Source organism: Salmo trutta, chromosome 32, assembly GCF_901001165.1.
Source record: "Salmo trutta chromosome 32, fSalTru1.1, whole genome shotgun sequence".
In the NCBI taxonomy this organism is placed as follows: Eukaryota; Metazoa; Chordata; class Actinopteri; order Salmoniformes; family Salmonidae; genus Salmo; species Salmo trutta.
This window is the reverse complement of record NC_042988.1, coordinates 1,451,954-1,596,132: the sequence shown is the minus strand read 5'-3', so window position 1 is coordinate 1,596,132 and position 144,179 is coordinate 1,451,954. Positions and strand designations below refer to the sequence as shown.

The 144,179-nt window shown below is 42.8% G+C and overlaps 5 protein-coding genes and 2 long non-coding RNA genes across 24 annotated transcripts in view; 3 read left to right on the top strand and 4 right to left on the bottom strand.

Moving 5' to 3' along the window:
• Positions 1-23,588, top strand: part of mapk8ip3 (mitogen-activated protein kinase 8 interacting protein 3) — a 95,317-nt gene extending 71,729 nt beyond the window's left edge. For all 11 annotated transcript variants that reach the window (XM_029726998.1, XM_029727004.1, XM_029727007.1 and 8 more), the window contains 12 exons: positions 10,327-10,515; positions 12,023-12,212; positions 12,516-12,638; positions 12,861-12,941; positions 13,066-13,133; positions 13,341-13,489; positions 13,761-13,932; positions 14,378-14,491; positions 15,892-15,930; positions 18,851-19,027; positions 21,107-21,253; positions 21,500-23,588. In XM_029726998.1, the coding sequence (XP_029582858.1) occupies positions 10,327-10,515; positions 12,023-12,212; positions 12,516-12,638; positions 12,861-12,941; positions 13,066-13,133; positions 13,341-13,489; positions 13,761-13,932; positions 14,378-14,491; positions 15,892-15,930; positions 18,851-19,027; positions 21,107-21,253; positions 21,500-21,627 (1,577 nt within the window). In that variant the 3' untranslated portion in view covers positions 21,628-23,588. The remainder of the gene's footprint in view (positions 1-10,326; positions 10,516-12,022; positions 12,213-12,515; positions 12,639-12,860; positions 12,942-13,065; positions 13,134-13,340; positions 13,490-13,760; positions 13,933-14,377; positions 14,492-15,891; positions 15,931-18,850; positions 19,028-21,106; positions 21,254-21,499) is intronic.
• Positions 23,589-34,227: 10,639 nt separating this feature from the next.
• On the bottom strand, positions 34,228-47,242 carry nme3 (NME/NM23 nucleoside diphosphate kinase 3). Of its 7 annotated transcripts, none has more exons than XM_029726991.1 (6): positions 46,871-47,241; positions 46,001-46,064; positions 35,956-36,086; positions 35,578-35,679; positions 35,292-35,404; positions 34,228-34,681 (listed from the first exon to the last, which is right to left on the bottom strand). In XM_029726991.1, exons 3-6 carry the CDS (start codon positions 36,079-36,081, stop codon positions 34,564-34,566), a joined length of 459 nt encoding a protein of 152 aa, XP_029582851.1. In that variant the 5' UTR covers positions 36,082-36,086; positions 46,001-46,064; positions 46,871-47,241; the 3' UTR covers positions 34,228-34,563. The 7 variants fall into 7 exon arrangements, with proteins under 7 accessions (XP_029582851.1, XP_029582852.1, XP_029582846.1 ...); XM_029726992.1 differs by having other exon boundaries at positions 46,001-46,061; XM_029726986.1 differs by lacking the exon at positions 46,001-46,064 and having other exon boundaries at positions 46,871-47,242.
• On the top strand, positions 38,588-39,317 carry LOC115170741 (uncharacterized). The gene is made up of 2 exons (XR_003871086.1): positions 38,588-38,673; positions 39,186-39,317. It is a non-coding gene; the product is annotated as an uncharacterized LOC115170741 (long non-coding RNA).
• Positions 47,243-61,436: 14,194 nt separating the features above from the next.
• mrps34 (mitochondrial ribosomal protein S34) lies at positions 61,437-68,932 on the bottom strand. Of its 2 annotated transcripts, none has more exons than XM_029726981.1 (5): positions 68,851-68,932; positions 67,956-68,159; positions 67,361-67,516; positions 66,015-66,057; positions 61,437-62,272 (listed from the first exon to the last, which is right to left on the bottom strand). In XM_029726981.1, the coding sequence occupies exons 2-5, from the start codon at positions 68,118-68,120 to the stop codon at positions 61,974-61,976; spliced, it is 663 nt and encodes a 220-aa protein (XP_029582841.1). In that variant the 5' UTR covers positions 68,121-68,159; positions 68,851-68,932; the 3' UTR covers positions 61,437-61,973. The 2 variants fall into 2 exon arrangements, with proteins under 2 accessions (XP_029582841.1, XP_029582842.1); XM_029726982.1 differs by lacking the exon at positions 68,851-68,932 and adding an exon at positions 68,604-68,802.
• An 8,199-nt stretch (positions 68,933-77,131) lies between these two features.
• LOC115170732 (SPRY domain-containing SOCS box protein 3-like) lies at positions 77,132-98,461 on the bottom strand. Its single transcript, XM_029726979.1, has 7 exons — positions 97,624-98,461; positions 84,647-84,785; positions 84,129-84,306; positions 83,654-83,841; positions 83,201-83,303; positions 79,481-79,606; positions 77,132-78,620 (listed from the first exon to the last, which is right to left on the bottom strand). The coding sequence occupies exons 2-7, from the start codon at positions 84,770-84,772 to the stop codon at positions 78,211-78,213; spliced, it is 1,131 nt and encodes a 376-aa protein (XP_029582839.1). The 5' UTR covers positions 84,773-84,785; positions 97,624-98,461; the 3' UTR covers positions 77,132-78,210.
• A 650-nt stretch (positions 98,462-99,111) lies between these two features.
• Positions 99,112-111,889, bottom strand: atp6v0ca (ATPase H+ transporting V0 subunit ca). The gene is made up of 3 exons (XM_029726995.1): positions 111,614-111,889; positions 100,766-100,949; positions 99,112-100,429 (listed from the first exon to the last, which is right to left on the bottom strand). Exons 1-3 carry the CDS (start codon positions 111,684-111,686, stop codon positions 100,225-100,227), a joined length of 462 nt encoding a protein of 153 aa, XP_029582855.1. The 5' UTR covers positions 111,687-111,889; the 3' UTR covers positions 99,112-100,224.
• Positions 111,890-132,582: 20,693 nt separating this feature from the next.
• Positions 132,583-133,344, top strand: LOC115170742 (uncharacterized). The gene is made up of 2 exons (XR_003871087.1): positions 132,583-132,619; positions 132,715-133,344. It is a non-coding gene; the product is annotated as an uncharacterized LOC115170742 (long non-coding RNA).
• Positions 133,345-144,179: the final 10,835 nt, after the last annotated feature.

Below are 144,179 nucleotides of genomic sequence, written 5' to 3'. Positions count from 1 at the left end.
TACCGCATCTTGACAACTTAGCACCCTACTACTATAATAACACAACCAGATCTACTACCACAACATGACCACATACATTAGCACTCACAATTTGGACCAAATCTACTGCAACTTGACCACTAAGGAATCTACTGCCATAATAACATGACTACCGACTACCTATCCTACACCCTGTCTATTAACGCAACACAACCATATAGCACTCTCCACCTGAACCAAATCTACTACCATGACATGACCATAGTATTCAGATCAAATCAACATAATATATACAGTGCATTCAGAAAGTATTCAGACCCCTTGACTTTTTCCACATTTTGTTATTTTACAGCCTTGTTATATAATTGCTTAAATAGTTTTTTGCCCCTCATCAATCGACACACAGTATCCCATAATGACAAAGCAAAAAAGGTTTTAAGAAATTTTAGCAAATGTATAAAAAAATAAAAACTGAAATATCACATTTACATAAGTATTCAGACCCTTTACTCGGTATTTTGTTGAAGCACTTTTTACAGCAATTGGGTGATTCTCTGGAAATCTTGGTTTCAAAGATTTCAATCATTAAATCTTTTAAAAGACTTACATCAACAAATGTCCTTTTTAGGCATGAATAACAAGGTCTGAAGTGTTTGTGAGCATTAATTTAAAAACATTTACTGACAATTGAACACCTTTCTGAACATATTTTCCAAAACAAGTCCTTAAAAATCTCATTACCACAACGGTCTGAAAACATCAAAACCATTAGGAAAGCTAATACATTTTCAATGTTTTTTTTCTTGATTATTAACAGTTACTTGAAACTCTGAAATAATATATTTTTAAATTAAAAAAATATTTGATTTTGACTGATTTCTCTCATTACCGCAAAACCTTCCGCAATCTACAACCTAATATTTTTGATATTTCATTGAAACCTGACATATTTTCAAAATGATGTGGCAAACCTGAAAGAACATGATTTAAAAAAAGATGTATTCATTTATTTCACCTTTTATTTAACCAGGTAGGCTAGTTGAGAACAAGTTCTCATTTACAACTGCAACCTGGCCAAGATAAAGCAAAGCAGTGAGACACAAACAACAACACAGAGTTACATATGGAATAACCAAACACACAGTCAATAATACAATAGAAAAAGTCTATATACAGTGTGTGCAAATGAGGTAGGATAAGGGAGGTAAGGCAATAAATAGGCCATAGTGGCAAAATAATCACAATATAGCAATTAAACACTGGAGTGATAGATGTGCAGAAGATGAGTGTGCAAGTACAGATACTGGGGTGCAAAGGAGCAAAATAAATAAAATAAATAACAGTATGGGGATGAGGTAGTTGGATGGGCTATTTACAGATGTGCTATGTACAGGTGCAGTGATCTGTGAGCTGCTCTGACAGCTGGTGCTTAAAGCTAGTGAGGGAGATATGAGTCTCCAGCTTAAGTGGTTTTTGCAGTTCGTTCCAGTCATTGGCAGCAGAGAACTGGAAGGAGTGGCGGCCAAAAGAGGAATTGGCTTTGGGGATGACCGGTGAAATATACCTGCTGGAGTGCGTGCTACGGGTGGGTGCTGCTATGGTGACCAGTGAGCTGAGATAAGGCGGGGATTTGACACACTGAACTCTGTCTGAGAAGTAGTTGGTGAACCAGGCGAGGACGTCATTTGAGAAACCGAGGCTGTTGAGTCTGCCGATAAGAATGTGGTGTTTGTCAGAGTCGAAAGCCTTGGCCAGGTCGATGAATACAGCTGCATAGTATTGTCTCTTATGGTTATGATATTGTTTAGGACCTTGAGCGTGGCTGAGGTGCACCCATGACCAGCTCGGAAACCAGATTGCATAGTGGAGAAGGTACGGTGGGATTCGAAATGGTCGGTGATCTGTTTGTTAACTTGGCTTTCGAAGACCTTAGAAAGGCAGGGTAGGATAGATATAGGTCTGTAGCAGTTTGGGTCTAGAGTGTCTCCTCCTTTGAAGAGGGGGATGACTGCGGCAGCTTTCCAGTCTTTGGGGGATCTCAGATGATACGAAAGAGAGGTTGAAGAGGCTAGTAATAAGGGTTGCAACAATTTCGGCTGATAATTATAGAAAGAGAGGGTCCAGATTGTCTAGCCCGGCTGATTTTAGGGGTCCAGATTTTGTAGCTCTTTCAGAACATCAGCTATCTGGATTTGGGTGAAAGAGAAATGGGGGAGGCTTGGGCAAGTTGCTGTGTGGGGTGCAGGGCTGTTGACTGGGGTGGGGGTAGCTAGGTGGAAAGCAAGGCCAGCCATAGAAAAATGCTTATTGAAATTCTCAATTATCGTGGATTTATCGGTGGTGACAGTGTTTCCTAGCCTCAGTGCAGTGGGCAGCTGGGAGGAGGTGCTCTTATTCTCCATGGACTTTACAGTGTCCAAGAACTTTTTGGAGTTTGTGCTACAGGATGCAAATTTCTGTTAGGAAAGCAAAGGCTAGCTTTTTCAAACTGCCTATGTATATTGGTTCCTAACTTCTCTGAAAAGTTGCATATCGCGGGGGCTATTCGATGCTAATGCTGTACGCCACAGGATGTTTTTGTGCTGGTCAAGGGCAGTCAGATCTGGAGTGAACCAAGGGCTATATCTGTTCCTGGTTCTACATTTTTTGAATGGGGCATGCTTATTTAAGATGGTGAGGAAAGCACTTTTAATGAATAACCAGGCATCCTCTACTGACGGAATGAGGTCAATATCCTTCCAGGATACCCGGGCCAGGTCGATTTAGAAAGTGTTTTAGGGAGCGTTTGACAGGGATGAGGGGTGGTCATTTGACCACAGACCCATTACGGACGCAGGCAATGAGGCAGTGATCGCTGAGATCCTGGTTGAAGACAGCAGAGGTGTATTTGGAGGGCAGGTTGGTTAGGATGATATCTATAAGGGTGCCCGTGTTTACGGATTTGGGGTTGTACCTAGTAGGTTCATTGATAATTTGTGTGAGATTGAGGGCATCAAGCTTAGATTGTAGGATGGCCGGGGTGTTAAGCATGTCCCATTTTAGGTCACCTAACAGCACGAGCTCTGAAGGTAGATGGGGGGCAATCAATTCACATATGGTTTTCCAGGGCACAGCTGGGGGCAGAAGGTGGTCTATAGCAAGAGGCAACGGTGAGAGACTTGTTTCTCGAAAGGTCGATTTTTAAAAGTAGAAGCTCAAATTGTTTGGGCACAGACCTGGATAGTAATAATGTATAGATTCTGTACATGCATTTAATATCAAACTACTATTTTTCCATTCATTAAATTAACATTAAATGAACAACTGTTGCGGTAATCATACATAGGTTTTGGAAATGAGGTTGATGATTTTGGTAATGATAATAAGTATACTAAGACTGAGGTATGCAAAAATCCTAGCAAAATGCTTGGCGCATAGAATTAAAAAAGTATTGTCAGATATTATTCATCCTAATCAGACAGGTTTTTTACATGGACGATACATTGGAGATAATATAAGACAAATACTGGAAACAATAGAATACTATGAAATATCAGGGACACCAGGCCTAGTTTTCATAGCTGATTTTGAAAAGGCTTTTGATAAAGTACGACTCAGTATTTATCATCAACAACATGACGTGTCCATACCACCAAATATTTCTACATACCTGTGTGATGGTGCCAGGGAACAGTTCTCCATCATATTGTACGAGCACCCACTTTCCCACTTCCAAAACTGTCTCATCATTCTCCTTTTCTGACTTCACATTGTCTCGGAAGTCAAATTCTTTCGGGCTGAAGCATCCATGGACCCTCTCAATCTCCTCAGTCTTTCAAACTGGTGCTTGATGTTATAAGAAAACTTGAGCATGCATAACTATTCACCCCCTCAAAGTCAATACTTTGTCGAGCCACCTTTTGCAGCAATTACAGCTGCAAGTCTCTTGTGGTATGTCGCTATAAGATTGGCACATCTAGCCACTGGGATTTTTGCTTATTCTTCAAGGCGAAACTGCTCCAGCTCCTTCAAGTTGGATGGGTTCCGCTGGTGTACAGCAATCTTTAAGTCATACCACAGATTCTCAATTGGATTAAGGTCTGGGCTTTGACTAGGCTATTCCAAGACAATTAAATGTTTCACCTTAAACCACTCGAGTGTTGCTTTAGCAGTATGCTTAGGGTCATTGTCCTGCTGGAAGGTGAACCTCCGTCCCAGTCTCAAATCTCTGGAAGACTGAAACAGGTTTCCCTCAAGAATTTCCCTGTATTTAGCGCCATCCATCATTCCTTCAATTCTGACCAGTTTCCCAGTCCCTGCTGATGGAAAAACATCCTCACAGCATGATGCTGCCACCACCATGCTTCACTGTGGGGATGTTGTTCTCGGGGTGATGAGAGGTGTTGGGTTTGTGCCAGACATAGTGTTTTCCTTGATGGCCAAAAAGCTCAATTTTAGTCTCATCTGACCAGAGTACCTTATCTTCCATATGTTTGGGGAGTCTCCCACATGCCTTTTTGCGAACACCAAACGTGTTTGCTTATTTTTCTTCTTCAATCAATGGCTTTTTTCTGGCCACTCTTCCGTAAAGCCTAGCAATGTGGAGTGCACGGCTTAAAGTGGTCCTATGGACAGATACTCCAATCTCCACTGTGGAGCTTTGTAGCTCCTTCAGGGTTATATTTGGTCTCTTTGTTGCCTCTGATTAATGCCCTCCTTGCCTGGTCTGTGAGTTTTGGTGGGCGGCCCTCTCTTGGCAGGTTTGTTGTGGTGCCATATTCTTTCCATTTTTTAATAATGGATTTAATGGTGCTCTGTGGGATGTTCAAAGTTTCGGATATTTTTTTATAGCCCAACCCTGATCTGTACTTCTCCACAACTTTGTCCCTAACCTGTTTGGAGAGCTCCTTGGTCTTCATGGTGCCGCTTGCTTGGTAGTGCCCCTTGCTTAGTGGTGTTGCAGACTCTGGGGCCTTTCAGAACAGGTGTATATTTACTGAGATAATGTGACAGATCATGTGACACTTAGAAATGCACACAGGTGGACTTTATTTAACTAATTATGTGATTTCTGAAGGTAATTGGTTGCACCAGATATTATTTAGGGGCTTCAGAGCAAAGGGGTGAATACATAGGCACGCACCACCTTTCCATTTTTTTTATTTTTTGAAACAAGTTATTTTTTTCATTTCACTTCACCAATTTGGACTATTTTGTGTATGTCCATTACATGCAATCCAAATAAAAATCCATTTAAATTACAGGTTGTAATGCAACAAAATAGGAAACACGCCAAGGGGGATGAATACTTTTGCAAGGCACTGTATGCCTCTTCTCAAGAAACACATTCCTCACCCACCTTCTCTTCAGTGGACCCATCTTTGCATTTCTTTGTTATTGGTACAGATTTAGTGACGCACTCCTCCCATACGATGATGTTTCCTTTCGTTGAAGGATCCAGTGTTGTGTGAAATGACTTATGCTTGCAATTGCTGCATGTCCTGTACATGCAGGACATGTCATCGTCACTACACACACTGGCCTATACAGTGTCCCTTGGGGATGATGTTTCTATGGCCCCAAGCTGGTGCAGCTTCTTTATCTTCAAACGAAAGTTTTCATGCGTTTTGCAAGCACATGTTTCTCGTCTGTGACTTCACTGGCCAATCCAAAATGGCTAAAGTTTAAAGAATTGAGCCTTGGAAAGGTTGTGCCTTGGATTCTCAGACAGAAATATTCTATGAAGATTTGCCATAGTGTTCGTTATGCCTATCTTATGGAATATCTGGCCCTTTTTCTGAATTTTCCATTTATTACAGTGGAGACTTCATCTTGATGAAGGAAGCAGCTAACAAGTGTGTGCATTAGTCTTCTCTAGCTGTTATGGGGTAATGTTCTCTGATGACCTCTCTTTGTAGTTTTCTTCTGGAACTCTCTGCCTTCCATGTTGACAATTACCTGCTTCCTCTTGGCCATCATCTCAAGTCTTTTCAGTCTTTTCTTTAGGTTGACCATCTCTTTTGTCCTCTCCAGAAGCTTCTCTTCTATGTAGCGCAACTTTGACCTCAATTTTGATAGTGTTTTCTTTCTCCTTTTCCTGTTTTTGGGTGATTCCTTTTGGGTAGATGTTTTCATTGGCCTTGGTGTCTGTAGAGATGTCTCTCTTCTTTTAGGAGTTGAGTTGATGGCAGGGACATTTACCTGCTAAGGTGAGAATGGCTCTTCTCTTGGGGAGGCTGTGTCTTCTTGAAGATTTTGAATAACTTCTTAATTTTGCTTCTTGAACATGTTGAAGTGAAACATCTTCCTCACTTGATGGTGTTTTGTCCAATACAGCTTTTAGCTGTTTCTTTCTTCTGTAATACCTTTGAGTTTTCCCGCCACTGTTTTTTCTTCTTTTCATGTTGCTTCTTTGTCAGATCTTGAGTTTTCTTGATTTTACAATTTTGCTTTTGTTTTTGATATCTGGAAATGGAAAGGAAGCATGACATGAAATGAGCATGTCTCAAAACATGGGAAAAGTCTCACTGTTATGGACACGTCATCCTATAGTAGAGACTAAATGGCTTACTGACTTTATTTGTGTGTGTCTGCATCCTATAGAAGGGGCTGAATGGCTTACAGACTGTGTGGACATCCTATAGTACAAACTAAATGGCTTACTGATTGTGTGTGTGTGTGTGTGTGTGTGTGTGTGGTGGACGTGTGCACGCGCATGTGTAGACTTCCTAACACTGTAGGGTATTGACTTCCTATAGACACTGTATGAGGGCATAGGCTTCCTATAGACTATATACAGTTGAAGTTGAAGTTTACATACACCTTAGCCAAATACATTTAAACTCAGTTTTTCACAGTTCCTAAAATTTGATCCTAGTAAAAATTCCCTGTCTTAGGTCAGTCAGGTTCACCACTTTATTTTAACAATGGTCATTATGGCCAAACAGTTCTATTTTTGTTTCATCAGACCAGAGGACTTTTCTCCAAAAAGTACGATCTTTGTCCCCATGTGCAGTTGCAAACCGTAGTCTGGCTTTTTTTATGGCGGTTTTGGAGCAGTGGCTTCTTCCTTGCTGAGCGGCCTTTCAGGTTATGTCGATATAGGACTCGTTTTACTGTGGATGTAGATACTTTTGTACCTGTTTCCTCAAGCATCTTCACAAGGGCCTTTGTTGTTCTGGGATTGATTTGCACTTTTCGCACCAAAGTACGTTCATCTCTAGGAGACAGAACGCGTCTCCTTCCTTAGCGGTATGACAGCTGCGTGGTCCCATTGTGTTTATACTTGCGTACCATTGTTTGTACAGATGAACGTGGTACCTTCAGGCGTTTGGAAATTGATCCCAAGGATGAACCAGACTTGTGGAGGTCTACAGTTGTTTTTCTGAGGTCTTGGCTGATTTCTTTTGATTTTCCCATGATGTAAAGCAAAGAGGCACTGAGTTTAAAGGTAGGCTTTGAAATACATCCACAGGTACACCTCCAATTGACTCAAATGATGTGAATTAGCCTATCAGAAGCTTCTAAAGCCATGACATCATTTTCTGGAATTTTCCAAGCTGTTTAAAGGCACAGTCAACTTAGTGTATGTAAACTTCTGACCCACTGGAATTGTGATACAGTGAATTATAAGTGAAATAATCTGTTTGTAAACAATTGTTGGGAAAATTATGTGTGTCATGCACAAAGTAGATGTCCTAACCGACTTGCCAAAACTATAGTGTTATCAAGAAATTTGTGGAGTGGTTGAAAAACGAGTTTTAATGACACCTAAGTGTATGTAAACTTCCGACTTCAACTGTATATGCTAATTACTCTTGCTGTAACTTCTTCAACCCATAACCTCTCTCTCTCCTTATTTCTGTGCTCTTCCAGCAGTTCTGGGTTAGTGTAAACTTTTTCTGTGAATTTTGTCAGCCTTCGCTGAAGCTTTCTTTTTGTCACTTGCTGACTGTCGGCAATTAAACAGGACATAAAGCAAAATATCAACAGTTAGTAAACAATATTTACATTAATATTTCATAATATATATTTAAAAATATAGTCTGTATGATTAAATTCTCATCACTGAAACAGAAGTTCTCTCTACTGCAACTGGCCTTAAATTGCAGCGGTAAGTGAGAATGGTGTTGTGGAGGATGAGGAACCTTAGCATGTTTTGCTAACAATAGAGAAGCCATGATGACTAAGAAAATGTTTACTCATTGTACATAATTAGACATTAATGAAGTATAGTTTCATAGAACATTTTAAAGCGAACCTTTTTCTAAATTTGGAAAACTACCTGTATCGGCAATACTCTCGTGTACGCAATCTGACGAGAATGTTTAACTTTTAACTGGAGAAATATGAAGAGATCAGCTTACCTGACGCCATCTTGAAGGTACTGGCAGATGTGTTGCTTCTTTCAAAATCAAACAATATTTAAAATTCTCTGTGTGTGTGTGTAAACAGTCCTTCAAAAATGTTGCTGAGGATGAGAACATCAGTCATGGACACTTCATTTCCCCACATTTATTTCATTATTATTATACATGAATATTCAGTTAATAATTTTTCTGTCATTTGTAAACATCTAGTAGAACACCCATTTTATTTTTTTTCACAATATTTGACAATGTTTAAATTAAAACATAACATACATTCAGACAGAGCTGAACACATTGCGGTAATGAGAATTTCAGCAGAAAATGAAATAAAATACATAATTAATAAATAATTAATTCCCATGTTGAAATTACTCTTTGTGCAAGGTAGAGAACACTATTATCTTTATTATGATATTTTGTTATATTACTAAATTACATGTTTTATATTTAAAATCATTACTGCCATGGTATTTTAATGGTTTCATGAGAATGACCCAATTACAGCCTCGAGACTTCTTGGGTATGATGCTACACGCTTGGCATACCTGTATTTGGGGAGTTTCTTCCATTCTTCTCTGCAGATCCTCTCAAGCTCTGTCAGCTTGGATGGGGAGCATCGCTGCACAGCTATTTTCACGTCTCTTCAGAGATGTTCGATCGGGTTCAAGTCCGGGCTCTGGCTGGGCCATTGAAGGACATTCAGAGACTTGTTCCGAAGCCACTCCTGCGTTGTCTTGGCTGTGTGCTTAGGGTCGTTGTCCTGTTGGAAGGTGAACCTTCACCCCAGTCTGAAGTCCTGAGCACTCTAAAGCAGGTTTTGATCAAGGATCTCTCTGTACTTTGCTCCTTTCATCTTTCCTTCGAGCCTGACTAGTTTCCCAGTCCCTGCCAATGAAAAACATCTCCACAGCATGATGCTTCCACCACCATGCTTCACTGTAGGGATGGTGCCAGGTTTCCTCCAGATGTGACGCTCTGCATTCAGGACAAATCTTGGTTTCATCAGACCAGAGAATCTTGTTTCTCATGGTCTGAGAGTTCTTTAGGTGCCTTTTGGCAAACTCCAAACTGTCATGTGCCTTTTACTGAGGAGTGGCTTCTTTCTGGCTACTCTACCATAAAGGCCTGATTGGTAGAGTGCTGCAGAGATGGTTGTCCTTCTGGAAGTTTCTCCCATCTCCACAGACGAACTCTGAAGCTCTGTCAGAGTGACCATCGGGTTCTTGGGCACCTCCCTGACCAAGGCCCTTCTTCCCCGATTGCTCAGTTTGGCCAGGCGAACCAGCTCTAGGAAGAGTCTTGGTGGTTCCAAACTTCTTCTATTTAAGAATGATGGAGGCCACTGTGTTCTTGGGGACCTTAAATGGTGCATACATTTGTTGGTACCCTTGCCCAGATCTGTGCCTTGACACAATCCTGTCTCGGAGCTCTACGGACAATTCCTTCGACCTCATGGCTTGGTTTTTGCTCTAACATCAACTGTCAACTGTGGGACCTTATATAGACAGGTGTGTGCCTTTCCAAATAATGTCCAATCAATTGAATTTACCACAGGTGGACTCCAATAAAGTTGTAAAAACATCTCAAGGATGATCAATGGAAGAAGTATGCACCTGAGCTCAATTTTGAGTCTCATAGCAAAGGGTCTGAAAACTTAAGGTGTTTCTGTTTAAAAAAATATTATACATTTGCAAACATTTCTTAAAACCTGTTTTCGCCTTGTCATTATTGGGTACTGTGTGTAGATTGAGGGAAAATGTTTTTTCATACATTTTAAAATAAGGCTGTAACGTTTCAAAATGTAGAAAAAGGGGAAGGGTCTGAAAACTTTCCAAATGCACTGTAATTCCACATCTACTGAACTAGAATCATCTCTAACGTTTGTTTTTCTCTGTGTGCGTGTGCATTTGTATGGGTGTGTATTTCTGTGTGTGCGTGCTTGTTTCTGTGTTTGCATATGTGCGTGTCTGTGTGTGCTTTTCTGTGTGTCTGTCTGCAGCGGCCAGTGAGAGTGACTACCCAGCGGGTGAGATCGTGCTGGACTCTGGGGAGGGTGGTGGTGAGGAGACAGGCGGGGTGGAGGGCATGCTAGCAGGCATCACCCTGGTGGGCTGTGCCACCAACTGTAGCGTGGTCCGCAGCAACTGCTCCTCACGCACCGACACACCTGTACTGGACCGGGGGCAAGGTGAGAACCCCAGATATTTATCTATAGTGTCTTCAGAAAGAATTCATACCACTTCACTTATTCCACATTTTGTTGTGTTACATCCTGAATTCAAAATGGATAAAATATTTTTTTTTCTCACCCATCTACACAAAATAACCCACAATGAGAAAGTGAAAACGCGTTTTTATTAATGTTAGCACATTTATTGAAAATAAATTACAGAAATATCTAATTTACTTAAGTTTTCACACCCCTGTGTCAAGACTTTGTAGAAGATGCTTTGGCAGCGATAACAGCTGTGAGTCTTTCTGGATGAGTTTCTAAGAGCTTTCCACACCTGGATTGTGCAACATTTGCCCATTATTCTTTTCAAAATTCTTAAAGCTCTGTCTAATTGGTTTTTGATCATTGCTAGACAACTATTTTCAGGTCTTGCCATGGATTTTCATGTAGATGTTAAGTCAAAACTGTAACTAGGCCACTTGGGAACATTCACTGTCTTCTTGGTAAGCAACTCCAGTGTAGATTGGCCTTGTGTTTTAGGTTATTTTCCTGCTGAAAGATGAATTACTCTCCCAGTATCTGGTGGAAAGCAGACTGAACCAGGTTTTCAACTAGGATTTTGCCTGTGCTTATCTCCATTCCGTTTCTTTTCAACCTGAAAAACTTCCGAGTCCTTAACGATTACAAGCATACCCATAACATGATGCAGCCACTACTATGTTTATGGAGAGTGGTATTCAGTAACGTGTTGTATTGAATTTGCCCCAAACATATAACACTTTGTATTCTGAACAAAAAGTTAATTACTTTGCCACATTTTTTGCAGTATTACTTTAGTGCCTTGTTGCAAACAGGATGAAAGTTTTGCCATTTTTATTCAGTACAGCAGGGTTCCCCAACTGGTGGCCCATGGGCTCAATTTGACCATGTTAAACATTATTATTGCACACAGAGTGAGTCCATGCAACTTATTGTGTGACTTGTTAAGCAAATCACTCATGAACTTATTTAGGCTTGCCTTAACAAAGGGGTGTGAATAACTTTTGAAGGCACTGTACATTACACTGTGTATGTATCATCAGGCTTGCAATGAAAAAATATAGGCTTTAATTGCGGCACAATTCTTCTTCTTCTTCTTCTTGTCCCTCTTCCCTGTGTCTCTAATGTGGCTCTCCCTCTCAGTGGGAGGCTGATTTCGGGTTAATCTAGTTGGGGACCTCTGCTATATATGTTGGTGTATATATCCCAGCAAGTGCTGATATGTCTCTATCTCTCCCCCCAGCCCCAGTAGTTTCCCCACTCATTGGAAGCTGCACACAGCCCAGTCAGTTGAAGAGTTTTAAGTATAGTTAATAGGCCTCCACATGTTTTTTAAAGTCCTTTATGATATCAATTGCAAATAAAACAAATTTCAACTAATATCGATAGGAACTTTCCATATTAGTGCCCATCTCTAGTTAATAGGTATAGTTATTGTAGTATATAGTGTATAATGTCTCACCCTGTGTCCCTGTCGCCTCAGCTCCTACGGCTCCACCACTCAGTGGGAAGCTGCACCCGGCCCAGTCAGCAGAGGAGGCCACAGAGGCTACAGAGGTAGCTGAGCCGGCCGCCAGCGAGACAGACGACACCTTGGGACCTCCAGGGCCCTTCATGGAGCACGTCTTCACAGACCCCCAGCCTCCGGTGGTTGATGCTGGCCAATATGACCGGTAAGACACGATTTGACCGGATTTGAATTGCTAGTAGTTTTAAAGAGAAAGAATATCGCCAGTACATTATTAAAAAGTTGTCATTGAAACTTTGAAAAATGTTCAGTGTTTTCAAAATTTTACTGAAAGTGTATTTACATACACTTTAGTTTGATTTGATTTAGTTTAACTTCTACTATTTAAATCCTTTAGTCATCTCTTTAAATTTCTGCAGCAGACAATACTGCTAACATGCTACAGTAGTTGGACTGTGGTAGTCTATAGTGGACTTCAAGACAACTCTCTGTTTGTGTCCACTGTTAGGTGTGCAGGCCAGTCAAAAGAGGAGTCGAACTCCCCACCCCAGGAGACGGAGGATGGAAGCGACGACCCGAAAGCTGGAACCAGCGTTGCCCCCACCATGTGGCTGGGAGCACAAAATGGCTGGTGGGTAACTAATCACTTAATGCCTAGCTAGTGGCGGAAATGTAATATGGGACATGATAGTGATGTTGTTTTCTGGTTGTTTTCTGGTTTTCTAAAAAAGTGCAAAAAATGTATTTTTACAACTCTTGACCACAATGTCACAAAAAACATCATGATTTTTTCGGGCAACCAGTTTTGCCTGCATATGTCTCCCAACCCATAAGCTTTACATCCCTTCTCCAGGCTTTACGTCCATTCGGCAGTGGCCAACTGGAAGAAGTGTCTCCACTCCATCAAACTGAAGGACTCTGTGCTCAGTCTAGTGTAAGTCCCCCACTACTGACCACTGTCTGCTTAGAATGGCCATTTTTACCAGTCCTTGATTTATGTTGTAGTAAATGGGTGCATGTTGCTTTGTGTAACATTAGCGTGACTGTCTCTGTTTCAGGCATGTGAAGGGTCGTGTGCTTGTGGCTCTGGCAGATGGGACACTGGCTATCTTCCACAGATCTGAGGGTAACGTAAACTTAACCCTAACCTACCTAATTCTTCTGAGCGCTCACCTATGAGCCTTAACCATTTAACTGTCTGATGTGCTCAAAAAATGACATTCCATGAGAGCAACATTACTTTTTCTAATCATGATTTAAAGCTTTACATAATTTGTTTATGTATGTGCGTGCGTGCGTGCGTGCGTGCGTGTGTGTATCTCTTTATCTCCAGATGGGCAGTGGGACCTTTCTAACTACCACCTGATGGACCTGGGTAGACCACACCACTCTATCCGCTGCATGGCCATGGTCCATGACAAAGTGTGGTGTGGCTACAAGAACAAGATCCATGTCATCCAGCCCAAGAGCATGCAGATAGAGGTTGGTCACAGGACGGGAGGGACTGTTTGTATAGTAGAGGAAGTTGCAAAGTAACCTTTTTTGAGAGCCTAAGACTCACGCTAGCTCCTAGACATAGTGTCAAGACATTAGCTCAGTGGGCTAACATAGTCTTGAGTCTATCTGCAGTTATGTTGCAGATAGATGGGTCGGGGAGAGCTCATGTAATGTCGTTCCACATTGATAATATTCTGAAATAAATCAAAGTAAATCAATCAACCAATTCACCCCCCTAACCCCTCTCCCACGTCAGAAGTCCTTTGACGCCCACCCTCGCAGGGAGAGCCAGGTGAGGCAGCTGGCGTGGATCGGGGATGGGGTGTGGGTGTCAATCCGTCTGGACTCCACGCTGCGTCTCTACCACGCCCTCACACACCAGCACCTACAGGATGTCGACATCGAACCCTACGTCAGCAAGATGCTGGGTAGGAAGAACCTAAGCTAAACAGCAAGAATGGAGTCAATTTCCATGTCAATTCAGAAAGTAAACTAAAATTCCAATTCCAGTTTTCCTCTAAGAAAAATATGTGGAATTGGAATTACAGTTTACTTCCTGAATTTACTGAATTGAAATGGAATTGACCGCACCCATGCTATCCAGCTCTGGCTAGGCTGGTGGTCCAAGATCTGTTTGTGTTGTATGGCCAATTTGTATGCTTGTTGTCATATCAAGACAATGACTATAGGAGTTGGCAAGACAGCTCAGACAGATTACATCTGGGACCAGCAGGCTAAGCTTCGGCCAACTCTTTGATAGGACACCATATTATTTGACTCCACTTTTAGTCTATTGAGATGCATCCAATGTGGATTGACCTGTGTTCTATCTCTCTCTTTCTCTCATCTCTCTCTTCTCGCTCTGATTGACAGGTACTGGCAAGCTGGGCTTCTCCTTTGTGCGAATAACAGCCCTTCTTATTGGTGGAAACCGCTTGTGGGTGGGGACTGGGAATGGTGTGGTTATCTCCATACCACTGACAGAGAGTGAGTTTGAGTGGTGCGCACACACACCTCTTTGATTCCACTATTCTGTGTTTTTGTTTGCTTCTGTCTTTTACTTTCCCTTTTTATACTGAACAAAAATATAAATGCAACATGCAACAATTTCAAAGATTTTACTGAGTTACAGTTCATATAAGGAAATCTTTAAATTTAAATTAATTAATTGGGGCATAATCTATGGATTTCACATGACTGGGAATACAGAAATGTATCTGTTAGTCACAGATACATAAAAAAAAGTAGGGGCTTGGGTCAAAAAAACAATCAGTATCTGGTGTGACCAACATTTGCCTCGTGCAGCACGACACATCTCCTGATCAGGCTGTTGATTTGTGGCCTGTGGAATGTTGTCCCACTCCTCTTCAATGACTGTGCAAAGTTGCTGGATATTGACGGGAACTGGAACACGCTGTCGTACACATCAATCCAGAGCATCCCAAACATGCTAAATGGGTCACATCTGGTGAGCATGCAGGCCATGGAAGAACTGGGACATTTTCAGCTTCCAGGAATTGTGTGCAGATCCTTGCAACATGGGGCCGTGCATTATCATGCTGAAACATGAGGTGATGTCGGCGGATGACTGGCACAACAATGGGCCTCAGGATCTCGTCACGGTATATCTGTGCATTCAAATTTCCATTGATAGAATGCAATTGTGTTTGTCTGTAGCTTATGCCTACCCATACCATAACCCCACCGCCACCATGGGGCACTCTGTTCACAATGTTGACATCAGCAAACTGCTCACCCACACAACGCCATGCACGTGGTCTGCAGATGTGAGGCAGGTTGGACGTGCTGCCAAATTCTCTAAAACGACGTTGGCGGCTTATGGTAGAGAAATGTACATTCAATTGTCTGGCAACAGATCTGGTGGACATTCCTGCAGTCAGCATGCCAATTGCACGCTCCCTCAAAACTTGAGAAATCTGTGGCATTATGTTGTGTGACAAAACTGCTCATTTTAGAGTGGGCTTTTATTGTCCCCAGCACAAGGTGCACCTGTGTAATGATCATGTTGTTTAATTAGCTTCTTCATATGACACACCTGTCAGGTGGATGGATTATCTTGGCAAAGGAGATATGCTCACTAACGGGGATGTCAACAAATTTGTGCATATAGACATTTCTGCCATCTTTTATTTCAGCTTATGTAAAATGGGACCAACACTTTACATGTTGCTTTTGTATTTTTGTTCAATGTATATCGGTCTGTCCATTTTTCTGTCTTCTCTTATTCCGTAATGGCTTCTCTTCGTTTTTACTCTTTCTCCCTTTCTTTCTCTCTATTTTATGGCTGGTATCCCTGTACTTGTCCTCCCTGTCCTGATTGTCACTCTTGTCCACTCTCTCCTCTCCTCCCTCCTTCCCTCCCTTAGCGGTAGTACTTCATCGGGGACAGCTCCTAGGTCTGAGGGGTAAGTTAGGACTCCCTCTGTCCCACAGGGATGATGTCACATACATCTGCCTGCCTGTCTTACCTCCATCTTCCCTTTATCGCTCTCCAACATAGGCCTGGTTCAGTTTCAGTCCTAAGCACCCTTATTACCCTAATGTTTACATATCTGATAGACTGGATAGGTGTGAGTAATATAGTGATTGGACCAGAGTAAATTACAGTATATAGCACTAGTGGAGATCTGAGAGGATTAGATAGCCCTCCAACAGGACAAGCACATTTTCGTTCATAAGGCTGCCTGCCACCTATCCAGTCATTTCAGATCTGTCAACCACAAAGGGGACGAGGGGCTAGGGTCCAAAATGGAACAGAGACAGAAACGGTGGTCTGGATCTGATTCAGGGAAATCACTTTTGTTCACTTGTAACTCTGCATGCTATCTTCAGGTGTTGTAAAGTACTGTATATAATGCATTGGCACACATATACTCTACCGTTCAAAAGTTTGGGGTCACCTAGAAATGTCCTTGTTTTTGAAAGAAAAGCATATTTTTTTGTCCATTTAAAAGAACATCAAATTGATCAGAAATACAGTGTAGACATTGTTAATGTTGTAAATGACTATTGTAGCTGGAAATGGCAGATTTTTTATGGAATATCTACATAGGCATACGGAGGCCCATTATCAGCAACCATCACTCCTGTGTTCCAATGGCACGTTGTGTTAGCTAATCCAAGTTTCTCATTTTAAAGGGCTAATTGATCATTAGAAAACCCTTTTGCAATTATGTTAACACAGCTGAAAACTGTTGTTCTGATTTAAAGAAGCAATAAAACTGGCCTTTAGACTAGTTGAGTATCTGGAGCATCAGCATTTGTGGGTTCGATTACAGGCTCAAAATGGCCAGAAACAAAGAACTTTCTTCTGAAACACGTCAGTCTATTCTTGTTCTGAGAAATGAAGGCTATTCCATGCGAGAAATTGCCAAGAAACTGAAGATCTCGTACAACGCTGGGTATTACTCCCTTCACAGAACAGCGCAAACTGCCTCTAACCAGAATAGAAAGACGAGTTGGAGGCCCCGGTGCACAACTGAGCAAGAGGACAAGTACATTAGAGTGTCTAGTTTGAGAAACAGATGCCTCACAAGTCCTCAACTGGCAGCTTCCTTAAATAGTACCCGCAAAATACCAGTCTCAATGTCAACAGTGAAGAGGCGACTCCGGAATGTTGGCCTTCTAGGCAGAGTTTCTCTGTCCAGTGTCGGTGTTCTTTTGTCAGTCTTAATCTTTTATTTTTATTAGCCAGTCTGAGATATGGCTTTTTCTTTGCAACTCTGCCTAGAAGGCCAGCATCCCATAGTCGCCTCTTCACTGTTGACGTTAAGACTGGTGTTTTGCGGGTACTATTTAATGAAGCTGCCAGTTGAAGACTTGTGAGGCGTCTGTTTCTCATACTAGACACTCTTAATGTACTTGTCCTCTTGCTCAGTTGTGCACCGGGGCCTCCAACTCGTCTTTCTATTCTGGTTAGAGGCAGTTTGCGCTGTTCTGTGAAGGGAGTAGTACACAGCGTTGTACGAGATCTTCAGTTTCTTGGCAATTTCTCGCATGGAATAGCCTTCATTTCTCGGAACAAGAATAGACTGACGAGTTTCAGAAGAAAGGTCTTTGTTTCTGGCCATTTTAAGCCACAAATGCTGACGCTCTAGATACTCCACTAGTCTAAAGAAGGCCAGCTGTATTGCTTCATTAATCAGAACAACAGTTTTCAGCTGTGCTAACATAATTGCAAAAGGGTTTTCTAATGATCAATTAGCCTTTTAAAATGAGAAACTTGGAATAGCTAACACAACGTGCCATTGAAACACAGGAGTGATGGTTGCCGATAAATGGGCCTCTGTACGCATCTGTGTGAGCGTGCCTTAGGCATGCTGCAAGGAGGCATGAGGACTGCAGATGTGGCCAGGGCAATAAATTGCAATGTCCGTACTGTGAGACGCCTAAGACAGCACCACAGGGAGACAGGACAAGAAAGGTCTTTGTTTCTGGACATTTTGAATCTAATCAAACCCACAAATGCTGATGCTTCAGATACTCAACTAGTCTAAAGAAGGCCAGTTTTATTGCTTCTTTAATCAGAACTGCAGTTTTCAGCTGTGCTAACATAATTGCAAAAGGGTTTTCTAATGATCAATTAGCCTTTTAAAATGAGAAACTTGGATTAGCTAACACAACGTGCCATTGGAACACAGGAGTGATGGTTGCTGATAATGGGCCTCTGTATGCCTATGTAGATATTCCATAAAAAATCTGCTATTTCCAGCTACACTAGTCATTTACAACATTAACAATGTCTACACTGTATTTCTGATCAATTTGATGTTATTTTAATGGACAAAAAATGTGCTTTTCTTTCAAAAACAAGGACATTTCTAAGTGACCCCAAACTTTTGAACGATAGTGTATGGTGTTAATGTATGAGTCATGTTTGTATGCTATTTGTGTGATGAATATGGATCATTTTAGTGACGTAGTCAAAATATTAGGTAATGGGGTTTTGGGGATGCCTTGTCTCTTCATTATTGCATGTTGATGGCATGTTTTAGTATTGCTACTATTTCAGTATTCAGATTTTTTTCTTATTCACCGTTTGCAAATTCATAAGTGGATGACCACAGGCTTATTCAGTGGGTTGCCAGCCGACACAGTTTCCTATTCTGCATGACTGAGAGGGATGTCTGTTCTATATTACACATTTCTATTTTAAATGCTCTGTAACGATGTAGCCTGCCCAATTGATGGGTCTTATTGGCAAGCCTGCTCTGTGTGTGCTATTGTGATTGGATGGTCTCATACATCAATGTCCGTGTCCTATTCGCTGGTCTGTCAGATGTCAGATGTTCTGATTGGCTATTGACTCCACTCTTATCCTGATAGCCAATAAGGTGTCTCCGACGTCATCCGGCGGCGTGGCCGGGGGTGTGATTCATGTGTATGCGGACGACAACCCAGAGAAAAGCAGCGGCAGCTTCATCCCATACTGCTCCATGGCCCAGGCTCAGCTCTGTTTCCATGGACACAGAGATGCCGTCAAGTTCTTTGTCTCTGTGCCAGGTCAGTTAGTAATCATAATTTGATTTTATAAAGTCAATAAAAGTAAATAGAGTTTATTATACTCCTAAACACATTTCATCAAATGTGGAGTAATTGACTAACAAAAAAAGTATTATACCTACTGTCAATACTCTCAACTTGATGTATTTGAGGACTGTGAGGATGGACCAGGTTGTCAACTGGGCACTAAAATGCAAAGTGGTTTACAGTGTTTAATTTGTGGGTATCTATTGGTAACGTCCTTTAGTACTATGTGACAACTGCTGATGTAAAAAGGGCATTATAAATACAATTGATTGACTGATCTGTTTCTCATTACCTGTTATTTTTATATATATATATATATATATATATATATATATATATATATATATATATATATATATATACACACACACACACAGTTGAAGTCGGAAGTTTACATTCACTTTGGTTGGAGTCATTAAAACTTGTTTTTCAACCACTCCACAAATTTCTTGTTAAACTATAGTTTTGGCAAGTCGGTTAGGACGTCTACTTTGTGCATAACACAAGTCATTTTTCCAACAATTGTTTACAGATTATTTAACTTATAATTCACTGTATCACAATTCCAGTGGGTCAGAAGTTTACATACACTAAGTTGACTGTGCCTTTAAACAGCTTGGAAAATTCCAGAAAATGATGTCATGGCTTAAGAAGCTTCTGATAGGCTTATTCACATCATTTGAGTCAATTGGAGGTGTACCTGTGGATGTATTTCAAGGCCTACCTTCAAACTCAGTGCCTCTTTGCTTGACATCATGGGAAAATCAAAAAAAATCAAAAGGGACCTCCACAAGTCTGGTTCATCCTTGGGAGCAATTTCCAAATGCCTGAAGGTACCACGTTCATCTGTACAAACAATAGTACGCAAGTATAAACACCATAGGACCACGTAGGCGTCATACCGCTCAGGAAGGAGACGCGTTCTGTCTCCTAGAGATGAACGTACTTTGGTGCGAAAGTGCAAATCAATCCCAGAACAACAGCAAAGGACCTTGTGAAGATGCTTGAGGAAACGGGTACAAAAGTATCTATATCCACAGTAAAACGAGTCCTATATCAACATAACCTAAAAGGCCGCTCAGCAAGGAAGAAGCCACTGCTCCAAAACCGCCATAAAAAAGCCAGACTACAGTTTGCAACTGCTCATGGGGAGAAAAAATTTTACTTTTTGGAGAAATGTCCTCTGGTCTGATGAAACAAAAATAGAACTGCTTGGCCATAATGACCATTGTCATGTTTGGAGGAAAAAGGGGGAGGCTTGCAAGCTGAAGAACACCATCCCAACCGTGAAGCAAGGGGGTGGTAGCAACATGTTGTGGAGGTGCTTTGCTGCAGGAGGGATTGGTGCACTTCACAAAATAGATGGCATCATGAGGATGGAAAATGATGTGGATATATTGAAGCAACATCTCAAGACATCAGTCAGGAAGTTAAAGTTTGGTCGCAAATGGGTCTTCCAAATGGACAATGACCCCAAGCATACTTCCAAAGTTGTGGCAAAATGGCTTAAGGACAACAAAGTCAAGGTATTGGAGTGGCCATCACAAAGCCCTGACCTCAATCCTATAGAGAATTTGTGGGCAGAACTGAAAAAGCGTGTGCGAGCAAAGAGGCCTACAAACTTGACTCAGTTACACCAGCTCTGTCAGGAGGAATGGGCCAAAATTCTCCCAACTTATTGTGGGAAGCTTGTTGAAGGCTACCTGAAACGTTTGACCCCAAGTTAAACCATTTAAAGGCAATGCTACCAAATACTAATTGAGTGTATGTTAACTTCTCACCCACTGGGAATGTGATGAAATATATAAAAGCTGAAATAAATCATTCTCTCTACTATTATTCTGACATTTCACATTCTTAAAATAAAGTGGTGATCCTAACTGACCTAAGACGGGGAGTTTAAATGTATTTGGCTAAGGTGTATGTAAACTTCCGACTTCAACTGTACGTATGTATGTATGTATGTATGTATGTATGTATGTATGTATGTATGTATGTATGTATGTATGTATGTATGTATGTATAAAAACAAATCTTCTGTTTTTCTGTCAGGCAACGTGTTAGCCACCCTAAATGGTAGTGTGCTGGACAGTCCGTCAGAGGGTCAGGGGTCCTCGGCACAGCCAGAGGCTGAGGCTCAGAGCGTACATAACGTCCTGGTGCTGAGTGGAGGGGAGGGCTACATCGACTTCCGCATCGGTGAGGAAAATCACTCACGCATGCACGCACACACTGCCATATACACCCAAGTCGAATTCTACTTGTCTCCAGATTCTCTACCCTTCTGCCCTAGTTGTGCACTTGTTCATTTCACTATATAGATTTAAAATACCAATCCGATGCTTTTATATGTGTGGATGTGTAGAAACACTTCAGTGCAAAGGTGACAGACCCCGGGTGTGTCTTTTCATGCTGACTGACTCTCTCACTTCATCTGTGTGTCAGGTGATGGCGAGGACGACGAGACAGAGGAAGGGGAGGTGCCGGGGGGCGCCCCGCAGATGAAGCCTGCCGTGTGCAAAGCCGAGCGGAGCCATATCATCGTGTGGCAGGTGTCCTACGTCCCCGAGTGACACTCCCACCCTCAAGGATCACCCTGTCCCCCTTCTTGCACCCAGATGATCACCCCCTTCTCCCATCCTAAAACTAACCCACCCTACCCACCCCGCTCTTCCCTGCCCCTGTATCTACCCCTGGTCATGATGTAACTATCCCTAGGCTTGGAAATGACCCCTCAGACCCTGTACGTAATATTACACCCCTTTTAACTATCGATATCTCCCCCAAAGACCTTGTAACTACCTATTGCCTTGTAAGTATCACTCCCCCAGTCCAGTAACTTTCAAAATACCTTGACTATGACTGCCCCCTTCCCCTCCCTCCCTCGCCCTGTTTCTTGCCGCTTCTACCAATGTAATTGTCTCCTCCCACCATGAGCCTTGTAACTACCCCTGCCTCTTAACTACCTCCGCTACCCTGTATCTACTCCCTAAAGCCTGGAGTGTGTCTTAAATGGCACCCTAGTCCCTATATGGTGCATTACTTTTGATAAAGACCCATATTGCGCTGGACAAAACTAATGCACTATATAGGGAATAGGGTGCCGTTTTAGACGGCACCCAGATGTACTTTCCCCTGGAAGTACATCTGTATCTCTCCTGTATTTGACCTTTGACTTGTAATGGCCTGCATCTTCCCCCAAGCTACCCCCTGATACCTACATTCACCCCTAACCCAACCCTTTCTCGCCTCGCCCACCTGCATCTTATCAACAGCACAAGTACAGGAACATTAAAGACTACTGCATAATATAACGCCTCTCCAGAAATTACCCAAGTTTTGCCAACCAGTAATCCCAAAACTATTTATGGTATGATTTACTAAGACCCCCCACCTCCAATCAGCTTTCAGCTCACTGACCACGCTGGAAACAGAGACAGCTGATTGGTCAAGAGGAATTCAGAGATGGGCAGCTATTGGTCGGAGTGAGTGACACTGTCACTAGCCGCTCATTGGTGAGTTGAATGTAGAGAGAAAGAGACTGACAGTTGATTGGTTGGTTCAGAGTGATTTTACCTCAGCCAGCTGTTAGTTAGGTGAGGAGACATTGTTGAATGTACTGGGAAAAAAACAAGATCAGTCTTGAATGCATTGGCCTGTAAATACAGTGAAGTTTGATCAGGAGGTGTGCAGACTCAGGATTCCTCGGAAAATGGCGCCCTATGCCCTTTATAATGCACTACTTTTGACCAGAGCCCTATGGTTCCTTGTCAAAAGTAGTGTACTATATAGGGAATAGGGTGCCATTTGGAATACAGATGTAGTTAAATTCATGGGGAATAACTGAGCCAGTAAATCAGGTGTAGTGGAGTGAAGAGAAACTCTTGTTTTGGCATCAGAGGATGAACAGGGATTTTAATTGCTCCACTTTAGAAGCAAGTTTCCAGACAGCCTTATGGACATAGATTGGCCGTGTTTGAGCGGATCAAATATGTGATGCATTGTGGGTAAATTGTGACTGACTGATTGATTTACAAATAATAACGAGTAGTTATTTATGATGCAAGGTGATTTGTAGATCAGTCAGTCAGTCAGTCAGGCTGCACTGTCTATCAAACCCAAACTCTCCTGTAGAGAAAATGGACAGGTAAAGAGGCTCAGTTCTGTTTCGGCCTTTGTAAAAACCTATCTAGTCTTCTCAGGTCTGTGAACACCAAAGGGGTAAGGGCGAAGGGGAAAGTAACCGTGCCAAATAGTGGAAGGAGAGAGAGAGCCAGGCATATCCTCGACTGTGAGCTGTTTGGTTCATAACTAATTCACCAACCACCCACTCTACTCTGATTCCCAGACTAATAGTTGGACAGTGAGGTTTGTGCATGGTCGCCTGTTTTGAGTGACAGCTGTCATTGACGATTCGTTAACTCTCCAGACATGTCCAAGGCCCCTCCCCTTCTTGTTCAGTATGTTACTCATATGTTGATCTCTTTATCTGTGTGGATTAAATATTAAACCTATTTGTGCGCTGAAAACCAGAGGCCATGTTGTCTGTCTTTCTTTTCTCTGTTGATTGATTTATTTTCAACTGTTTTTTGTGATCTTTTTTTTTTATTTGACTTTTTGAATTAGGACTCAATCTGATTGCAAGGCCAACCTATGCTGCATTTAAAGGTAATTTCCGATTGAGCCGACATACAGTATGCAGAGTTTACTGTGAATGCAGTCTCCGCTAACGTGGGAACATTGCCTTTAAACGATGCCGCAGTTCGGAACTTCCGTGTTTACGGATTGAATTGAAGGTGTACAAAGAGGTAACAAGGACAGTGGTTCAGATTCGGAAGAGTGAAGCTCAAGTCCATTTGGAACATACCCTGTCAACTTTAGGCACCTCTAACAGCAGTACTATAGATGTTCATGTTGCACAGTTACATTTTAGATCCTGGTTAAAAGTCCTTTGAGTACAGTACATAGCCTATCACACATACAACCACCCTTAATGTCTATGATATACCTGTAACAATAAAGGAATGAAATTCATTGAGAATGTTTTATTCATTTAAATTCATTCATCCAAATTTATTTGAAGTGATACAGTTGGCTGTTCGGCCACATTCAGTGTTTACAAACTTCCTTCTTCACAGTTGGTTCCCCTCGGAGGTTTAAGAGTGTTTTTGGATCATGATGCGGTAAGAAAGCAGTACACCGCTTCTTCACGACATATTCTTCAAAAACCAAGAGGTGTTATGTTACAGACGACATCTTTAAAACTGCTAAAATGAATAAAATAAATACACTGACCGAACTGTGAATGTGTGCCTTCAGATTAAAACACAATAAATCACTATGAATGAATGAGATTAGAAAAATGTGGCCTATGTTCGCCTTTCTCTCTTCTCTCTCTGTCAGTGGTTATTGCTAAGTTTCAGAGGTAGATCTATTGCATTCTACATCCATGGCCATCCAGGCCATACAGAGAGCAGCAGCAGATATGCAATTAAAGAACGTACAGTACAAGGATTCTCCTTGCAGTGTAAATTCAATCTTAAAGTTAACTCACTGTGAATCTCACACCTTGCAGTTTAATCTCAATGTTATCTTGTGTAACTATGGCGAAGATGTGTTGTCATTCTTTCAATAAATATTTCATCAAAGCAGCAATATCACTCCTATAACCTACAGTACAGCTGCCTACTACAGAAAGCCGCAAAAATATTTTGTATCAGTGTGTGTTTTAAGTGTCTGTGAAGAGAGTGAGTTGGTATGATCAGTGGTCATAAAAGTAGACCTACATTGAAAAGTACAGTGCCTTCAGAAAGTATTCACACCCCTTGACTTTTTAAACATTTTGCTGTGTTACAGCCTGAATTTAAGATGGATTAAATTTCGATTTTGCGTCACTGGCCTACACGCAATACCTCGTAATGTCAAAGTGGAATTATGTTATTAGACATTTTTACAAATTAATTTTAAAAAAAAGTAAAGCTGTAATGTCTTGAGTCAATAAGTATTCAACCCCTTTGTTATTGCAAGCCTAAATAAATTCAGGAGTAAAAATGTGCATACATAAGTTGCATGGACTCCCTCTGTGTGATATAATAGTGTTTAACATGATTTTTGAATGACTGTACTGCACACATACAATTATCTGTAAGGTTCCTGAGTCGAGCTGTGAATTTCAAATACAGATTAAACCGCAAAGACCAGGGAGGTGTTCCAATGCCTCACAAAGAAGGGCACCTAAACATACATTGAATATCCCTTTGAGCATGATGAAGTTATTAATGACATTTTGGATGGCGTATCAATACACCCAGTCACTTCAAAGACGCAGGTATCCTTCCTAACCCCGTTGACAAAGAGGAAGGAATCGCACAGGGATTACACCATGAGGCCAATGGTGACTATAAAACAGTTAGTTTGTCTGTGATAGAACTGAGGATGGATCAACAACATTGTAGTTACCCCACAATATTAACCTTAATTGACAGAGTCAAAAGAAGGAAGCCAATGCAAAATAAAAAAAATCCAAAATATGCATCAAGGTTTGCAATAAGGCACTAAAGTAAAACTGCAAAAAATGTGGCAAAGAAATGTACTTTAATTCCTGAATACAAAGTCTTATGTTTGGGGCAAAACCAACACAACACATCACTGAGTGCCACTCTTAATATTTTCAAGCCTGGTGGTGGCTGCATCATGTTATGGGTATGCTTGTCATCGGCAAGGACTAGGGAGTTTTTTATGATAAAATAAACGGAATAGATCTAAGCACATGCAAAATCCTAGAGGAAAACCTGGTTCATTCTGCTTTCCAACAGACACTGGGAGACACCTTTCAGCAGGACAATAACCTAAAACACAAGGCCAAATATACAGTGCCTTCAGAAACTATTCATACCCCTTCACTTATTACACATTTTGTTTTGTTACAGCCTGAATTAAAAAAAATAATAATCTCCCATCTACACACAGTACCCAATAATGACAAAGTGAAAACAATTTTATAGAAAAGTTAGCAAATTTATTTAAAATGAATTACAGAAATATCTCATTTACATAAGTATTTACTGGTGTGGTAATTCAACCACTGCAAACCCTCCTACTTACTGGCCAACGGATTTTCTCATAGAGTTTTCATTCAATAGGGTTTTTAGTACATTTATCTTAAGCCAAACCTTTAAATACGGTGTGCCTTTTAGTTTGAATTTTGACGACAGACTCAATAGAACATATCTAGTTATATATATATCGGGTTCAGAATATTAGGCGTCAATGAAAGAAATCCATCGAAATAAATATATGCATATTCGTCTCCGTTTCAGCACCAATTCGTAGATTTAAAAATATAAACGCAACATGCAACAGTTTCACTGAGTTACAGATCATATAAGGAAATCAGTCAATTGAAATAAATTAATTAGGCCCTACTCTATGGATTTCACATGACTGGGAATACAGATATTCATCTGTTTGTCACAGATAACTTTTTTTTTAAAAGGTAGTGTGTGGATCAGAAAACCAGTCAGTATCTGGTGTGACCACCATTTGCCTCATGCAGCACAACACATCTCCTTTGCATAGAGTTGATCAGGCTGTTGAATGCGGCCTGTGGAATGTTGTCCCACTCCTCTTCAATGGCTGTGTGAAGCTGCTGTATTTTGTTGGGAACTGGAATACGCTGTCGTACACGTTGATCCAGAGCATCCCTAACATTCTCAACAGGTGAAATGCCTGGTGAGTATGCAGGCCATGGAAGAACTGGGACATTTTCAGCTTCTAGGAATTACGTACAGATCGTTGCGGCATTGGGCTGTGCATCATCATGCTGAAACATGAGGTGATGGCGGCAGATGAATGGCACGACAATGGGCCTCAGGATCTCGTCACGGTATCTCTGTGCATTCAAATTGCCATCGATAAAATGTTGGGACTTTACTGTCATTAATCTGATGACTGTTATTTATTTAATCCACCAACTATGTTTAATTGTTACCCGATTAAATTAATCATGTAACAATTAACTCATTAGGATTTGGGGCACCACGGAAGAAGTTGTTTAGAGTTACCATCTCCTGAATTAAACTCTATAAGGTCTTTACCTATAACATCGATAAACAGTCATCTTATTAATCATTACCTCTTATCAAATACTCATTCTGAACAATTGTAACCTTCTTGGATCTGCAAAAACCCCAGCCTTGCGCATTATTCAGAATTGGTTTAATCATTTATTTACTAGCTAATTAAATAATAACACAGAATACACACACTTACATGAGACAAAAGTCCCTAGTGGACTGACAAGATATGACAGCTTGTTACAACATAGATGGAGAGGGGGGAAGAGAGAGAGAAAGAAAAAGGCACACTTGTATACATCATGTATACATTCTAGGACTGTCCTCACATTAATCATATACCTTGCACACAAACCGTCACCTGTTTGAATTAAGAAATCATGAATGTATTTACGTGTGAAATGCCCTCGTTCATTGTTTATCTCGGTCGAATCCAAGCCTTTTCGGAAAGTTGTTGGCTTTCCAGCTGTATGGCTCTGATTGTCCGAATGGGGTCTCCTGTTTCCTGTCTTCTACTGTTGTTCACTCTGGAAGATAACCAAGCATGTTGACGGTTCCCATTGGTGATGAGCGTAGTAATATGGCCTCACTTAGATTCGCTATTCTCGATATCTGACTTGAGACAGCTAATCAACTGTACCAGTGATTGTCTGAGGTGAGCTTCTCGCCTCTTCCTCCTCATGTTGGTATTCAGGCTTTGGACCATGATGGACATGAGCTGCAGCTCTTTGTCTCTCTGGTCTAAAGGAAGGTGAGTTTATTTCTTCACCGCTTGTTGAGGTTGAGTTTCAACCATTTAAACATGTAGCTCTCGCCTCACATTTCCTGGTCTAAATGTTGAATTCTCTTCCAAGCCTTTATGCACTCTTAGTCAAAGGTGGCATTCTGTCAATGATAACAAGCTCTCCGACCTCACTCAGGGCGTGGCTACATAATGTGCAAAGGATATCAAAACTATTACCCTATTGGAAAACTAAAATCACATTCCTATCTTAACAAAATATGGTATGTACGACATATTGGATGAAAACTTGACAGATAGAGGTATCCTTTACAGTATTTGGTTCATACAGTTTTTAATAACATCACAAAATGAAAACCGATATTACATTCGTTTTCCATAGTTCCCCACTGACCATTTCCCACATTCCCCATGTTAAAATTATTGTTCCATTATCCACTTTTGGACGTTAAGAGTTTTAGGAGGGCAAAAGTCTCTGGAGACAAAAGACATTCCATTAGCCAATATTGTAGAGCAAGAGAGTCTCCCTCTCTTGTAATTAACAACCGGGTGTGAACGGTCGACCATCCAGCAGCTCCCCCTCTCCCCTCTGTGGGAGAGACGCCTGATTACTGTCACCCCCCACAAGTCTGATCTGACCCATTCTGATCCTCACAGGACAATCATGACACTGCCTATACCATAACCCCATCACCATCATGGGGCACTCTGTTCACCATTCTGACATCAGCAAACCGCTCGCCCACACCACACCATACAGGTCTGGCATCTTTCCAGCACAGTTGAAACCGAGATTAATCTGTGAAAAGCACACTTCTCCAGCGTGCCAGTGGCCATCGAAGGTGAGCATTTGCCCACTGAAATCAGTAAAGACGCTGAACTGCAGTCAAGTCAAGACCCTGGTGAGGAGGACGAGCACACAGATGAGCTTTCTTATGTTGTGCAAACCCACAGTTTCATCAGCTGCCCAGCTGGCTGGTCTAAGATCATCCCACAGGCATAGTCGTAGGAAGTAGGGGTACTGAAGGTGCTGCAGCACCCCCTGAACAATCAGAATAAAATAAAAATAGAATAAAAACATATACACAAAAGTAGTGCATTGGGCCTTTACTAATATTAGAGGTATTGCAGACAAAAAAAAAACATTTTTTCATCATCCCTCCTTTGGCAAAAGAGGTAGTTGAATAATTAAGAACAGTATCTTGCAGGATTCAATAGTTGGAATTTTAAGAGTTGCTGTCCCATTCTCTGCAATTGTCATTCTAATGAAATCCAGAAACAATTAAACCCTGTCCATTTACATCAAAATGTGCAAAGTTATGGGCAAAGACACAAAACATCCACATCAAATTAAATATTTATCTTGATCAAATAACATTGAAAACAACCACTCTTGGTGTAGTATTAATTTACCATCCTTACAAACCACTTAATGTACTTTACTGTATTGTACATCGGCTGGTCATCTAGGTTTGTACCTGTAGACTTTTCATCACCATGATGAAAAACAATGCACAATACAGTAATTGAGCACATTGAGCCATCAAGTGGTTTGTGATGATGTGATAATGTGGCTCATTTGGTAGAGCATGGCGCTTGCAATGCTAGGGTTGTGGGTTCGATTCCATTGGGGAACCAGTATGAAAATGTATGCACTCACTACTGTAAGTTGCTGTGGATAAGAGAGTTTACTAATATGGAAAATGAATGAATAGACCGTTTCTGTTTTCACAAAGTAGTAAGTTGCATTTGCAAAGTATTTCAAGAAACTGGAAAACATATTGCATTCAGACCCCTTGACTTTTTCCACATTTTGTTACATTACAGCCTTATTCTAAAATTGATTAAATCATTTCCCCCCCTAATCAATCTACACACAATACCCCAAATGACAAAGCAAAAACAGGTTTTTAGAAATGTTTGCAAATTTGTAATATTTTTTAAAAATACATTTACATACAGTTTAAGTCGGAGGTTTACATACACTTAGGTTGGAGTCATTAAACCTCATTTTTCAACCACTTCACAAATTTCTTGTTAACAAACTATAGTTTTGGCAAGTTGGTTAGGATATCTACTTTGTGCATGACAAGTTATTTTTCCAAGAATTGTTTACAGACAGATTATTCCACTTATAATTCACTGTATCACAATTCCAGTGGGTCAGAAGTTTACATACACTAAATTGACTGTGCCTTTAAACTGCTTGGAAAATTCCAGAAAATGATGTCATGCCTTTAGAAGCTTCTGATAGGCTCATTTACATAATTTGAGTCAATTGGAGGTGTACCTGTGGATGTATTTCAAGGCCTACCTTCAAACTCAGTGCCACTTTGCTTGACATCATGGGAAAATCAAAAGAAATCAGCCAAGACCTCAGAAAAACAATTGTAGACCTCCACAAGTCTGGTTCATCCTTGGGGGCAATTTACAAACGCCTGAACGTACCACGTTCATCTGTACAAACAATGGTATGCAAGTATAAACACCATGGGACCACGCAGCCGTCATACCGCTCAGGAAGGAGACGCGTTCCGTCTCCAAGTGATGAACGTACTTTGGTGCAAAAAGTGCAAATCAATCCCAGAACAACAGCAAAGGACCTTGTGAAGATGCCGGAGGAAACAGGTACAAAAGTATCTATAGCCACAGTAAAACGAGTCCTATATTGACATAACCTGAAAGGACGCTCAGCAAGGAAGAATCCACTGCTCCAAAACCGCCATAAAAAAAGCCAGACTATGGTTTGTAACTGCACATGAAGACAAAAATTGTACTTTTTGGAGAAATGTCCTCTGGTCTGATGAAACAAAAATAGAACTGTTTGGCCATATTGACCATTGTTATGTTTGGAGGAAAAAGGGTGAGGCTTGCAAGCCGAAGAACATCATCCCATCTGTAAAGCACAGGGTGGCAGCATTATGTTGTGGAGGTCCTTTACTGCAGGAGGGACTGGTGCACTTCACAAAATAGATGGCTACACAAGGAAGGGAAATTATGTGGATATATTGAAGCAACATCTCAAGACATCAGACAGGAAGTTAAAGCTTGGTCGCAAATGGGTCTTCCAAATGGACAATGACCCCAAGCATGCTTCCAAAGTTGTGGCAAAATGGCTTAAGGACAACAAAGTCAAGGTATTGGAGTGGCCATCAAAAAGCCTTGACCTCAATCCTATAGAGAAATTCCCTGTGGCTCAGTTGGTAGAGCATGGTGTTTGCAATGCCAGCATGGTGTATGCAATGCCAGGGTTGTGGGTTTGATTTCCATGGGGGGGCCAGTACAAAAAAAAAATGCATGAAATGAAATGTATGCATTCACTACTGTAAGTCGCTCTGGATAAGAGCGTCTGCTAAATGACTAAAATGTAAATTTGTGGGCAGAACTGAAAAGCGTGTGTGAGCAAGGAGGCCTACAACCCTGACTCAGTTACACCAGCTCTGTCAGGAGGAAAGGGCCAAAATTCACCCAACTTATTGTGGGAAGCTTGTGGAAGGCTACCTGAAACGTTTGACCCAAGTTAAACAATTTAAAGACAATGCTACCAAATACTAATTGAGTGTATGTAAACTTCTGACACACTGGGAATGTGATGAAAGAAATAAAAGATGAAATAAATAGGATTAAAATGTCAGGAATTGTGAAAAACGGAGTTTAAATGTATTTGGCTAAGGTGTATATACGACTTCAACTGTAAGTATTCAGACCCTTTACTCAGTATTTGTTGAATCCCATTTGGCAGCGATTACAGCCTCGAGTCATCTTGGGTATGACGTTACAAATTTGGCATACCTGTATTTGGGGAGTTTCTCCCATTCTTCTCTGCAGATCCTCTCAAGGTCTGTCAGGTTGGTTGGAAAGCGTTGCTGCACAGCTATTTTCAGCTCTATCCAAAGAAGTTTGATCGGGTTCAAGTCCGGGCTCTGGCTTGCCACTCAAGGACATTCAGAAACTTGTCCCAAAGCCACTCCTGTGTTGTCTTGGCTGTGTGCTTAGGGTTTTTGTCCTGTTGGAAGGTGAACCTTTGCACCAGTCTGAGGTCCTGAGCGCTATGGAGCAGGTATTCATCAAGGATCTCTCTGTACTTTGCTCCGTTCATCTTCCCTCAAGCCTGACTAGTCTCCCAGTCCCTGCCAATGAAAAACTTCCCCACAGCATGATGCTGCCACCACCATGCTTCACCGTAGGGATGGTACCAGGTTTCCTCCAGACATGACGCTTGGCATTGAGGCCAGAGTCAAATCTTGGTTTCATCAGACCAGATAATCTTGTTTTTCATGGTCTAAGAGTCCTTTAGGTGCCTTTTGGCAAACTCCAAGCGGGCTGTCATGTGCCTTCTACTGAGGAGTGGCTTCCGTCTGGCCACTCTACCATAAAGGCCTGATTGGTGGAGTGCTGCAGACGGCTGTCCTTCTGGAAGGTTCTCCCATCTCCACAGAGGAACTCTGGAGTCTGAATACTTTCTGAATGCACTGTATATCAAGCAAATATTTGTATATTCAACAAGTATTATCATATTTGTTTTTTTTACAGATAATAATCAGACAAGTTACAAGTGCTGGTAAACACTCAAATACGTTTGTTAAAATGATTTCACAAAATGAGTGCTCTGGGCCTTTACTAGTCCTGTTTTACTGGACCAAAATAGACATCTTCAGCGCGGGCAAGCATTTTTGCAGCACCCCCACCCCCAAACTACTTCCTGCGGCTATGCCAGGGAAGAAGCCGGATGTGGTGGTCCTGGGCTGGCGTAGTTACACTTGTTCTGTAGTTGTGAGGCCGGTTGGACATACTGCCAAATTCTCTAAAACGAGGTTGGAGACGGCTTATGGTAGAGAAATTAACATTCAATTATCTGGCAACAGCTCTGGTGGTCATTCCTGCAGTCAGCATGCCAATTGCACACTCCCTCAAAACTCGAGGGGTCATGTGGCGTTGTTTAGTTTGGCAAAACTGCACATTTTAGAGTGGCCTTTTACTGCCCCCAGCACAAGGTGCACCTGTGTAATAATCATGCTGCTTAATCAGCTTCTTAATATGCCACACCTGTCAGGTGGATGGATTATCTTGGCGAAGGAGGAATGCTCAATAACAGGGATGCAAATAAAACTGTGGACAGCATTTGAGAGAAATAAGCTTTTTGTGCGTATGAAACATTTCAGGGATCTTTTATTTCATCTCATGAAACATCTGTTTTGCATCAAATAATGCTAAATGCATCATATGGGTCAGATTTCTGTATTTTCAAAGTTAGACATCTTGAAAACTTGATTGCTGACATGCAAAACGTTTTGGGACTAGATCAGCAATGCACTAATTAACCAAATACCAAAAAAATAATTTCGGTGGAGTTTTCCTTTAAGATTTAAGGTCAGAATAAGCAGAGAGAAAAGTGCATAAAAAGTGAATTACGTACCATTTAAGCTCGCTTAACTTGGATCGGGACCCTACGACCTTTGCACACCTGGATTGTACAATATTTGCACATTATTATTTAAAAAATTCCTCAAGCTCTGTCAAGTTGGTTGTTAATCATTGCTAGACGGCCATTTTCAAGTCTTGTCATAGATTTTCAAGCTAATTTAAGTCAAAACTGTAACTAGGCCACTCAGGAACAAGTCCAGTGTATATTTGGCTTTGTGTTTTAGGTTATTGTCCTGCTGAAAGGTGACTTTGTTTCCCAGTGTCTGTTGGAAAGCAGACTGAACCAGGTTTTGCGATAGGATTTTGCCTGTGCTTAGCTCTATTTGTGTTTTTATCCTAAAAAACTCCTTAGTCCTTGCTGATGACAAGCATACCCATAACATGATTTAGCCACCACCATACTTGGAAATATGAAGAGTGGTACTCAGTGATGCATTGTGTTGGATCAAAATTTTGGCCAATTTTACTTTAGTGCCTTATTGCAAACAGGATGCATGTTTTGACTTTTTTTCTGCACAGGCTGCCTTCTTTTCACTCTTTCATTTAGGTTAGTATTGTGGAGTAACTACAATGTTGTTTCGCCATCCTCAGCTTTCTCCTATCACAGCCATTTAATGCTGTAACTGGTTTAAAGTTACCATTGGCCTCATGGTGAAATCCCAGAGAGATTTTCTTCCTCTTCGGCAACGTCGTTAGGAAGGAGACCTGTATCTTTGTAGTGACTGGGTGTATTGATACACCATCCAAAATGTAATTCATAACTTCACCATGTTCAAAGGGATATTCAATGCTTTTTTTATACCCGTTGGTGTCCTTTGCGAGGCTTTCAAAAACCTCCCTGGTCTTTGTGGTTAAATCTGTGATTGAAATTCACTGATCTACTGCTGGACCTTAGAGATATGTGTGGGGTACAGAGATGAGGTAGTCATAAACATTGTTTTAAACACTACTATTATTGGACATAGAGTGAGTCCATGCAACTTGTGTGGCAAATTTTTACTCCTGAACTTATTTAGGCTTGCCATAACAAAGGGGTAGAATACTTATTGACTCAAAACATTTCAGCTTTTAAATTATTAATTAGTAAAAAAAATAAAATAATATACCTAAATCCACTTTGACATTATGGGGTATTGTGTGTAGGACAGTGTCACAATCTCAATTTAATCAATTTTAAATTCAGGCTGTAACAACAAAATGTGGAAAAAGTAAAGGGGTGTGAATACTTTCTGAAGGCACTTGGGTGGTCTACAAGTGGTGTGTGTGTGTCACTCGTAGATCCAGTGTCCGCTGCTGTCCTCCCAGCACTGTAGCTCATTCTGCCTGAACCACAGAGAGATCTCTCTCTGAGCGCTCTCCACAGAGTCACTGCCATGGATCACATTCCTACAACACAGAAAGTCAACAAGATATAATTTCATGGTCACTGATGATAACACATGTAACAGTATTGCTTCCATCCCTCTCCTCGCCCCTACCTGGGCTCGAACAAGGGACCCTCTGCACACATCAACAACTGCCTCCCACGAATCATCGTTACCTATTGCCCCACAAAAGCCAAGGCCCTTGCAGAGCAAGGGAAACAACTACTTCAAGGTCTCAGAGCAAGTGACGTCACCGATTGAAATGCTATTAGCGCGCACCCCGCTAACTAGCTAGCCATTTCACATCGGTTACACTCACCCCCCTTTTGACCTTCTTTTCCACAGCAACCAGTGATCCGGGTCACAGCATCAATGTAACAGTTTTGCTTCTGTCCCTCTCCTCGCCCCTACCTGGGCTCGAACAAGGGACCCTCTGCATACATCAACAACTGCCTCCCACGAATCATCGTTACCTATTGCTCCACAAAATCCGAGGCCCTTGCAGAGCAAGGAAAACAACTACTTCAAGGTCTCAGAGCAAGTGACCTCACTGATTGAAACGCTATTAGCGCGCACCCCGCTAGCTAGCCATTTCACACCAGTTACACACACAATACACAGACATATTTTACCTGCCCACTTCCATACAGTAGTCTCCTCTGATGGTTCCTGGTAGGGAGTCTGCCGGGTTGGTCTCTCCCAGCATCTTGCGAGACATCTTCACCACATCCAGACCTTGCCACACCTAAACACACGCACACATATACACACCTGGATGAACAATTGCACAACTAGGGATGTGCACATTCACGTGGATAACCAGTAACCGTTACAATTGTGTAAACCCTAATAAAATGTGTAAAATGTCTTGAGCGGGAGAGGGTAGCTGTGTATGTAGTAGTATGCATGCTATCTCACCATGGCAACGATGGGTCCAGAGCTCATGTAGCGCACCAATCCATTGAAGAAGGGTTTGTCTCTCAGGTCCCAGTAGTGCTCTCTCAGGAGATCCTCGGACGCCTGGCGAACACCCACATCACATCAGAGAGAGATCAAACACAGACAGTATATCATAAGCCCCTTTCACAAACATAAATCAAATATTTTATTTAAATATATTTTACAAGATTTCTCCAGTTACCCCCTTCACACTGCTCTGGAAAGGCTGATTATTGCCTGTTTGTTTTGAAAGATGGTGTATAAGTGTTGTAAACTATGTTAATAAGCCGTCTAATGAAGTGGTTCTTTTCCTCGCGTGTGTGTTTGATGGATGTGCATCATGGTGTGTGCTCTTACCTGGACTAGTTTCATTCCCACCAATCTGAAGCCCTTTTTCTCAAAGCGCCGGATGATCTCTCCCACTAGCCTCCGGTGCACACCATCAGGTTTCACAGCTATGAAGCTGTGCTCGTTGACGCCCATCCAACCTAGGATGAAAGCATGACCATCATGTCCAGTCCCAAATCAACCCCTAGCCTATGACATTTGTTGATTGGCCATACCTCGTAGATTTGAAATAGGCAGCTGGGGTGTGTGAGCAATATGGTGGAAACTCCATCTAGCCCACTGATTATGGAAAACGTACAAATCTGTTAGGGTGGCAGGTAGCCTAGCAGTTAGAGCGTTGGGTCAGTAACTGAAAGGTTGCTGGTTCGAATGAGCAAGGCACTTAACCCGAATTTGCTCCAGGGGCGCCATACTACAATCGCTAACCCTGTAAAACAAAACATTTCACTGCACCTATCCGGTGTGACAAATTATTTTTTTTAACAATCATGTGTGATACACCTAATATCAGTCCAAGCAAGTACAAGCAATAAAATATCACATCTATTACTACAATATCTCATGGCCAATTTAATATGTTCTAGAGAGGATTTAGTTAACTGTTTAGTTAACTGTTGAGCTGAGCAGGTGTCGGATTACACACACCTTCGATAAAGTGTTGCTTGTAAAACATACATTTTGGCTTGCGTGAAATATGAAATAGCACCTTACCATCAGATTCCTCAATTCGTGCATGTTTTGCCTCCAAATCCTCATTTTTCCCCTGCTGAACAGGCAATGACCGTTTTCTTCGTCCCATATCATAGAATTGCTTGCGCCGAGGTGCTCTTGTGTGAGTGCCACCAACCAATCAGATTGCTAGCGTCACCGGCGCTAAACCCCGCATATTACTACAATTTCTCTTATTAAAACCTGATTGCATAACCCTAACCACACTACTAACCTTATGCCTAACCTTAAATGAAGACCAAAATGCACAATTTTGTTTTCATGAATTGTTTTGATATACTGTAGGCCTAGACAATTTTGACTTTGTGGCAAATAGTGAAACTGGATACAGTCTCCGTGATGGAATCGTTCTAACTATGTTACAGCAAAGATTATGGGTACACTGACAAAATACATGTTTCTCCGCCCTAACAATTGGAGTCATTGTCCACAAAGAAGAACGGCGGGCTGACTAGCTCCCGCCTATCCTTTCTTTGGATTGGTGGACACATCTCATTATTTTAATATTCGACGAGGGTTGTCGATGTCAACCGCCCGTATCCAATGAAGAGATGCTATGCTACAAGCCTCATGATATGAATAGCCATCTCGCGACAATTCCGATAGTGTTTTTTCTCAAAGTTGCCAGGATATCACGTGTCCTACTTATATTAGTACACTCATAACAATGTGTGCATTACAAAACTTATTCGACCAAATAAGCCATTTAATTTTTTGTTGACCAAATTTCGACACACTCATTGACCTCCATACAAAAACTCCTTGCTTGGTGGGTAAAACAACACCACCTGCTGGAGGGAGACAGATTTTCCGCCGAGTTTGGCCACTCCCTTCCTCTTCCTATCTGGGTACAGCTGGCACGATCACGTGATCAGTGCAGGTTTTTGTGAAAGCGTTGCTCGGTTTCCACTAGTTACCACAGCCACAAAGTCAGAATTGGCTGTACAAAAAAACAAAATTGTGCTTCATTTAACGTTAGGAATAAGGTTAGCAGTGTGGTTAAGGGTTATGTTGACAATCTAAATTTAAGAAGATTAATTAAAGACATTGGCGGGGTTTATTTCTTTGCGGCTGTGGTAACTAGTGACAACCCGTTGGCTCTGTTGCTTGTGGGGCTTTCAAGACAACTGGGAACTCGGGGAAAAACGAGGTCAAATCATGACCTCATTGATCTTCAGGTCTCGGAGCTCTAAGAGGCTTTTACCCAATCGGAGCTCGTTTTTTTCCGAGTTCCCAGTTGTTTTGAATGCAGCATTAGAACTCCGAAGCGTAGACAGGAAAACACTATAAAGACAACTTCTAGTGACGATAAATAGGCTATCAACGCATTTTAATGGTAATGTAGCCTATGAAAAAGCCAATGTGACAGCGGTTATGATTAAAACCGGCTTCAACTTCTACCCTGGCCCTCCAATATTGGCAACTTACGGAACAGCAATCGATCGACGATCACACAAATGTCACAAGGCAATAGAGTCCCACTCCATTCGCAAAATAACTCTGAACCTTCTGCTACGTTCAAAATATGTAGGCCTACAGTGTCAGGTGAAAACTTGAATGACTATAGCTGCGAATACTAACCACTACCGCCAGTCTGCTGCAAGCAAACCAGTATCGAACATATGCAATGCATTTAACTTCAATCAACAATATGAAATTGAGGAAATGTCATATAAACCCATAATAAGTGCAACCAACCTGTTTGGAAAACACTTGCCAATATAATCAAGAGGAAAATCATCGTTGCATCATCCACGGGGAAAAAGTGATAGAGAAGAAAGTCCTATACCTTCACGTATCTTCGGAAGGCAGCCAGGAAGTAGGGCGCGAACGCGCACTGTGTGGAGTGATTCATGCCATAATTCAGCCGAGTGAAGCTACTGATACCTTTCACCAAGTTACCGAACATCTTCCTAGCTTCATAAGATACCGCCATGCATTAACGTGGACTGTCAATGGAGACAAGGAGTGCAGTCCAAACATGTCAATTTGACCCTGGTTGGTATAATTTGTGGAACGTTCCAAGAGGAATCTGTTCCAAAATCTTCGTAAATAACAAGGTTGCCAACAAATAACGCATACAAAGTTGTATCGCGGCGGAATAGGATACCGGGTAGGGAGTGTGCTATGTATTTACGTGTTTCACTCCACGTTTGTTCCCGAAAAATTCATTCTGGTAGCCTCCACCATTTCTCGTTTAATGTTTTAGTTATTATTTCCGGTGTGTCGGCATTCGGCCAGTGAACTCTACTGCGCCTCAATTAGGCTATGCTTAACATGTAACTTTTAACTAATGACTGCTAGCTCCAATATTTTATTAGCTAGGTGGCTTGTACACAATTGTTACCGATGATACTGTATATACCAGCCTACTCGTAATACAGAAACATACATTGTATTTTGCCAAGTTCTCTCTGTGTTAATCCTGTTGCCCAAATATAGCATGTAACTTCTGTCTGTGTCGAAGATGTTGTTGAGTTCAATTTAATATATGCTTTGACCTATTTCAGGTAACCTCAAGATCCTTGACTCACTACAGCTGCTTTTGAAGAACTTTCCAGTCGTTTGTGCTTTACATTCCGACCTTTGAATGTCTGTTTATTGGACATATATATTAGTGTCTAATAAAAAAGAGCAATGTATGTAAAGCATCCCATCTGTTTTAGGGTTATAGTGTGGTGTAGTTCCACTTGATGTCCACTAGGTGTCAGCATAGTTTCAATAATGTCACACCAGGTTCACAACATGTTTTCATGTGTAACAGATCAAATCAAATTGTATTTGTCACATGCGCCAAATACTACAGGTGTAGACCTTACAGTGAAATGCTTACTTACAAGCCCTTAACCAACAATTGAGTTTTAAGAAAAGTACGTGTTAAGTAATAAATAAAATTAACAATAATAAAAAAGCAGCAGTAAAATAACAACAGCGAGGCTATATACAGGGGGTACCGGTACAGAGTCAATGTGCCGGGGAACCAGTTAGTCGAGGTAATTTAGGTGTTACTTTCAAGTCCAGTGGTGTAAATTACTTAACATAAATGTATTTAAAGTACTCCACTACATTCTGTTTATATATATATATATATATATATATATATATATATATACTGTATTTCTCTGCAGTTTTAATTTCACAAATATTTAATCTAAATTTCATGGTTTACCATATCATACAGTGTATATATATTTATATATATGCAGTTGAAGTCGGAAGTTTACATTTTAGTGACAGAGAAGCGAAATGGAAATTGTTGAATTTATTTACATTTCAATTGTGGAAATTTTGCCATTGGGGGGAGAGCAGTTTAGCAATTTTTTTATACATTTAATGCAATTAGAGTAATTTTGCCATGGAGCCGAGAAGGTGCAGTACTACAGTAAATTTGCTGCAATTCTGCACATTTTGCTAAGACTTATGCAATGTTAACCATATCTGAGTGAGAGTGACTAACAAAATCATTGGGGGCCTCCTGGAGGTCAGGGCCCTTGGGCACGTGCCCAGTCAGTATCGGGCTATTATTACTAGAAGTTTAGATAACTGGCTAGACTAACTTAACAATCTACATTTTTGTAGCTGATATGGCTAATTGTGACTGGCAATACCTGTTCTAATATTTATTATATACATTTTTAGGATTGTGTGTTTTGTATTGTTAGGTATTACTGCATTGTTGGAGCTAGAAACCAACATTTTGCTGCACCTGCGATAACATATGTGTATGTGACAAACCTTTATTTTCTAACCAACTGCTGATACACGACCAAATCTCAAAATTTCCCCTTGTGTATTTTACTATTCTAACACAACAGTAAGTGACTGTTGTTAAAAAATAAATAATAATTATAATAATGGTTGGTTGACCCCTAGCTACTGCTTATGTCGATTATGCCTGCAGCCCACTGTGGTTATGCGTCATAGCGTAATTCCATCTTCCCTGGAAGTAATCATTGCTTAGACATGATTGGGCAAGTCATGTATTTAGAAATTATCATCGATTACGGGGGATATGGTTTTATTTTTTCAGCTAATGTAATTCACTTTCAATCCATGTCCTTTACGTTCAATGTCAAATTCTGCATACTGATTATTTCCATTCAAAATGAAGTAACGGATGTAGAATGTAACAGGTCACAATTTATTCTGAATGGACCCCAATCTGGCTTGGTAAACTATTTGAAGCACTAGGGGACATTTTTCCATATAACATTCCATATAGTTAGCCTGTACCTGTCTGGAAAACTTGTCCTAAGTGTCATCTCCATACTTATACCAATGTAATTTTCCAAGAAAGAGGGCCCCAACTTTTGATGACATTGCCTCAGTTGTTAAAAGGCTAGGCCTCTCACCAGACGAAGTTACAGCAGTGGGCTACCATCAGGAAAATGTATGCTGGTCATTGAACTGGAAAGGTCGAACACCCTCAGCTATCGTCGTCAACTCTCTGTGGAGTAAGGGATGGATAGCCAATGCGCAACCCCCCTCCGTCTCCCAGATTGCCCCATCACTACCCCAGGTCCACCAATCAATACCCCAGCAAGTATACACCACTCGCCTGCTGCCTTTAACACCAGCACAAGTAGCTGAAATGATTGAAACGGTTGATCCCGCTAAGGTATCCCACCTTCCACCACTCCACCCCAAGCCTGGAGACATTTATGTTTGCGGGTAGTTCCTTGTCATTTGAGGACTGGAAGGCGGACCAAAAGCGATGGATTCAGAAGGGATCCCACAGCCTTCCTCGCCGTTCACCAAAACTAAGGGTACTATGCAGGGAAGGAAGCACTAGGGCTCCAAAAAAGGGAGTATGATTTGCTGCATCAGCTTCATACTGTGCTAATTCACTACTTTGGTGAGCAGGCACACTCCGCTGTCCCCCACCCCCACGGCAACAGCCAACAGCAGCAAGCAAGGGATTTCATCCGATCGGCTCCTTCAATTATAGATGAAATGTCCAGGCGAAAGACTGAAACACCTGGCAAAGTATACTCAGACATGACCAATAACTACCACCACCCCCAAATGCATCATTCATGCCAGTGTACCAACCTCGCAACATGGCACAAGTGAAGAACACAATTCGTCGAGCAAGGGACGTCACTGTTTTGGACCGGGAAGAGTTGGTGGCAACACATGATGGCTGACATTCTCCCCGGATTTGTCACCCATATGGAGACTTGACCCGCAACCCTTCTGGTGGTGGCAGAACCAGAAATGGTTGAAGAGGCCAAGGCAGTCATTAAGAGCAAACACCAAGGAGCACACATTTTTCACTATGACACCATGTTTGACCTGGGCAATTTTTGTTTAACCCCTTGTTTTCTGTCATGTAGCGTTTCAAGAGGCACCTGTCCTTCCTCTGGCATTCCTCATTCACACCACCCAGGCACATGGAAAACCACAAACAGTTATTTCGCACCATCCTTTCACTCCTTCCCCAACTATCAACAGCAACCTTCTGCACAGACGGTGAGGCGGCTATTGAGGGAGCAATCCAGTCTGTGCTGCCGCAAGCCAGGATTGTCATTTGCTGGAACCACATCTCGAACAATGTGAAGCACAAGATGGGGTCAGAGGGTTCCCAAGCTGTGGCTGATTACCAGCAGGCCATCAAAGAGCTCTTGGCCACGAAATCAAGGAGCGACTGCGACTGCACACTGGAGAGTGTGTGTGTCCACTGGAGTCCTGATCTCGAGGCTTATTTCCATCAGTCGCTGTCCGACGCCATGGACAAGAGCGCACAATATGTGCTAAACAGCTTGGGCAGCCAGTCAGACTGAATTACCAACAACTGCTCAGAGAGCTTCAATGCTGTCCTCAAGGCATTGGTTGGATGGAAGAAGGTCAGAGTAGATAAATTGGTTTACCTACTCTACCAACTCCAAACCAATGCCTTGAGGGAAGTGCTGCGTGGCTACTGTAACCTAGGGAATTTCCACCTGACCCCTGAGTGCCATGAGCAATTTTCCAGGCGAATGCCCACCACCAGTTTCCCCTACCACATGTCGGAAGACAACATGGTGTCCTTTGCTGGAGGCATCCAGTCCTGTGTGGCACAGGAAAAGGTTGACATGGCAGAAACTGGAGCAGAGGCCTTGGTCAGGATGATTGGGGCAAAAGGACGAATCCTCCTGGTGCCAAGCACCCAATCATACCAGGGCTTCTCAGACAAGCAGCACGTCGTTACTCTGTTGCCAATAGAGACCTGCTCCTGCTCTGCATCGGACAGTACCCAGTGGTCCACAGACTGGCAGCTGCACTGGCCATTGGCGTAAGTGTGGACAGTCCTATGCCAATAAAGCTGAGGACAAGGCATCTGGGCGCAAAACGCTCTCGCCATAAGTGTGCCACCAAGGAGCATGTCCAGACGACCGCCAAACGCCAGGAAGAACAATCAACCGTTGATCAACAGGTCTGTCTTATTTGTTCCTAGATTTTGTCTTATTTGGGTCTGTCACAAAATGTTGACCATTTTACTAAGCCATGTGGTCCTCATGGGTTTTATGTATATCCGTGAACACGAAATGCAGGCCTGTCTCAAACTGAACTGTCACCATTATTCAATGGGGTGACCAATTCTAACAGTCTCTGTCTGAGAAACACCCCAGCAGGGATGACGAATTGGAGAATAGAGTAAGTGGAATGTGACTGTTTTGGTTACATTCTGCATGTTTTCCTACTGCATGTTGATCATCTGTACAGTTAGGCAGTTTGGACAACAGATTATGACCATAATCTGTTTGCCCACAGTTTCTTCACCTATACAATGTCGTCGTATGGCGTGGACAGGGCAACCGCAAGGATTTTGTTGAAGGGATTCGTTGCCATCCTGTACCTCCATGACTTCCTAACGTTGAAGCCCAATGAGTGGCTTAGTGGGGAGGTATGTTCAGGTCGCCCACATGTTATGGTTGAATTGCATGACATTTCCATGGGTGCAGTTGATATAAAGTACAATTAGACTGCATTGCCTGGGCATCATGTCAACTTTGACCAACCATATGCCATTCTGCTTTAGGTAATGGACTTCTACCTCCAACTGAAGAGGATTGACCTTCAAGTGGAGAGGGATGTTCTTATTGTGATTCACCTTCTGGCAGGGAGTATCCTGCATGGGAATCAGGTGGTAATCCACAAGAACACCTTGTCAAATGTAAATGCATGTCCGCAGAGTTGCTTTTGTGTCATGGTTCTAAATAAGAGGCTAGAGGGGTCAATGTGTGTTCCTGACAAAAGATAGCCTGCCACACCATATAAATGTATCTGACCCAACTGTCCCAATGCATGTTAACATCGGTGTGGCCAGAATGGAGGTGGCGAAAGAGATCCTGGACAAAGGTGAGATTGTCTATCACTTAAAAAATCTGACAATGTAAAGTTGAAGGATTGTAGCCTAGTCTACATCATACACTGATCCTTGAGTCATTACCATGTGATGGGATATAAGGTGCTATAGCCCAGCGGCCAAGTCAAGTCACTGCTGGCTTATCTCATTTACTGTTGCTACATTGTCCTGGCCCCACTTTAATAGACTATTAATAGTGTTCGATAGCACTATTGTTTTACCTGCCATTTTTGAGGTTGGCAACGTTTTGTAGTTTTAGCCGAAGTAGTTGACCGACTACATTATAAATTCTAAGTAGCCTATAGCCTAACATGACTTCCCCCATGTTTGGTTGTAGGGAGGTTACTTTGTTAGAATAATTCATTTCTTTGTTGGTAAACATAGAAAGACCCCACTGCTGAAAGAGACACAAAGCCCGACTGAACATATATATTTTTTTTACTTAACCTTTAACTAGGCAAGTCAGTTAAGAACAAATTCTTATTTACAATGACGGCCTACCGGGGAACAGTGGGTTACTATTTTTACTCAGTACTTTGTAAATTAGATAACCTTCAAAGTAGAAAGTTTCGTCAACCTCTGCTCAGACTTAAATAGCAGTTCCAAGAACCTCCACCAGGGTTGACTGTAGCATCCTTAAAACGTACAAAAAGGAGACACAAGATGACACCCCACACTAATTTTAGATCCCAAGGAGCAGTGCTTAATTTGAGCCAGATCCTGCCGGAACAGGATCCGGCACCTCTCAGTTTAACTTTTTTATTTACGGAACCTATTTGCCTGTTTGCAATGTAAAAATTCTAATAAAAGCAATCAGAGTTAGGCTAATTCAAGTTGACTACTCTGTAATTCTCCTGGCTGCCCCCTAAAAAACGTAAAGTGAAAACCTGCCTGATAATTGATTTGTGTTGGGCCGGACCAGGTTTATGATTTTCCCAACATTGTAGCCTGTATTGTAGCCTGTATAGACCAACGTGTGGCCATTTCTGTGTTGAGAGAGAAGCGTGCCTGTATCTCGCGCAGAACTAGAATGAGATATACTTTCTATGATATCTCTCCCTCTCTCTACTGTGATAGACATGAGCCTGCAACTCTCATCTCTCCAGCGTTGCACTTCGTCATATATACCCTTATAGAATCATAGCCGCGCGAATGGTTCTGGAGGTGCCTCAGCGGCACTCCTGATAAATTGAAATCAAATACAATGCGCCGAATACAACAGGTGTAGACCCTACCGTGAAATACTTACTTACAAGCCCTTAACTCTATTTCTTGAATTGCATTGTTGGTTAAGAAAATATTTACTAAATAAACTAAAGTAAAAAATAAAATACATTTGCCGAAGTTATATCATTACTGCCGTCTGTTCAGAAAGAAATGAAATACCTCAGAATAGTACACCAAGAGTAGGCATATAACTTAGCCACAGATGATCAATAGTTTCTTAAAAAAAATTGCCTAGCTGTGGATTGTGTGTAGCCCAATCATGAGGCATGCCTACAGTCGGGAACACGCTGCAATCTGTCGGTGAACAGCATGCAGCCAAAACAGGATTTTACCTAGTAAAACAGACATAAGCTTGATAATGCATGCAATGCTTTATTATAAAGTCGTTTTTTCCCCATGCATTCTGGTACCTCAGCGTACTCCGGGTCACCCCCCTCTCTGGCTCACTTTTTGTTCCTGCACTTCCCAATTTACAAATTAAGCACTGCCAAGGTGTCTTTATTTTCATAAGCTCTCACTCACATTACTTTTTCCGTTGCCAGCTTTCATTTATGGCATTTCAACATTGATACAGAGGGGCACATCACACTCATGTCTTTTCCTGGGACTCCGCACGCACGCACACACACACACACACACACAACTGTAGCATATTGTTTACATTTCTCAAATTTAGGCATCCACTGACATGGGCACAGAGGTATGTACAGTCATTTTCTGTGTGGTGGGCAAAGAAGAGGATGTGATTACTTGTGGGGGTGGTGGGTTCAACAGCTGCGGGGAAGCTGATTGGTTGCTTTGGCTATCGCATCTTCTTGATTAAAAGAAAGACAGATTCAGAAATTAGTTAGACATTGCCATAGTTCAACAGCTGAAAAACCTTCATTAACATGCTCCCAAAGATAGACATTCAGTATTCACTGAATGAAGTAGCCTACCCATCCCCATTTACAATGTAATTATTCAATTAAATAAATTATACTAACAGCACATTCAATGACTCATGATTATTATTGTAGACTATAGGCTACTCCTGTACCTACCTTGTACAATACTGTAATCATTGAATGAAGTAACGTATCATCCACATTTCAAATGTAATCAATTAGATAAATAATGCTAGCACATAAAGTTATATTATCGTAGAATAGGCTGCTTGTGTATGCACACTATAATAGGATACCGTTATGATACTGCCGTGATTTTTGGTCTTCAATCGAAGTTGTATGTTGTACCTCGTTTCTGCCCTTCAAGGAAAAGTAGTTATGCATCCCCCATTCAATTCAGTGCAGGTGTGAATGTCCCATTGCTCCAGCACACAATAGCACTACTATGGGTAGTGTATTACAACGTACCATTTTTATATATCCTATAGCACGTTTGTATATTTTCATTTACAATTGAATTAATCCATTAAATAAATAATACTAGCACATCAAATTACATTATTGTACACTAGCCTACTCCCCTATCAACACAGTAATTAATATTGCCTGCGTTCCTTCGACATTACGTTATCAACTCAGCAAAAAGTAATTATTTTCAAATAAACCAAATTTGCCTTATCAACACAGTAGGCCTAAATATTTCTGAACAATATTATAACTTAAATATACTTACTCCTCAATTGGATCAAGGACATCTTGTGAATTCTTTTCATCTTCTCTAAAGAAACTATTTGGGGAAGACACTCGAAAGTTGTTGTGCGGTGTACCATTTATTTGCCAGTTTTTCCTGTTAAAAAAACAAGCTCTCAAATACCTTGCTTGTCTCTCACTCTATGAACGGTCACTGATATCCAGATTCCTTGGGACGTCCCTACCCTGAACTAAAGCCTAACTATAATCATAACCCTTACCGAACACTAAGCTTAACCCTTACCTTAGCCATTTTACATTTCTACTTGATTGAGGTAGGGACGTATAAGGGACCCTGCCGCCCCAGTTATGGTTAGAGCGTTGGACTAGTAACCGAAAGATTGCAAAATCGAACCCCCGAGCTGACAAGGTAAAAATCTGTCGTTCTGCCTCTGAACAAGGTAGTGTTCCTAGGACACAACTCCTATTGGTTCTGACATACTGGGAACTTGTAACAACACTGTCTGTGATTGGCTAACAACGTTTAGATCTGTATACAGCGAGATAAGATAATGTACCATCCCATGAGGTGTTGAGGGAAAGCAAGATTACCTATCAAATCACATTTTATTTGTCACATACACGTGTTTAGCAGATGTTATTGTGGGTGTAGCGAAATGCTTGTGCTTCTATTTCGACAGTGCAGCAACATCTAACAATTTCACAACAAATACCTAATACCCACAAATCTTATTAACATGCAGGCGTCCCACAGACGTTAGTAAGCGTTGATTTCACGTCATGTCAGTGAAATGTTCAATGGTAGGCGACAGCCACACGGTGGTACTGTTGCTTAGGCTTAATTCTGGCCTGAATCACTCCCCATAGCGCATTACGGGTTTTGCATTTTTATTTATTATGGATCCCCATTAGGCAGCAGCTGCTCTTCCAGGGGTCCAGCAAAATTAAGGCAGTTATACATTTTTAAACACATTACAATACATTCACAACAGATTTCACAACATATTAAGTGTGTTCCCTCAGGTCCCTACTCTACTATCACATATCTACAACACAAAATCCATGTGTACGTGTGTATAGTGTGTATGTTATCATGTGTTTGTATGTGTCTGCCTGTTTGTTGCTTCACAGTCTCCGCTGTTCCATAAGATGCATTTTGATCTGTTTTTTAAAATCTATCTTTACTGCTTGCATGTGTTACTTGATGTGGAATAGAGTTCCATGTAGTCATGGCTCTAAATAGTACTGTACGCCTAGTCAGAGAGGAAGAGGGAGGCCCAACTCAGTACAAAATCTGTCTCCCTCCAGCAGGTGGCTTTTTTGTGGGTTTTCGCCCACCAAGCAAGGAATTTTTGCATGGCGTTCAATGAGTATTGAATTTGGTCAACAAGAAAATGAATGGCTTATTTGCTACATTTTAAAAATATTTCAATGTAACCTTTATTTTAATAGGGAAGACATATTGAGACCTAGGTCTATTTTTTAAATGCACCCTGCATAATGCAACATAAATACACACATTACACACAAAATATATATACACTGAACAAAAATGTAAATGCAACATATAAAGTGTTGGTCCCATGTTTCAGAACTGAAATAAAAAAGCTTATTTCTTTCAAATGTTTTACACAAATTTGTTTACATCCTTGTTAGTGAAAATGTCTCCTTTACCATGATACTCCATCCACCTGACAGGTGTGGCATATCAAGAAGCTGATTAAACAGCATGATCATTACACAGGTGCACCTTATGCTGGGGACAATAAAAGGCCACTCTAAAATGTGCAGTTGTCACACAACACAATGCCACAGATGTCTTAGGTTGAGGAAGCGTGCATGGTGGCATGGCAATTGACATGGTGACTGCAGGAATATCCACCAGAGCTGTTGCCAGAGAACTGAATGTTCATTTCTCTACCATAAGCCGCCTCCAATGTCATTTTAGAGAATTTGGCAGTACGTCCAACCAGCCTCACAACCGTACACCACGTCAGCCCAGGACCTCCTGCGGTGTTGTCTGAGACCAGCCACCAGGACAGCTGATGAAACTGTGGGTTTGCACAACCAAAGAATTTCTGCACAAACTGTCAGAAACCTTATCAGGGAAGCTCATCTGTGTGCTCGTCATCCTCACCAGGGCTTGACATAACTGTAGTTCGATGCCGTAACCGACTTCAGTGGGCAAATGTTCACCTTCGATGGCCACTGGCTCACTGGAAAAGTGTGCTCTTCACGGAAGAATCCAGGTTTCAACTGTAGCAGGCAGATGTTATGTTGTGAACAGAGTGCCCCATGGTGGCGGTGGGGTTATGGTATGGGCAGGCATAAGCTACAGACAATGAGCACAATTCTATTTTATCAATGACAATTTGAATGCGCAGAGATACTGTGACGATATCATGAGGCCCATTGTCATGTCATTCATCCGCTGCCATCACCTCATGTTTCAGCATGATCATGCACGGCCCCATGTCGCAAGAATCTTTACACAATTCCTGGAAGCTGAAAATGTCCCAGTTCTTCCATGGCCTGCATACTCACTAGACATGTCACCCATTGAGCATGTTTGGAATGCTCTGGATCTAAGTGTATGACAGCGTGTTCCAGTTCTCGCCAATATTCAGCAACTTCGCACAGCCATTGAAGAGGAGTGGGACAACAATCCACAGGCCGCATTCAACAGCCTGATCAACTCTATGCGAAGGAGCTGTGTCGCACTGCATGAGGCAAATAATGGTCACAGCAGATACTGATTGGTTTTCCGATCCACGCCCCTAAGGTATATCTGTATCCCGTCATGTGAAATCCATAGATTATGGCCTTATGAATTAATTTCAATTGACTGATTTGCTTATATGAACTATGACTCAGTATAATCTTTGAAATTGGTGCATGTTGCGTTTTTATTTTCGTTCAGCGTATATATATATATATATAAAAAGTCATGGGAAGCACAAATATAACATCACAAAGCACCCAGAAAAACAGTTACGGTAGGGAGGCTCCAAGATGGCAGCTTGAGCACACGCTTCCTACAGAGCTCTTGCATACCAACTTTTGAAAGATAGTGAAAAGTGTATTATTTTGAAATACCAAATGAATACTTCGCTTGATGATGATATTTTCCAAAATGTCATAATGCGCTCACAGAAAGAAATCGTATGGCTACCTCCTCAGCTAGCAATGCTCAGGCATCATCCAATGTCATTACACAGGAGGCAAATGCTTTGATTGACAACTGCCACAACTATAGTGGCCTGACAGACTCTATGACACTTACCGTGTCAGACAAGGATTTTCCTTCTTTGCCTATAACCCCAAGCAAACCTCCAGCTTCCAAGAAAGGCATGTTTGAACTGGGCCCAGATGCCGCTGCCAATAATTATGTTATCGCCACTCTTTCCAGGCTCATCAATGCAAGGTCCGATGCCATAAAGAAAATGGTCGGCGACAACGCAATGAAAATCGAGGGCTTAAAAAAACTGACTGCATGCATGGAAATCAAGGATGTTAAGAAGGTCGCCCACATCGAAAAGCGTGTCGAAAATTAGGAGGGAAAGATTGCCTTGTGCCAAAGAAGAATCGCGGAACTCGAAAGCTACTCCAGCCGGTGGAATCTGAGACTTTATGGAGTTCCCAAGGCAGATGGGGAGAACGTGGGGCAAGAAACCATCAGTCTGCCAAGCTATCCTAACTGAGGAGAAGGCTAAGCTAGCAGATGTTGTCGACACTGTACACCGCCTCGGCACGAGAAGGCAGGGTGACTCTAAGCCCCGAGGTGTCATTCTCCAGTTCACATCACGGATCTACAGGGATGCCACTTGGAAAGCAGCCAAGAAATCTACCTTCCTACGCGACAACCTGCTTTTTGCTGAAGACCTCTCAAAAGCAGACAGAGAAAGGAGAGAGCTGTGGAAAAAGCACAAAAAGAGGGGAAAGCGGCTTACTTCATCGGAGGGCGTGCTTTCATCAACGGATCCGAAATCAACCTTCCTCCTTGAGGATTGTCATGGACTGTGCCTGGTGGTCAACATAGGCTACCTAGATAGCTACCTCTGATGTGAGCAGATCCCACTCCTGGCTCTAAGGAGTTTGTTTGTTCTAACTGCACAGGACTACTGGAGTAATGGATATTTACTATTTCATTTGTTCTCTCACTTCTGATATTTTTACCTGCAGTATAGGCAGTGAGCAGGCTCTGTTGTTTCTTGTTCTGGCAGTTATCTTTGTTATGCAAAATGATTCTCACTCAATCATTTATATCTATTTGGTGTGCAGCGCTGGTTTCTTTTCATTCTTACTCGATTTCGCATCCAAGATGGCGTAGCAGTTCAGACGTCCTGTCGTGTCTCGTGTATATATATATTTACATATTTTTTTTCTTCACTTATCTTTTTACATTTTCTTATTCAAATACTCAACCTCAAAGCACTCTCCTGCAACCCGCCTCACCAATTTTAAAAAAACAAACAAAAAAAAGTATTATTTACCTCATCTGAATTCCACAACAGAAGCTAGCCAGAGGTTAGCCATTTTCACCGGCTAACGTTGAAGTTCAGCTAGCCACGGTTAGCCGTCCTCAGCTGTCCATTAGCTCGAAAAGCTATCGCCAGTTTTTGTACAGCGCGACTCAGACCAGAGCATATCGGACCTATTCTCTCTCCTTTCCCCGATTTCTACCGCAGGCTCTGGACATTTACACCTGGATCTTGCAGCTAACTAGCTGCTACCTGAGTGACTATTGGCAACGTCGGTCACGGAATTAACACACATTATTGCGGAGCTGGCCAGCTAGCCAGCTGAGGAGTTCCGTCAGCCACTCGTGGGCTGTTCCTGAGCTAGCCAGCTGAAGTGTCTCCTGGGCTACAACTCACCTATCCTGACCCGTTTTACTGCCGATGCGGAGCCCCATCGGGTCTTCACGACTGGACCACCGACGTTATCTGCCCGAGGGAGTTATCCAACTGGCCCCTCCGTCGCGACGTAACCTGATCGCCCATCTGCGGCCGGCTAATCGTTAGCTGTCTTTTCGGCTGCGATTTGAATAGGTCTATCGGACACTTTTCTTGGGCCACTATAACTAACTATTTTGCCAACTTGGACAGGTCCCCCCTTCCACACGGAACCCCACTAACCCACAGACGGAAACGCACGAGGTGGCTAAAAACAGACCTCCCTCCCATCTTCCACCAGCTTGCTACCTATGGCCCGGCTAGCTGTCTGAATCTCACTGGACCCTCTGATCACTCGGCTAAGCATGCCTCTCCTTAATGTCAATATGCCTTGTCCATTGCTGTTCTGGTTAGTGTTTATTGGCTTATTTCACTGTAGAGCCTCTAGCCCTGCTCATTATACCTTATCCAACCTCTCAGTTCCTCCACCCACACATGCTATGACATCTTCTGGTTTCAATGATGTTTCTAGAGACAATATCTCTCTCATAATCACTAAATGCCTAGGTTTACCTCCTCTGTACTCACATCCCACCATACCTTTGTCTGTACATTATACCTTGAAGCTATTTTATCGCCCCCAGAAACCTGCTCCTTTTTCTCTCTATTCTGGACGTCACAGACGACCAATTCTTATAGCTTTTAGCCGTACCCTCATACTTATTCTTCTCTGCTCCTCTGGGGATGTAGAGGTGAATCCAGGCCCTGCAGTGCCTGGCTCCACTCCTACTCCCCAGGCGCTCTCTTTTGATGACTTCTGTAACCATAATAGCCTTGGTTTCATGCATGTTAACATTAGAAGCCTCCTCCCTAAGTTTGTTTTATTCACTGCTTTAGCACACTCTGCCAACCCGGATGTCCTAGCTGTGTCTGAATCTTGGCTTAGGAAGTCCACCAAAAACTGTGAAATCATCATCCCTAACTACAACGTTTTCAGACAAGATAGAACGACCAAAGGGGGCGGTGTTGCAATCTACTGCAGAGATAGCCTGCAGAGTTCTGTCCTGCTATCCAGGTCTGTACCCAAACAATTTGAACTTCTACTTCTAAAAATCCATCTCTCCAAAAACAAGTCTCTCACCGTTGCCGCCTGCTATAGACCCCCCTCGGCCCCTAGCTGTGCTCTGGACACCATATGTGAACTGATTGCCCCCCATCTATCTTCAGAGCTCGTGCTACAAGGCGACCTAAACTGGGACATGCTTAACACCCCAGCCATTCTACAATCCAAGCTTGATGCCCTCAATCTCACACAAATTATTAATGAACCCACCAGGTACAACCCCAAAGCCGCAAACTCTGGCACCCTCATAGATATCATCCTAACCAATGTGCCCTCTAATTACACCTCTGCTGTTTTCAACCAAGATCTCAGCGATCACTGCCTCATTGCCTGCACCCGTAATGGGTCAGCGGTCAAACGACCTCCACTCATCACTGTCAAACGCTCCCTGAAACATTTCAACGAGCAAGCCTTTCTAATCGACCTGGCCCTGGTATCCTGGAAGGATATTGACCTCATCCCGTCAGTAGAGGATGCCTGGTTATATTTTAAAAATGCCTTCCTCTCCATCTTAAATAAGCATGCCCCTTTCAAGAAATTTAGAACCAGGAACAGATATAGCCCTTGGTTCTCCCCAGATCTGACTGCCCTTAACCAACACAAAAATATCCTGTGGCGTTCTGCATTAGCATCGAACTGCCCCCGCGATATGCAACTTTTTAGGGAAGTTAGAAACAAATACACACAGGCAGTTAGAAACGCCAAGGCTAGCTTTTTCAAACAAAAATTTGCTTCGTGCAACTCCAACTCTAAAAAGTTCTGGGACATTGTAAAGTCCATGGAGAATAAGAACACCTCCTCCCAACTGCCCACTGCACTGAGGATAGGAAACTCTGTCACCACCGATAAGCCCACTATAATTGAGAATTTCAATAAGCATTTTTCTACGGCTGGCCATGCTTTCCACCTAACTACCCCTACTGCATTCAACAGCACTGCACCCCCCACAGCTACTCGCCCAAACCTCCCCCATTTCTCCTTCTCCCAAATCCATTCAGCTGATGTTCTGAAAGAGCTGCAAAATCTGGACCCCTACAAATCAGCTGGGCTTGACAATCTGGACCCTTTCTTTCTAAAATTATCTGCCGAAATTATTGCAACCCCTATTACTAGCCTGTTCAACCTCTCTTTCGTGTCGTCTGAGATTCCCATAGATTGGAAAGCAGCTGCTGTCATCCCCCTCTTCAAAGGAGGTGACACTCTTGACCCAAATTGCTACAGACCTATATCCATCCTACCCTGCCTTTCTAAGGTCTTCGAAAGCCAAGTCAACAAACAGATTACCGACTATTTCGAATCCCACCGCACCCTCTCCGCTATGCAATCTGGTTTCAGAGCTGGTCATGGGTGCACCTCAGCCACGCTCAAGGTCCTAAACGACATCGTAACCGCCATCGATAAGAAACAATACTGTGCTGCTGTATTCATTGACCTGGCCAAAGCTTTTGACTCTGTTAATCACCACATCCTCATCGGCAGACTTAGTAGCCTTGGTTTCTCAAACGATTGCGTCGCCTGGTTCACCAACTACTTCTCTGACAGAGTTCAGTGTGTCAAATCGGAGGGCCTACTGTCTGGACCTCTGGCAGTCTCTATGGGGGTACCACAAGGTTCAATTCTTGGGCCAACTCTTTTCTCTGTATACATAAATGATGTCGCTCTTGCTGCTGGTGAATCTCTGATCCACCTCTACGCAGACGACACCATTCTGTATACTTCTGGCCCTTCTTTGGACACTGTGTTAACAACCCTCCAGACGAGCTTCAATGCCATTCAACTCTCCTTCCGTGGCCTCCAACTGCTCCTAAACACAAGTAAAACTAAATGCATGCTCTTCAACCGATCGCTGCCTGCACCTGCCCGCCCATCCAGCATAACTTCTCTGGACGGTTCTAACTTAGAATTTGTGGACAACTACAAATACCTAGGTGTCTGGTTAGACTGTAAACTCTCCTTCCAGACTCACATCAATCATCTCCAATCCAAAGTGAAATCTAGAATTGGCTTCCTATTTCGCAACAAAGCATCCTTCACTCATGCTGCCAAACATACCCTCGTAAAACTGACCATCCTACCAATCCTCGACTTCGGCGATGTCATTTACAAAATAGCCTCCAATACCCTACTCAACAAGCTGGATGCAGTCTATCACAGTGCCATCCGTTTTGTCACCAAAGCCCCATATACAACCCACCACTGCGATCTGTATGCTCTCGTTGGCTGGCCTTCACTTCATAATCGTCGCCAAACACATTGGCTCCAGGTCATCTACAAGACCCTGCTAGGTAAAGTCCCCCCTTATCTCCGCTCACTGGTCACCATAGCAGCACCCACCTGTAGCACGCGCTCCAGCAGGTATATCTCTCTGGTCACCCCTAAAGCCAACTCCTCCTTTGGTCGTCTCTCCTTCCAGTTCTCTGCTGCCAACGACTGGAACGAACTACAAAAATCTCTGAAATTGGAAACACTTATCTCCCTCACTAGCTTTAAGCACCAGCTGTCAGAGCAGCTCACAGATCACTGCACCTGTACATAGCCCATCTATAATTTTAGCCCAAACTACTACCTCTTCCCCTACTGTATTTATTTATTTAATTTATTTTGCTCCTTTGCACCATATTATTTATATTTGAACTTTGAACTTTCTTCAAACTACAAATCTACCATTCCAGTGTTTTTCTTGCTATACTTTATTTACTTTGCCACCATGGCATTTTTTGCTTTTACCTCCCTTATCTCACATCATTTGCTCACATTGTATATAGTCAACAAAAAAAATTCTACTGTATTATTGACTGTATGTTGTTTACTCCATGTGTAACTCTGTGTTGATGTATGTTGTCGAACTGCTTTGCTTTATCTTGGCCAGGTCGCAATTGTAAATGAGAACTTGTTCTCAACTTGCCTACCTGGTTAAATAAAGGTGAAATAAAAAAATAAAATAAATTTGCGATTGTTTAGCTCGTAGGTACTTTCTGTTCTATATTCCACTTTGTCATTGTCTAGAGTTTCACTCAATGCTAGGTTAAGAAATAATGTAAAGCGCAAAGTCTTATTTTCATTTGCCAAACAGCTTAAAACAGATTTATGTTTTTTTTCAAGAGTCTCATTCAGATTCTACCGACGTCAAGTTCTGGAGATCTTAGTGGGGAAATGATGTATGGCTCTCATGGTTCTGAACACTCTGCTGGAGCTATCACTCTAAAGAATAATTTCAATGGAAGCATTTTGCACTCCGACTGTGAACCTTTTGGTCACTTTCTTTGTCTTGCTCTCAACTGTACAACATAATTATTATTACCAACATTTATGGGTACAATTCGAAACTTGAAAATGATCAGTTACTTGAGTATTTGGAAAAGCTTATTTTCCATTGGCTAACCACGTTCCCTAATGCTTTACTTATAGTAGGGGAAGATTTTAATATTTGTCAGAAAAAAAAGCATACATTTTTTTATTTCACCTTTATTTAACCAGGTAGGCCAGTTGAGAACAAGTTCTCATTTACAACTGCGACCTGCCCAAGATAAAGCAAAGCAGTGCGACAAAAACAACACAGAGTTACACATGGGATAAACAAACATACAGTCAATAACACAATAGAAAATCTGTATACAGTGTGTGCAAAGGAAGTAAGGAGGTAAGGCAATAAATAGGCCAATAGTAGCGAAGTAATTACAATTTAGCAATTTACACTGGAGTGATATATGTGCAGATGAGGATGTGCAAGTAGAAATACTGGTGTGCAAAAGAGCAGAAAAACTAAAACAAATATGGGGATGAGGTAGGTAGTTGGTTGGATGGGCTATTTACAGATGGGCTGTGTACAGCTGCAGCGATCGGTAAGCTGCTCTGACAGCTGACGCTTAAAGTTAGTGAGGGACATATAAGTCTCCAACTTCAGTGATTTTTGCAATTCGTTCCAGTCATTGGCAGCAGAGAACTGGAAGGAAAGGTGGCCAAAGGAGGTGTTGGCTTTGGGGATGACAAGTGAAAAATATCTGCAAAAGCGTGTGCTACGGGTGGGGGTTGCTATGGTGACCAGTGAGCTGAGATAAGGCGGAGCTTTACCTAGCAAAGACTTATATAGATGACCTGGAGCCAGTGGGTTTGGCGACGAATATGTAGCGAGGACCAGCCACCGAGAGCATACAGGTCACAGTGGTGGGTAGTATATGGGGCTTTGGTGACAAAACGGATGGCACTGTGATAGACTGCATCCAATTTGCTGAATAGAGTGTTGGAGGCTATTTTGTAAATGACATCGCCGAAGTAAAGGATCGGTAGGATGATTCAGTTTTACGAGGGTATGTTTGGCAGCATGAGTGAAGGAGGCTTTGTTGCGAAGTAGGAAGCCAATTTTAGATTTGACTTTGGATTGGAGATGCTTAATGTGAGTATGGAAGGTGATTTTACAGTTTACAGTCTAGGTATTTATAGTTGTCCACATATTCTAAGTCAGAACCGTCCAGAGTAGTGATGCTAGTCATTTTTTACATTTACAGTCGGAAGGCGGGTGCGGGCAGCGATCGGTTGAAGAGCATGCATTTAGTTTTACTAGCATTTAAGAGCAGTTGGAGGCCATGGAAGGAGTGTTGTATGGCGTTGAAGCTCATTTGGATGTTTGTTAACACAGTGTCCAAAGAAGGGCCAGATGTATACAGAATGGTGTCGTCTGCATAGAGGAGGATCAAAGAATCACCCACAGCAAGAGCGACATCATTGATATATACAGAGAAAAGAGTCGGCCCGAGAATTGAACCGTGTGGCACCCCCATAGAGACTGACAGAGGTCCGGACAACAGGCCCTCCGATTTGACACACTGAACTCTATCTGAGGCAGTCATTAGAGAAACCAAGGCTGTCGAGTCTGCCGATAAGAATTTAATTGATAGATGGCCTCCGGGACAGTCCACGTCAATGAATACAAGTTTGAGGCAGTTTATGGAAAGGTTTGATAGTATAGATGTTTGGAGAGTAAAGTTTCCTAATAACAAGTCTTTCACTTGGAGTAATAAGGAACACTCCAGACAATCATGCATAGATTTTTGGCTGGTGTCTAAATGTTTTGATAAACAGGGTATTTCTGTTTTAACATCTTTGGCACTCCCCTTACTGATCATAGAGCTATTTATTTTGACATTAAACTTTTTGTCTCTGATAATGGCCTTGGCAGAGCATCCTACTTGAAGCTTAATAGCTCTATATTAAAACATGAGTTGGTCAAGATGGAGATGAACAATTTAATTACACACTTCTGGAACAAACCTATAAATGACAATTCATACAGTAATAACAGGGAGCTTTTTAAATATGAGGTAGGAAAATATAAGAAAATATGGGAGTATTCTTGCCAAGATACGGAGAGCTGAAGAAGGTGTAATTTCAAAGATCACCTCTTGTTCAAAAGCCTGTTGAAAGTCTCAGAGGAGGACAAATCTGTTCTATTTGAGCTACAACACAAGTTGTATGATATGTATAAACTGAGAGCAGAGGGAGCCGTTGTCAGATCTAGGAAGAAGTGGCTAGAGGGTGAACAAAATTCATTGTATTTTTCCAAGTTAGGAAAAATACCACTCTAAAAATAATACAATTCAACAATTAAATATTAATGGTCTCATCACAGATGATCCCACATTAATCTCTAACTTTAGTTAGAACTATATAAATTCCTGTACAATTTGCAAGTATTGTGAGGTTTCCTCAACTCTTTTTTTGACTCTGGGGGATGTGAAATCAATTGGGGATGCTGTGATGACCCTATTATAGTTGAAGAGATCATTTATTCTATTGAACACCTTAAAAAATAATAAGTCTCCTGGGACTGATGGTATATCTGCTGAGTTTTACAAAACTTTTCTCAACAGTTAACCCCATTTATGTTGGAGGTCTTTTCTGAAAGCATTGCAAATAATGCTCTCCCTCCCAGTTTGACTCAAGGTCTGATTACATTAATACTTAAGCCCAAGAAAGACTTGCTTCTCCTCGATAATTGGTGTCCAATCTGTCTGCTCAATATCGACTACAAAATATTAGCCTGTATTGGACTCAATTATAGAAGAGACCCAATCTGGCTTCATGAGGAATAGACATATCTAATAATATCCGACTGGTCCGGCTGGCGTTAGACCTTATTGACTATTCTGATCTAATCTTCCAAGATAGTTTTGTCTTTTTAGACTTTTATAAAGCCTTCGATACAGTGAAGCATGAGTTTCTATTTCTCTCCCTTGAGAAATTTGGTTTTGGGGAATTATTTTGTAGTACTATTAAAGCTCTTTATATGAATGGGAACAGTTCTATTAAATTAAAGCATGGCGCTTCTCCTAGATTTGAAAAGAGGAATTAGGCAAGGTTGCCCAATTTCACCTTACATATTCTTGCTTGCAACCCAACATATTACAAGTTTTGTTAAATCCAGCGATATAAAAGGGATCTCTATTGCTGACAGAGATATTATCATAAGTCAGCTTGCAGATGACACCATCCTCTTTTTGAAAGATGCTGACCCTAGAGCAGTCGATGTGATAAATATTTTTTCCAAAGCATCTGGTCTTTGCCTAAACCTTAAGTGTGAATTGTTTGCTGTTAAAGATCGTGTGATATCCTCTATATGCAATATTCCAGTCAAGGAAAAAGTAACATACCTTGGGATTACCATGTCTAAGAATCAACAGGAAAGATGCTCATTAAATTTCATACCTATTATTGAAAAAACCAAACAGAAGTTGAACCATTGGTTGCAGAGCGATTTATCCTTGAAAGGTTGAGAATTGCTTTCTAAAGCTGAAGGTATCTCCAGACTTACTTATGCAGCCCAGTCTCTACATCTTGACAACAAAATAGGTAAAGCGGTTGACCAGATGCTTTTCAACTTCATCTGGAAAAAAATGGTACACATTATATTAGGAAATCTGTCGTTATGAACACATGAATATGGTGGTCCAATTTTTTAGATTTTCCTTCTTTGAATAATACTTAAGATAAATTGGGCTAAGCATTTTTTAAAGACTCCAACTTCAATTTGGAATTTTATCCCTCATATCTTCTCCCATTTTGGTGGCTTCAATTTTGTTACTTTAACTATAACATTGATAAGATTCCTACAAAATGATCTGCTTTTCATAGACAAGTATTATCGTGGTCGTTAATATATAAAAACAATTACCACACAAATACCTACTTGTTAATAAGATCAAAGAGGTCTCTTTCAGAATGATCCATAAGTATTACCCGGCAAATCATTACCTGAAGAAACTCAAAAAAGACATTAACTCTCCTTTGTGTTGAGCATCCAGAAACAGTTCTGTGTTTATTTTTGCATTGTCTACATGTAAAAAAATTATGGAAAGATATTCATAGCTTTAATTGTTAATATTCTTGAGGACTTCTGTTTTTTATTGGAGAATGTGCTGCTCGGTTTCCTTAACCATAATATGGATAAAGAAAAACAATTTTACCTAAAATCTAATTGTGCTAATGGCAAAATGTAATATTCATAAATGTAAATTCACGAATAGAAAAACACTCTTACGTGTTTTCTATAAGGAATTCGAGCAGTACATTAAGACTCCTCTACATTCTTCTAATAAGAAAACTTTTAAAACAATCAATGTGTGTGTTTCTTTTAAGGTCTTTGTATAATCTGTAATTTTTTGTACCCCTAGCATATGTTATCATTGTCTGTTTGTATACTGGCTTTTCTGCAATAAAATAAAAGATACAAAACAAAAAATATAAAAACTATTCAAAAATTGTAAAACAAAGTGACATGCCTCCACAAATACATCCCCAATCAATACTTTAAATTGCCCGAATGGCAACAGAACATCAAGGGTGAAATGTATTTAGAATTCTGTTCTAGCAATACAGTGCATTAAAACTAAAAGCAGATTTACCTAGCTCGGTGGAGATCCTTGGAACCTCAAGAGTTAACCAATCCTGTGAATGGATTAGGCAACTCAGGTGTCTATGCTTCAACAGAAAAGTTAGATATGACAGAAGCATGAAGTAGGGCCTTGTAAACAAAAAAAGGGACTAATATAGAGCTCTATAAAGGTCTTCAGCAAAGTCCAGCCAACCTTTTGATACAGGATGCAGTGATGAGTATCAAAACTGTCACTGTAACAAAACGAAGGGCACTAAATGATGGCATCCAAAGGTTTAAGACTAGTAGAAGCTGCACTTTGATAAATAATATCACCATAATCAAGAACAGATACAAAGGTTGACTGAATAATCTGCTTCCCACTGCTTAGAGAAAAGCACAATCTGTTTTTAAACGTCAAACTCATACGCCTAAGTATTTATATGCGGGAACACGTTCAATTGGAGAACCATCTAATGAGTGAAGATGTAGTTAATCTGAAACATTCTTACGAGTTTAAAAACATGTATTTCGTTTAGCCCGTATCAAGCAAAAGGTTTATTTGCTCGAATAGAAGTTTCGCAATGTTTGAATTGTTACGAGTGTACTGATTTTGAGTAGGACAAGTGACATCCCGGCAACTTTGACAAACACATTATATCAGAGTTGTCGAGATGGATATGGAATAATAATTGCTTTTACATGGGTGGGACAATAGTTTTTATTTATTATCGATCTTAACCCAGTCATCCAGTTAGAATGAATCCGTTTTAAGAAAAACATACAAATCATTAAAATCCAGACAGAAAAAACTAAGAGAAATTCTTTTCATAATGTAGTATTATATTTTACTATTTACAATACAAACACACAAGCATCACATCACAATATGCATAAGAGACAAGTGCCCGTTGTGGAAACCTTACAGCAAGCTGTCACTCAAGTCCAGCTGATGATCCAAATTCTTTCTATTCAGAGGAATTATTATAGAAGGCTCATATGAATGTAAAGGAAAACGGCTATAGCTGTGGTCCAATTCTCTACCCTTTTCCTGAGATGTGCACTCCTACACCTTCTCATGGATTTAAAAGGAATGGATTGGTGCAAAGGATATGGTCAAAACGCCATGCTTACACCAATTCAATACTTTGAGAAACAGAACGCAGCCTATGATCTATCTAAGTTGACATCACAGTCCCTTGTAGGTAACCTTTCATCCCCTTTCCTCTTGACCCCTCTCTCACACTGCTGTTCCCTCCTGCCTCTCCCTCTTTTTCTCCTGACTTCTGAAGTACTCTTTGCTGAGTAGGACATCCCTCTTTAGGGGTAAGGTTGGCTCCTCAGCCGCCGACCCTAGCTCATCTTTCTGCCGCTGGGCGAGGAGCATGGCACGGAGCAGGGGCGGGTATGACACATAGCGTATGGGGGGCTCGGGAACAGGGTTGTGGAGTTTGAACTGCTCCTCCTCATGTTTGGGCACCAGACGCCAGTCATGGTACATCACCTTGTCTATCTCCTTCGCTTCACTCTCCTGCTTGCCTGTGGAAAATAATAATACACACAATGGTGACTTGGTCATCTTTTCCTAATCTCTTTTCACAACCACTGCTGTGATAAATATGTCAAATGACAGTAATGCGGAGGTAGTCTGGCCCATCTGGTTTCACAGCGCCTCAGAACGGGACTTGACTGGGAGTCTATGGCAGGAGCTGCGAAAACAGCCACAGGTTTTAATTGACTGTTCTCTCAGTCCATCACCATCTAGCACAGGGGTCTCCAACCTTTTCTAGCATGAGAAAATTAAACATGTCGAGAGCTACACATTTTTTCAAGCTTTCAAATAGGCACATTCTTCTCTTGTCCTCTCCCCTGCAACTCTTCCCCGGGTCCTTAGTGTACTGTTCTCTGTCAATATAGCTGGTAAAAAATTGTTAATAAACAACTCTAAGGGGGGCCCTATAAAATCTTTTCCCCCCCAAATTCTGTTTAATATTTTCCCAAATTATGTTCCGTTTTATTTTTCCAGATTTTATATTGTTTGTTTTTTACTCCCAAAATTACAATTGTTTGTAGACAAATAACTAAGTTGATGTTCCAATTCATGTCAATGCTTAAATCTGAAGACACTTTTTTTTTAGGTCTGGAAGAAAACAAACAAAAAAACGTGCGTGTAAACATGTGCGATTAAGGAATGTGCCATCTAATTTTCCGGTCTAGTGATGGTTCTGTACTGCTGCAGCTCATTTCATGTCAAGTTTGCAAATAACAATTAATAGATACAAATTATATACTTACTCATGATATACTTCTGCCAGGTAAGCCTACTTTGCAGTTAAAATTTAATGAGAAGGTTTTGGGGAAAGTATTTCTATCAACCCACAAGACGGTAAACACATCAACTAGCTACACACGGAGTGATGGACAAACTTGCACATCACACAGACAGATGTGCAATTAATTGGCAGATATGTTAGGTTTGGCTTTTTAAGCCAATAGTGGCTGACCAGGGGTGGGATAATGTCAATGTTGCATTGGCTAGATATAGCAGCTGGGAGCTTGCGGTGTCTGATACTTGATTTGTTTATGACAGTTTTGCGGCAGAATACGTGAAAATTGCATGTACTTTCAGAATTGTTTGGCGAGCTACTCATACAGTGCCTTTGGAAAGTATTCAGACCCCTTGACTTTTTCCACATTTTGTTACGTTACAACCTTATTCTAAAATATCTACACACAATACCCCATAATGACAAAGCAAAAACAGGTTTTTAAATTTTTTGCTAATTTATAAAAAATTACACACAGAAATATCATATTACTCAGTACTTTGTATAAGCACCTTTGGCAGCTATTACAGCATTGAGTCTTCTTGGGTATGACACTACAAGCTTGGCACAGCTGGACTTGGAGTTTATCCCATTCTCCTCTGGAGATCCTCTCAAGCTCTGTCAGGTTGGATGGGGAGCGTAGCTGCACAGCTATTTTCAGGTCTCTCCAGAGATGTTAGATCGGGTTCAAGTCCGGGCTCTGGCTGGGCCACCCAAGGACCTTCAGAGACTTGCGCCCAAGCCACTCTTGCGTTGTCTTGGCTGTGTGCTTAGGGTCGTTGCCCTGTTGGAAGGTGAACCTTCACCCCAGTCTGAGGTCCTGAGTGCTCTAGACCAGGTTTTCATCAAGGATCTCTTTGTACTTTGCTCCGTTCATCTCTGTCTCAACCCTGACTAGTCTCCCAGTCCCTGCCTCTGAAAAACATCCCCACAGCGTGATTCTGCCACCACCATGCTTTACCGTAGGGATTGTGCCAGGTTTCCTCCAGACGTGACGATTGGCATTCAGGCCAAAGAGTTCAATCTTGGTTTCATCAAACCAGAGAATCTTGTTTCTCATGATCTGAGTAATTTAGGTGCCTTTTGACAAACTCCAAGTAGGCTGTCATGTGCCTTTTGCTGAGGAGTGGCTTCTGTCTGGGCTGGTTGGTGGAGTGCTGCAGAGATGGTTGTCCTTCCGGAAGGTTCTCCCATCTCCACAGAGGAACTCTAGAGCTCTGTCAGAGTGACCATCGAGTTCTTGGTCAGCTCCCTGACCTAGCCCCTTTTCCCACGATTGCTCAATTTGGCCGGACAGCCAGCTCTAAGAAAAGTATTGGTGGTTCCAACCAAACTTCTTTCATTTAAGAATGATGGAGGCCACTGTGTTCTTGGCGACCTTCAATGCTGCAGACATTTTTTGGTACTGTTCTCCAGATCTGTGCCGAAACACAATCCTGTCTCGGAGCTCTACGGACAATTCCTGGGGCACTCTGTTCACAACGTTAGCATCTGCCCATACCATAACCCCATCGCCACCATGGGGCACACTGTTCACGTTAACATCTGCCTGGTACAGTTGAAACCGAGATTAATCCGTGAAGAGCACACTTCTCCAGTGTGTTAGTGGCCATCGAAGGTGAGCATTTGCCCACTGAAGTCGTTTACGACGCCGAACTGCAGTCAGGTCAAGACCCTGGTGAGGATGACGAGCACGCAGATCAGGTTCCCTGAGACGGTTTCTGACAGTTTGTGCAGAAATTATTTGGTTGTGCAAACCCACTGTTTCATCAGCTGTCCGGGCGGCTGGTCTCAGACGATCCTGCAAGTGAAGCCAGATGTGGAGGTCCTGGGCAAGTGTGGTTAAATGTGGTCTGCAGTTGTGAGGCCGGTTGGAAGTACTGCCAAGTTCTCTAAATATATATTTGAGGTGGCTTATGGGAGAGAAATTAACATTAAATTCTTTGGCAACAGATCTGGTGGACATTCCTGCAGTCAGCATGCGAATTGCACGCTCTATCAACCTAAGACATCTGTGGCGTTGTGTGACAAAACTGGACATTTTAGAGTGGCATTTGTCCCCAGCACAAGGTGCACCTGTGTAAAGTCATGCTGTTTAATAAGCTTCTTGATATGCCACACCTGCCAGGTCGATGGATTATCTTGGCAAAGTAGAATTGCTCAATAACAGCTATGTAAGCAAATTTGTGCACAACATTTGAGAAATAAGCGTTTTGTGTGTATGGAAAATTTGTGTGATCTTTTATTTCAGCTAATGAGACCAACACTTTACATGTTGCCTTTATATTTTTGTTCAGTGTAATAGGCCAAGGCTACAGTTGTAGCAGGCTCTCTCTCTCCTGCCTCAATTTTAACTACACCCCTTTCAAATCCCACATTAATGCACCCTGTTGTCTAGCCCAGTAGTTGGACTACAGGAGCCGATAGTATTTTTCAGTTACAGCACGTTTGTGGCTTCCATCTTCTGTTTACACACAGGTGTTCGGACACACAGATAGCTAATTAGCTAATTCTTCCGTCAGTGTTTTCCATAAACAAGCGCTGTAACATGGAACCCTAACTCTATAAAGGTGTAATAATGTAACTTTTTCAAAATATATTAACTCTTAAAAACAACTCCCCCGGTCAGAAGATACTATCGTCAATAAGCACTTAAACTGTTACCAGGCTCTACGTGCCAGCAATTCGAGCCTGGGGACGAAGTTAATGCTGAAGAAACTTAAACCTAGGCATTATTTAATCTGTGAGAGATTATGCAATGACAGAGAGGCATATGAAAAGCTGCTGAAATGTCATTCTGTGAAAACAAATAAAAAGGTTGTCATCTCTTATCTGTTCACGACCACTATCATGAATCACATGTCGGTACTACAGAGTACTACCGAGGAAAGCCAAACCTATTCTTTCTTCAGGAAGAGAGCATGATATAGGATGTGTGAATGGAAAATTCTCACCTTTATAGGTCAGGACTCCCCATGCTCTGCCGTGGTCCATGTTCTACAGAGACGGCAGCAGAGTTATAAACATGTACACTACATTACCAAAAGTATGTGGACACCTGCTCGTCGAACATCTCATTTCAAAATCATGGTTATTAATTAATATGGAGTTAGTAACCCCTTTCCTGCTATAACAGCCTCCACTCTTCTGAGAAGGCTTTCCACTAGATGTTAGACCTTGCTTCCATTGAGGTCGAGCATTGATGTTGGGCGATTAGGCCTGGCTCATAGTCGGCGTTCCAATTCATCTCAAAGGAGTTCGATGGGGTTTGAGTTCATGGCTCTGTGCAGGCCAGTCAAGTTTTTCCACACCGATCTCAACAAACCATTTCTATATGGACCTCGCTTTGTGCACGGGGGCACTGCAATGCTGAAACAGGAAAGGACATTCCCCAAACACTTGCCACAAAGTTGGAAGAAGAAAATCGTCTAGAATGTCATTGAATGCTGTAGCGTTAAGATTTCCCTTCACTGGAACTAAGGGGCCTAGACCAAACCATGAAAAACAGCCCCAGACCATTATTCTTCCTCTATGCATTGGGGCAGGTAGCATCTGCCGAACCCCGATTCGTCTGTCGGACTGCCAAACAGTGAAGCGTGATTCATCACTCCATAGAATGCCTTTCCACTGCTCCAAAGTTCAATGGCGGCGAGCTTCACACCACTCCAGCCGACGCTTGGCATTGCACATGGTGATCTTAGGCTTGTGTGCGGCTGCTTGGCTCTGGAATCCCATTTCATGAAGCTCCCGACGAACAGTTCTTGTGCTGACATTTCTTCCAAAGGCAGTTTGGAACTCGGTAGTGAGTGTTGCAGCCGAGGACAGACGATTGTTACGCACTTCAGCAGTCCTGTTCTGTGAGTATGTGTGGCCTATCACTTTGCGGCTGAGTCGTTGTTGCTCCTAGACGTTTTCACTTCACAATAACAGCACTTACAGTTGACCGGGGCAACTCTAGCAGGGCAGAAATTTGACAAACTGACTTGTTGGAAAGGTGGCATTCTATGTCGGTGCCACGTTGAAAGTCACTGAGCTCTTTCAGTAAGGCCATTCTACTGCCATTGTTTGTCTATGGAGATTGCATGTGTGTGTGTGCTCAATTTTATACACCTGTCAGCAACGGGTGAGGCTGAAATGGCCGAATCCATACATTTGAAGTGGTGTCCACATACATACACTATATATACACAAAAGTATGAGGCTTTATAGTCAGTGTAATAGTGTAATAACAGTGTTATAAGCCTCCACTCCCCTTCACCCTCTACCCCTGCAACTCCTTTCCACCCCCCACCCCACTCACTTCTGCAGTATAGTCCACCTTGACCTTGGTGACCTGCCAGTAGCTAGGTGCTTCAGGGTGCTCTGTCAGCCAGGACTTGCGTGTGAACAGGTGGCCCACCCCGAACATCCTGAGGCCAGACAGCAGGGAGAAGAGACGGCTCTCTCTCCTCACGTCCTGAATAGAAATAAAGCAGTTTTATTTTTTCCCCCCGTTGTTCGAAGGCTAGTGTTCCCAGGTTTCTGAAATTCCCAGGTTTTCCTGAAAACACAGTCGGAAGGTTCCTAGGATCTTGCAGAAATAAGCAGGAAATCCAGGAATCATACCAACCAGGATTTCAGGAAAACATTTGGGAAATTTACCAGCATTTTACAACCTTATCAAGGGAACAACAGTAGTCGATGGGATCTGGCATCAGAGACCCACAACTTTCTACTCATTATTCATTGTTAATAAAAACAAACATGTATGCTTTCATTTGATTGAAATAAATATAATTTCTGGTTGCTAGTTAAGTTCCCACTTTTTACACCTGGCCTGGGGCTTGAACCATCAACCTTCTGACTACTGGTCCTGCTTTTTAACCTCTAGGCTGCCTGGTGCCCCACACACATACCTGCCAGGCAAGCACGGGCAGGGTCTTCCTGGTGTGCGGTCGCGTCATGGTGTCGTAGTCCAGTGCATACTTCTCAGACTCCCGTGGCCGATTCTTAAGCTCCCGGTACACACGGATCTTCCGGGCCATCTCAGCGATCAGGCGGATGCGCTTCTTCTTCACCATGATTGGTCAATAATGTTGTCACTGGGTCTCCTTCAGAACCTGGAGGAGGGGGTGGTTATATTAGGGGTTAGGCTCACAAAGGAGTAAATAAAGACAGTTCTGACCATTTTACAACAGGGGTACTAATGAAAACATTCACAGATCTGATAACCGGGAGACACTCGCAGGTTTGATAAACTAGAATGACCCAAATACACTGAATGTAAACCCAGGTAAAAACATAGTTTCTGGTCTGGTGTATTTGGGACTAATGATTCTGCTTCAGCAGATAGCTAGGTAGATACAGCCCCAAATTCACCAGACCATGGAACCCTAGTTTTCCTGGGCCTGCATTCAGTGTACTCCTCAAGAGTCTGACTGTTATGTAAGATAGCAACATTCTAGTCATTAAGTAGCTAGTCATCATACTGTAGGTAATCCCATTAAAGCCAAACATCTTTATTAAGAATCACAATCAATACTGTTAAATTGAATAATGATTACCGTTAAATAGCTAAATGCGGTCTGCTTAGGTTAGCTACTATTTCACGTGCTGGCACTGGCAATCTGTCTATCGCAAGCTAGCTAACATTACAGATGTTAGCCAGAGAGCATGACACGCTAACGGTAGCGGACTAGCTAAGTACTCCACTATTCAACACAAAGTATTCTTGTTATCATAATAAAAAATAAAAAAAAGAGTTGCTTAAATTTCCAAGGGATGTTTTATTTTGCATAACTAGATAGCTACCTGAGACTTGACTTGACCTCCACAACACACTGCTTCCTCCGAAATTGTCAAACGACGGACAAAATTCCTCCCTAGAATTATTGATACATTTCTTTAGTTCCGGGATAGAAACCGTTCCGCTTTGAAACGTTTTGGGGGTGGTCACTCCGGGGACACTCCAGACTTAGTTTTTGCTCTGCGTTGTTTGCAAAGATTGAAGTTATAACAAGCAAAATATAACTATTGTAAAATAGATTCTGTAAAATGTATATAATATGTATAAGATGGAAGTAGAAGCCCAAGTGTTATTGTTTATTAGTTTACTCCAATTGGGGTAGGGGTGGTAGGGATTGTGGGGAATAATTAAGGAAAATATATTCTAAAAAGATGTATATATGTACACTACCGTTCAAAAGTTTGGGGTCACATAGAAATGTCCTTGTTTTCCATGAAAACATACATGAAATGAGTTGCAAAATGAATAGGAATTATAGTAATAGTAACAATAATATAATAGTCAAGACATTATAAACAATGTTTTTTTTATTGAAATAATAATTGTGTCCTTCAAACTTTGCCTTTGTCAAAGAATCCTCCATTTGCAGCAATTACAGCCTTGCAGACCTTTGGTATTCTAGTTGTCAATTTGTTGAGGTAATCTGAAGAGATTCCACCCCATACTTCCTGAAGCACCTCCCACAAATTGGATTGGCTTGATGGGCACTTCTTAGGTACCATACGGTCAAGCTGCTCCCACAACAGCTCAATAGCGTTGAGATCCGGTGACTGTGCTGACCACTCCTTTATAGACAGACTACCAGCTGACGGCTTCTTCCCTAGATAGTTCTTGCATAGTTTGGAGCTGTGCTTCAGGTCATTGTCCTGTTGTAGGAGGAAATTGGCTCCAATTAAACACCATCCACAGGGTATGGCATGGCATTGCAAAATTGAGTGATAGCCTTCCTTCTTCAAGATCCCTTTTACCCTGTACAAATCTCCCACTCTACCACCACCAAAGCACCCCCAGACCATCACATTGCTTCCACCATGCTTGACAGATGGCGTCAAGCACTCCTCAAGCATCTTTTCATTTTTTCTGTGTCTCAAGAATGTTCTTCTTTGTGATCCAAACACCTCAAACTTAGATTTGTCTGTCCATAACACTTTTTTCCAATCTTCCTCTGCCCAGTCTCTGTGTTCTTTTGCCCATCTTAATCTTTTCTTTTTATTGGCCAGTCTGAGAAGGCCAGCATCCTGGAGTCGCCTCTTCACTGTTGACATTGAGACTGGTGTTTTTTGCGGTACTATTTAACGAAGCTACCAGTTGAGGACTTGTGAGGCGTCTGTTTCTCAAACTAGACACTCTAATGTAATTGTCCTCTTGCTCAGTTGTGCACCGGGGCCTCCCACTCCTCTTTCTAATCTGGTTAGAGCCTGTTTGTGCTGTTCTGTGAAAGGAGTAGTACACAGCATTGTACGAGATCTTCAGTTTCTTGGCAATTTCTCGCATAGAATAGCCTTCATTTCTCAGAACAAGAACAGACTGACGAGTTTCAGTAGAAAGTTCTTTGTTTCTGGCCATTTTGAGCCTGTAATCGAACCCACAAATACTGATGCTCCAGATACTTAACTAGTCTAAAGAAGGCCAGTTTTACTGCTCCTTTAATCAGTACAACAGTTTTCAGCTGTGCTAACATAATTGCATAAGGGTTTTCTAATGATCAATTAGCCTTTTAAAATGAGAAACTTGGATTAGCTAACACAACGTGCCATTGGAACACAGGAGTGATGGTTGCTGATAATGGGCCTCTGTACGCCTATGTAGATATTCCATTTAAAAAAATCTGCCATTTCTAGCTAAAATAGTAATTTACAACATTAACAATGTCTACACTGTATTTTTGATGAATTTGAAGTTATTTAAATGGACAAAAAAAATGTGCTTTTCTTTCAAAAACAAGGACAGTTCTAAGTGACCCCAAACATCTGAACGGTAGTGTATGTATGGATGTTTAATATATATATATATATATATACACACTGCTCAAAAAAATAAAGGGAACAAAGGTTAAAGGTTAAACAACACATCCTAGATCTGAATGAAAGAAATAATCTTATTAAATACTTTTTCTTTACATAGTTGAATGTGCTGACAACAAAATCACACAAAAATAATCAATGGAAATCCAATTTATCAACCCATGGAGGTCTGGATTTGGAGTCACACTCAAAATTAAAGTGGAAAACCACACTACAGGCTGATCCAACTTTGATGTAATGTCCTTAAAACAAGTCAAAATGAGGCTCAGTAGTGTGTGTGGCCTCCACGTGCCTGTATGACCTCCCTACAATGCCTGGGCATGCTCCTGATGAGGTGGCGGATGGTCTCCTGAGGGATCTCCTCCCAGACCTGGACTAAAGCATCCGCCAACTCCTGGACAGTCTGTGGTGCAACGTGGCGTTGGTGGATGGAGCGAGACATGATGTCCCAGATGTGCTCAATTGGATTCAGGTCTGGGGAACGGGCGGGCCAGTCCATAGCATCAATGCCTTCCTCTTGCAGGAACTGCTGACACACTCCAGCCACATGAGGTCTAGCATTGTCTTGCATTAGGAGGAACCCAGGGCCAACCGCACCAGCATATGGTCTCAGAAGGGGTCTTAGGATCTCATCTCGGTACCTAATGGCAGTCAGGCTACCTCTGGCGAGCACATGGAGGGCTGTGCGGCCCCCCAAAGAAATGCCACCCCACACCATGACTGACCCACCGCCAAACCGGTCATGCTGGAGGATGTTGCAGGCAGCAGAACGTTCTCCACGGCGTCTCCAGACGTCTGCCATGTGCTCAGTGTGAACCTGCTTTCATCTGTGAAGAGCAAAGGGCGCCAGTGGCGAATTTGCCAATCTTGGTGTTATCTGGCAAATGCCAAACGTCCTGCACGGTGTTGGGCTGTAAGCACAACCCCCACCTGTGGACGTCGGGCCCTCATACCACCCTCATGGAGTCTGTTTCTGACCGTTTGAGCAGACACATGCACATTTGTGGCCTGCTGGAGGTCATTTTGCAGTGCTCTGGCAGTGCTTCTCCTGCTCCTCCTTGCACAAAGGCGGAGGTAGCGGTCCTGCTGCTGGGTTGTTGCCCTCCTACGGCCTCCTCCACGTCTCCTGATGTACTGGCCTGTCTCCTGGTAGCGCCTCCATGCTCTGGACACTACGCTGACAGACACAGCAAACCTTCTTGCCACAACTTGCAATGATGTGCCATCCTGGATGAGCTGCACTACCTGAGCCACTTGTGTGGGTTGTAGACTCCGTCTCATGCTACCACTAGAGTGAAAGCACCGCCAGCATTCAAAAGTGACCAAAACATCAGCCAGGAAGCATAGGAACTGAGAAGTGGTCTGTGGTCCCCAACTGCAGAACCACTCCTTTATTGGGGGTGTCTTGCTAATTGCCTATAATTTCCATCTGTTGTCTATTCCATTTGCACAACAGCATGTGAAATGTATTGTCAATCAGTGTTGCTTCCTAAGTGGACCGTTTGATTTCAGAAGTGTGATTGACTTGGAGTTACATTGTGTTGTTTAAGTGTTCCCTTTATTTTTTTGAGCAGTGTATATTAAACCACCCGGACACATAAAAGATAGTCTCCCTTCTGAACTGAGCTGCAGGACAAGAATGAAATTGCTCAGGGACGTTACCATGAGGCCATTGGTGATTTTAAAACATTTATAGAGTTCAATGTCTGTGATGGTAGAAAACTGAGGATAGATCAACAATACTGGGGAGTTTTTCAGGGTAAAAAGAAACAGGATGGAGCTAAGCACATGCGAAATCCTAGAGGAAAACCTGCTTCAGTGTGCTTTACACCAGAGATTGGGAGAGGAATTCACCCTGCAGCAAAACAATGACCTACAACACAAGGCCACATCTACACTGCAGTTGTTTACCAAGAAGATAGTGAATGTTCCTGAGTGGCAAAGTTAGTTCTGACTTACATCTGCTTGAAAATCTATGGTAATACTTTTTTTCTATGACTACAAATCGCCTTCTACCATGAGAACTTCTTGTCTATGTGTGAGAACTTCGTCTTTTCCTTGTCGTCAAATCCCTGCCAAAAGTCAGGTGACCTAAGTGCTTCCAAATATGGAGTTGCAGGTTTTCCATATCTCTCCTATGTGCAAATCTTTATGGCAGTCATTTTACTTAAGGCCCTCAATGAACCTATAGGGGGATGAGGTAGTTGGGTGGGCTATTTACAGATGGGCTGTGTACAGGTGCAGTGATCGGTAAGCTGCTCTAACAGCTGATGCTTAAAGTTAGTGAAGGAGATTTAAGTCTCCAGCTTCAGTGATTTTTGCAATTCGTTCCAGTCATTGGCCGCAGAGAACTGGAAGGAAAGGCAGCCAAAGGAAGCGTTGGCTTTGGGGATGACCAGTGAAATATACCTGCTGGAGCACGTGCTATGGGTGGGTGTTGCTATGGTGACCAGTGAGCTGAGATAAGGCGGAGCTTTACCTAGCAAAGACTTATAGATGACCTGGAGCCAGTGGGTTTGACGACAAATATAAAGCGAGGGCCAGCCAACGAGAGCATACAGGTCGCGGTGGTGAGTAGTATATGGGGGTTTGGTGACAAAACGGATGGCACTGTGATAGCAAAATTAGATGTAGTCTGCGGGGGGTGCAAGGCTGTTGGCCGGGGTTGGCCGGGGTAGGGGTAGCCAAGTGGAAAGCAAGACCAGCCGTAGAAAAATGCTTATTGAAATTCTCGATTATCGTGGATTTATCGGTGGTGACAGTGTTTCCTAGCCTCAGTGCAGTGGGAAGCTGGGAGGAGGTGCTCTTATTCTCCATGGACTTTACAGTGTCTTAAAACCTTTTGGAATTTGTGCTACAGGATGCAAATTTCTGTTTGAAAAAGCTAGCCTTTGCTTTCCTAACTGACTGTGTATGTTGGTTCTTAACTTCCCTGAAAAATTGCATATCGCGGGGCTATTCGGTGCTAATGCAGTACGCCACAGGATGTTTTTGTGCTGGTCAAAGGCAGTCAAGTCTGGAGTGAACCAAGGGCTATATCTGTTCTTAGTTCTCCATTTTTTGAATGGGGCATGCTTATTTAAGATGGTGAGGAAAGCACTTTTAAAGAATAACCAGGCATCCTCTACTGAAGGGATGAGGTCAATATCCTTCCAGGATACCCGGGCCAGGTCGATTAGAAAGGCCTGCTCGCTGAAGTATTTTAGGGAGCGTTTGAGTGATGAGGGGTGGTCGTTTGACCGCGGACCCATTACGGACGCAGGCAGTGAGACAGTGATCGCTGAGATCCTGGTTGAAGACAGCACAGGTGTATTTATTCTTCAAATCTGTCATGATTTCTGTATTGTGTTAGGACCACAATGTGGCTACTTACGACTGATTTGGATATATTTGTCTATTATTGCTGCGGAACATTTAGAAGTTCTCCCTTTTCAGGTTTAGAAGAAGTGTATGGGATCAATATCATGCCAAATGTATTCGCAAATATAAATCACCAATCCACAAACCTGAACCTATAGGGGAGGGTGCGGGTGGGCATCTACCCTTGGTGGCGGCTCCGGTTCGGGGCGTAGCCCCCGCTCCGCCCACTGATCCCTCCGCTTTTGTGTAACCGGACCGCGGATCGTCGCCGGAGGTTCCGGGCCGGGGGCCGTCGCCGCAGGCTCCGGGTCATGGATCGTCGCCGCAGGCTCCGGGTCATGGATCGTCGCCAGAGGCTCCGGCCCATGGATCGTCTCCGGAGGCTCCGGGCCATGGATTGTCACCGGAGGTTTCGTGCCATGGATCATCACTACAGGCTCCGGGCCATGGATCATCACTGGAGGCTTCGTACGTGGAGCCGGAACAGGTCTCACCGGACTGGGGAGACGCACTGGAGACTGGGTGCGTGGGGCTGGCACAGGATATACTGGGCCGTGGAGGCGCACTGGAGGTCTGGAGCGTAGGGCTGGCACAACCCGTCCTGGCTGGATGCTCACTTTAGCCCGGCAAGTGCGGGGCGCTGGCACAGGACGAACTGGGCTGTGAAGGCGCACTGGCGACACAGTGCGTAGAGCTGGCGCAGGATATCCTGGACTGAGGAGACGCACCGGAGACCAGGAGCGCTGAGCCGGCACAATCCGTCCTGGCTGAATGCTCACTTTAGCCCGGCAAATGCGGGGCGCAGGCAACGAGCGCACCGGGCTGTGAATGCGCACTGGAGACACAGTGCGCATCACTGCATAACACGGTGCCTGATTAGTCACACGCTCCCCACGGTAAGCATGGGGAGTTGGCTCAGGTCTCAACCCTGACTCCGCCAATCTCCGTGTGCCCCCCCCAATTTTATTTTTGGAGCTGCCTCTCGGGGTTCCGTCGTTGCCGTGACTCCCGATCTCGTCGCTGTTCCTCTCTCGCTGCTTCCACTTGTTCCCATGGGAGGCAATCCCTTCCAGCCTGGATCTCCTCCCACGGCCAGGATCCAGTGCCGTCCAGGATGTCATCCCATGTCCAACTCGTCTTCCCCGTAGGCGCACACTGCTTGGTCTTTTTGTGGTGGGATCTTCGGTCACGCTCGCTATCTTCAAACTCCCGATCATAAATAAACCAAGGCGCAACGTGCATGGAATTCCACATCTTTTAATGAAAATGAAACTCACCAAAACAACAAAACAGGAGAAAAACGGGACGTGACGTTCTGGGGCTGCTCACAGGCAGCTACACAAAAACAAGATCCCACAATCACAGGTGGAAAAAGGGCTGCCTAAGTATGATTCCCAATCAGAGACAACGATAGACAGCTGCCTCTGATTAGGAACCATACTCAGCCAAAAACAAAGAAATAAACAACAGAATGCCCGCCCCACATCACACCCTGACCTAACCAAATAGAGAAATAAAACTGCTCTTTAAGGTCAGGGCGTGACACATTCGCAAACATTACTTAGTTAATCCTTAGTTCCTGGAGGAACATTGGTGTGCAAACATAAGATTTATATTGTTATTGCAACCTAACAGAGAAGAGAATACTGAATGTGAGTGATTATTAAACATTTGCTGGAAGCAGGGGAAAAAGGCAAAAAGCACCAATAATTTTTTGAATAAAAAAAAAAAAAAAATGCCAATACAGCGATAGTTCTGTGCATATTTCACCTATTCATCTTAGTTTCAGTCAAAGGCCATGCTTTAGATATACATTATTGGAAAGATTAAGACAGACATCAAGATAAGAATAAAGGCATATACATACAGTATGAACATTACATAGAAAATCCATTTATATATCCCGTTTATACAGTGCATTGGGAAAGTATTTAGACTCCTTCACTTTTTCCACAGTTTGTAACATTACAGCCTTTTTCTAAAATGTATTTAAAAAACACAATACCGCATAATGACAAAGTGCAAAGAGTTGTTTTAGAACTTTTAGCAAATGTATTCAAAATAAAAAACAGAAATGCCTTATATACATAAGTATTCAGACCCTTTGCTAGGAGACTCGAAATTGAGCTCAGGTGCATCCTGTTTCCATTGAACATCTTTGAGATGTTTCTACAACTTGATTGGAGTCCACCTGTAGTAAATTCAATAGATTGGGCATGATTTGGAAAGGCACACACCTGTATATATAAAGGTCCCACAGTTGACAGTGCATATCAGAGCAAAAACCAAGCCATGAGGTCGAAGGAATTGTCTCTCGAGTTCCAAGACAGGATTGTGTCAAGGCACAGATCTGGGGAAGGGTACCAAAACATTTCTGCAGCATTGAAGGTCCCCAAGAACACAGTGGCCTCCATCATTCTTAAATGGAAGAAGTTTGGAACCACCAAGACCCAAGAACCCTGATAGAGCTCAAGAGTTCCTCTGTGGAGATGGGATAACCTTCCAGAAGGACAACCATCTCTGCAGCACTCCACCAATTAGGCCTTTATGTACGGCGGTGGCAGCATTCTGGAGGGATGTTTTTCAGCGGCAGGGACTGGGAGAGTAGTCAGAATTGAGGGAAAGATAAACAAAGTATAGAGTGATCCTTGATGAAAACCTTCTCCAGGGTCTGAATACTTAAGTAAATGTAATAGCAAATGTATTAATTTAAAAAAAGTTAACATTTCTAAAAACCTGTTTTTTCTTTGTCATTATGGGGTATTGTGCATAGATTGATGAGAAAAAAGAACAATTTAATACATTTTAGAATAAGGCTAATGTGATAAAAAGTCAAGGGGTCTGAATAGTTTCTAAATGCACGGTATATACAAGTGCTTTGATGCATAAAATAAACATTGTACACTGAAAAATAATAACACATTTATTATAATATGTGGACACCCCTTTTCTACCCCCTTTGCCTTCTTTATTCAGTACACTGTCTGCAGCCCAACCATTGGATGCACAGGGGTGACAACTAAATCAAATGTCTGTCTGACTAACAGACATGAGTCTACCATCAAGCAGAAGGAGAGCATAACAGGGAGGTCAGTATAAGAACGGTGCATGACAACTCAGTTCAACATAGAGGGTGTGTATAACAGTCATCACTCCCCCAACCAATATCTAATACGACAGCAGTATTGAGTGAAAAATGAATCAGAACCCCCCCTAAAACATTTGTTAAAAAAATAAATAAAAATGTCTGGTGTCGATATGACAAAAATAATTCAGGGGAATACATTGTCAAGCTGATCTAAATAAAATAAAGAATAAAAGTTTGTTCCTGCTCCGAAACAAATGTGTTGATTAACAACAAAATAACTTTGTTTCACTGAGTATTCATAACTGTCAAACTGATTACTTGAACTGTGTATTACCTGCAGAGCAAGAACATATAAATGTAACAAATAAATGTCTTGGAGAGGACATTTTGACAACTCTCTGGACTCGACTTTCGTTCTTCGGTCAGCTAAAACAGAAACTTAAAATATGGCCTTACGGGCCACTCCTATAGCAATCCAACCAGCTTTTCATGTACAAGGAGAACGCATGGTGAGAATTCACATAATGCTGCACTTGGTCTCTTTTCATTGATTCCATGTCATTATTGTTGTTGCATATACTGTTAATGTACACTGAAGTTTGGCCATAGGTCTTTGTTTGATCTTGATTAAAATGTTTCCATAACACTGTCCCCAGGTCCTGGGTTCACCCATTAACGGTAACGTGTGTGCGTGTGTATGTGTGTAAGGGATTATAACTTGAGTGTGTCTCAGGGAGGGGGCAGGGATTCAGTCCAGTTCATGGCTGCATCCAAATGGCACCCTATTGACAAGAGTCCTATGGGCCTTTGACCAGTAGTGCACTATATAGGGAATAGGGTGTCATTTAGGACATACCCCATGTGTTTATATTGGGGGTCACGTCGGATTCCCGTCACGTCCAACGACATCTCTTCCTCTGACACGCCTCAGGGTCCGACGAACACCCCTCAGAGTCATCGCTTTCAGAGGACAAGGCCCCGGCCAAGGGGGGCGTAGGGGGTGAGTCAGACCCCAAGCCCTCCACCCTCCCTTCCTCCCCCTCTGGGGCCCCCAGGAGGCCGTTGTTGAGGCTGAGGACCCAGCCCAGCTTATTGTGCAGCAGGTGGCGCAGGCCAGGGGGCAGCGGCAGTATGCTCAGGGTGTCTGGGCACTCAGGGAGGAGCTGGCGGAGGCGGGCACAGCACAGGTACTGCAGGGAAGTGGGCGTGAAGCAGGAGCGGATCATCTTCATGCTGCTCTTGGCTGCTGTGGAACACACCATGGGGTAGAAACGCTTGTTCTGTAGTGCCGTAGCCGCCACGCCTGCAGAATAGAATACACACTTTACTGTCCAGTTTAGAATGGAAATGTTTCCATTTGCTGTCACTTACCCAACGTCACACACAAGCAAAAGGCTAGGCGCAGCATAGGGGTAACTAGCTGGGTACATGTAGAGGGGCAATATGACAAATCCTAGGTACGTTCCATGTTAATTAGGTCTAGAAGTGATTTATAGGGCCAGTTTTCCCATCCCAGATCAAGCCTAGTCCTGGACTAGAAATCACTTTGAATGGAAATTTTCCATAGAGCATGCATTGTAGCCCAGGACTAAGCATAAATCAGTGTCTGGGAAACTGGCCCCTAATGCCCATCTAGTTACATGCTGCCTAACCACCCATCTAACATGCAGTGTTGGGGAAGCTACCCTGAAAATATAGTTTATCAAGCTACTAAATAAATGCAGTTGACAGTGAGAGGACGTTTCTTTTTTTGCTAAGTTTAGTGTACTTAACTAAAGTTAATTTGAAAAAGTAGTTCAGCACATTCAAACTACTTTGTGATAAATTATATCTAAATCTGAAATGTCAGACTATAAATTGCAACAGTCAAATGTTAACAACAAAAACTGTTTCAAGTGAGAATTAGTCATGTCTTATGCCATAAAAGAAAGGAAATTATTTCCTACTTCACCCATATTTTCTTATCTTTTTGCCCCAAAAAGTAGTGTGTAGTTCCAGTAGTTAGCTACAACTACATGGCAAAAAAGTTAACTACTCAAAACGCTACCAAGATTTAAATTTAGTTCAACTAGCACCAAGCTACTGCAAAACGTAATTAAATTACTATGTGTAGATCACTACTCACCCCACCTGGTCCCCTTGACCTGTGACCCCTGTAATTACCTATGCACTTGCGGTTCTTAAAGAAGGCGAGTGTTCCGTGCCATGTGTCCAGGTGCACTCCGATGATTGAGCCCTGGCCGAAACGTGAGGAGAAGTTCACCTTGTCTCCTTTATGATGCAACAGACCTAGAAGAAGATGCCCATATTAGCATTATAAGGGGAAAACAAAACAGGCTCACACACAAAATTATTTCATGTTTCAAAATGTCTTTATCCAGATGAAGGGTACTATTATGGGATCCCCTATGGCTCCTAATTATGCTAATTTGTATCTGGGTTACAGTCCATTCTCAACCCTCTCAACAAAAAAAAGTTTTTTTGCCCAACATTATTTGGAAATGGTACATTGATATCTTGGTTCCATTCTGGAATTTTCCATTCCAGTTAGCTCATCAAATGCCAACTAGCGTTAGAGCAATGACTGGAAGTCTATGGGAACAGCTTACCGACCTACCTTCATACTGGATGGTCATGGCTTAACAGCTTTTGTCAAATTGACATCAAAAGTGATGTTTTTGCATTTTAGCTAACCCTTTTCATAACCTTAACACAAATCTTCTAACCTGCTACAAAAAGTCAAATCTGACAGAAGCTGTATTCCTTCTAGTCAAAACCATACTTGACGAAGAGACATAAAAATTATATCTACAAGTTAATCTGACTCTGGGAAGTAGATAAAAGGTCTTAATTGCCAAAATTCCAAAGTATCCCTTAAAAACTCTTGTTCGGAGCACCAAAGATCCATTATGCAATCTTACACACATCAAATCAGTTTACTTGATATTTTGATTATTTGTGAGGTTAATGTTCTATACACACACCTTTACAAGAAACCCACTGATCATAACAGTTTGCTGAAGGCTGATAGCTGTCACCTGCTTCCCTTGAAAAACTGTTTGCCTTACAGGCAATTTTGCAGAATCAAAAGAATTTAAAAAAGACAAATCAGACTTCAAATGAAACACTGAGATAAACATAAAATTCTATGAAGGGGGTACAAAAACGGTCAGATCAATACTGCCATCGAGAAAATAAAAAACAAAGAGATATGATCTCTTTCAAGGACTGTCTGGCAAAAATAATAATTATTGCATTCTCCCTAAGCGCTACTCAAACCAGCTTCACCCAGAATGCTTTTCCAACAGTCTTGAAGGAGTTCCCACATATGCTGATCACTTGTTGGCTGCTTTTCCTTCCCTCTCCGGTCCAACTCATCCCAAACCATCTCAATTGGGTTGAGGTCGGGTGATTGTGGAGTCCAGGTCATCTGACGCAGCACTCTCCTTCTTGGTCAAATAGCCCTTACACAGCCTGGAGGTGTGTTGGGTCATTGTCCTTTTGAAAAACAAGTGATCGTCCCACTAAGCGCAAATCAGATGGGTTGGCGTATCGCTGCAGAATGCTGTGGTAACCCTGCTGGTTAAGTGTGCCTTGAATTCTAAATAAATCACAGAGTGTCACCAGCAAAGCACCCCCACACCTCCTCCTTCATGCTTCACGGTGGGAACCACACGAGGAGATTAAAAAATAAAAAACAAATATATATATATATAATATATATATATATATAATATATAATATATATATATATTATATAATATATATATATATATATATATACATACATACATACACACACACACACACACATATACACACTTGAAGTCGGAAGTTTACATACACTTAGGTTGGAGTCATTAAAACTCGTTTTTCAACCACTCCACACATTTCTTGTTAACAAACTATAGTTTTGGCAAGTCGGTTAGGACATCTACTTTGTGCATGACACAAGTAATTTTTTCAACAGTTGTTTACAGACAGATTATTTCATTTATAATTCACTGTATCACAATTCCAGTGGGTCAGAAGTTTACATACACTAAGTTGACTGTGCCTTTAAACAGCTTGGAAAATTCCAGAAAATGATGTAAAGGCTTTAGAAGCTTCTGATAGGCTAATTGACATAATTTGAGTCAATTGGAGATGTACCTGTGGATGCATTTCAAGGCCTACCTTCAAACTCAGTGCCTCTTTGCTTGACATCATGGGAAAATCAAAAGAAATCAGCGAAGACCTCCACAAGTCTGGTTCATCCTTAGGAGCATTTTCCAAACGCCTGAAGGTACCACGTTCATCTGTACAAACAATAGTACGCAAGTATAAACACCATGGGACCACGCAGCCATCATACCGCTCAGGAAGGAGACGCGTTCCGTCTCCAAGTGATGAATGTACTTTGGTGCGAAAAGTGCAAATCAATCCCAGAACAACAGCAAAGGACCTTGTGAAGATGCTGGAGGAAACAGGTACAAAAGTATCTATATCCACAGTAAAACAAGTCCTATATCGACATAACCTGAAAGGCCGCTCAGCAAGGAAGAAGCCACTGCTCCAAAACCGTCATAGAAAAAGCCAGACTACGGTTTGCAACTGCACATGTGACAAAGATCGCACTTTTTGGAGAAATGTCCTCTGGTCTGATGAAACAAAAATATAACTTTTCAGACATAATGACCATCGTTATGTTTGGAGGAAAAAGGGGGACGCTTGCAAGCCAAAGAACACCATCCCAACCGTGAAGCATGGGGGTGGCAGCATCATGTTGTGGGGGTGCTTTACCGCAGGAGGGACTGGTAGACTAACAAAATAGATGGCATCATGAGGAAAGAAAATTATGTGGATATATTGAAGCAACATCTCAAGACATCAGTCAGGAAGTTAAAGCTTGGTCGCAAATGGGTCTTCCAAATGGACAATGACCCCAAGCATACTTCCAAAGTTGTGGCAAAATGGCTTAAGGACAAGAAAGTCAAGGTATTGGAGTGGCCATCACAAAGCCCTGACCTCAATCCTATAGAAAATTTGTGGGCATAACTGAAAAAGCATGTGCGAGCAAGGCCTACAAACCTGACTCAGTTACACCAGCTCTGTCAGGAGGAAAGGGCCAAATTTCACCCAACTTATTGTGGGAAGCTTGCGGAAGGCTACCCGAAACGTTTGACCCTAGTTAAATAATTGAAAGGCAACGCTACAAAATACTAATTGAGTGAATGTAAACTTCTGACCCATTGGGAATGTGATGAAAGAAATAAAATCTGAAATAAATCTCTCTACTATTATTCTGACATTTGACATTCTTAAAATAAAGTGGTGATCCTAACTGACCTAAAACAGGGAATATTTACTAGGATTAAATGTCAGGAATTGTGAAAAACTGAGTTTAAATGTATTTTGACTAAGATGTATGTCAACTTCTGACTTCAACTGTATGTATGTATGTATGTATGTATGTATGTATGTATGTATGTATGTATGTATATACACACACACACACACACACACACACACACACACACACACACACACACACACACACACACACACACACACACACACACACACAGTGTTTGACAACCCTGCATCGGTAGCTTGCGGCTTTCCTTTTCTTTTTAAAGAAAACAAAAAAACAGGCAGCACTGAGTGATGATTTCACTGTGTATGTTTCGTAATCAGGGGCATGGGTTCAAATAGTATTTGTTATTTTGAGCTATGCTTGATTGAGCTTGCCTGGTACAAATACGATAGCTCCAAAAGTGAAAACCCTGTCCAGCAGAGCAGGCACCACTCAATCAAACGCTGAACATATGTGAAAGAAACTAATACTATATGAACCCAGGAATGTTTGTGATAAGTACTATCTGATGGATTATATGGTTTTACCAGTGTAGGAGAGACCCCAGCTGTCATCATCTTTCCCCAACAGGCTGCAGAAGGTATGTCTGTACTTATCCAGGTTCACGTCACAGGTTCCGATGCCTACCATCTACACAACATCAAAAGTCTTCATTCAACATGTTCACCTTAATCACATATCAAAATAGAACAGTAATCAACATGCACACCATCATACAAAATGCAAAAGGTTCACAAAATAAGCTTTAGGAAAGAGAAACCACTAAACTTCCTAAGGTCTTACAAGCCTAAGCCCCAACCCCCAGCAGTGGAGGCTGGTGAAGAGAGAAATTAGAGGACAGGCTCATAGTAATGGCTGGAATGGAATGAAAACAGCTCCATTCATTCCATTAAATATGCCCGTCCTCCTATTTAAAGTGACACCAGCCTCCACTGATCACTTTAATCCTGTCTCCTGAGTAATGATGGGTGGAGCCTCACCATATCTGTCCCATACACTGGTGATGTCATCTTGATCTCCCAGAAATGCTGGCCATCTGCCAGCTCCTTGGAACCTCTGATGGCTGCTGTGCCGCAGCTGTACTCCGTGTGGAAGTTGACTTTGCGGTTGTCGCAGGTCATCAACGTGGCCATGGAGCGGTTACTATCGTCCCACACCCAGTCGAAGTCTGCAATGTCAAGAGGTCAGTGGATCCAATGACAGTTGACCTGCAACATCTCAGACACTTAGATATTTTAATAACCAAATAATGGTGAGAGTTTAACTTTGGGAACTCCCTGATACAGCCTGGGCATGAAACAGATGAAAACCCTCAGACGCCGTGTGAATTACCTGAAGGGACTACCTGAACTTGACCAATAAAAAAAACACTCACTTTCCACTTCAAAACTTTTGCTACGGTGTGCCCTTCTGAACACCACCTTAGTTTCTCCACCCTGCCCCTCCCATCCTCACCCTGGTCTTCCTCTCCACAGTGGCAGTCTTTGACGCGGTGGAAGCCCCGGAGACGTGGGTTGTAGCTGGGCTCAGCCTGGGAGTCGCAGGTGCAGTACGACTCTCCGGTAACGGGCACTGCACTGGGGACCGGTGGCACCACGAGCCGGTAGTCTGGCTCAGAGTCTGAGTCACTGTACTGCAGAGGGTACAAACACAATTTACAAACAGTACCTAACAGTGCTCAAATATGTCAGCTGTGCTTGACTCCGCATTTCTGGCACAATGGAACCATCTACGTCAGAGGTGTCAAACTCATTCCATGGAAGGCCAATTATTTGCGGATTTTCGCTCCTCCCTTGTACTTGATTGATCAACTAGCCTTAGGTCCCTGATTAGTTAGGAACTCCCCTCACTTGGTTATCTAGGTCTTAATTGGACACAAATTGAAAGGAAATAACAAAAACCAGAAGACAATCTGCCCTCCATGCAATGAGTTTCACACCCCTGGTCTACGTCCGTCACAAACCGACCCTTACCTGTAAGCTTTCGTAGCCCCACTCCTGACTCTCTGAGGCCAGTACCAGCACTCGGGAATCAGCGTCTCGCCGTATTCCACTCCATACGTAACGCCATGCCCGGCTGTTCCTACTCCGCCTTGACATTGCAGCAGGACACCTGGGGGAGGGAGGAGTCAGGAGAGTTGGATGGACAAAGGTTGTGTCCAAAATGGCACCCTATTCAGTGCATTACTTTTGACCAGCCCTATGAGCTCCAGAAGTTGACATTTTTATAAAGTAGGCAAAAATGAGAAATGCAGTTCATTTGCTAAATATTCAGACCACTTCACTTTTTCCACATTTTGTTACATTACAGCCTTATTCTAAAATTGAATAAATCGTTTTCCCCCCCTCATCAATCTACACACAATACCCCATAATGACAAAGAAAAAACAGTTTGAAATATCACATTTACATAAGTATTCAGACCATTTACTCAGTACTTTTGAGAGCCCCGACACTCGGTGTGAACATTAACACACATCGCTTGTGGTATGGTTTTGGAAGCATAAGGACCTTATATTTTATATCAGCGAGAAATAATTTTCAAAAAACAAAAAGGATAAATTGATACATACACGCCTTTATAGGGTTAGTGTTTCCACACCGCCATCTCCATGTTACAGTGTGTTTACTGAAGACAGAGGGACCACCTGTGCTAATTAGCTCTCTAGCATGCTCCTAACACCTGTGTGTAATGAAAGGTCGCCAGAAACGTGTTGTCACTGAAAAACACTGGAGGCTGCAACTGTGATAAAGCCGGTTAAAAGTGTATAATTTGCATTTGTGAAATTATATTGATGCGATATGAAAGTAAAGGGCTTTACGTTTCTAGAACCATATCGTAATTTAGAATAAATTCAGGTTTAGATAAGAGTATTTGGCTGTTTGGGCTGCCAGAGCCAGTCTACCTCTTCAGATACTCCTTAAGGTCCAAGGACCTTCAGAGTAACGGTAGGCTCCTAACCTCAAAGTCTAAGCCAGGGATCATCAAATAGATTCAGCCGTGGGCCGATTTTTTCTTGAGTGGATTTGTAGACCACAAAAATTTGCTAGCTAGCTAACCAACAATCGTAACCATGTGAGACAACAGGTGCTCATTGTGCAAATGTATTTATGTTTTTAACAAACATTGGAGACGAAATACAGTTTACATGTTGTCAACAATCTAAGCCAACCCTGTCTGTTTTGCCTCATAGTTGCGCACGTGTTGGTTTTGTTGCTAAACAACCTACCCGTCTATTAGTTTGTAGGGTGCATCAATCGACTAGGGGGGTTAACAGTACATCTAGGGCTAACTCATGCCTAGCCACACCAAACAATTATGCATAAATTAAGATTTCCCATTCAGGCCGTTTACTATTTAAACAAATTGTCACAGTTCCGGTTTGCTAAAGGGGCACCAATGCAATGGATAGAATAATGAGCCAGATATTTCACCGGCTGTATAAATATGAAGCATCCAGTTTCCATTTCCACTCACTACCAAATATGGTGATGAGAGTAAGTCCAGTGGCCAGCAGTGTGAGAAGATGGCGCGAGATGGATTTTGGCCATCATTCTGTTAATTTTCTTATCGATTAAACATTTGATCACCATACAGTTTTGTTTCCAAAACTAAAATCTTTAACAGAATAGACTGTTTTGTAGACTTCACCCTTTGCCAGTTTAAAAAAATTGCATTGTTTAGAAGTTCAACAGCAAATGTACTTATTGCACACGCACTTCCGAGTAGGCCGTTCCCCAACATAAATGTGTAAATAAAATGCTAGAACGCGGCAATAGGATCTCACTAGCTTGTGCTTGGCTCTGCCCACCTCCTTGCTTGTTCTGCCCACTATAACTATTTTGCTCCCATTGGAAAACTAGTGGTACACAACTCCAGGATTTTTGGAGTCGAAAGTAGTCGACTCTTGCTCGACTCCCAAAATGATTGCAGTCTTACTAGGAAGACGACATTTGCGTTCTAGAGGACTGACATGAGCATGATGCTGCCCACTTGCCTATAAAAGGCCCATTTTGTTTGAATATAGAAGGTGATGTGTAGGAACTAGAATATTTCTGTGATATTCATCTGTGTGCAGCCTTGACGGATCCCATGGGATGATGCGGCGCACTACACTGATAAACCTGTTCTTTGCCCTATTCGGTCGGGTATTACTGGAGAGGTTGTTTCATCTTCCGGCATTTCTCTCTTAAAAAATATATATATATATATATATATATTTCACTGTGACCTGTTGCTGACTGTTAGGCAATGAGTCAGGCTGATGCTGAATGAGTGATTGGTGGGGAGGGCCTGAGGAGGTTGTATGTTTGTTTGTTGAGAGAGCACTACAGTCATGTGAGCGAGAGGAGCGAGCAGCACGTGTGCACGTTGTGACAACTTACCAGTTGTAGGTAGGCTATTTAGATTGTCATTATGGAGACAGCTATTTCTAACCCTTTATCCATAATCATAATAATACGCTAGAATGCACATCAAGAAATAAGAGGTATGTGTTTATTTCTGTCTTTTGAATGTACATATTAGCAAATGTTCACAAATGCACAACAAAAGGAATGTATATTAGTTTGAATGGGGATCATTTGAGTGCAACTTTGCAAGGCTAGCCCAGCTACCGTTAGCTCTTTGCTGACGATTTTCTGGCATTCTGCATTATCTTCTGTAAGGCAAATATACTTGTGTATGAGAGTCCAGACGGCAGCATTAACGTTTGCCTTGGATTTGTAGCCATTCCACGCAGGTATGTTGTGAAATGTGACGTTTTTGTATTTCATGTTGTGCCAAGTTAGCCGTCAATCATTTTTTCACTTGTCCGGTCATGCCAGGAATGGCATTGTTGCCTCATTAGTATGCCTCGGGTATAATAGTACATTAAAATAAATATTTTGCACTTATTAGTGTACAACATTTATAAAATGAAATGAGTCTTGAAAATATTAACATGTACATAATGTACAATGTATTTTTTTGTTGATGTGAGTTTGCTCAAAGCGTGTTGAGGAGAGACAAATACACTTGTACATGAGTCCAGATGGCAGCATTAACGTTTGCATTCCATGCAGTCATTAAGAGAGACAACCTGCAGAATTGTGTCCGGAGCTTTCATTTCCCTTCCACCTTCAAATCAAATTGTATTTGCCACATGCGCCGAATACAACAGGTGTAGACCTTACAGTGAAATGCTTACTTACAAGCCCTTAACCAACAATGCAGTTAAGAAAATAGCCCCCAAAAAAAAGTAAGAGAAAAGAATAACAAATAATTAAAGAGTAGCAGCAGTAAATAAAAATAGCGGGGCTATATACAGGGGGTACCGGTACAGAGTAAATGTGTGGGGGCACCGGTGTCGAGGTAATTGAGGTAATATGTACATGTAGGTAGTTATTAAAGTGACTATGCATAGATAATAAGAGTGTAGCAGCAGCGTAGAAGGGAGGGGGCAATGCAAATAGTCTGGGTAGACATTTGATTAGATGTTCAGGAGTCTTATGGCTTGGGGGTAGAAGCTGTTTAGAAGCCTCTTTGTACCTAGACTTGGTGCTCTGGTACCGTTTGCCGTGCGGTAGCAGAGAGAACAGTCTATTACTTGGGTGGCTGGAGTCTTTGACAATTTTTAGGGCCATCCTATGACACCGCCAAGTATAGAGGCCCTGGATGGCAGGAAGCTTGGCCCCGGTGATGTACTGGGCTGTACGCACTACCCTCTGAAGTGCCTTGCGGTCGGAGGCTGAGCAGTTGCCATACCAGGCAGTGATGAAAACTGTCAGGATGCTCTCGATGGTTCAGCTGTAAAACCTTTTGAGGATCTGAGGACCCATGCCAAATCTTTTCAGTCTCCTGAGGGGGAATAGGTTTTGTCGTGCCCTCTTCATGACTGTCTTGGTGCGCTCGGACCATGTTAGTTGGTTGGCGATGTGGACGCCAAGGAACTTGATGCTCTCAATCTGCTCCACTACAGCTCCGTCGATGAGAATGGGGCGTGCTCGGACCCCCTTTTCCTGTAGTCCACAATCATCTCCTTTGTCTTGATCATGTTGAGGGAGAGGTTGTTGTCCTTGCACCACACGGTCAGGTCTCTGACCACCTCTCTATAGGCCGTCTCATCATTGTCGGTGATCAGGCCTACCACTGTTTTGTCATCTGCAAACTTCAATGATGGTGTTGGAGTCGTAGTTGGCCATGCAGTCATGAGTGAACAGGGAGTACAGGAGGGGACTGAGCACGCACCCGAGGGGCCCCCGTGTTGAGGATCTGTGTGGCGGATGTGTTGTTACCTACCCTTACCACCTGGGGGCTGCCCATCAAGAAGTCAAGGATCCAGTTGCAGAGGGAGGTGTTTAGTCCCAGGGTCCTTAGCTTAGTGGGTCTAGGGTTTCTGGGATACTGGTGTTGATGTAAGCCATGACCAGCCTTTCAAAGCATTTCATGGCTACAGACGTGAGTGCTACGGATCGGTAGTCATTTAAGCAGGTTACCTTAGTGCTTTTGGGCACAGGGACTATGCTAGTCTGCTTGAACCATGTTGGTATTACAGAGACAGGGAGAGGTTGAAAATGTCAGTGAAGACACTTGCCAGTTGGTCAGCGCATGCTCGGAGTACACGTCCTGGTAATCCGTCTGGCACTGCGGCCTTGTGAATGTTGTCCTGTTTAAAGATCTTACTCACATCGGCTGCGGAGAGCGTGATCACACAGTCATCCGGAACAGCTGATGCTCTTATGCATGTTTCAGTGTTACTTGCCCCGAAGCGAGCATAGAAGTTATTTAGCTCGTCTGGTAAGCTAGTGTCACTGGGCAGCTCTCGACTGTGCTTCCCTTTGTAGTCTGTAATAGTTTGCAAGCCATGCCAGATCCGACGAGCGTCGGAGCCGGTGTAGTACGATTCGATCTTAATCCCGTATTGACACTTTGACTGTTTGATGGTTCGTCGTAGGGCATAGCGTGATTTCTTATAAGCTTCCAGGTTAGAGTCCCGCTCCTTGAAAGCGGCAGCTCTACCCTTTAGCTCTGTAATCCATGGCTTCTGGTTGGGGTATGTACGTACAGTCACTGTGGGGACGACGTCATCAATGCACTTATTGATGAAGCCAGTGACTGATGTGGTGTACTCCTCAATGCCATTGGAAGAATCCCGGAACATATTCCAGTCTGTGCTAGGAAAACGGTCCTGTAGTTTAGCATCTGCTTCATCTGACCACCTGTTTATTGACCGAGTCACTGGTGCTTCCTGCTTTCATTTTTGCTTATAAGCAGGAATCAGGAGGATTGAATGATGGTCAGATTTGCCAAATGGAGGGAGAGGGAGAGCTTTGTACGCGTCTGTGTGTGGAGTAAAGGTGGTCTAGAATTTTTTCCCCATCTGGTTGCACATTTAACATGCTGATAGAAATGAGATAAAATGGATTTGAGTTTCCCTGCATTAAAGTCCCCGGCCACTAGGGGTGCCGCCTCTGGATTAGAGGTCGACCGATTAATCGGAATGGCCGATTAATTAGGGCCGATTTCAAGTTTTCATAACAAATCGGTAATCGGTACTTTTGCCAATTTTTTTTTTTTGAACCTTTATTTAACTAGGCAAGTCAGTTAAGAACACATTCTTATTTTCAATGACGGCCTAGGAACGGTGGGTTACCTGCCTTGTTCAGGGGCAGAACGACAGATTTTTACCTTGTCAGCTTGGGGATGCAACCTTACGTTAACTAGCCCAACGCTCTAACCACCTGCTTTACGTTGCCAAGGTAAGTTGCTAGCTAGCATTAAACTTATCTTATAAAAAAAACAATCAATCAATCATAAACATTAGTTAACTACACATGGTTGATGATATTACTAGTTTATCTAGCCTGTCCTGCTTTGCATATAATCGATGTGGTGCGCATTCGCGAAAAAGGACAGTCTTTGCTCCGACGTGTACCTAACCATAAACATCAATGTCTTTCTTAAAATCAATACAGAAGTATATATTTTTAAACCTGCATATTTAGTTAATATTGCCTGCTAACATGAATTTATTTTAACTAGGGAAAATGTGTCACTTCTCTTGCAAACAGTGTCAGGGTATATGCAGCAGTTTGGGCTGCCTGGCTTGTTGCGAACTGTGAAGACTATTTCTTCCTAACAAAGACAGCAGACTTCGCCAAACGGGGATGATTTAACAAAAGCGCATTTGCGGAAAAAAAGCACAATCGTTGCACGACTGTACCTAACCATAAACATCAATGCCTTTCTTAAAATCAATACACAGAAGTATACTGCTCAAAAAAATAAAGGGAACACTTAAACAACACATCCTAGATCTGAATGAAAGAAATAATCTTATTAAATACTTTTTTCTTTACATAGTTGAATGTGCTGACAACAAAATCACACAAAAATAATCAATGGAAATCCAATTTATCAACCCATGGAGGTCTGGATTTGGAGTCACACTCAATATTAAAGTGGAAAACCACACTACAGGCTGATCCAACTTTGATGTAATGTCCTTAAAACAAGTCAAAATGAGGCTCAGTAGTGTGTGTGGCCTCCACGTGCCTGTATGCCCTCCCTACAATGCCTGGGCATGCTCCTGATTAGGTGGCAGATGGTCTCCTGAGGAATCTCCTCCCAGACCTGGACTAAAGCATCCGCCAACTTCTGGACAGTCTGTGGTGCAACGTGGCGTTGGTGGATGGAGCAAGACATGATGTCCCAGATGTGCTCAATTGGATTCAGGTCTGGGGAATGGGCGGGCCAGTCCATAGCATCAATGCCTTCCTCTTGCAGGAACCGCTGACACACTCCAGCCACATGAGGTCTAGCATTGTCTTGCATTAGGAGGAACCCAGGGCCAACCGCACCAGCATATGGTCTCACAAGGGGTCTGAGGATCTCATCTTGGTACCTAATGGCAGTCAGGCTACCTCTGGCGAGCACATGGAGGGCTGTGCGGCCCCCCAAAGAAATGCCACCCCACACCATGACTGACCCACCGCCAAACTGGTCATGCTGGAGGATGTTGCAGGCAGCAGAACGTTCTCCACGGTGTCTCCAGACTCTGTCATGTCTGTCACGTGCTCAGTGTGAACCTGCTTTCATCTGTGAAGAGCACAGGGCGCCAGTGGAGAATTTGCCAATCTTGGTGTTTTCTGGCAAATGCCAAACGTCCTGCACGGTGTTGGGCTGTAAGCACAACCCCCACCTGTGGACGTCGGGCCCTCATACCACCCTCATGGAGTCTGTTTCTGACCGTTTGAGCAGACACATGCACATTTGTGGCCTGCTGGAGGTCATTTTGCAGGGCTTTGGCAGTGCTTCTCCTGCTCCTCCTTGCACAAAGGCGGAGGTAGCGGTCCTGCTGCTGGGTTGTTGCCCTCCTACAGCCTCCTCCACGTCTCCTGATGTACTGGCCTGTCTCCTGGTAGCGCCTCCATGCTCTGGACACTACGCTGACAGACACAGCAAACCTTCTTGCCACAGCTCGCATTGATGTGCCATCCTCGATGAGCTGAACTACCTGAGCCACTTGTGTGGGTTGTAGACTCCGTCTCATGCTACCACTAGAGTGAAAGCCCCGCCAGCATTCAAAAGTGACCAAAACATCAGCCAGGAAGCATAGGAACTGAGAAGTGGTCTGTGGTCCCCACCTGCAGAACCACTCCTTTATTGGGGGTGTCTTGCTAATTGCCTATAATTTCCACCTGTTGTCTATTCCATTTGCACAACATCATGTGAAATTTATTGTCAATCAGTTTTGCTTCGTAAGTGGACAGTTTGATTTCACAGAAGTGTGATTGACTTGGAGTTACATTGTGTTGTTTAAGTGTTCCCTTTATTTTTTTGAGCAGTGTATATATTTTTAAACCTGCATATTTAGCTAAAAGAAATCCAGGTTAGCAGGCAATATTAACCAGGTGAAATTGTGTCAGTTCTCTTGCGTTCGTTGCATGCAGAATCAGGGTATACAGAATCTGTCTTGTTGCGAACTAATTTGCCAGAATTTTACGGAACTATGAAATAACATTGTAGGTTGTGCGATGTAACAGGAATATTTAGACTTATGAATGCCACCCGTTAGATAAAATACGGAACGGTTCCGTATGTCACTGAAAGAATAATGTTTTCGAGATGATAGTTTCCGGATTTGACCATATTAATGACCTAAGGTTTATTATATTATAGTTAAGTCTATGATTTGATATTTGATAGAGCAGTCTGACTGAGCGGTGGTAGGCAGCAGCAGGCTCGTAATAGTCAAAGATATATGATTTAGAGAGAAATAGTCGACGCGTCATAATTCCTGTAATAACTTGCGGCTGAACTTGAAAGGGGTTCCTTCGTTATTTTACCGTTCATGTCTTCCATAGAGAATGTCTTGATCTACTTCAAATAAGGTCTGTGTTTTGTGCTTAAACCGCCTCGGCGTTTTGATACCCGTGTAAATCTCACTAGGTAACGTTTGTCAACATATTTTCATAAATCCACTCTACAAATTTTTTTATCTTCGCTTATATTGATCAGAGTTATATCCTATGGATATCTACAGTTATAAAATTGGCAAGGTGGTGTAAGCCTAAACCAAACACAGACCTTATTTTAAGTTAATCTAAAAATATCCTATGGAATAAATGAAGGAACCGCTTTTCAGATTTTGCTAGAAGGTGTCATGGGAATTGTGACTCGCACTTTGGTAGTCAATTCTTACCATGCCCATTATTAAAATAGGATTTCCTGCATATAGAAATTACAGTTTTTGTTTTCAGCATTCATAACAGGTAAACTCTATTTTTATTATTCAAACAGTTGAGAGTATTTGTCTCCTAAGCACTCTTCAGTGTCGTTGTCACTTCAGAGCTGTGTGTGTGTGTGTATATATATATATATTTAAAAAACCATAATAATAAACGGCCGATTAATCGGTATCGGCGTTGAAAAATCATAATCGGTCGACCTCTACTCTGGATGAGCGTTTTCCTGTTTGCTTATGGCAGTATACAGCTCATTGAATTTGTTTCAGCATCGATCTGTTGTGGTAAGTAGACAGATATGAAAAATACCAGAACACAACGCAAAAAGGTACCAGTACAGAACCTGTTACAAAAGCAGTGGAAAACACACTTGAGCTCATTACATAAATTCGCTCGGAGGTGGTTTAACTTCTCTAGGGTAGGCGACAGTATTTTGACGTCCGGATGAAAGGAGTGACCAAATTAAACTGCCTGCTACTCAGGCTCAGAAGGTAGGATATGCATATTAGTAGATTTGGATAGAAAACACTCTGAAGTTTCTAAAACTGTTTGAATGATGTCTGTGAGTATAACAGAACTCATATGGCAGGCAAGTGTGAGCTGTGTTTCTTTTCTTTTCTGAAGACATTGGAATTGTCCGGTTGGAATATTACTGAAGATTTATGTTAAAAACATCCTAAAGATTGATGCTATACATCGTTTGACATATTTCTACAAACGTAAATATAACTTTTTTTGACTCGTCGTGACATTTTCACGCGCTTCCTGCATTTGGAGTAGTGGACTGAACGCGCAAACAAAAAGGAGGCATTTGGAAATAAATTATGGACTTTATCGAACAAAACAAACATTTATTGTGGACCTGGGATCCCTGGGAGTGCATTCTGATGAAGATCATCAAAGGTAAGTGAATATTTATAATATTATTTCAGAGTTTTATTGACTCCACAAAATGGCGGGTTTGGTTTCGTGTCTGAACGCTGTACTCAGATTATTGCAAAGTGTGCTTTCGCTGTAAGGATTTTTTGAAATCTGACACAGCGGTTGCATTAAGGAGAAGTGCATCTATAATTCTTTGAATTACAGTTTAATATTTATCAACGTTTATGATGAGTATTTCTGTAAATTGATGTGTTCATTCACTGGAAGTTTTGGGAGGCAAAACCTTTCTGAACATTGCACGCCAATGTATCGAGCAAAACATACATGTATTGTGTAACATGAAGTCCTATGAGTGCCATCTGATGAAGATCATCAAAGGTTAGTGATTCATTTTAGCTGTATTTCTGTTTTTTGTGACGCCTCTCCTTGCTTGTAAAATGGATGTGTGGTTTTTCTTGTCAAGGTGATGTCCTAATGTAACCGATGTGAAATGGCTAGTTAGTTAGCGGTGGTGCGCGCTAATAGCGTTTCAATCGGTGACGTCACTCGCTCTGAGACTTGAAGTAGGGATTCCCCTTGCGTCGCAAGGGCCGTGGCCTTTGTGGCGTGATGGGTAACGATGCTTCGGTGGGTGTCAGTTGTTGATGTGTGCAAGGGTCCCTGGTTCGAGCCCGGGTTGGGGCGAAGAGAGGGACGGAACCTACACTGTTACATTGGTGCCGTGACCCGGATCATTGGTTGCTGCGGAAAAGGAGGAGGTCAAAGGGGGGGTGAGTGTAACTGATGTGAAATGGCTAGTTAGTTAGCGGTGGTGCGCGCTAATAGCGTTTCAATCGGTGACGTCACTCGCTCTGAGACTTGAAGTAGGGTTTCCCCTTGCGTCGCAAGGGCCGTGGCCTTTGTGGCGCGATGGGTAAAGATGCTTCGGTGGGTGTCAGTTGTTGATGTGTGCAAGGGTCCCTGGTTCGAGCCCGGGTTGGGGCGAAGAGAGGGACGGAACCTACACTGTTACACTAACATAATCTAATGTTATGCTTTCGCCGTAAAGCCTTTTTGAAATCGGGCAATGTGGTTGGATTAACGAGAAGTGTATCTTTAAAATGGGATATAATAGTTGTATGTTTGAGAAATTTGAATAGAGATTTTTGTTGTTTTGAATTTGGCACCCTGCTATTTCACTGGCTGTTGAATAGTGTGTCCCGCAGGTGGGACGGTTACGTCCCACATACCCCAGAGGGGTTAAACTCAATTCTAACGTTGACTACTTAAAGAAAAAGGTATCAAGCGAAGTGCTTTATGCATTCTCAGTTCTTGGGTCTCGGGGGCTACCCGAGTGGAAATTTGAAATGGAAGTTATGAAACTCCCTCATGTGGTTATTTTTATGGGGAAAAGTCCTCATTGAAACTGACTTTGGCTAAATGTGGGGAATTACACATTTGCCTCCGTTGGCCATCAAGTAGCCTATTCATGTATACGCCATCGTAGGCTACCATTTGATACAATAAATACGCTGAAATTAAATGACGATATCACTGGAGTCATTGCAAATCAATTTGTGCCACTTGTGTAGCCTACCTGGACCTGGCAAAGCAATTTAATAAATAGCCTATGACTTCAGTTTGTTGTTGTAGCCTTGTGTTTTTATGAACACATTAGATTGATGGTAACAGTTGTCAGATTAGGCTACAGGTAAAACAAATCCAAATTAAACACTGGCTGTTGTTGACAAGCATATTCAGTTCATATGCATATTATTAATATTTAACTGGGTGATTGAAATTATGACCCCATCCTCAGTAGCCTATTCCAGCAGGCTATTGGGAAACAAGCACTTCTTATGATGAAATCGCCTCGCTATTCATTAATTAGTCTTAATTTGAATTTAGAAAGCTGCTAAATTGTTCAGTTTACAGCTTGCCTACATCTTGTCTAGGATACTGTAGACTATCTGAAATTAGATGTAGGCCTATACGGGGCTATAGGATACCAGCCTTTAGCTAAGCAAAATGTCATTGCATTCATAAACCCAGATTTGTGTCTGTAGCCTATGCCTATTGATATGACAAGTCGATCTTATAATGGTTTGCAGTCTTAATATTCGTCACATAAAAGCACAATTGCAGAAAATAGCCTAACAGTTGTTTTATGTTCATCCAAGTGTTTCTTGCTCAGAGATTGAGATCCTCTGTCTAACTTTCATCACTCAAACTCTCCTGTTGGATTTATCTATAGTTATGCACATGCGCAAAGGGGATTGATTTACATAAAATAAACCAGGTTCAAGGCCTGAATGCTGATTGGCTGAAAGCTGTGGTATGTCATACCATATACCACAGGTAAGACAAAACATTACTTTTTACTCTTCTAATTAGTGGTAACCAGTTCATAATAGCAATAAGGCACCCCGGGGGTTTGTGGTATATGGCCAATATACCATGGCTAACGGCTGTCAGGCGTTAGCCATGGTAACATGCATAAGAACAGCCCTTAGCCATGGTATATTGGCCATATACCATACCCCTTGTGCCTTATGACATAATAAAAGAATTTGAATATGTGGCAAGAGAAAATATAGCTAACACTTATTAAACTGGGCAGATCATTTACCATCAATGGATATCGGTTTGACTGCTATGATTAAGCAATATCATAACTTCCGATAATTATTTTGAAGAAACCGGAATTATGCTTCTAACGTCGTTACACGTTACTATGATAATCCTCCTTAATTGGCTCGATAACGTTATGGAAAAATAGTTTATTGTTGAGATTTGGCAACTCCTCTCTTGCTGGGTGGGGGGTGGGTTCCCAAGCCTTTTGGGTGAGATTTGAGTTGTAACTGGGCTAAACATTTTAGCCCCACCTGGCAACCCTGCCTACTGTACACTTCACACACCTTCAACTGTCATGCACATATTTTAGCTAGCTATATTTTACTTACCTAGTTGCTGTGCATAAAATATCTAATCAAATTAAGTGACTAAGCCACACAAATATGTAGGCTAGGCTACTGATTCGATCATGCAATCAATCATCTCGTGCATTTCGTCGGGAACGTTTTGGGCCTAACGTTAGCTGGCTCGCGGAACAGCCATAGCGTGCTGCAACATTTTGTCAATTTAACTAACGTTAACCGGCTAGCTGTGCCTCCTTGGTCAATAACTACAAATTTACATCACGGCAAAAATGTTGGAAATAATACGAATCATAACTAGTTACATATATCTACAGTTAGTAACCTTTATCCAACATGTTTTTGTTGACGTTAGCTAGTTTGCAAGAACCTAGCTAGCTAGCTAGTTTGCTGGCTAGATAGCGTTAGCGCGATTGCTAATGTACCTGTACTGTAACGTTACCAGCTTGTCAGTCGTCCGTTTCCTGTCTTACACTTAAAAATAAGCCCTCAGTCTTCGTTAGGACTGAATACGCCAATATCTTAATCGAGCATTTGCAGCTCAGTACTTTCTTTACTAGCATGCTAGTCGGCCAACAGAGTAATGACAGTTTCTCAGCCCAGAGGCGCAACATCGCGAGACTTCCGGGAACGCTTGCAAAACAGACCAGGCCTGGGTTTGAGACTTCAATGAGCTACATAGATTTTTTTTCCTTAGTTGTCAATTTTCTCAAAATCTAAAGGCACAACCTGGATTCGAGACAATGTTTTAAGTACTTCCAACATGTTATTATTCCAACCTCGTGAAAGTGAGAAACTGACACGTGTTCATTTTCATCACAAATTACTTTATATCTAGCCTTTGATTTGACGGCCTGCACATTCGCAGTTTGGCGTGAGACTACCATTAGACCGAATGCCGTGTTCCTACGCATGCTAACGTCGCCACGACATCCCTACAAGTGTGATCCGGGATTTCTATTGGAGAAGCAGTTTCTGCCCAACTTCATACCTAACATTTTTTTTATAACTACGTCAAGATAGACCAGAGCCTGTCGTGTCCAATGGGAATAAATGAATCCGAGTGAGCGAAACAAGCAAAGAGATGGGCAGTGCCAAGCACCAGCTAGTGAAATCCTATTGTCGCGTTCTAGCATGTATTTCCATTTTCCGTTAGGGGACGCCCACTCTGAAGTGCGCGTGTGCAGAAACTTTGCACTCCTTAAACAACCAATTTTTTTAAACTTGAAAAGGGTCAAGCCTACAAAACGCAGTCCACTCTTACATATTTTAGTTTTGGAAACAGAAAACTGTATGGAGATCAAATGTTTCATCAATGAGAAAATTTGAAGAATTTCAGCCAAAATCCATCTCTCTCCCCACCTCTCACTAGGCTTCCTCAATATCATGTTTAGTAGTGAGCGGAAATGCTTCACATTTATACATCCGGTGCAATTTCTGGCTCATTGTTCTGTCTTTCACGATCATGATTTACTTTCAGGACACTGACATAAAACAATACATTGTCAAACTGTCCAGCCGCACCTATGATTGGACACTTGTATTGTCATGCAACTGCCATGACGTGGGATTTTTTCCCCTCCAACTATAGAGCAGTTGGTGGTGAACGCAATTAACCCTGTGCTGCTTCCGGGTTGAGTACTAGAACAGAATGGATAAAGTGCAAATGGCTATTCTTCCATTCTTTCAGAAAATCATTAAATGAGGCAAGAAAAGATGTGGTTGAGATTTAATTGGATATTAGACAGACGAGGCCCGCCAGTGAGCAACTGCAACCACAAGGCTGGGGTTTACTTATTAAGTCTTGCAATGGAAACCATTTACGAATCAAACGGGGGACCTACCTGAATCTGTCCAATAGAATCTGTCTAGTTTTCATTTGGAATATTGATTACACCCCAGTACTACAGGTCAACAGTACAAATGAGAATGATGTATTAGAGTTGACACACACACATGCCAGCCACCATAAACACAGTTAACTCCCACTCCAACATCTGCACATCAGAGACAGTTTCCATTGTAACCACTGGATACATGCATCCAGAGGAACTCAAAGCCCTTAGAACAATTACCTACAGTGCAATTAATCTAGCTATACAGATATTTATTAGATATATAAATTTAGATTATATTTATATATATATATATATCTAATATACATACACACGCACACCTCTCCATCTCATTGGGAACTCGATAAAACAGTTTTATTAACATTTCAAAATCTTCATAAATAATTAGTGAAAAAACAACCAAACCAAAAAAATAGTTATCCATGTCCTCGTATTAGTTAGGTCCTTTAATGTGAAAATGGTCCCCAGAAAAATAAAATGATTTGTACAACAGTCCGTTCTTCGGACATTAAAAGAAAAAATAACAATAAAAGTCATTTAGCAGACACACAAATGAGAGGAAATTGGGAGGAAGGAGGTAAACCGATACTCAAGCACGCACAGGACGAAAGCGTCACTACATTTACATAGCGCATTTATAAGGGGTTGGCTAGTGGACTCAAGGACTGTACAGGAAAAAAGATACGATTGGAATAGGAGACGCTTTTCACTTCACGCCCAATCTAAAATCAACCCCATGACATGTCCCAAATCGCACCCTGTTCCCTATTGAGTGGACTACTTTTGACCAGAGCACTATAGCCCATATAACTCTGGTCAAAATTATTGCACTATGTAGAGAATATGGTGCCATTTGGGACACAGCCCTTAACACCTCAAGATGCCTCCCTCGTAGATCTGACAGGCATGAATAAGCAATGTAGGTAGATTTGTGGCTTTACCATTACCATATTGCTAACACTTATTCAATCCTATTAGATCTACAAAGGACCAAGTAGTGTCACTAGGAAAGAAGTGGCTAAAGGGAGTCGATTTGGAACCAGTCGTAAAGGCATGCGCTCCAATTTATTCTTTATTTCTTAGTTGTTTATATATATATATATGGAATGGATGACGTAGCGTTGACTCGACGTACACGGACGGACAGATGGACTTTGCTCTTTTCTTTCTCTATTTTGTGGAGAGGATGAGAGCCACAATAAGACCGTAGAGCCCCAGGACCTCTGCAAAGATTAGGATGAGGATCATGCCCACGAAGAGCCTGGGCTGCTGGGCCGTGCCCCGAACACCTGCATCGCCCACAATACCGATGGCGAAACCAGCCGCCAGCCCACTCAGCCCCACGCTCAGCCCAGCACCCAGGTGGAGGAAACTCCTACAGGGGAGAGGTGAGGGTTAGAGAAAGATGGAGGGTAGAAAAAGTGAGGAGGGATGGAGATGGGTTGGAGAGACGGAGAAAGATGGGGAGGGAAAGAGAGGAAGATTTATTTAAAACAATTGCAGTCATAGCATCCCAAAGAGATTGCAGACCATCAGTTTACAGATGTAGTACATCACTAAAACACTTCTAAAAAACAATTGTGAAAAATCCACCAATCCTATCAAGTGGAGCCAATAGCATATTACTACCAATCAGATCGTTTCAGACATGCAGTACCTAGCGGTAGACTTGAGAAAGGGTAACTAGCATCTGCAATGTCTGAGCTCTTACTTGTAGAGGGTGACTTTCTCTGAAATGTTGTTGGCGATGAGCACCGCCACCACCAGCCCATAGATGGCGATGATACCCGCCATGACCACAGGAATGATGGACTTCATGATGAGTTCCGGCCGCATCACCGACATGGCAGCGATGCCCGTTCCGCTCTTAGCCGTGCCATAGGCCGCCCCCAATGCTGGAGGAGAGAAGGAGAATTTAGAATTTCAAAAACACAGAATTCCAAGACCATACTACTTGGTCAACAGAACACACTTGAAACATGAAAAAAAATAACATGAGAACCAGAGATTAGATCGTTATAGAGCGTGGGGGTATTAAAAGCAATGGAGTTGACAGTACAGTGTGCGCTTGTTGATCAAAGCCTGTTTGTCACAGGTAAGCTTCCCTTTCAATGCTTCGTAGCTCTAGGAAAAACTGAAATCTATGAGGAAAACTCAATAGATCAACAAATGCATTAGCACAATGGTAATGCCCATCACAATGGTTTCAGTAGTTTGTGTGCGTTTAAAGGGATAGTTTGGGATTTTGGCAAAGAAGCCCTTTATTTAGTTCCTCAGAGTCAGATGAACATGTGGATACCATTTGTATGTCTCTGCATCCAGTATGAAGGAAGTTATAGGTACAGTCGCGAGCCAATGCTAACTAGCGTTAGTGCAATGACTGGAATGACTGTTCCCATAGCATAATTGGTAACTAATGTTAAGTCTAACGCTAGTTAACAACTCCCTTCAAACTGAATGCAGAGACATAAAAATGGTATCCACAAGTTCATCTGACTTTGGGGAAGTAGATAAAGGGCTTCCTTGCCAACATCCCAAACTATCCCTTTAACTCTGAGGCTCACACCCATCTGTGATTGCAAAGGTTCCCAAATTCTTGAGAGCCTATATGGCTACCTTAATAGCTTAAAAATCAGTCCTATTCTCCCCTTCAACTGTACTGATTGGCAAAGACTTGACAGGTAAACAATATGGTGAAAACTCAGCTCATCATTAGAATAGCTTTCACTTGGTCCGTTCTTTCAGCGAGGAGAGAGGATGGCGAGGATTTAAGGAAAAACATTTAAAAAGAAGCATTGTCTTAGAGGCATGGGAAAGAGGTAAACTGAACAAAAATAAGCGTAACATGCAACAATTTCAAAGATTTTACTGAGTTACAGTTCATAGAAGGAAATCAGTCAATTGAAATAAATTCATTAGGCTCTAATTTACGGATTTCACATGACTAGGCAGGGGCGCCTCAGAGGGCATAGGCCCACCCACCTGGGAACCAGGACCACCCACTGGAGAGCCAGGCCCAGCCAGTCAGAATGAGTTTTTCCCCACAAATGTGCTTTATTACAGACAGAAATACTCCTCAGTGGCCTCCCGAGTGCCTTAGACCGCAGTGGTTTAAGGCACTGCTTGAGGCGCCACTACAGGCCCGGGTTCTTACAATTGGCCCAGCATCGTCCAGGTTAGGGGAGGCTTTACTTGGCTCATCATGCTCTAGCTACTCCTTGTGGCGGGCCAGGTGCATTCAGCCTGACTTCAGTCATCAATTGAACAGTGTTTCCTCCGACACATTGGTGCGGCTGGCTTCCGGGTTAAACTGGCAGCTGTTAAGGAGCGCAGTTTGGCGGGTTATATTTCAGAGGACATATGACTCAAACTTTGCCTCTCCCGAGCCCGTTAGGGAGTTGCAGCGATGAGACAAGATTGTAATTGGATATCACGAAATCGGGGATAAAAAAGGTATTATGGTAGAGAAATTAACATTCAATTATCTGGCCACAGATTAGTTGGATATTCCTGTAGTCAGAATGCCAATTGCACACTCCCTCAAAACCGGAGACATCTGTGGCATTGTGTTGTGTGACAAAAGTGGCCTCTCACTAACAGGGACATTTCTTTTTCTTTTTTCACCTTTATTTAACCAGGTAGGCCAGTTGAGAACAAGTTCTCATTTACAACTGCGACCTGGCTAAGATAAAGCAAAGCAGTGCGACAAAAACAGAGTTAAACAAACGTACAGTCAATAACACAATAGAAAAAAATATGTACAGTGTGTGCAAATGTAGAAGAGTAGGGAGGTAGGCAATAAATAGGCCATAGAGGCGAAATAATTACAATTTAACATTAACACTGGAGTGATAGATGTGCAGATGATGATGTGCAAGAAGAGATACTAGGGTGCAAAAGAGCAAGAGGGTAAGTAATAATATGGGGATGAGGTAGTTGGGTGTGCTATTTACAGATTGGCTGTGTACAGGTACAGTGATCAGTGAACTGCTCTGACAGCTGATGCTTAAAGTTAGAGAGGGAGATATGACTCTCCAGCGTCAGTGATTTTTGCAATTCGTTCCAGTCATTGGCAGCAGAGAACTGGAAGGGAAGGCAGCCAAAGTAAGTGTTGGCTTTGGGGATGACCAGTGAAATATACCTGCTGGATCGCATGCTATGGGTGGGTGTTGCTATGGTGACAAGTGAGCTGAGATAAGGAAGGGCTTTACCTAGCAAAGACTTATAAATGACAAACATTTGTGCCCAAAATTTGAGAGAAATAAGCTTTTTGTGCATATGGAACATTTCTGGGATCTTGTATTTCAGCTCATGAAACATGGGACCAACACATTGCATGTTGCATTTATATTTTTGTTCAGTGTAAATAGCCACGAAACAAGGACAAAGTCTCCCTTCAGTAGAGTTTTGTTTTAAGTAAATTAGATAAACTTTTATGCCTGTGTGCAACGCTTCTAAAAATGAATCTTTCAACTCAGCTTTCACATGCAGTGTTGAAGCACGAGGTGGGATAGGCTATAGGTTTTGTAGTTCTTTGACTTTGTGCAATTCATTTACCAGCTATGAAACAAAACAGCAGAAATACTTTGAAAAAAGCTTCTGCAGAAGTAATTTCTCTAGAAATGTGATCATACTTGACTTTTTATTCACAAACGTGAGTGAAATACTTGCACTGTGGAGACTGACCACTTGCCAACGTGGCTGGTGAATTTGACCCGCCAATGCCAAAATCTACCAGCATTTGACAGGTGTTAATTTTAGTCCCTGAATGAGAGATAAATGGGGACATAGCCATGCAGTGCTGAACCCCGAAGGCAGTAGAGCTAGTCTAGCCAAACTAAAGTGAAAAAATTCCAGAGAGCGATGCCAGTCTGGTTTAACCAGTCTAGAGTCCACACTACAGTCATGGCCAAAAGTTTTGAGAATGACACAAATATGAATTTTCACAAAGTCTGCTGCCTCAGTTTGTATGATGGCAATTTATAATTTGCACCGAATCCCCAAAAAACATTTCCACTGCATTTCAGCCCTGACACAAAAGGACCAGCTGACATGTCAGTGATTCTCTCGTTAACACAGGTGTGAGTTGACGAGGACAAGGCTGGAGATCACTCTGTCACGCTGATTGAGTTCGAATAACAGACTGGAAGCATCAAAAGGAGGGTGGTGCTTGGAATCATTGTTCTTCCTCTGTCAACCATGGTTACCTGCAAGGAAACACGTGCCGTCATCATTGCTTTGCACAAAAAGGGCTTCACAGGCAAGGATATTGCTGCCAGTAAGATTGCACCTAAATGAACCATTTATCAGATCATCAAGAACTTCAAGGAGAGCGGTTCAATTGTTGTGAAGAAGGCTTCAGGGCGCCCAAGAAAGTCCAGCAAGCGCCAGGAGTATCTCCTAAAGTTGATTCAGCTGCGGGATCGGGGCACCACCAGTACAGAGCTTGCTCAGGAATGGCAGCAGGCAGGTGTGAGTGTATCTGCATGCACAGTGAGGCAAAGACTTTTGGAGGATGGCCTGGTGTCAAGGGCAGGAAAGAAGCCACTTCTCTGGGAAAAACATCAGGGACAGACTGATATTCTGCAAAAGGTACAGGGATTGGACTGCTGAGAACTGGGGTAAGGTCACTATCTCTGATGAATCCCCTTTTCGATTGTTTGGGGCATCCAGAAAAAAGCTTGTCCGGAGAAGACAAGGTGAGCGCTACCATCAGTCCTGTGTCATGCCAACAGTAAAGCATCCTGAGACCATTCATGTGTGGGGTTGCTTCTCAGCCAAGGGAGTGGGCTCACTCACAATTTTGCTTAAGAATACAGCCATGAATAAAGAATGGTACCAACACATCCTCCGAGAGAAACTTCTCCCAACCATCCAGGAACAGTTTGGTGATGAACAATGCCTTTTCCAGCATGATGGAGCATCTTGCCATAAAGCAAAAGTGATAACTAAGTGGCTCGGGGAACAAAACATCGATATTTTGGGTCCATGGCCAGGAAACTTCCCAGACCTTAATCCCATTGAGAACTTGTGGTCAATCCTCAAGAGGCAGGTGGACAAACAAAACCCCACAAATTCTGACAAACTCCAAGCATTGATTATGCGAGAATGGGCTGCCGTCAGTCAGGATGTGGCCCAGAAGTTAATTGACAGCATGCCAGTGCGGATTGCAGAGGTCTTGAAAAAGAAGGGTCAACACTGCAAATATTGACTCTTTGCATCAACTTCATGTAATTGTCAATAAAAGCCTTCGACACCTATGAAATGCTTGTAATTATACTTCAGTATTCCATAGTAACATCTGACAAAAATATCTAAAGACACTGAGGCAGCAGACTTTGTGAAAATTAATATTTGTGTCTTTCTGAAAACTTTTGGCCACGACTGTACTTTAATTAGCCATGTAGCCTGTTCTCACTCCACCTCCACAAATTGTGTAGGGCACGCACACAAGACGTTGGGCTTGGACAGTATCCAGACTGTCATAACAACCTTGTGCCATACTGGGATATTCGGTAATATCGTCAATGAACACAAGGGGCGCGATTTTCTAAACACCATCTTAACACATCTAATCAGAAGGTTAGCAATGCTAACAAGTACATGAACGAGAATGCTAACGAGCGCACTGCAGACATTTTATACAGTCTCTGACCTAAACAATTTGCAAGACGGACATTTACAGCTCAAAGTTTTACAAGTAACTCAAAGATGCTACTCACAGTTTGTTGCACACACAAAGCAAATATTAAACAGCAAGGCTCTTGATCCAGGAGGGAATTCTCTGCTGTTACCAAGCGAAGCTTGATTTTGGAAGAAGCTAACCATTTAGCTAGATAGCTAACTAGCTACTAAATTTGCAAACCAAATGCACAACTGCAGAGCCTTTAGCACATTTTAGCCAGTTATCTTATAACTATTAAGTTATCTAGCTGGCAAACCTTCAGTGGTGAATTCCATACTGTAACTAGATCACCTGCCGCGTGCTACACAAAAACTTGTGAGTCTCTCGTCGTTGTGTGCTTGTAAACAACCACCACGTGACTGGGGACTACAGGTAAGCTTCATAATGAAAAATGATGTGACCGATGAAATGAAGAACGCAATGTTCTTAATCTCCTAATGTATTGCAAAAGTTGACTGACGGCATTTACTTAAAAAGTAGCTACAAATATTCAAACGTATAAATAGCTTCAATGGTAATGACACAGTAAGACTGAGTGACTGACAAGCAATCTAATGCAGCACCTGACTAGCCATATTCAATCAATAGCCAAGATGGTGCTAAATTCATTCGAGTTAGGGTACCTTCCTCATTTGATCAGAGCCGTCACATGAATTTCCTCTCCATTGGTAGAGCATGGTGATTGCAACGCCAGGGTTGTGGGTTCGCTTCCCACGGGGGGGAGCAAGTACGAAAATGTATGCACTCACTGGACAAAGTCGCTGGATAAAAGTGAAAAGTGTCTGCTAAATGACAGAAATGTAAATCTACAACACTTTATTTTCCAAGGTCAGCGATGAAACATTGTAGCATTAACTAAAAAAGGCCTCTGTATACGACAACACCAAAGATGGTTTATAACGTTGCCGTTCTGCCGCGTTCAAAACAACTGAACTCTGAAATCTCAGACTTCCAAGTGCTCAAGACAACTGTGAACTCATCAAAAAATATATATTGGAACGGTCATCCAACTCGGAAACTCTGGCATCTTTCTAGAGCTCCGACTTTCCGACCTGAAGATTACTGATGTCATGATTTAGGAACTTTGAGCTCCCAGTTGTCTTGAAAGCACCATTCACACTGGCTTTGTTTGACCCACTCGCCAGAACCAGTCATTCACCCGCAGTCATTTGACTCACGAGCTTAACGGCGGCCAGGGACTTTCCACTAGGGATGCACGATATATCGGTGAACATATCGGAATTGTCCGATATTAGCTAAAAATACCAACATAGGTATCGGCCTGATGTCTAGTTTAACGCCGATGTCGAGGCTGACGTGGATACCTATATAACGTAGGTACATGACGTAATGATGCCACGTAAAATGTTGCGCTACACGTGCAACACAGCATTCCTAACCTAGCCCACAATGTCTGCTGTGTGGATCGAGGAGTCAACAAGTCGTGCAGTCATTTGACAGAGTAAGAACATTTCAGCGAGACAACTCAAAGGTGAAATCCATTAACGCCTAGATAATTGGATTCATTGCCCTTGACAATCAACCCTTCTCTGTCGTGGGTGATGTTGGCTTTCGCGACTGGTCGAGCACCGGTACACACTAACGTTACCAAGTACGCTATTGTTCAAATGTTTCTCTACCGGAGTTACACAGTAATAACGTCACTGCTATTAGCTTCATGACATAATATGGAACGCAGTTTGGATCTTTGCATGTCAAAAAAGACACGTCAAATAACACTGATGCGTTAAATGAGCTTTTAATTTGACACGTCAAATAACAGTTCTATTATAGAATGTTGTGTGTTCTGAATTTGCACGTGCAAGCCAAGCGCCACCACACTACTAGCACTGTCAAAGCTGTACAAAGAAGTCTGCAAACAAGCAAACACCTGCCACGAACAATGTGTTTACAATACCACCCAGCAACTTCTGGAGTAGCTAGCTAGCTTTAGCTTGGTACCAAGCTTGCACCAATACAACCAGCCTGAAAACAATGACCAGTAGAAACTGCAGTCATTTTCACTATTCTTAGCAATGATTTAGGAATCCTTGTGAGTAAGTATTAGCTAGGTAGCCACTTGTTCGCCTATTGAAATTGAACTTCAGTTCATGAAAATAAATAGCTAGCCAGCTACTTAACCCTGTTGCCCAAAGCTAACGTTATAAGCAGCCAGCTAGCTTCATCTGGCTAGTGAGGCTCGACCTGACCAGGTTGTGTTGTGAAGCTAGCCACAATAAGGATAAGGCACAAGTGTGGAATTTGCAGTTTGCCTTCAAAATAAAAGTACTTCTTTGAAAGTGATGCAGAAGGTTAAAATTGGTGGAATCATGCCATATTTTTTTCAGAGATCATTGTCTCAAATCTGAGGGCCTGTTGTCCGGGCCTCTGGTAGTCTCTAAGGGGGTGGTGCCACAGGGTTCAATTCTTGGGCCGACTCTCTTCTCTGTATATATCAATGATGTCGCTCTTGCTGCTGGTGAGTCTCTGATCCACCTCTACGCAGACGATATCATTCTGTATACTTCTGGCCCATCTTTGGACACTGTTAACAACCCTCCCGACGAGCTTCAATGCCATACAACTCTCCTTCCGTGGCCTACAACTGCTCTTAAATACAAGTAAAACTAAATGCATGCTCTTCAACCGATCGCTGTCTGCACCTGCCCGCCAGTCCAGCATCACGACTCTGGACGGTTCTGACTGAGAATATGTGGACAACTATAACTACCTAGGTGTCTGGTTAGACTGTAAACTCTCCTTCCAGACTCACATAAAACATCTCCAATCCAAAGTTAAATCTAGAATTGGCTTCCTATTTGGCAACAAAGCATCCTTCACTCATGCTTCCAAACATACCCTCGTAAAACTGACCATCTTACCAATCCTCGACTTTGGCGATGTCATTTACAAAATAGCCTCCAACACCCTACTCAACAAATTGGATGCAGTCTATCACAGTGCCATCCGTTTTGTCACCAAAGCCCCATATTCCACCCACCACTGCGACCTGTACGCTCTCGTTGGCTGGCCCTCGCTTCATACTCGCCACCAAACCCACTGGCTCCAGGACATCTACAAGACCCTGCTAGGTAAAGTCCCACCTTATCTCTGCTCGCTGGTCACCATAGCTGCACCCAGCCGCAGCACGCGTTCCAGCAGGTATATCTCACTTGTCACCCCCAAAGCCAATTCCCCCTTTGGCCGCCTCTCCTTCCAGTTCTCTGCTGCCAATGACTGGAACCAACTACAAAAATCTCTAAAACTGGAAACACTTATCTCCCTCACTAGCTTTAAACTGCCTCCTACTCAAACTCAGAAGCTAGGATATGCATATTATTAGTAGATTTGGATAGAAAACACTGAAGTTTCTAAAACCGTTTGAATGGTGTCTGTGAGTATAACAGAACTCATATGGCAAGCAAAAACCTGAGAGAAATCCTACCAGGAAGTGGAAATCTGGATGCATGGGCTGCCTTCAAGTCATTTCCTATTGAATACACTGTGACGTAGTAATAATTGTGCACTTCCTACGGCTTCCACTAGATGTCGACAGTCTTTACAAAGTTGTTTGAAGCTTCTACGATGAACACAGACCGAAAGACAAGGAGGGGAAGTTGTTGAGGCAGGGGGTGACATCACTTCTTGGGGCGCGTTCACGAGCGAGGATCCTCCCGTTCCAAAACCTTTTTCAAGACACAGGAACCGTCCGGTTGAAATATTATTGAATCTTCACATTCTGAAGGCCCTAAAGATTGATGTTTTACAATGTTTGAACGAACGTAAATACAACTTTTTTTTAAACTTTTCGTCGTGACATCGTCCGCACGCTTTCTACACTTGGAGTAGCTTACTGGATGCACGAACAACAAGGAGTTATTTGGACATAAATTATGGACTTTATCGAACAAAACAACATTTGTTGTGGACCTGGGATTCCTGGAAGTGCCTTCTGATGAAGATGATCAAAGGTAAGGGAATATTTCTAATGCAATGTATGATTTTAGATGTCCCCAAGGTGGCGGCTATCTGTATAGCCTAGTGTATTTTTCTGAGCTCAGTACTCAGATTATTGCAGAGTGCTTTCCTCGTGAAGCTTTTTTGAAATCTTTCATAGCGTTTGCGTAAAGGAGATGTTCATCTATAATTCTTTGAATGACAGTTTAATTTTGTATCAATGTTTATGGCAAGTATTTTTGTAAATTGTGGCGCTGATTCACCGGCAGTATTTGAGGGAAAATATTTTCTGAACGTCACGCGACGATGTAAAATGCTGTTTTTATATATAAATATGAACTTTATCGAACAAAAACTGCATGTATTGTGTAACATGATGTCCTAGGAGCGTCATCTGATGAAGATCGTCAAAGGTTACTGCTGCATTTAGCTGTGTTTTGGGTATTTGTGATGCATGCTAGTTGCTTTGAAAATGGCTGTGTGATTATTTTTGGCAGGGTACTCTCCTAACATAATCTAATGTTTTGCTTTCGCTGTAAAGCCTTTTTGAAATCGGACAACGTGGTTCGATTCAGGAGAGGTGTATCTATAAAATGGTGTAAAATAGTCATATGTTTGAGAAATTGAAGTTATAGCATTCATGAGGTATTTGTATTTCGCGCGACGTGATTCCACTGGCTGTTGACTAGGTGGGACGTTTGCCCAGGGAGGTTAAGGGCTTGTAAGTAAGCATTTCACTGTAGACAACCTGTTGTCAAATTTGATTTGATCATATTTGTGAAACAATACTCAAAATGTTCTTAATATTTGATGTTATGGTGCAATTCAAAAGGCTGATTGAGGACCTTATTACTGATGAATGTGTTCTTTTATGACCATGTTCTTTCTGCATGCATTTTGTATTTATATTGATGTGTGTATTTCCTGTAATTCTGGGCTCATCTGTAAAATAGACATTGGTCCCAGTTTGACTACCTGATAAAGTACAGGTTAAATATATATTTTAAATCAATTTTATTTTTGAATCACCATATTTGGTTGTGAGAGGAAATGACAACTGGATGCTTCAGATGTATACATCGGTGAAACATATGGCGCATTGTTCTATCTGTGGTTGAGTAGCCTAGGTGAGCAAGCTAGTTAACATTAGGCATCTTGCTGCTAGTCGACACGATGACCAAACCCACGCGCCAAACGTCGTTATTTAATGTATCGAATGTCTCCATTGAACTACTAGTTAATACACAAATATCTACATCAAAGTGTATCAATAGAAATTGGCCAGCTTGTTACGTCAATGGCAACATCACATGTTACGATGGAAATCTCAAGTCCGAATGCCTACTCTCTCACCACTAGCGTTTCTGGGGGGGCAGTGCCCCTGTGACAACATTTTTGGACCCCCTTGTGGCCCCCCTAAATGTGGAGTATGAAAGAATTTTTACATAACACATTTTTGCTATCTACATCCGTTATTAGAAAGTGGCAACGATGATGATTATGGGCTTTTGCCTGCAATGCAGTGAAGAAAACGATGACAACAATAACGTCTAATGTAACTGGCCCCTCTAACAGTACAACTGGCCCCAGCTTGGCCCCCCCAGTTGAAATGGTCTAGAACCGCCACTGTCTCTCACATCACACCTGTGATGGCCAGTTATCTAACAAGCAACCGCATCCTCTTGGCTTTTTTGACTTGCCTGCTCCATATCAACACAAAATTCCTTAGTAGTAGACATTTCGGGCGAGTGTAAAAAAAATAAAACACGCACACACACACACACACACACACACACACACACACACACACACACACACACACACACACACACACACACACACACACACACACACAATGATTGAACAAGGCATATGAGACATATGACTGAACGAAGGTGTTGTGATAGTTATCGTTACCGCTGAAGACCATAGCCGCAGAGGCTCCCATCACTGCGAAGAACGGGGAGTATTCGGGGCTTTCTGACGACATTCTTACAGGAAAAGCTACTGACAGTGAAAGCGCGCAACCGTGTATTTCCTTTCTTTTAAACGTAAATGTTTCTGTCGATTCTCAACACTGTCAATTGCAAGGCCCTTTAATCCAGCACAAGGACGACAGTCGAAAAATCCACCTCTTCACAGGAACAGTGGTGTAGCGGTAGAAAATGGCGACATGGAAAATGTCACATGATCAGTCCACTGGGCATGTCCCATTATGTCAATGTAGGGGTATCCGAAACATCCTGCGTGTCATTTCATGTCAATTTCGTTCACATAAAAATTAAAATAATATAATTTGTTGGCAAGAAAGGTATATAATTGAATTATCAAATAAATTAGATGATATCCCTAATTTTATCGTAATAGTGGTATGGTCCGCTGAAGGCTGTCTATGTTCTATTCATGCCTGCCTGGTTGTGGCAGGGGATGAAAAAAATATGGACGAAGCGATCGATGACGTCACCCCATTGTTTACTATGAGAAGGCTCAGTGGCGCATCTGAAGATCATGTGTTGTCGTTTCAGCGTGTCACCATCTTGCTAAATGGAGGAGTTTTTGGAAACATCGCATGCACAGCTTGAGTTACTTTAGGAAGTGACGTTACAGGCTAGCTCAGTGCTGCCCCGTCTTATTGAGTATATCAAATTGAAGGCCGACCGAGGTACTGCAGGCTGCCATTAGTACTTCGTCTGTGTGTGATTTTCAAGTAATCGATTGAAGGACATAGAGTGCCTTCGGAAAGTATTCAGACCCCTTGAATTTTTCCACATATTGTTACGTTACAGCCTTATTTTAAAATGTATTAAATACATTTTTTAAATCAGCAACCTACACACAATACCCCATAATGACAAAGAGAAAAATGTTTTTGTACATTTGAGCAAATAAAACAGAAATACTTTATTTAGAATTTCTGCAGCATTCAAGGTCCCCAAGAACACAATGGCCTCCATCATTCTTAAAATGAAGAAGTTTGGACCCACCAAGACTCTTCCTAGAACTGGTCGCCCGGCCTCACTCATGCACAGACCGTAGGTGCCGTTAGCCTTTCTCCACACATTGAGGTTGTCATAGTACTCTGTGAGGTAGGTGAACAGGATGATCTCACGGCTGCCTGTTGCCAGCTCGGTGGCCAGCCGCATGCACAGGGTGAAGGCTTCCATGGAAAGACCCTTCTGAGGGATACATGTCTATGGGTGACGTGAAAGTAGGTAGGGGAGAGTGGGGTAAGTTTAGACATTTATACATTCAGCATCACTCCGTCAAGGGAAATATATTATTCTTTCTAACCAAGATATCTACATACAGTATATTTTAGGATGCTGTGTATCCATGGAAATAATCCGAATTCATTCAAGTTGTGCCAAGTGGTCTCTGGGTATGGAGTAAGTTGAGGCACGGGATAGGATAAGTTAAGGTTGTTAAAACAGAAAAATCTTAACTGTTAAGCAGAAATTAATACGTGCTCATGTTGCCCCTCGTGGATAGTATTGAAGGTATCTGGACAAACATTGAATACTGAGATCTATCTGTTGTGATCTCCCTGCAACAACAGGGATACAAGGCGCAAAGAGTGAGAGAATAGTGCTGAAGCGCAAAATCGGGTGTGTAAGTCTGATATGCGATGGATTTGGTGTTATAATGTCACAATACTGGTCACAATAAACAGTGTGGTAGTCTTTTCAATATTTTATTGAGCAAAATCTGTGTGCATTAAGGAAATAGACGCCTGGCTCAAATAGAAGCCAGCCTCTAATACGCGCCGGTTGTGCACAGTGATTGAAGCAAATAAGCAAATGGCAGCGATTACAGCCTAGAGTCTTCTTGGGTATGACGCTACAAGCTTGGCACACCTGTATTTGGAGAGTTTCTCCCATTCTTCTCTGCAGATCCTTTCAAGTTCTGCCAGTCCCTGCCACTTAAAAACAACCCCACAGCATGATGCTGCCACCACCATGCTTCACTATAGGGATGGTATTGACCAGGTGATGTGCGGTGCCTGGTTTCCTCCAGACATGACACTTGGCATTTAGGCCAAAGAGTTCAATCTTGGTTTCATTAGACAAGAGAATCTTTTAGAAAAACTCCTTTTGGAAAAACTCCAAGCTGGCTGTCATGTGCCTTTTACTGAGGAATGGCTTCCGTCTGGCCACTCTACCATAAAAGCCTGATTGGTGGAGTGCTGCAGAGATGGTTGTTCTTCTGGAAGGTTCTCAGATCTCCACGGAGGAACTCTGGAGCTCTGTCAGAGTGATCATCGGGTTCTTGGTCACCACGCTGACCAAGACCCTTCTCCCCCGATTGCTCAGTTTGGCCGGGTGGCCAGCTCTAGGAAGAGTCTTGGTGGTTTCAAACTTCTTCCATTTAAGAATGATGTAGGCCACTGTGTTCTTGGGGACCTTCAATGCTGCAGACATTTTTTGGTACCCTTCCCCAGATATGTGCCTCAACACAATCCTGTCTCGGAGCTCTACTAACAATTCCTTTGACCTCATGCACTGTCAACTGTGGGACCTTATATAGACAGGTATGTACCTTTCCAAATCATGTCCAATCAATTGAATTGACCACAGGTGAACTCCAATCAAGTTGTTGAAACATCTCAAGGATTATCAATGGAAACAAGACGCAGTTTCGAGTCTCAAAGCAAAGGGTCTGAATACTTATGTAAATAAGGTTATTTCAGTTATTTTTTATTTGTTTATTTTTTTTAAACCTGTTTTTCTTTGTCATTATGGGGTATTGTGTGTAGATTGATGAGGATTTTTTACATTTATTTAATCAATTTTAAAATAAGTCTATGTTAGGTTCTAATTTTCATAGTAAATAACTTATGGGCACTAGAGAAGCTTAACCAAGTTTAATTCTTCCCAAAGCGTCGATACAGCTGTAATTCAGACAACCAACATTTCACACAAGCACTGATATTTAACCCTTTCTCCTAGGCTGAGTCTCCTCCACAACTGAACAGTCAATGCATCTCTGTTGCTAGACAGAACCATAGTGATATCTGTTTGTCACGCCCTGACCATAGAGAGCCCTTGGTTCTCTATGGTGTTGTAGGTCAGGGCGTGACTATGGGGTGTTCTAGTCTTTTCATTTCTATGTTGGTGCTCTTGGTATGGTTCCCAATTAGAGGCAGCTGATGTTCGTTGTCTCTAATTGGGGATCATACTTAAGGTGTCCCTGTTCCCACCTGCTTTGTGGGATATTGTTTTGTGTATGTGCATGTTGCACGACTACTGTCACGTTTCGTTGTTGGTTTATTGTTTTGTAGAAGTTTAACTTACATAAAAGATGTGGAACTCTAATCACGCTGCGCCTTGGTCCGTCTTTTACCACGAACGTGACACTGTTCTTCCTCACTTCATCTAGCCTGACCTCTACCCCAAAGTGCTCACTCCTCCCTAACACAAGGCTGTCATGGTTATTGATACCAGACTGTGTCTCTTCTCCTCCCAGAGGATCCCTGATGGCTAACAATAACATATCCTGACATAATGTAAATGTTATACATTACCCTCTCTCCCTCAGTGACATTGTTAGTTTCTAAGATCTCCACCCGTCTCCCCTTATCAATGTCTGCCACATGTAATCGCTTCCCTGCACTCAACACATTCCAAGCTTAGTTGCACACACTATATACCTTCCTCCTTATATACCTATAACCCTTAACTTCTGGTGTAGACCCTCTAAACCTTAGCACTCCATCAGTGACATGAATAAGTATATTTCACATTCTCAAAACACAACAGCTGTAACATAACAAAATGGTGAAAAAGTGAAGGGGTCTGAATACTTTCCAAATGCACTGTAGGTCTCAATAAAAATACATTAAATGCAATCGTTGGAAACCCACTTGCTGGCCAACCAATTTTCTCTCTTCATTCAATAGGGTTTTCAGTTAGTTTATCTTAAGCCATCCTTTTAAATACAATGTACCTTTAAATATAATTTTGTCTAGAGAATACACAAGGAGAATGGGTTCAGAATATTGGGATCAATGAAAGAAAGTGTTGTGGAAATTCACCACTAAGGACTCAAAGTAAATGAAGCAATCTTTAATATCATGGCTGGAGAGGTTCACAGACTCAATACAAACTTAATGATAATTCCAAAGGGGAGGTTCCCTTTCAGTTCCTTTATACTGTGACACAGACAAGTCATATAAGCATGGTTGGTTCCTGCATGTGACTGACTGATACCACATCAGGTTTCTTACTTTGAAACTGAGACATTGTATCACTCCTTCTAGATCCCAGAGCAATGTGCTGGGCATACTGCCAAATGGCTTTACTCCTTTGTGCAGGTTCATGCAACTCGCCAGTCGCATGAACCCAACCAATACAGGTTATTACAAAAGCAGCATTGTGCTAAACATACGATTACATACACACATGTAACGCCCTGGCCACAGAGAGGGGTTTTTGTTCTTTATTTTGGTTAGGCCAGGGTGTTACATTGGGTGGGCGTTCTATGTTATTTTTTCTAGGTTGGTTTGTTTCGTTGATTTTGGCCGTGTGGCTTCCAATCAGGCACAGCTGTAGTTTGTTGTTGCTGATTGGGAGTCACACATAAGTAGCCTGTTTTTCCTTTGGGTTTTTGTGGGTGATTGTTTCTGTCTAGTGTTTTCTGTTGAGAGTATTTCCTGACAGGACTGTTTTGCTGTCGTCTTTTGTTTATTTTTGTAGTGTTCTCTTTTTCAATTAAATTTCAAGATGAACACACGTCCCCCGCTGCACCTTGGTTTCATTACTACGACAGCCGTTACAACACAATAACATTTCCATCACAAAAGCCGTCCATTTCAGCACCAACTGGTCGATTTAAAAATACTCTGATCTTGTAGATTATTTAGGAAAATATTTTTTGTTAGGAAAGTATGTATGAATCATAAAAAAACAGGTCTAGAGAGCCTTCACCCATGAAATATATTGATGAATCAAAAATAAAGTGCTTTGATTAATCCTAAAAGTTGTCATGTTCAAGTTCAATCCATGAAATATTGGAAGGTGGAAAAAAGTGTACAATAAGGGTGAACAATAGTACTATAAATCTACCCTAATCCATGGAACTGTATGACACCGGTCCAGTTGTCGTGAACCGTGTGCCAGGCTCCAGGTTTAACCTGCTACTTGTGGTCTGAGTTCCATAATGATTCAAATAGGCTACATGTCCCAAATTATTTCACAACGTTAGCCTAATTAAATCCACTAATGCTAGCGACCCTCAGGAACAAATACACAGATGTGGCAGAGGGGAAAAAAGGTCAACTGTCACGTCCTGACCAGCAGATGGAGCTAGTGTTTTAGTTTTGGGGTCAGGACGTGGCATGTTTGTGTATGGGAATGTTTGTATTGTTGATTGGGACTTCCAATTGAAGGCAGGTGTGTTGAGTTGCCTTTGATTGAAGTCCTATATAGGTGTGTGTGTGTTTTTCTTTGGGGTTGTGGGTGGTTGTTTTTGCACTTGCTTTGTGAGCCTGCAAAACTGTTTGCTGTCGTGAGTACTGTTTTTGGTTTTCCAGTGGATACTTTACTTGTTTTGTTGATTTAATAAACATGAGTGTCCACAATCCCGCTGCGCCTTGGTCCATCTCTGAAGACAGCCGTTACAGAACCACCCACCACCAAAGGACCAAGCAGCGGAAGAGGAGGAAGCCACAGGAGGAAAAAGTGGAGGAATGGACTTGGCAGGACGAAAGACGATTCTTGGAGGACAAACTAAGGGAGCTAAGGGAACCCGAGAGGCAGCCCCAATAATTTTTTGGGGGGGGCACACGGGTAGCTTGGCCAGGCTAGGGAAGAGCCGTAAGCCAGCTACCCGTGACTACAGGGAGGTGCGTATGAGGTGGAGGGTGCCATGTTACGCTGAGGTACGCACCATCTCGCCTATACGGACGCACAGCCCAGTCCGCCCGGTACCAGCCCCAAGCATCAGGAGGCTAGTGCATCAGCCCAGCCTCGCCAGGCGTAAGACGCCAGAGCTGCCCGCCAGTCAACAGTCGCCAGAGCCGCCCGCCAGTCAACAGTCGCCAGAGCCGCCCGCCAGTCAACAGTCGCCAGAGCCGCCCGCCAGTCAACAGTCGCCAGAGCCGCCCGCCAGTCAACAGTCGCCAGAGCCGCCCGCCAGTCAACAGTCACCAGAGCCGCCCGCCAGTCAGCAGTCACCAGAGCCGCCCGCCAGTCAACAGTCGCCAGAGCCGCCCGCCAGTCAACAGTCGCCAGAGCCGCCCGCCAGTCAGGAGTCGCCAGAGCCGCCCGCCAGTCAGGAGCCGCCAGAGCCGCCCGCCAGTCAGAAGCCGCCAGAGTGGCCCGACTGCCCGGTTCTGCCAGAGTGGCCCGACTGCCCGGTTCTGCCAGAGTGGCCCGACTGCCCGGTTCTGCCAGAGTGGCCCTCCTGCCTTCCGGCCCAGCCCGAGTGGCCCTCCTGCCCTCCGGCCCAGCCCGAGTGGCCCTCCTGCCCTCCGGCCCAGCCCAAGTGGCCCTCCTGCCCTCCGGCCCAGCCCGAGTGGCCCTCCTGCCCTCCGGCCCAGCCCGAGGGGCCCTCCTGTCCCCCGGCCCAGCCCGAGGGGCCCTCCTGTCCCCCGGCCCAGCCCGAGTGGTCCGTCTGCCAGGGTCAGCCCGAGTGGCCCGTCTGCCCGGCGCAGCTATCGGCACCATCAAAGTGGGCGACGCCGAAGGTGGAGCGAGGTCCACGGCCTGCACCTGAGCCACCTCCAGGATAGGTGGGTTGGGGAGGGAGGGTGTAGCACACTGCCGTCGGTGATGGCAGCCACCCTCCCTTCCCTCCCTTATTGTTTAGGGGTTATTGTTTATGGGTTTTTTGTTGGTGTTTTTCTGTTGGTAGGTGCATTCCGGGGTCTGCACCTTGAGGGGGGGGTACTGTCACGACCTGACCAGCAGATGGAGCTAGTGTTTTAGTTTTGGGGTCAGGACGTGGCATGTTTGTGTATGGGAATGTTTGTATTGTTGATTGGGACTTCCAATTGAAGGCAGGTGTGTTGAGTTGCCTTTGATTGGAAGTCCTATATAGGTGTGTGTGTTTCTTTGGGGTTGTGGGTGGTTGTTTTTGCTTGCTTGCTTTGTGAGCCTGCAAAACGGTTTGCAGTCGTGAGTACTGTTTTTGGTTTTCCAGTGGATACTTTACTTGTTTTGTTGATTTAATAAACATGAGTGTCCACAATCCCGCTGCGCCTTGGTCCATCTCTGAAGACAGCCGTTACATCAACGTAATGGAATGGAATGATGCAAAATTGAAGCTACAAATACTAAAGTGACAGTCGTAAATGTATGTGTGTATTACTGATGGTGGCTCCCAATAGTAGCTAATATTTAACACGATACAAATTGTAAAATAAAACGGAGAAAATCCCGGGTATATAATTAAAACATTCTAAAGCGCATACATCAACTCGGCAGGTTCAGCCCTACAGAAGTCTCTCCAAATTTCCTCCACGCAAATTATGAGGACACACAAATAAAATGCTGAATAACGGCACAACTATTTATAGCCTACTTCACTGTGGAAAAGGGGCCGCAATACATATCATGTCATGTTGATGTGATTTTAAGTTAAGTGAATTAAGTCAAGGTCAGAATACGGCATATCTGAATACACACCGCCGCCACACCTTAATTTCTTGGATCTTCACCCCGAACGAATAGCAGGTGAATAGCATGATTTTCTCATGCTTAAGTACAGAGCGTGTTACTCGGGTCGGAATCGGCCACTATATGTTATCAGAAAATAATTATTTCCCAGTATTTGTTAGATCAACAATTGCATTTGGCGAAAGGCTCGGCACACGCATACTCAGGCTGACTGGCTCCCGTTCAGGCAAATGAGAAATAAGTGCACTCAGGCTATTCGGAAGGCCGAAGTTAGTTATTTTAAGGAGCAGTTCTCTCTCTGGGTCTAACCCCAAGAAGTTCTGGAAAATGGTTAAAGACCTGGAGAATAAACCCTCCTCCTCACCGCTGCCCATGTCCCTTAAAGTTGATGAGGTGGTTGTTACTGACAAGAAGCACATCGCTGAGTTTTTTAATCACCACTTCAGTAAGTCAGGATTCCTATTTGACTCAGCCATGTCTCCTTGCCCGTCCAACATTTCCTCTTCTCCCCTCATCTTCCACCCCGATGCTCCTCCCTCTTTTCCCTCTGCCTTGCTACAAAGTTTCTCCGTGCAGGCGGTCACCAAGCCTGAGGTGCTAAAGGAGCTCCTTAAACTTGACCCCCCAAAAAATCTGTGTCAGATGGTTTAGACCAAGGGGGGGAGAGGGCAAAGTATGGCCCGTATCCAGCCCGCCGTGATCTTCAATCCGGCCCGCGAGACTTTTTTTTTACCCCTTTTTTCTCCCCAATTTCGTGGTATCCTATTGGTAGTTACAGTCTTGTCCCATCGCTGCAACTCCCATACGGTTTCGGGAGAGGCGAAGGTCGAGAGCCGTGCGTCCTCTGAAACATGACCCAGCCAAGCCGCACTGCTTCTTGACACAATGCCCGCTTAACCCAGAAGCCAGCTGCACCAATGTGTCGGAGAAAACACCATACACCTGGTGACCGTGTCAGCGTGCATGCACCCGGCCCGCCACAGGAGTCGCTAGAGCGCGATGGGACAAGGAAATCTAGGCCTGCCAAACCCTCTCCAAACCCGGACGATGCTGGGCCAATTCGTCCGCCACCTTATGGGTCTCCCAGTCATGGCCAGCTGTAACACAGCCTGGGATCGAACCTGGGTCTGTAGTGACGTCTCAAGCACTGCAGTGCAGTACCTTCGACAGCTGTGCCACTCGGGAGGCCCCCGCAAATTGATTTTAACAAACAATTGATCCCAAAAAAATGCATCCCTCCGTTGAATTTCAAAATCCCGATGTGGCCCTCGAGCCAAAAGGTTTGCCCACCCCTGGTTTAGACCCTTTCTTCTTTAAGGTTGCTGCCCATATAATTGCCAAGACTATCTCTGACCTTTTTAACCTGTCTCTCCTCTCTGGGGAGGTTCCCATTGCTTGGAAGGCATCCACGGTTTGTCCTGTATTTAAAGGGGGAGATCAAGCTGATTCTAACAGTTATAGGCCTATTTCTTTTTTGCCCTGTTTATCAAAAGTGTTGGAAAAACTTGTCAATAATCATGTGGTTTGGTAAGAAGAATGCCCCTCTCCCCACAGGTGTGATTACTACCTCTGAGGGTTCAGAGCTTGAGGTAGTCACCTCATACAAGTATATGGGAGTATGGCTAGACGGTACACTGTCCTTCTCAGCACATATCAAAGCTGCAGGCTAAAGTTACATGTAGACTTGGTTTCCTCTATCGTAATCGCTCCTCTTTCACCCCAGCTGCCAAACTAACCCTGATACAAATGATCATCCTACCCATGCTTGATTATGGAGGTGTAATTTATAGATCGGCAGGTAAGGGTGCTCTCGAGCGGCTAGAAGTGCTTTACCATTCGGCCATCAGATTTGCCACCAATGCTCTTTATAGGACACATCACTGCACTCTATACTCTTCTGTAAACTGGTCATCTCTGTATACCCATCGCAAGACCCACTGGTTGATGCTCATTTATAAAACCCTCTTAGGCCTCACTCCCCCCTTCATGAGATATTTATTGCAGCCCTCATCTTCTACATACAACACCCGTTCTGCTAGTCACATTCTGTAAAAGGTCCCCAAAGCAAACAAATCCCTGGGTCGCTCGTCTTTTCAGGTCACTGCAGCTAGTGACTGGAATGAGCTGCAAAAAACACTCAAACTAGACAGTTTTATCTCAATCTCTGTAAGAATTGCGGAACTGTTGGCAGTGAAGTCAGACGCAGGAGAGCAGAAATAGGTAATAGCTGGAACAGTTTAATACAAAACCCATGGCAATACAAAAATAACCAACATAGGTACAAAACGCGACGCGCACCATTAACATAGAGTTCAAGCACTTACAAACAAACAATTCTACAGCAGCGCGCCGACCCCGGCCTCGGGGACGACCCGGAGGACGAGGTGCAGGGCGATCCGGAGATGGTGGAACTCCCGCAGCATTGAAGGGTCCAACACGTCCTCCACCTGATCCCAGCATCTCTCCTCCAGACCGTACCCCTCCCAGTCCACGAGGTACTGAAGGCCCCTCGCCCGACGTCTCGAATCCAGTATGGATTGAACGAAGTACGCCGGGCCCTATCGATGTCCAGTGGCGGCGGAGGAACCTCCCGCACCTCAGACGCCTGGAGCAGGCCAGCCACCACCGGCCTGAGGAGAGACACAAAGAACGAGAGGTTAATAAGGTAATCTGGGGGAAGTTGTAACCTGTAACTCACCTCGTTCAGTCTCCTCAGGACTTTAAATTGCGCCACAAACCGTGGACACAGCTTCCGGCAGGGCAGGCGGAGGGGCATGTTTCGGGTTGAGAGCCAGACCCGGTCCCCCGGTGCGAACACCAGGGCCTCACTGCGGTGACGGTCTGTTCCGGCTTTATGGCGCGCTGAAGGTGAACATGGGAGGCGTCCCATGTTTCCTCCACACGCTGGAACCAGTCGTCCACTGCAGGAGCCTCGTTCTGACTCTGATGCCAAGGAGCCAGAACCAGCTGATACCCCAGTATGCACTGGAAGGGTGAGAGGTTAATGGAGGAGTGGTGGAGCAAGTTCTGGGCCATCTCTGCCCAGGGCACGAATGCTGCCCACTCCCACGGCCGGTCCTGGCAATAAGACCTCAGAAACCTACCCACATCCTGCTTTACCCTCTCCACCTGCCCATTACTCTCGGGGTGAAAACCTGAGGTAAGGCTGATCGAGACTCCCAGACGTTCCATGAATGCCCTCCAGACCCTCAAAGTGGGTCAGACACTATGTCTTCAGGCACCCCGTAGAGCCGGAATACATGCGTAAACAAGGCCTCCGCAGGCTGTAGGGCCGTAGGGAGACCGGGCAGCATGAGGAGATGGCAGGACTTAGAGAAATGATCCACAACAACCAGGATTGTGGTGTTTCCCTGTGATGGGGGAAGATCGGTCAGGAAATCGATCGACAGGTGTGACCATGGCCGCTGTGGAACGGGTAAGGGGTGTAGCTTACCTCTGGGCAGGTGCCTAGGAGCCTTGCACTGGGAGCACACCGAGCAGGAGGAAACATACACCCTCACATCCTTAGCCAAATTGGGCCACCAGTACTTCCCACTCAGACAGGGCACCGTCCGACCAATGCCTGGATGACCAGAGGAGGGTGACGTGTGGGCCCAATAGATCAGCCGGTCACGGACAGCAGACGGAACGTACAGACGCCCAGCAGGACACTGGAGGGGAGCGGGCTCTGCACGCAACGCCTGCTCAATGTCCGCGTCCAGCTTCCACACTACCGGCGCCACCAGGCAGGAGGCGTATGGGGGTTGGATCCATGGGCCGCTCCTCTGTGTCATACAGCCGGGACAGTGCGTCTGCCTTTCAGTTCTGGGAACCTGGTCTGTAGGAAAGGGTGAAAACAAAACGGGTGAAAAACATGGCCCACCTTGCCTGGCGAGGGTTCAGTCTCCTCACCACCCGGATGTACTCCGGATTGCGGTGGTCAGTCCAGATGAGAAAAGGGTGTTTAGCCCCCTCAGGCCAATGTCTCCACGCCTTCAAAGCCATGACGACAGCCAACAGCTTCCGGTCCCCCACGTCATAGTTTCGCTCTGCCGGGCTGAGCTTCCTCGAAAAGAAGGCACAGGGGCAGAGCTTTGGTGGTGTACCCGAGCGCTGAGAAAGCATGGCTCCTATCCCAGCCTCGGACAAATCCACCTCCACTATGAATGCCAAAGAGGGATCCGGATGGTCCGGCACGGGAGCTGAGGTAAACAGAGCCCTCAGGTGACCAAAGGCCCTGTCCGCCTCAGCTGACCACTGCAAACGTACCAGTCCCCCCTTCAGCAGTGAGGTAATGGGAGCCGCTACCTGACCAAAACCTTGTATAAACCTCCGGTAGTAATTGGCAAACCCTAGAAACCGCTGCACCCCCTTTACCGTGGTGGGAGTCGGCCAATTATGCACGGCTGAGATGCGGTCACTCTCCATCTCCACCCCTGATGTGGAAATGCGGTACCCTAGGAAGGAGACGGACTGTTGGAAGAACAGACATTTCTCAGCCTTGGCGTACAGGTCATGCTCCAACAGTCGACCAAGCACCTTGCGCACCAGGGACACATGCTCGGCGCGTGTAGCAGAGTATATCAGGATGTCATCAATATACACCACTACACCCTGCCCGTGCTGTTCACTGAAAATCTCATCTACAAAGACTTGGAACACTGATGGAGCATTCATCAACCCGTACGGCATGACGAGGTACTCATAATGCCCTGAGGTCGTACTGAACGCCGTCTTCTACTCGTCTCCCTCCCGGATACGCACCAGGTTGTAAGCACTCCTGAGATCAAGTTTGGTGAAGAAGCACGCCCCGTGCATTGACTCAATCGCCTCCTTCTTCTTCACAAAAAAGAAACTCGAGGAGGCGGGAGAAGTGGAGGACCGAATGTACCCCTAACGCAGGGATTCGGAGACATATGTTTCCATAGCCACCGTCTCATCCTGTGACATAGGATACACATGACTCCTGGAAAGTGCAGCGTCTACCAGGAGATTTATCGCACAATCCCCCCGTCGATGGGGTGGTAATTGAGTCGGCTTCTTTTTGGAGAAGGCGAGAGCCAAATCGGCATATTCGGGGGGAATGCGCACGGTGGAGACCTGGTCTGGACTTTTCACCGTAGTAGCACCTACGGAAACCCCTAAACACCTCCCCGAACACTCCTGCAACCACCCTGTGAGAGCCCTCCGTAGCCATGAAACAGTGGGGTCATGACAAGCTAACCAGGGTAGGCCTAACACCACGGGAAACGCAGGAGAGTCAATGAGAAAGAGACTGATTCTCTCCATGTGACCCCCCTGCGTCACCATACCCAGAGGAGCGGTGGCCTCCCTAATCAACCCTGGCCCTAATGGTCGACTATCTAAGGCGTGAACTGGGAAGGGTGTTACCACAGGAACGATGGGGATCCCTAAACTATGGGCAAATGAACTGTCAATAAAATTCCCAGCCGTGCCTGAATTCCTTATGCTGGGAATGCGGGGAAAACTCAGGAAAAGTGACGAACAAAAACATGTGTGCAACAGAGGGCTCTGGGTGAAAATGGTGCTTTCTCACCTGGGGTGACGCCAGAGTGCCTTGCCTGCTGCCTCGACCCCCAGAGGAACCAACCCGGCAACGACCGGCAGTGTGACCTCTGCAGCCACAGATGGTGCACGAGACGGAATCTCCTCCGGTCTCCCTGAGCGCAGCACCTTCCAACTCCATGGGCATCGGAGCGATGGTCCTGGGGGATGGAACCAACAGACCCCGATCTGGATGTCCGCGGGTAGCCAGCAGGTTATCCAGCCGAATGGACAGGTCCACCATCTGATCAAAGGTAAGGGTGGTGTCCCTGCAGGCCAACTTTCGACGGACGTCCTCGCGCAAACTGCAGCGATAGTGGTCGATCAGGGCCCTGTCGTTCCATCCCGCTCCGGAGGCCAGGGTCCGAAAGTCCAAAGCGAACTCCTGTGCGCTCCTCGTCCCCTGCTGTAGGTGGAAAAAACGTTCACCCACCACTCTGCCCTCGGGCTTGTGGTCGAAGACTGCCCCGAAACGACGGGTGAACTCCTCAAAGTTGTCCAACACCGCATCTCCTTCCACCCACACGGCATTGGCCCACTCCAGGGCTTTCTCTGAGAGGCATGAGACGAGGGTGGACACCCTCTCACGGCCCGAAGGAGCCGGGTGGACGGTTGCCAGGTATAAATCCAACTGCAGTAGGAACCCCTGGCAGCGGGCAGCCGTCCCATCAAACTCCCCGGGGAGGGTGAGGCGTATTCCACTGGAACCGGGTGCAGGGGGAGTGAGCAGTGGAGGCCCCTGTTGTGCTGGGGGAGGCGCTGGAGGAACTCCCTGTCTCTCCCAGCGGTCCATGATTTGGACAACGCGGTCCATGGCGAGATGGTGGATCATCGCCTCTTGCTCCAGAATGCGCTCCTCGACCCCTATACCAGGGGCACCTGCTCCTTGCTGACTCCATATGGTGGTGTGGAATTCTGTAAGGGTTGCGGAACTGGTGGTAGTGAAGTCAGACGCAGGAGAGCAGAAATAGGTAATAGCTAGAGCAGCTTAATACAAAACCCACGGCAATACAAAAATAACCTACATGGGTACAAAACCCAACGCGCACCAGCAACATAGAGTACAAGCACTTACACTTACAAACAATTCCACAAGGACATGGGGGGGAGCAGAGGGTTAAATACACAAAAAATAATGAGGGAAATGGAAACCAGGTGTGTAAGAAAACAAGACAAAAGAAATGGACAATGAAAAGTGGATCGACGATGGCTAGAAGACCGGTGACGCCGACCGCCGAACACCGCCCGAACAAGGAGAGGAAACGACTTCGGTGGAAGTCGTGACAATCTCTTAATTCAAAGACTCAATTATGGACACTTACTGACAGTTGTGGCTGCTTGCTTGATGTATTGTTGTCTCTATCTTCTTGCCCTTTGTGCTGTTGTCTGTGCCCAATAATGTTTGTACCCTGTTTTGTACTGCTACCATGTTGTGTTGCTGCCATGTTGTGTTGCTACCATGTTGTTGTCATGTTGTGTTGCTACAATGCTGTGTTGTCATGTGTTGCTGCCATGCTATGTTGTTGTCTTAGGTCTCTCTTTATGTAGTGTTGTGTTGTCTCTCTTGTCGTGATGTTCCTTCTGTCCTATATTTTTATTTCATTTATTTTTATTTTTAATCCCAGCCCACATCCCCGCAGGAGGCCTTTTGATGGGCCGTCATTGTAAAAAATAATTTGTTTTTAACTGACTTGCTGTCACAGCTGTCGTGGAAGATAGAATGGGACCAAGGCGCAGCGGGTTGCGTGCTCAACATCTTTGTTATAAGTATGAGAACACCACGAAAAAACTATAAAAAAACTAACGACAGGAACAGAGTAGCAGGCTCAACAAAAGCAATGCTAACAAATAACTACCCACAAGTGACAAACAAAACACACACCTACTTATAGGACTAGAAACACCTGCCTCCAATTGAGAGTCCAGCACCCAACCTACACATAGAAAAACTAACCTAGAACATACCCCTAGAAATACAAACATAAACCAGTGACCAACAAACCCCGTAATACATAAATCAACTACCCTCTGCCACGTCCTGACCAAACTACAATAACAAAATATCCTCTATACTGGTCAGGACGTGACACTTGCCTAGTTCAATAAATACAATTAAATAAAAGATCAAACACTGCAGTATGGAAGGGAACAATTTGTCTCATGACAAAGAAAAATACTGTTTGTGATCTTTGAGTTATTATCAAACTAATATTTGAAATTATATGTGTATTCTTTACATTAATAAGTGGCATATCCTTTTGATAACAATATTTGTGAAATTAATGAGACTTTTGATGTTTCACATCTCAGTTGAATTTGTTTGAATTCCTTTCAATACAATTACAATTAAAATTCAATTAAAATTCTGCTTCCTGTGGGTGTGGCCAATAAAAAGTCAATTCATTGTTTGAATTGAATTGAATTCAGAAATTCAAAATTAATTGTTTAATTAAAAAATATATACAATACCAGTCAAAAGTTTGGACACACCTATTCATTCAAGGGTTTTTCTTTATTTTTACTATTTTCTACATTGTAGAATAATGGTGAAGACAGCAAAACTATGAAATAACACATATGGAATCATGTAGTAACCAGAAAATAGTTAAACAAATCAAATATATTTTATATTTGAAATTCTTCAAATGGTATCGTGACTTTACCTCCATTAATCTGTCCTTTGGTCTGATGAGTCCAAATTTGAGATTTTGGGTTTCAACCGCCGTGTCTTTGTGAGATGCAGAGTAGGTGAACGGATGATCTCTGCATGTGTGGTTCCCACCGTGAAGCATGGAGGAGGAGGTGTGATGGTGTGGGGGTGCTTTGCTGGTGACACTGTCAGTGATTTATTTAGAATTCAAGGCGCACTTAACCAGCATGGATAGCACAGCAATCTGTTGCTATATGCCATTCCATCTGGTTTGCACTTAGTGGGACTTTCATTTGTTTTTCAACAGAACAATGACCCAACAAACCTCCAAGCCGTGTAAGGGCTATTTGACCAATAAGGAGAGTGATGGAGTGCTACTTCAGATGACCTGTTCTCCACAATCACCCGACCTCAACCCAACTGAGATGGTTTGGGATGAGTTGGACCGCAGAGTGAAGGAAAAGCAGCCAACAAGTGCTCAGCATATGTGGGAACTCCTTTTGACTGGTACTGTACAAGCAGACCAACATAGTTTCTGTGCCCAAGAAAGAGAAGGTAACCTGCCTAAATGACTACCGTCCCATAGCACGCACGTCGGTAGTCATGAAGTGCTTTGAAAGGCTGGTCATGGCTCACATCAACACAATCATCCCGGAAACCCTAGACCCACTCCAATTCATATACCGCCCCAACAGATCCACAGATGGCACAATCTCAATTGCAATCCACATTGCCCTTTCCCACATGGGCAAAAGGAACACCTATGTGAGAATGCTGTTCATTGACTTGGCTCAGCATTGAACTCCATAGTGCCCACAAAGCTCATCACTAAGCTAAGGACCCTGGGACTATACACCTCCCTCTGCAACTGGATCCTGGGCTTCCTGACGGGCCACCCCTCAGGTGGTAAGGGTAGGCAACACACAGCTGCCACGCTGATCCTCAACACAGGGGCCCCTGAGGGTTGGAGGTTATAAATTACATCCTGTCCCTTTGTTCTGTGGAGAGAATCACTGAGGACAGGGGAGAATGAACATCAACCATTTATCTCCCCGCACGATTTGTTCTCTTTGAATAAACCAATTTTTCTCCCCCTGATTTGCTGTGGGGTCTCTGTTATTGAAGAATCACATCAACTGCTAACAAGCTGCACCATCGAGAGCATCCTGACCGGTTGCATCACCGCCTGGTATGGCAACTGCTCGGCATCTGACCGTAAAGTGCTACAGAGGGTAATGCGTATGGCCCAATACATCACTGGGGCCAAGCTTCCTGCCATCCAGGACCTATATACTAGGCGGTGTCAGAGGAAGGCCCAAAACATTAAAGACTCCAGTCACCCAAGTCATAGACTGTTCTCTCTGCTACCACACAGCAAGCAGTACCTGAGCGCCAAGTCTAGGTCTAAAAAGCTCCTTATTAACAGCTTCTACGCCCAAGCTATAAGACTTCTGAACAGTTAATCAAATGGCAACCCGGACTATTTACATTGACACTCCCCCCACTATGTTTTTTCACTGCTGCTAAACGCTGTTTATTATCGACGCAAAGTTGCTTTACCCCTACTTACATGTACAAATTACCTCGACTAACCTGTACCCCCGCACATTGACTCAGTACCGGTACCCCTGTATATAGACTCATTATTGTTATTTTGTTACTTTTTATTTTAGTTTTTATTTTAGTTTATTTAGTAAATATTTTCTTAACTCTATTTCTTGAACTGCATTGTTGGTTAAGAACTTGTAAGTAAACATTTCACTGTAATGTCTACACCTGTTGTGTTCACTGCATGTGACAAATAACATTTGATTTGATATTGAGGAAACTAGTAAGCACACATTGTGTCCTGTCCGTTAGATAGTTCTTGAACCAATTGCAAAATGCCTGATCTAGGCCTATTTCAGACAGCCTTTGAACAAAACAAAATTGTCAACTGTATCAAAACACCTTCGACAGGTCAATACATAAGACAGCGCAATGATTTGTATGGTCTAAACAATATCGCACATCATCTAAGACAAGTGTAGCCACTGAAACAGTGCTATGTCAAGGTCTAAAACCGGATTGCTGCTCATTAAGAATAGAATGAGAAGTTCTCAGCTGAGAGTTGGCTTGGAAATTGGACGGTAGTTATCCAAGTCAGAAGGATCTCTGCCTTTGTGTAGGGAAAGGACTTTTCCAGATCGCAGGGAAAACCCCAGAAAGAATTGTAGAGTAAAAAATATAGGTGAATAATTCTGCAATAAGTGGGGCAGAAATCTGCAGCAAAAGGGATGAAGTGAGTCAGCCACAGTTGATTATTTTACATTGATGTTCAATTAGGCACTTAGTGCATCATAGACATCAAATGTTGAAATTGTATTGTTCTCTGCAACCAATCTGGGAATGTATTGTTCTCTGCAACCTGAATGCATGAACTATCACAGAAACTTCAGGAGAGAAATGTAGCTTTGGCTTAGGGACACCCTCCACTGGGATCACAGTTTTCAGAAGCTATTCTATCAAATAGGTGGCCCGCTGAGGCAAAGTGGTTATTAAAAGTACCACAAATTTCCGTCTTATCTGTTATGGGACCAGAAGCTGTCATAACCTGAGGGTGTGAAGTTTTGTTTCAGAGATTTGGTTATCTTCCAGAAGGCAGCTGGATTCCCACCATTCTCAGATACACAGTTCAAGAAGTATGTCAATTTTGCTTTTCTAGCCAGGGATAGACATCTATTTCTCAAGTGTCTGAAGGACTGCCAGTCAGACGTAGAATCAGTCGGCCTTAGCCCAAGCTAAATTTCTTTCCTGAAGTTCATCTGATAGTTCATGCGTGAAACAGGGATTAGCACTATGCTTTACCAATAGTTTTTTGAACGGTGCATGCTTATCTGCAATAGAGTTGAACAAAGAAGTAAAACAATTTAGGGCCTGATCCGAGTCAGAGATATCTGACACAATCCCCCATCCACACAATCCCAGATCAGACAAGAATTATTGCTCATTAAAATGTCTATAATCTCTTCCTAATAATACCATCACTGAACTCGTTAGCAAAAATTCCATTGACTGTATACCTATGAGGGGTGTTTGTAGATTTTAAAGTGTTTACAGTTGGGGTGGGTTGGTTCAGTTATCGGTTGAGTTACATTTAGCCTAATGCAGATATGTTTCAGCCTACCAGAAGCTGGCAGTAAACCAATCCAAATGAAGATCAGTCAAAATTATAAGGAAATTTCACTCTGGCTCTGCCATGGCATATACAGTTGAAGTCGGAAGTTTACATACACTTAGGTTGGAGACATTAAAACTCGTTTTTCAACCACTCCACACATTTCTTGTTAAACTATAGTTTTGGCAAGAAGGTTACGACATCTACTTTGTGCATGACACAAGTCATTTTTCCAACAACTGTTTACAGACAGATTATTTCACTTATAATTCACTGTATCACAATTCCAGTGGGTCAGAAGTTTACATACACTAAGTTGACTGTGCTTTTCAACAGCTTGGAAAATTCCAGAAAATGATGTCATGGCTTTAGAAGCTTCTGATAGGCTAATTGACATCATTTCAGTCAATTGGACGTGTACCTGCGGATGCATTTCAAGGCCTAGCTTCAAACTCAGTGCCTCTTTACTTGACATCATGGGAAAATCAAAAGAAATCAGCCTAGACCTCAGAAACAAATGTGTGGACCTCCACAAGTCTGGTTCATCCTTGGGAGCAATTTCCAAACGCCTGAATGTACCACGTTCATCTGTACAAACAATAGTACGCAAGTATAAACACCATGGGACCACACAGCCATCATACCACTCAAGAGGAGATGTGTTCTGTCTCCTAGAGATGAATGTACTTTGGTGCGAAAAGTACAAATCAATCCCAGAACAACAGCAAAGGACCTTGTGAAGATGCTGGAGGAAACAGGTACAAAAGTATCTATATCCACAGTAAGTAAAACGAGTCCTATATCGAAATAACCTGAAAGGCCGCTCAGCGAGGAAGAAGCCACTGCTCCAAAATCGCCATAAAAAACCCAGACTTTGGTTTGCAACTGCACATGGGGACAAAGATTGTACTTTTTGGAAAAATGTCCTCTGGTCTGATGAAACAAAAACAGAACTGTTTGGCCATAATGACCATCGTTATGTTTGGAGGAAAAAGGGGGATGCTTGCAAGTCGAAGAACACCCTCCCTACCGTGAAGCACGGGGGTGGCAGCATCATGATGTGGGCGTGCTTTGCTGCAGGACGGACTGGTGCACTTCACAAAATAGATGGCATCATGAGGATGGAAAATTATGTGGATATATTGAAGCAACATCTCAAGACATCAGACAAGAAGTTAAAGCTTGGTCGCAAATGGGTCTTCCAAATGGACAATGACGCCAAGCATGCTTCCAAAGTTGTGGCAAAATGGCTTAAGGACAACAAAGTCAAGGTATTGGAGTGATCATCACAAAGCTCTGACCTCAATCCCATAGAAAATTTGTGGGCAGAACTGAAAAAGTGTGTGCGAGCAAGGAGGCCTACAACCCTGACTCAGTTACACCAGCTCTGTCAGGAGGAATGGGCCAAAATTCACCCAGCTTATTGTGGGAAGCTGTGTTGAAGGCTACCCGAAACGTTTCATAATTTAAAGGCAATGCTACCAAATACTAATTGAGTGTATGTAAACTTCTGACCCACTGGGAATGTGATGAAAGAAATAAAAGCTGAAATAAATTATTCTCTCTACTATTATTCTGACATTTCACATCCTTAAAATAAAGTGGTGATCCTAATTGACCTAAGACAGGGAGTTTCTACTAGGATTAAATGTCGGAATTGTGAAAACCTGAGTTTAAATGTATTTGGCTAAGGTGTATGTAAACTTCCGACTTCAACTGCGGTCATTATATTAACGACATTACTTTTTTGTCATAATCATCAAAATGATCCAAACCACAAGCTTCAACGAGCACATTTTCTTTTCACTGGTAGAATCGGGAAGTTTCGACTTCCTGTGTATTTGGCTGCTCATAGTGAACCACAACGTCCGGCATTCATAGCGAATTTAGATACAGCCCACTAGGAAGATGGGGCGTGCCTACAAACTTGGATAATGGTATTGTTTATGTTGTGTAGTGGAATATTACTGTGTCTCTTTCTGCCTACAGTGTCTCACACGTATCATACATGTTTGACCTGTTGCATACTTAGAAATGGGAGAGTGAAGAAAATTCCTGTCCGACCAAAGATGACTAGGACACACCCTGACCAGACCACCAGTGGTGACTGCCTGGGGGAAAACACCACATTCACGAATCTGGACAGGACAAACCACTGCATTTCAGTAAGTCAATTTAAATGAATTTGTAGTGAAAATAAAAGTAGTGACAAGGATCCTAAATCCCAGAGAGAGGATTTGGCGGGGCTAGTGAGAGCCCCGTTGACAGTACAGTTTTTAGGCATAATATACATGTCTATGTAGCCTGAGAGCTAAGAGTAGTGAATATAAGCATAGGATAAATGTCTATGTAGCCTGAGAGCTACAAGCAGTGAAGATAGGCAGAAGAGAAATGTCTCTGTAGCCTGAGAGGTACGAGCAGTAAAGATAGGCATAAGAGAAATGTCTATGTAGCCTGAGAGCTACGAGTAGTGAAAATAGAGATGTGAGAGTTGAATACTGTTCAGTGGTGTGTTGAACATGCATGTATGAGAGAACAAGTGGGAATGACAAACTTTTTGACAGGAGGAATAGCCTCCCGTGTGAATGAGGAGAGTGTGGATTGTTAATTCTTAGACTGTAAAGGGTAAGATTATTAACCAATGAAATGAATATGAAGCAAATAGAAGTGGTGAAAAAAGTTGTCATATTTCAGTAAAAGTAAAGATACCTTAATAGAAAATGACTCAAGTAAAAGCGAAAATCACCCATTAAAATCCTACTTGAGTAAAAGTAAAAACTTATTTGGTTTTAAATATACTTAAGTATCAAAAGTAAATGTAATTGCTAAAACATACGTAAGTATCAAAAGTAAAAGTATAAATCATTTCAAATTCCTTATATTAAGCAAACCAGATGGAACCATTTTCTTGTTTTTTCATTTTACGGATAGCCAGAAGCACACTCCAACCCTCAAACATAGTTTACAAATGAAGGATGTGCTTAGTGAGTCTGCCAGATCAGAGGCAGTAGGGATGACCAGGGATGTTCTCTTGATAAGTGTGTGAATTAGACCATTTTCCTGTTCTGCAAAGTATTTGAAATGTAATGAATACTTTTGGGTGTCAGGCAAAATGTATGGAGTAAAAAGTACTTAATTTTCTTAAGGAATGTAATGTACAGTAAAGTAAAGTACAGATACCCAAAAAAGTAAGGCACAGATACCCAATTAAGTAAGGCCTGGCCATTTGTTTGTTTTTCCCCTACGCTTTACCACAAACGCCGGCACCCACACACAACCCACCTGTTATGAATATTTGTTAGTGGTGTTAATACATGTTTGATTTATTGTGTGGGGTCTTTTTATTTTGGTTTTCGTGGGTTTTTCATGGGTTAGCACCTTAAAGGGCACACAAATGAAATTTTCTCAAGTATTTATTGTCAGAGTTTTGGTTGCACACGTATATTCTCCTGATAAGAAATGTGCTGAAAAATCTGATGTAAACCTGTTACACAGAATGTTTAAAATGTCTTTAAATAATGAGTCTGAAGTTCAGGGAAAGAAACACTCACTTAATGGTGTTGAATGAACTCTGACCTCTGTTTTGACTTTCTGGTGAGGTGACATTGGGTGACATTTAAATGTAATATGGAAACACTAAGAATTAGGAAGAAGTTTATAATTTAGCAATAGTCTTATGTGTGATTCAGACCATGAGGACAGAGAGAGAGAGTGCTGCCTCTGAATAAGGGACATCTGTATCTAGTCAATTTTACTATTCCTTGAATTACCATATGGGATACAATTATTTTTAGATGGAGTTATCGAGGGTTGTAATTCAAATTTTGTTATTTTGATTTAACAGGCAGTGTTGTTGTTTTTTTGGGGACGCATGAATCACGATGTAAGTCTTGTGTCCAAAGGGGGAATTACCAGTCCCCTGGGGCCCTTTAGAAAAAATACTAATTGATTTTGTTCACGTCTGCCTATAAAAGGAATAAATATATGTTGGTAATGATTGACAGTTACACCAAATGGATTAAAGTTTTCCCCACCTCATGTGATATATGAAGAAGTGTAAAGATGTTATTGTTTTATTTTAGTTTTTGCTCCAATATAAATCTCACCAGATTGGATCTGCTGGATGGTCAGGATTTCTCCCTGAGGATTAGCCCTCTAACTCCCTAACCCTGTAACTCTGTGGTGAGGTCGCCAATATGATAAGGGAGTATAAACCAATTTGCAAAATGGTTTCAACAGTGTGTTGTTATTCTCTTTGACATTTGTCTTAGACATTTGTATTAAGAATATTGGGAATGTAATAATTTGTCATACAGTGAATAGTTTGACTGGATTTCCTGAATCAGAAATGTCCTAAACTGTTGTTCTGGTCTGTCATCTCTCTCAAGGTTATGGCGAAGGTGACCACAGATGCTATCTAGATGCATGAAAGGGATAAATCGACCGAGAACAGAGTAACCCTCATACTGAGGATTGTGAATGATGCTGTTTGCCAGAGCACCTTGAGTGCCAAACTGTGTCACCATTCTCTCCCAGGTTCCACCTGGAAGTTGTTTTTCAGTTAATGATTTGGCTAATGCCTTTTAAAGTATCCCTGTGGAATCAGAGTCACAGGAGTGGTTTTCCTACACATTTCTTGGGAAATGTTTTTCTAGTAAGGCTATGTCGAATCACCTGCCATTTTTTCTAAGGAAATGGCTTGAAAGTTTGAGAGTTTCCTCCCACCAGGTGATTCGAGAGTTTGAGAGTTTCCTCCCACCAGGTGGGAGCACTATGGTCCATTATGTAGATTACCTGTTGGTCTGTTCCCCTTCTGATGAGATCTGTCACGAGGACACCAAGGCCCAATTGATCTTTATAGCAGAGAATGGTCACAAAGTTTCCCCTTCTAAGATACAGCTGTGTAGGAGTTCAGTTAAGTATTTGGGTCATGACATTACTTCTGAGGGTCGCTCCCTCTAGCAGGACAGATCGGAGGCTATAAGGACATTGCCTAAACCTGTCACTTAACAACACATGCTGTCCCTGTTGGGAGTGGCTGGTTAATGTCATCCATGGTTGAAAGACTATGCGGAGATAGTCCTACCCTTGCAGGATTGTATCTATGGGAGAAAGATGGAGGCGTCAGAGGTTTTTGTTTGGACTGATGAGGCTGGAATTGCCCTTGTCAGGTTATAGCAAACCTTACTCTCAATCCCTTGTTCAGGGTTGCCAGACCATACAAAACCTTTTTATCTCTTTGTTTCTGAAACGGGTGGTTTTATGTCAGCTGAGCTGACTCAATACCATGGGGTTGGTTATAGAACAGTGGAGTACTATTCTAAGCATTTTGACACTTATTAGAGGAATGGTTTCCTGCCTTTGCTCTGTTGCTCAGATACAGAGGCTGTTAACCTGTTGGGGCTAGGGGGCAATATTTGAACGGCCGGATAAAAAACGTACCCGATTTAAACTGGTTACTACTCTTGCCCAGAAACGAGAATATGCATATAATTAGTAGATTTGGATAGAAAACACCCTAAAGTTTCTAAAATGGTTTGAATGGTGTCTGTGAGTATAACAGAACTCATAGGGCAGGCCAAAACCTGAGAAGATTCCATACAGGAAGTGCCCTGTCTGACAATTTGTTCTCCTTCTGTGGCATCTCTATCAAAAATACAGCATCTCTGCTGTAACATTACATTTTCTAAGGCTTCCATTGGCTCCCAGAAGGCGCCAGAAAGTGGAATGACGTCTCTGCAGTCTCTGGGCGAAAAACAGCAGGAGTTTTTGTGAGTGGTCAGGCAGGGAACAATGACACTGGAGATGCGCGTCCACGAGACGACTCCATGTTTTTCTTTCAGTCTTTGAATGAATACAACGTCGCCCGGTTGGAATATTATCGCTATTTTATGAGAAAAATAGCATAAAAATTGATTTTAACCTCTCTGGGCTACGCAACAGCCAGTGGAATCCCGTGGCGCGTTATTCAAATACCTTAGAAATGCTATTACTTCAATTTCTCAAACATATGACTATTTTACACCATTTTAAAGACAAGACTCTCGATAATCTAACCACACTGTCCGATTTCAAAAAGGATTTACAACGAAAGCAAAATATTAGATTATGTCAGCAGAGTACCCAGCCAGAAATAATCAGACACCCATTTTTCAAGCTAGCATATAATGTCACATAAACCCAAACCACAGCTAAATGCAGCACTAACCTTTGATGATCTTCATCAGATGACAATCCTAGGACATTATGTTATACAATACATGCATGTTTTGTTCAATCAAATTCATATTTATATCAAAAAACAGCTTTTTACATTAGCATGTGACGTTCAGAACTAGCATACCCACCGCAAACTTTATTATTATTATTAAACCTTTATTTCAACAAGGAAGACAGACTGAGACCAAGGTTTATTTTACAGCTGGGCCCTGTGTATACATGTTTACACATACAGTTTAGGAAAAAATTATTAAGAAACTACACAAGACAAACAAAACGATCACAGATAACACACAAAAAACCAGCAGCAGATTGTTACATTTACACACAGGTTATTCCCCTAACAGCACAAGAACTTGCATTACCCGAAGCAGTTACAAGCAATACAAAAATAAATATCCTCCAATAAATGTTTAAAATGGGCAAGGGGGACAAGAGTCTCAAGTTTAAGTTTAGTCTGCAGGCTATTCCATAAACAAGGAGCGTAGCAGGAAAAGGCAGCCATACCCAAATCTGTGGAGATCGCATGGGCCTCAAGTGTAATCCATGCTTGAGACCTGGTTTTAGGAATTCTAATTATAATGCTGATGAGTGATGATAAATAAGAAGGTAGTTTATTCAGAAGTGCTTTATAGACAAACACGGGAGCATGTTGTTCTCGTCTCATGGACAGCAAAATCCAACCCACATTTTGATATAAAACACAGGTGTCACGACTTCCACCGAAGGTGGCTCCTCTCCCTGTTTGGGTGGTGCTCGGCGGTCGTCGTCGCCGGCCTACTAGCTGCCACCGATCCATTTTTCCTTTTTGTTTGTGTCTGTCTGTTTTGTTTACACCTGTGTCCTATTAGTTAATTTCGGTGGGTTTATTAACTTCCGCTGCCTGCTATTCTTTGTGCGGGATTATTTGCTGTTGTTGCTCTGCTAGGGGTGCGTGTTTGTGCCACAGGGGTTTTTTCCCCCCCTCACGGTCGTGTTGTACCGTTGTAGTTTATTTAGGAGTAGAGATTTCTCCTCCGTGTGTTACGTTTATTTCCTTGTGTGTGGCGACTTCGTTGGGTGTGTTTCCCCACCTGTAGTTGTCGTGTTTTGGGACGTTCAATAAACGATTGTGCTACTGGAAATTCCTTGCTCTCCTGCTCCTGACTCCTGCACCTACCTCTTCTTAGGAGGCACCTAACAACAGGGGTGAGTTCTGTAGCTAGTACCCGTAATAATAAATGCGCAATGATAAATTGGATCCAGCGATTTAAGTGCGGATGCCGCAGCATGCATGTAGATAATATCCCCATAATTTATAAGAGACATAAAAGTAGCTTGTACAATTTCTTCTATTGTGGAGGACAAACATGTCCTGTTTCTATAGAGGAAGCCTAGCTTGATTTTTAGCCGTATACAAAGTTCGTCAACATGCATTCTAAAAGACAGTTTATCATCCAACCATATCCCTAAGTATTCATATGCAGAGACTGTCACGCCCTGACCTGAGAGAGACAGTTTATTTCTCTATGTTGTTAGGTCAGGGTGTGGGGTGGGCATTCTATGGTTTCTATTTCTATGTTTTGGCCAGGTATGGTGTCCAATCAGAGGCAGCTGCCTATTGTTGTCTCTGATTGGGAACCATACTTAGGCAGCCCTTTTCCCTCCTTGAGTTGTGGGATCTTATTTTTGTACTGCTCGGTATAGCCTGCAAGACGTGACGGTCGTTTATCATTGTTTATTATTTTGTTTAAGTGTTCTGATTTAAAATAAATTCAAGATGAACACTTACCACGCTGCACCTTGGTCAACTCCTTTAGACGATCGTTACAGAGACCTGATTAATTTGCGAGCTATCTAAGCTCATAAGTGCAAGTATATTTTCAACCAACTTTTTGAACCTATTAAAAATCATAAAATGTGTTTTCTTTGCATTTAAAAGTTCAAGCTGTAAAAAAGATCCTTGTAATATCTTAAAATCTGTCTCAATGCTTGGTCAGCCGTTGATGCAATAGAGTACATGACGGTGTCATCAGCATGTAGATGAATTTTACACTTTCTTATCTCATCACTGATATTGTTTATGTAGAGCATGAACAGTAATGGACCAAGTATGGAACCTTGTGGGACCGCTTTAACCAACTCCAATGGCTCTGACTGGATGCTGTCGACTCTAACAGCCTATAAAGTAAACTGGACCAAATCTGATGTAGTGCCCCTATCAAAACATTGTCTAAAAAATGACTTCCTCAACTGGAGGTTTCAATTGGTCCCTAAAAAGTTGAGGTACCTGGGGATTGCTTTAAATCCTGGTCTAGAGAATATGATTTCTGAAAACCTTGACCCACTATTGAACAAAATTCAACTCCAGTTTGAGCTGGTATTAGATACAAATCTTATTATGGGGTAGGATACAGGTTATAAAGATGGTCTTAGCTCCTAAACCGAATTACATCATTTGCATGTTACCACTGTCCATACCTGTCTATACTTTTAAATCCATAGACAAAATTATTACTGAGTTTATTTGGGCGGTAAACGGGCCAGGATGAACATAGTGAGATTACATGAAAAGACTGAGAAGGGAGGATTAAAGCTCCCTATCATGCAATTATATCAAAGAAGCCTTTGTAGTTTCCCGGATAGGCTCTCTTTTTATTGAGAACTCGACTAGGCCAATTTGGGTGGATATGGAAGAGGAACTTAATGCCCCATTCGGAGCATCAGATTATTTTAGTCAACAAAAAGTGGGACTGCAGAATCCAATAATGTCCCATACTAAAAATATATGGAGTCAGATTCATAAGAGAGAGATTTTCACCTTTCTAGACAAGCTCTGCTTCATTATGGAACAACCCTAAATAAAAAATAGGGGGACACATGGTTTTCTGGAAAGATAGGTATAGAAACGGGATAAAGAACATTGGTTGTCTATATCAAGAAAACATATTTACCTCTTTTGAAGAATTAAAGTCCAAGTATAATTTACGGAAACAAGATTTTTGGAGATATCTCCAGTTTAAAGATTGTATGTTTACAGTAGGACAGAATAGCAGCAAGTTCCCTGTACATTCTGATATAAATGTTAAGATAGTAATCCTTTGCAAATTACCACATACTGCAGGGATTATATATAGCCACTTTATAGGTGGAACTAATGGAACTTGTAAGGGTCTAAAGGCCATAGGGAAAAATACTTGGAGGTAACATTTAGAGAGGAGGAATGGAATATAAACTCAGCAAAAAAAGAAACGTCCTCTCACTGTCAACTGCATTTATTTTCAGCAAACTTGACATGGGTAAATATTTGTATGAACATAAGATTCAACAACTGAGACATAAACTGAACACGTTCCACAGACATGTGACTAACAGACATGGAATAATGTGTCCCTGAACAAAGGAGGGGTCAAAATAAAAAGTAACAGTCAGTATCTGGTGTGGCCACCAGCTACATTAAGTACTGCAGTGCATCTCCTCCTCATGGACTGCACCAGATTTGCCAGTTTTTGTTGTGAGATGTTACCCCACTCTTCCACCAAGGCACCTACAAGTTCCCAGACATTTCTGGCGGAAATGGCCCTAGCCCTCACAGTGACAACAAGCTCAGTCCGATGATGTTGTGACACACCGCCCCAGACTATGACGGACCCTCCACCTCCAAATCGATCCCGGCTCCAGAGTACAGGCCTCGGTGTAACGCTCATTCCTTCGACAATAAACGCAAATCTGACCATCACCCCTGGTGAGACAAAACCGCGACTCGTCAGTGAAGAGCACTTTTTGCCAGTCCTGTCTGGTCCAGCGACAATGGGTTTGTGCCCATAGGCGATGTTGTTGCCAGTGATGTCTGGTGAGGACCTGCCTTGCAGCAGGCCTACAAGCCCTCATTCCAGCCTCTCTCAGCCTATTGCGGACAGTCTGAGCACTGATGGATGGATTGTGAGTTGCTGGTGTAACTCGGGCAGTTGTTGTTGCCATCCTGTACCTGTCCCGCAGGTGTGATGTTCGAATGTACCGATCCTGTGCAGGTGTTGTTACACGTGGTCTGCCACTGCGAGGACGATCAGCTGTCCGTCCTGTCTCCCTGTAGCGCTGTCTTAGGCGTTTCACAGTATGGACATTGCAATTGATTGCCCTGGCCACATCTGCAGTCCTCATGCCTCCTTGCAGCATGCCTAAGGCACGTTCACAAAGATTAGCAGGGACCCTGGGCATCTTCCTTTTGGTGTTTTTCACATTCAGTAGAAAGGCCTCTTTAGTGTCCTAAGTTTTCATAACTGTGACTTTAATTGCCTACCGTCTGTAAGCTGTTAGTGTCTTAATGACCGTTCCACAGGTGCATGTTCATTAATTGTTTATGGTTCATTGAACAAGCATGGGAAACAGTGTTAAACCCTTTACAATGAAGATATGTGAAGTTGTTTGGATTTTTAAGAATTATCTTTGAAAGACAGGGTCCTGAAAAAGGGACATTTCTTTTTTTGCTGAGTTTAATAGTACAACAAATGCTCCTCCCGATGAGAGATGCCCGGTCCAAGCTGATCCAATTTAAAGTGTTCAATAGGATTTATTGGACTCCTCCGAGGTTGAACAGAATAGGTTGATGATGCAACAGGACAACGACCCAAAACACAGAAGTAAATCAACAACAGAATGGCTTCAACAGAAGAAAATACGCCTTCTGGATTGGCCCAGTCAGAGTCCTGACCTCAACCCGATTGAGATGCTGTGGCATGACCTCGAGGGCAGTTCACACCAGACATCCCAAAAATATTGTGGAACTGAAACAGTTTTGTAAAGAGGAATGGTCCAAAATTCCTCCTTACCATTGTGCAGGTCTGATTCGCAACTACAGAAAACATTTGGTTGAAGTTATTGCTGCCAAAAGTTGGTCAACCAGTTATTAAATCCAAGGGTTCACATACTTTTTCTAACCTGCACTGTGAATGTTTACAGGGTGTGTTCAATAAAGACATGAAAACGTGTAATTTTTTGTGTTATTAGTTTAAGCAAACTGTGTTTGTCTATTGTTGTGACCTAGATGAAGATCAGATAACATTTTATGACCAATTTATGCAGAAATCCAGGTATTTCCAAGGTGTTCACATACTTTTTCTTGCCACTGTACACATGATAAGACATGCACTTTACACACACGTACACATGGATTTTGTTTTGTAGAGCCACTGCTTGAGGGAACACACTTAATGTGTTGTGAAAAGTGTCATGAAATGTCATGTAATATTTAAAATTGTAAGTAACTGCCTTAATGTTGCTGGACCCGAGGAAGGTAGCTGGTACATTGGCAGCAGCTAATGGGAATCCTTAATAAATCCAAATACAATATAAAGACACGTCTACAAAAATCCCCAGCCAAGGGCTACTTGTATGATCTGTCAAAGTCAATGGGCTGGGGGAGGTTTACGGTTAACCTCTCTAGGGAAGATGGGACGAAATCCTCCCACACTATTCAACAGCCAGTGACAAATCAGAGCGCCAAATTTAAAACCACAAAATGTCATAATTCAAAGTTCTCAAACATAGGACTATTTTACACCATTTTATAGATACACTTCTCCTGAATCGAACCACGTTGTCCGATTTCCAAAAGGCTTTACAGCAAAAGCAAAACATTAGATTATGTTAGGAGAGTACATAGACACAAAAAACCACACAGCCATATCCAAGCAACTAGCATGCATCACAAATACCCAAAACACAGCTAAATGCAGCACTAACCTTTGATGATCTTCATCAGATGACACTCCTAGGACATTATGTTATACAATACATGCATGTTTTGTTCAATCAAGTTCATATTTATATCAAAAAACAGCTTTTTACGTTAGCATGTGATGTTCAGAACTAGCATACCCACCGAAAACTTCCGGTGAATTTACTAAATTATTCACGATAACCGTTGACAAAATACATAACAATTATTTTAAGAATTATAGATACAGAACTCCTTTATGCAATCGCTATGTCCGATTTTAAAATAGCTTTTCGGCGAAAGCACATTTTGCACTATTCTGAGTACATAGCCCGGCCATCACGGCTAGCTAATTTGACACCCACCAAGTTTGGGACAACCTAAACTCAGAATTACTATTAGAAAAATTGTATTACCTTTGCTGTTCTTCGTCAGAATACACTCCCAGGACTTCTACTTCAACAACAAATGTTGTTTTAGTTCCAAATAATCCATAGTTATATCCAAGTACCACCGTTTTGTTCGTGCGTTCAGGTCACTATCCGAAGGGTAACGCGCGAGCGCATTTCGTGACAAAAAAATTCAAAATATTCCATTACCGTACTTAGAAGCATGTCAAACGCTGTTTAAAATCTATTTTTATGCTTCTTTTCTCATAAAATAGCGATAATATTCCAACTGGGCAACATTGTATTCATTCAGAGAGAGAAAGAAAAACATGGAGAAGTCTCGTGAACGCGCATCTCAGTCTCACTGTCCCCAGGCTGACCACTTACAAACTCTGCTGCTGTACTTTGCCCAGAGACAGCAGACACCCCATTCCACTTTCTGGCGGCTTTAGAGAGCCAATGGAAGCCTTAGAAAGTGTCATGTTACAGCACAGATGCTGTAATGTCGATAGAGATGCAACAGAAGGACAACAAATTGTCAGACAGGGCACTTCCTGTATGGAATCTTCTCAGGTTTTGGCCTGCCATATGAGTTCTGTTATACTCACAGACACCATTCAAACAGTTTTAGAAACTTTAGAGTGTTTTCTATCCAAATCTACTAATTATATGCATATTCTAGTTTCTGGGCAGGAGTAGTAACCAGATTAAATCGGGTACGTTTTTTATCCGGCCGTGAAAATACTGCCCCCTATACCACAACAGGAACCAAGTGAGACGGCCTACAGCTTGGAACCAAGGGAGACGGCCCACTGTGCAGAACCGAGTGAGACGGCCCACAGTTCGGAGAGGGGTGAATGGGTCTACAGTCCGGAACCGAGTGAGTCTGCCTGCGGTCCGGAACCGAGTGAGTCTGCCTGCGGTCCGGAACCGAGTGAGTCTGCCTGCGGTCTGGAACCAAGCGAGTATGCCTACAGTCTGGGTGGCTGTAGACCAGAACCTGAGCCACCTCCAGTATAGGTGGGTTGGGGAGGGGGGGTGTAGCACAGGTGCCGTCGTTGACGGCAGCCACCCTCCCTTCCCTACCTTTAGTTTAGGGGATTTATGTTTGTTTTGGGGTATTTTGTTTTTTGTGTGAGGTGCGTCCGGGGTCTGCACCTTTGGGGGGGGGGGGGGGTACTGTCACGTCCTGAC

Excerpts from the sequence above, each read along its gene's own strand:
- nme3 (XM_029726986.1), bottom strand. The coding sequence starts at position 46,967 with ATGGTACACCGCACAACAACTTTCGAGTGTCTTCCCCAAATAGTTTCT. Across the intron at positions 36,087-46,870 it reads GTCCTTGATCCAATTGAGGA|GTTGGATGGGCGTCAACGAG; the intron begins GTAAGTATATTT and ends CTTTCATCCTAG. Across the intron at positions 35,405-35,577 it reads CTGGACCCATCGTTGCCATG|GTGTGGCAAGGTCTGGATGT; the intron begins GTGAGATAGCAT and ends GCGTGTGTTTAG.
- mrps34 (XM_029726981.1), bottom strand. The coding sequence starts at position 68,120 with ATGGTGAAGAAGAAGCGCATCCGCCTGATCGCTGAGATGGCCCGGAAG. Across the intron at positions 67,517-67,955 it reads TGCCCGTGCTTGCCTGGCAG|GACGTGAGGAGAGAGAGCCG; the intron begins GTATGTGTGTGG and ends ATTTCTATTCAG. Across the intron at positions 62,273-66,014 it reads GGGAGTCCTGACCTATAAAG|GCAAGCAGGAGAGTGAAGCG; the intron begins GTGAGAATTTTC and ends TATTTTCCACAG.
- LOC115170732 (XM_029726979.1), bottom strand. The coding sequence starts at position 84,772 with ATGTCAAGGCGGAGTAGGAACAGCCGGGCATGGCGTTACGTATGGAGT. Across the intron at positions 84,307-84,646 it reads GGGGCTACGAAAGCTTACAG|TACAGTGACTCAGACTCTGA; the intron begins GTAAGGGTCGGT and ends TACCCTCTGCAG. Across the intron at positions 83,304-83,653 it reads CAGTGTATGGGACAGATATG|ATGGTAGGCATCGGAACCTG; the intron begins GTGAGGCTCCAC and ends GATGTTGTGTAG.
- atp6v0ca (XM_029726995.1), bottom strand. The coding sequence starts at position 111,686 with ATGTCGTCAGAAAGCCCCGAATACTCCCCGTTCTTCGCAGTGATGGGA. Across the intron at positions 100,950-111,613 it reads TGCGGCTATGGTCTTCAGCG|CATTGGGGGCGGCCTATGGC; the intron begins GTAACGATAACT and ends TCTCTCCTCCAG. Across the intron at positions 100,430-100,765 it reads GAGAAAGTCACCCTCTACAA|GAGTTTCCTCCACCTGGGTG; the intron begins GTAAGAGCTCAG and ends TCTCCCCTGTAG.